The 116,249-nt window shown below is 43.7% G+C and overlaps 3 protein-coding genes across 13 annotated transcripts; 1 reads left to right on the plus strand and 2 right to left on the minus strand.

The window, feature by feature from the left end:
• The first annotated feature begins 24,166 nt into the window (after nt 1-24,166).
• LOC115175910 (collagen alpha-2(XI) chain) lies at nt 24,167-68,930 on the plus strand. 6 transcript variants are annotated; one of them, XM_029735545.1, is made up of 65 exons: nt 24,167-24,678; nt 35,653-35,814; nt 36,760-36,970; nt 37,591-37,753; nt 38,444-38,566; nt 43,374-44,573; nt 46,413-46,532; nt 48,015-48,218; nt 49,173-49,226; nt 49,460-49,501; nt 49,603-49,665; nt 50,004-50,078; nt 50,342-50,428; nt 50,654-50,710; nt 50,898-50,951; nt 51,192-51,245; nt 51,532-51,585; nt 51,890-51,943; nt 52,237-52,290; nt 52,540-52,584; nt 52,771-52,824; nt 54,039-54,083; nt 54,233-54,286; nt 54,507-54,551; nt 54,841-54,894; nt 55,158-55,202; nt 55,364-55,417; nt 55,519-55,563; nt 56,186-56,239; nt 56,467-56,574; nt 56,798-56,851; nt 56,967-57,020; nt 57,184-57,228; nt 57,451-57,504; nt 57,677-57,721; nt 57,835-57,888; nt 57,995-58,048; nt 58,226-58,279; nt 58,411-58,608; nt 58,738-58,791; nt 58,912-59,019; nt 59,138-59,245; nt 59,530-59,583; nt 59,744-59,797; nt 59,921-60,028; nt 60,140-60,193; nt 60,332-60,385; nt 60,623-60,676; nt 60,785-60,838; nt 60,960-61,067; nt 61,171-61,224; nt 61,452-61,505; nt 62,039-62,092; nt 62,273-62,326; nt 62,569-62,676; nt 62,910-62,963; nt 63,124-63,285; nt 63,477-63,530; nt 63,796-63,831; nt 63,951-64,004; nt 64,263-64,548; nt 65,765-65,877; nt 65,987-66,055; nt 66,333-66,569; nt 67,020-68,930. In XM_029735545.1, exons 1-65 carry the CDS (start codon nt 24,561-24,563, stop codon nt 67,164-67,166), a joined length of 6,510 nt encoding a protein of 2,169 aa, XP_029591405.1. In that variant the 5' UTR covers nt 24,167-24,560; the 3' UTR covers nt 67,167-68,930. The 6 variants fall into 6 exon arrangements, with proteins under 6 accessions (XP_029591405.1, XP_029591406.1, XP_029591408.1 ...); XM_029735546.1 differs by lacking the exon at nt 46,413-46,532; XM_029735548.1 differs by lacking the exon at nt 43,374-44,573.
• Nucleotides 68,931-70,266: 1,336 nt separating this feature from the next.
• hsd17b8 (hydroxysteroid (17-beta) dehydrogenase 8) lies at nt 70,267-74,709 on the minus strand. 2 transcript variants are annotated; one of them, XM_029735552.1, is made up of 9 exons: nt 74,605-74,709; nt 73,699-73,901; nt 73,298-73,414; nt 73,003-73,098; nt 72,809-72,894; nt 71,468-71,552; nt 71,331-71,373; nt 70,594-70,668; nt 70,267-70,482 (listed from the first exon to the last, which is right to left on the minus strand). In XM_029735552.1, exons 1-9 carry the CDS (start codon nt 74,648-74,650, stop codon nt 70,463-70,465), a joined length of 771 nt encoding a protein of 256 aa, XP_029591412.1. In that variant the 5' UTR covers nt 74,651-74,709; the 3' UTR covers nt 70,267-70,462. The 2 variants fall into 2 exon arrangements, with proteins under 2 accessions (XP_029591412.1, XP_029591411.1); XM_029735551.1 differs by having other exon boundaries at nt 70,270-70,482; nt 73,699-73,952; nt 74,605-74,702.
• Nucleotides 74,710-76,964: 2,255 nt separating this feature from the next.
• On the minus strand, nt 76,965-89,742 carry LOC115175913 (bromodomain-containing protein 2). 5 transcript variants are annotated; one of them, XM_029735555.1, is made up of 12 exons: nt 87,435-89,742; nt 83,587-83,893; nt 83,163-83,300; nt 82,706-82,853; nt 82,173-82,363; nt 81,408-81,887; nt 81,150-81,278; nt 80,803-81,018; nt 80,153-80,427; nt 79,676-80,001; nt 79,321-79,446; nt 76,965-79,044 (listed from the first exon to the last, which is right to left on the minus strand). In XM_029735555.1, exons 1-12 carry the CDS (start codon nt 87,464-87,466, stop codon nt 78,926-78,928), a joined length of 2,487 nt encoding a protein of 828 aa, XP_029591415.1. In that variant the 5' UTR covers nt 87,467-89,742; the 3' UTR covers nt 76,965-78,925. The 5 variants fall into 5 exon arrangements, with proteins under 5 accessions (XP_029591415.1, XP_029591418.1, XP_029591413.1 ...); XM_029735558.1 differs by having other exon boundaries at nt 76,965-79,047; nt 89,221-89,741; XM_029735553.1 differs by having other exon boundaries at nt 76,965-79,047; nt 87,435-89,741.
• Nucleotides 89,743-116,249: the final 26,507 nt, after the last annotated feature.

Consider the following 116,249-nt stretch of genomic DNA (forward strand, 5'->3'; position numbering starts at 1 on the left):
CCTACGTCCGCCCATTCATTCAACTATATGGTGTCCTTTCTACCCCGGCCTGGAACCAACTGCCCAGCCGCGGAGTGTCTGTCTGCTCGTCGCTGTTTGGCTATGACCGCTTCTCTGTACAGGTTTATTTTTTGTTCTCTCCACCCGCCCCTGTCTCCTCCCTCAATTTTCACTCATTGGTTTACATTTCTTCTCGGTCAACAATTGTTTGCCTTTCCCCTCAAAATTACAAAACACTTCTAGAACGATATGCACAATTCATTTATTTGGGCCCATTAACAATACATTTCGAGTCGGTGAAATCCCGAACATAAATCACAGGCAGCCTAAATAGCAGACTATACAATATAATTGAAAACAAGTCCTCGGACTATACAACTTTCTATAACACATTTTCAGTAATGGTCCCCATTTATTGAGGCTACAGTCCCTCAGATTTATCTACCGTGTTACAATTGAATTCCCCATTATTTTTGAAATAGTTTCAAACATGTTGTTCAAAGTCACGTTTTGCAGGTTTGGTCAGCGTAATGTAGCCTAATGGCAAATGGTGGTATGCTAGTCTAAACGTCTTAGTCAATAACTGTCACGCAGCAGCTATGACTGAAATTGAAATGGCTTTTTGCTATGTACTCGCGTTATTTCGCCACCATACCGAGTCAAACGTTACGTTACACACGCAATACAAATTTCAACTTTACTGTGATTCGGTGGAATTTGACTGAAGTGGAGCCTGTCCTCATTTAGTAGTAGGTCTACTCAGGAAGCTGCGTCTGTTGTTCCAATTGTGTCCGGCAGAGGGAGCACGTACAATAAATAACCTCTGACAGAGACATGATGAGCTTGATGTCAAGCAGTGGTTCAATTGTATTCTAGGCCTATGTGTGGACCCCCATGTACAATTGAAGTCAGAAGTTTACATACACTTAGGTTGGAGTCATTAAAACTCGTTTTTCAACCACTCCACAAATTTCTTGTTTACAAACTATAGTTTTGGCAAGTCAGTTAGGACATCTACTTTGTGCATGACAAGTAATTTTTCTAACAATTGTTTACAGACAGATTATTTCACTTATAATTCACTGTATCACAATTCCAGTGGGTCAGAAGTTTACATACACTAAGTTGACTGTGCCTTTAAACAGCTTGGACAATTCCAGAAAAAGATGTCATGGCTTTAGAAGCTTCTGATAGGCTAATTGACATAATTTAAGTCAATTGGAGGTGTACATGTGGATGTATTTCAAGGCCTACCTTCAAACTCAGTGCCTCTTTGGGAAAATCTAAAGAAATCAGCCAAGACCTCAGAAAAGAAATTGTAGACCTCCACAAGTCTGGTTCATCCTTGGGAGTAATTTCCAAACGCCTGAAGGTACCACGTTCATCTGTACAAACAATAGTACGCAAGTATAAACACCATGGGACCACACAGCCATCATACCACTCAGGAAGGAGACGCGTTCTGTCTCCTGGAGTTGAACGTACTTTGGTGCAAAAGGTCCAAATCAATCCCAGAACAACAGCAAATGACCTTGTGAATATGCTGGAGGAAACAGGTACAAAGTATCTATATCCACAGTGAAACGAGTCCTATATCGACATAACCTGGAAGGCCGCTCAGCAAGGAGGGAGCCACCGCTCCAAAACCACCATAAAAATTCCCGACTACGGTTTGCAACTGCACATGGGGACAAAGATCGTACTTTCTAGAAAAATGTCCTCTGGTCTGATGAAACAAAAATAGAACTGTTTGGCCGTAATGACCATCATTATGTTTGGAGGAAAAGGGGGAGGCTTGCAAGCCGAAGAACACCATCCCAACCGTGAAGCACGGGGATGGCAGCATCATGTTGTGGGGGTGCTTTGCTGCAGGAGGGACTGGTGCACTTCACAAAATATATGGCATCATGAGCTGGGAAAATTCTGTGGATATATTGAAGCGACATCTCAAGACATCAGTCAGGAAGTTAAAGCTTGGTCGCAAATGGGTCTTCCAAATGGACAATGACCCCAAGCATACCTCCAAAGTTGTGGCAAAATGGCTTAAAGACAACAAAGTCAAGGTATTGAAGTGGCCATCACAAAGCCCTGACCTCAATCCTATAGAAAATTTGTGGGCAGAACTGAAAAAGTGTGTGTGAGCAAAGAGACCTACAAACCTGACTCAGTTACATCAGCTACACGAAACATTTGACCCAAGTTAAACCATTTAAAGGCAATGCTACCAAATACTAATTGAGTGTATGTAAACTTCTGACCCACTGGGAATGTGACGAAAGAAATAAAAGCTGAAATAAATCATTCTCTTTACTATTATTCTGACATTTCACATTCTTAAAATAAGGTGGTGATCCTAACTGACCTAAGACGGAATTTTTACAAGGATTAAATGTCAGGAACTGTGAAAAACTGAGTTTAAATGTATTTGGCTAAGGTGTATGTAAACTTCCGACTTCAACTGTATCTTTGAGTCATATTTAGTAACATTTTGAATGCATCGGCTGAAATTCTTGAATTAAGGGAATATATACAACGCTGTTAAGGCCAGTGAATCATTCTTCAGAATCTGCAGTGGCTGGTTTTTCACACTCCCTTGCTCTCAGCTGCACACACTGTGGAGGCCTCTCTTGCAAATGGCTTCTTCACCTCTCGCGGGTTATTTTTAACCCTTTTCCTTTCCAACTCCCAGTCCCTCCCCAATCCTGTTCCTCTCCTCCCTCCCCTCTCCCTCTTCTCCTCCTTGTCCATTTCCCTATGTGTTAAGGGTGGCATAATGGGGCCTTCATGGAGGGACGGAATTCCACATTCTTTTTAAACTCTCATACCTCAAATGTTTGATTACTCTAAATTAATATTATTGCTGAGTTTTGAGAACCAAGCAATTTGTTTGAAGTCATATGCCAGCATTTTGGTGGGCAATGTGTGGTTAAGGAACTCCCACACCTAGCTGCATGCAGTCATAACTTTATTGAACCTGTGAACTGATCACTTAGACTCAGCAAATATTCACATATGGAAAGGCTTGACGTTTCTGTACTGTTTGAATGCTTTAATCACAGTGCAATTTAAGAAACACTATACTCACATTTAAGATATTGAAGCATGTATTTGCATGTTATACACACTATCACTGAAGAACTTGGTTCGAAGGTTATGCTCTAATATCTATTTTAATCAGCGTGGCTGTGTCTCTTAAATCTCATTTCTTTCTGTTATCCCCCCGTGTTCCTTTCTGTCGAAATCATCTGATTTAGGACACTGGCTACGTTCCTCTCTCAGTATTAATCCTGCCTTCATTCTATTCCATTATCGCTCACAAAGCCTACATTTTTTTTCTTCTTTCGGTCCCATCCTGTTTCTTTCTATGACTATAAGGTCAAAAGTGAAAGATGCAGGTAGACTTGAGGAAGGTACAGTGCCTTCAGAAAGTATTCATACCCCTTGACCTATTCCACATTTTGTTGTCACAGTCTGAAAATGGATTAAAAACAAAAAATGTCACCCATCAGCACACAATACCGAATACTGACAAAGTAAAAACAGGTTTTTAAACATTTAAGCAAATGTAGAAAGAAATATCTAATCTACATAAGTATTCACACCCCTGAGTCAATACATGTTAGAATTACCTTTGGGAGCATTTACAGCTTTGAGTCTTTCTGGGTAAGTCTCTAAGAGCTTTGCACACCTGGATTGTACAAGCTCTGTCAAATTGGTTGTTGATCATTGCTAGACAGCCATTTTCAAGTCTCGCCATATATTTTCAAGTCGATTTAAGTCAAAACTGTAACTAGCCACTCAGTGACATTCAATGTTGTCAATGTTGGTAAGCAACTACACTGCAGATTTGGCCTTGTTTTAAGTTATTGTCCTGCTGAAAAGTGAACTAGTCTCTCAGTGTCTGTTGGAAAGCAGACAACCAGGTTTTGCTATAGGATTTTGCCTGTGCTTATAGCTAGCTGTATTCCGTTATTTTTATCCCAAAAAATTCCCTTGTCCTTGCCGATGCCAAGCATACCTATAACATGATGCAGCTACCACCATTGTCATGATCACTATCTTCGAACTACCTGTCATAGATCAGCCAAGGCGCAGCGTGCCGGTATTTCCACATACTTTATTAGTGAAAACAATACAGAACGGAAACGTGACGTTCTGGGGCTGCTCAAAGGCAGCTACACAAAAACAAGATCCCACAACTCAAGAAGGGAAAAAGGGCTGCCTAAGTATGGTTCCCAATCAGAGACAACGATGGACAGCTGCCTCTGATTGGAAACCACACTCAGCCAAAACAAAGAAATAGAAAAACTAGATTGCCCACCCCACATCACACCCTGACCTAACCAAACTAGAGGAAAATAAACGTCTCTAAGGTCAGGGCGTGACAGTACCCCCCCACCCCCAAAGGTGCGGACTCCCGGCCGCAAACCTGAACCTATAGGGGAGGGTCCGGGTGGGCATCTATTCTTGGCGGCGGCTCTGGTTCGGGCGTAGCCCCCACTCCACCCGCTGATCCCCCCGCTTCTCTGTCGCTGGAGGAACCAGACTGCGGATCACCGCCGGAGGCTCTGAACTGCCGACCGCCGCTGAAGACTCTGGACTGCAGGCCGCCGCTGAAGACTCTGGACTGCAGGCCGCCGCTGAAGACTCTGGACTGCAGGCCGCCGCTGGAGACTCTGGACTGCAGGCCGCCGCTGGAGACTCTGGACTGCAGACCTTTGCTGGAGGCTCCGGACTGCAGACCTTCGCTGGAGGCTTCGAACTGGGGAACGTCGCTGGAGGCTCCGGACCGGGGGACTTCACTGTAGGCTCCGTGCCATGGATCATCACTACAGGTTCCGCACCATGGATCATCACTGGAGGCTTCTTGCCATGGATCATCACTGGAGGCTCCGGGCCATGGATCATCACTGGAGGCTTTGTGCCATGGATTATCACTGGAGGCTCCGGGCCATGGATCATCACTGGAGGCTTTGTGCCATGGATTATCACTGGAGGCTCCGGGCCATTGATTATCACTGGAGGCTTTGTGCCATGGATCATCCCTACAGGCTCTGGGTCATGGATCATCACTGGAGGCTTCTTGCCATGGATCATCACTACAGGCTCTGGGCCATGGATCATCACTGGAGGCTTCGTGCTATGGATTATCACTGGAGGCTCCGGACCATGGATTATCACTGGAGGCTTCATGCCATGGATCATCACTACAGGCTCCGGGCCATGGATCATCACTGGAGGCTTCGTGCCATGGATCATCACTGGAGGCTTCAGACCATAGATCATCACTGGACGCTTTTTTCGTGGAGCTGGAACAGGTCTCACCAGACTGGGGAGACGCACTGGAGACCGGGTGCGCAGAGCTGGCACAGGGTATACTGGGCCGTGGAGGCGCACTGGAGGTCTGGAGCTTAGGGCTGGCACAACCCGTCCTGGCTGGATGTTTACTTTAGCCCGGCAAGGGCGGAGCACTGGCACTGGACAAACTGGGCTGTGCAGGCGCACTGGCGACACAGTGCGCAGAACTGGCGCAGGATATACTGGGCCGTGGAGGCGCACTGGAGGCCTGGAGCGTATGGCTGGCACAACCCATCTTTGCTGGATGCTCAACCCAGCTCGAAAAACTGCAGGGCGCGATTACAGATCGCACCGGCCTGTGAGTGCACACTGGCGACACAGTGCGCATCACCGCATAACCCGGTGCTTGCCTCGTCACTCGCTCCCCACAGTAAGCACGGGAAGTTGGCTCAGATCTCCACCCTGACTCTGCCAAACTCCCTGTGTGCCCCCCCCCCCCGCCATAAAAAAAAACAATTCTGGGGCTGCCTCTCATGCTTCCGTCGATGTTGGTTCTCCCCGGTCCAGCTCGTCTTCCCAGTAAGCGCACGCTGCTTGGCTTTCTTGTGGTGGGATCTTCTGTCACGTTCACTGTCCTCAAACTCCCTGTCATAAATAAGCCAAGGCGCAGCGTGTCGGTAATTCCACATACTTTATTAGTGAAACCAAAAACTATACAGAAAGGAAACGGAAACGTGACGTTCTGGGGCTGCTCAAAGGCAGCTACACAAAAACAAGATCCCACAACTCAAGGAGGGAAAAAGGGCTGCCTAAGTATGGTTCCCAATCAGAGACGACGATGGACAGCTGCCTCTGATTGGAAACCACACTCAGCCAAAACTAAGAAATAGAAAAACTAGATTGCCCACCCCACATCACACCCTGACCTAACCAAACTAGAGGAAAATAAATGTCTCTAAGTTCAGGGTGTGACAACCATGCTTTAAAATATGAAGATTGGTACTCAGTGATGTGTTGTTGGATTTGCCCCAAACATAACGCTTTACATTACATTTACATTTACATTTAAGTCATTTAGCAGACGCTCTTATCCAGAGCGACTTACAAATTGGTGCATTCACCTTATGATATCCAGTGGAACAACCACTTTACAATAGTGCATCTAAATCTCTTAAGGGGGGGGGTTAGAAGGATTACTTTATGCTATCCTAGGTATTCCTTGAAGAGGTGGGGTTTCAGGTGTCTCCAGAAGGTGGTGATTGACTCCGCTGTCCTGGCGTCGTGAGGGAGCTTGTTCCACCATTGGGGTGCCAGAGCAGCGAACAGTTTTGACTGGGCTGAGCGGGAACTGTGCTTCCTCAGAGGTAGGGAGGCGAGCAGGCCAGAGGTGGATGAATGCAGTGCCCTTGTTTGGGTGTAGGGCCTGATCAGAGCCTGAAGGTACGGAGGTGCCGTTCCCCTCACAGCTCCGTAGGCAAGCACCATGGTCTTGTAGCGGATGCGAGCTTCAACTGGAAGCCAGTGGAGAGAGCGGAGGAGCGGGGTGACGTGAGAGAACTTGGGAAGGTTGAACAGCAGACGGGCTGCGGCGTTCTGGATCAGTTGTAGGGGTTTAATGGCACAGGCAGGGAGCCCAGCCAACAGCGAGTTGCAGTAATCCAGACGGGAGATGACAAGTGCCTGGATTAGGACCTGCGCCGCTTCCTGTGTGAGTCAGGGTCGTACTCTGCGAATGTTGTAGAGCATGAACCTACAGGATCGGGTCACCGCCTTGATGTTAGTGGAGAACGACAGGGTGTTGTCTAGGGTCACGCCAAGGTTCTTAGCACTCTGGGAGGAGGACACAGTGGAGTTGTCAACCGTGATGGCGAGATCATGGAATGGGCAGTCCTTCCCCGGGAGGAAGAGCAGCTCCGTCTTGCTGAGGTTCAGCTTGATGTGGTGATCCGTCATCCACACTGATATGTCTGCCAGACATGCAGAGATGCGATTCGCCACCTAGTTATCAGAAGGGGGAAAGGAGAAGATTAATTGTGTGTCGTCTGCATAGCAATGATAGGAGAGGCCATGTGAGGATATGACAGAGCCAAGTGACTTGGTGTATAGCGAGAATAGGAGAGGGCCTAGAACAGAGCCCTGGGGGACACCAGTGGTGAGAGCGCGTGGTGCGGAGACAGATTCTCGCCACGCCACCTGGTAGGAGCGACCTGTCAGGTAGGACGCAATCCAAGCGTGGGCCGTGCCGGAGATGACCAACTCGGAGAGGGTAGAGAGGAGGATCTGATGGTTCACAGTATCAAAGGCAGCAGATAGGTCTAGAAGGATGAGAGCAGAGGAGAGAGAGTTAGCTTTAGCAGTGCGGAGAGCCTCCGTGACACAGAGAAGAGCAGTCTCAGTTGAATGACCAGTCTTGAAACCTGACTGATTTGGATCAAGAAGGTCATTCTGAGAGAGATAGCAGGAGAGCTGGCCAAGGACGGCACGTTCAAGAGTTTTGGAGAGAAAAGAAAGAAGGGATACTGGTCTGTAGTTGTTGACATCGGAGGGATCGAGTGTAGGTTTTTTCAGAAGGGGTGCAACTCTCGCTCTCTTGAAGACGGAAGGGACGTAGCCAGCGGTCAAGGATGAGTTGATGAGCGAGGTGAGGTAAGGGAGAAGGTCTCCGGAAATGGTCTGGAGAAGAGAGGAGGGGATAGGGTCAAGTGGGCAGGTTGTTGGGCGGCCGGCCGTCACAAGACGCGAGATTTCATCTGGAGAGAGAGGGGAGAAAGAGGTCAAAGCACAGGGTAGGGCAGTGTGAGCAGGACCAGCAGTGTCGTTTGACTTAGCAAACGAGGATCGGATGTCGTCGACCTTCTTTTCAAAATGGTTGACGAAGTCATCCGCAGAGAGGGAGGAGGGGGGGGGGGGATTCAGGAGGGAGGAGAGGGTGGCAAAGAGCTTCCTAGGGTTAGAGGCAGATGCTTGGAATTTAGAGTGGTAGAAAGTGGCTTTAGCAGCAGAGACAGAAGAGGAAAATGTAGAGAGGAGGGAGTGAAAGGATGCCAGGTCCGCAGGGAGGCAGGTTTTCCTCCATTTCCGCTCGGCTGCCCGGAGCCCTGTTCTGTGAGCTCGCAATGAGTTGTCGAGCCACGGAGCAGGAGGGGAGGACCGAGCCGGCCTGGAGGATAGGGGACATAGAGAGTCAAAGGATGCAGAAAGGGAGGAGAGGAGGGTTGAGGAGGCAGAATCAGGAGATAGGTTGGAGAAGGTTTGAGCAGAGGGAAGAGATGATAGGATGGAAGAGGAGAGAGTAGCGGGAGAGAGAGAGCAAAGGTTGGGACGGCGCAATACCATCCGAGTAGGGGCAGAGTGAGAAGTGTTGGATGAGAGCGAGAGGGAAAAGGATACAAGGTAGTGGTCGGAGACTTGGAGGGGAGTTGCAATGAGATTAGTGGAAGAACAGCATCTAGTAAAGATGAGGTCAAGCGTATTGCCTGCCTTGTGAGTAGGGGGGAAGGTGAGAGGGTGAGGTCAAAAGAGGAGAGGAGTGGAAAGAAGGAGGCAGAGAGGAATGAGTCAAAGGTAGACGTGGGGAGGTTAAAGTCACCCAGAACTGTGAGAGGTGAGCCATCCTCAAGAAAGGAACTTATCAAGGCGTCAAGCTCATTGATGAACTCTCCAAGGGAACCTGGAGGGCGATAAATGATAAGGATGTTAAGCTTGAAAGGGCTGGTAACTGTGACAGCATGGAATTCAAAGGAGGCGATAGACAGATGGGTCAGGGGAGAAAGAGAGAATGTCCACTTGGGAGAGATGAGGATCCCAGTGCCACCACCCCGCTGACCAGAAGCTCTCGGGGTGTGCGAGAACACGTGGGCAGACGAGGAGAGAGCAGTAGGAGTGGCAGTGTTATCTGTGGTAATCCATGTTTCCGTCAGCGCCAAGAAGTCGAGGGACTGGAGGGTAGCATAGGCTGAGATGAACTCTGCCTTGTTGGCCGCAGACCGGCAGTTCCAGAGGCTGCCGGAGACCTGGAACTCCACGTGGGTCGTGCGCGCTGGGACCACCAGGTTAGAGTGGCAGCGGCCACGCGGTGTGAAGCGTTTGTATGGCCTGTGCAGAGGGGAGAAAACAGGGATAGACAGACACATAGTTGACAGGCTACAGAAGAGGCTACGCTAATGCAAAGGAGATTGGAATGACAAGTGGACTACACGTCTCGAACGTTCAGAAAGTTAGCTTACGTTGCAAAAATCTTTTTGACTAAAATGATTAAAATGATACAGTACTGCTGGCTGGTGAAGTAGGCTAGCTAGCAGTGGCTGCGTTGTTGACTTTGTTTGAAAGTGTAGCTGGCTAGGTAACCTAGATAGTTTCAGTGCTACATCTTATCATGATACAAAGGCAGCTATGTAGCTAGCTAACATAACACTAATCAAGACGTTCCTTTGTAATGTATTTAGTTTCTACAATGCTGCTCGTCGGTAATAGTTGGCTAGGTTTGGAAATGGCGTCGCGGGGGACGAAAATAGCTGGCTAGCTAACCTCGATAATTACTCTAAACTACACAATTATCAAACTATGACAAACTATGACAAAGACAACTTATTGACTAAAATGACAAAAATGATACAGTACTGCTGGCTGGTAAAGTAGGCTAGCTAGCAGTGGCCGCGTTGTTGACTTTGTTTGAAAGTGTAGCTGGCCAGGTAACCTCGATAGCTTCAGTGCTACACCTTACAAGGCAACTATGTAGCTAGCTAACACTAGCTAACCTGGCTAGCTAACCTCGATAATTACTCTAAACTACACAATTATCTTAGATACAAAGACAGCAAAGACAACTATGTAGCTAGCTAACACCACACTAATCAAATCGTTCCGTTGTAATGTATTAGTTTCTACAGTGCTAGTCGGTAGAAGTTGGCTAGCTCGCTAGCAGTTGTTGACTAAGTAGGAGAACGGTGGCGCGGCGGACGAAGATAGCTGGCTAGCTAACCTCGATAATTACTCTAAACTACACAATTATCTTTGATACAAAGACAGCTAAGTAGCTAGCTAAAAAATTGCTCAGATCAAACAAATCAAACCGTTGTAATGTAATGAGATGTAATATTACCTGCGGAGCGGAGTGCAGCACGACTACTCGCTCCAAACCCGGAAGCAGGACAAAAAGTTAATTTCTTTGGCACATTTTTTGTGCCTTGTTGCAAACAGGATGCATGTTTTGTAATATTTTTATTCTGTACTGGCTTCCTTCTTTTCATGCTGTGTCATGTATACTCCCTGTACGGCCTCTAGGTCATCAGGCTGCTGATTATCCCGCACAGCTGTCACCATCGTCTTGCGCACCGTTGCCTCATGACACTCACCTGGACTCCATCACCTTCCTGATTCCCTCCCCTATATCTGTCACTCCCCTTGGTTCTTTCCTCAGGTGTTATTGACTCTGTTTTCATGTCAGTGCGTTGTTTGTGGCTCGTGTTCATTGTTTCTTTTACATAATTAAACACTCACTCCCTGAACTTGCTTCCCGACTCTCAGCGCACTTGTTACATGCTGTCGTTTAGGTTAGTATTGCAGAGTAACTAAAATGTTGTTGATCCATCCTTTTATAATATTACAACCATTAAACTCAGTAACTGTTTTAAAATCACTATTGGCCTCATGGTGAAATCCGTAAGCAGTTTCCTTCCTCTTCGGCAACTGAGTTAGGAAGGACGCCTGTATCTTTGTAGTGACTGGGTGTATTGAGCCATCCAAAGCGTAATTAATAACTTCACCATGCTCAAAGGGATATTCAGTGTCTGCTTTTGTTAATTTTTACACATCTACCAATTGGTGCCCTTCTTTGAGAGGCACTGAAAACCTCCCTGGTCTTTGTGTTGGAATATGTGCTTGAAATTCAGATAATTGTATGTGTGGGGGTACAAAGATGGGGTCGCTTTTCTAATCATGTCAACCACTATTATTGAACATGGAATGAGTCCATGCAACTTATTATAATTTTTGTTAAACATGATTTTACCTCTAAACTTATTTAGGCTTGCCATAACAAAGGGGTTGCATACTAATTGACTCAAGACATTTCAGCGTTGGATTTTAAAATGAATTTAAAAAAATTCTACCAAATATATTCCACTTTGACATTATTGAGTATTGTCTGCAGATCAGTGGCACAAAATCTTAATTTAATCAATTAATAAATTCAGGCTGTAACACAACAAAATGTGAAAAAAAGTAAGGGCATGTGAAGGCAGTGTGGGCCAAGTTTACTCAGATGTACATTTAGTGGACATCGAGGGCCTCTAAGAATAGCTTAAAGAGGGCAATAATGAGAATGGAACACAGCCCATAGGGTATAATTCTAGATCTGAGAGAATACCGTTCTGCTCCAAAAAGAAAAGTACACACATCACAAAGCCAGCAGTGTTTAGAGGCCCAATGTGATGAAGTTGCATAAATGAGCAGAATGTGAAACCAGAAAACAACAGAGACCCGCATATATTCTGTCCCATTATGCAAAATAACAATGAGATTCTAGTGTAGACTAAAATGTAGATAAAACAATTTACGGGAAAAAAATACATTGTTTTGGCATGTATGCCAATCATTCACTGCAAAGAAAACGAGAGTATTAGTAGTGGGGTCCTTGCCAGGAGTGAACGTGAGAAGGGTGAAATGGATAAAGGAAGGGAAGAGTACAGACAGGAAGGAAGAAAGGGAGGGATTATTATTCTGTATCATCATAGTTATTTATTCTTCTAACTTGCTCTCAGTGTGTTAGCATAGGCCGGATGTGACCAATCAAAAATCAGAGATCAAGCAAGGAACCGCTTTGATGACTTTCCAACGGCAGACATTTCTGACCTCAAACATTCCTTTAATTTTGGGATTGTTTTTATTGTGCTCTCTGCCATGATTAACAATTTATTTATTATTTAACTAGGCAAGTCAGTTAAGAACAAATTCTTATTTACAATGACGGCCTACTGGGGAATAGTGGGTTAACTGCCTTGTTTGGGCAGAACAACAGATTTTTTTACCTTGTCAGCTCGGGGATTCGATCCAGCAACCTTTCGGTTATTGGCACAACGCTCTAACCACTAGGCTATCTACCACCCCAAACTATACACAATCTCTATTTCTTGTTATTGTAGGTTTCCCCACTGTGGATCACTGAGGAGATATTTTATAGGCCAATCATTTGCCTGCGATTTGGTAACTCTGATGAATAAGTGCTCATAAGATACGTATAGTGTACATACTATTAGTAAATGTGTGATTATGAATGTCTATATATTTTTTTTAAACTCTTTCTAGGTTGTAAGATTGGATCACTGTGTACAGGACTGCAGATAGCTTTACTTTGATGCAAACTGCAACCAGGAGTCAGGACTTGTCAGGACCAGACGGTCAGCAGCTGGATTAGCTCCAAAGGTAGGATGGGTTTTGTTAGTTATCCAATCATAAGGAGCTGATGTTCGCGCCCAGGTTGGGTCAGGGATGGGACCTAATCTGTTACTGTGGTGCCGTGACTAAAATCACATAGTCAGGCTCTGCCTGGTTGCTGAGGTTGAACATGTGCTTATCATTGGTGATTCTTTTGTTCGATACATTGATGAGGTGATCGTAGGAATCCAAACAAAGAACAGCAAGGAACCAAGCACTGAGCCCTGGAGGACTCCAATCGTCAAAATGCATTGATTGTGAGGAAAAATTGCTGCCCTTGGCCACCTATTAGGAGGTAGATAAGACCCGGTCCAAAAACAACCCATAACCTCTAGGCACTTCATGTAGATAGAAATAATTGTATAGGTAAGCTATGAGAAATATGGTAGTTGCTCCACCTTGCCCTCTCAATATTGCTTACACCTGAACAATTCTAACCAAGGACTGGGGTTTGTTTCTAGAGCATGATCACTGGGCCCGTCTCTGCTGCTTCTTATTATAATTAATTCATTAATTATATCATCAGATGATGGTTTAATTTGTCCAATTTTGCCAAAGGCTTTGCAAGATCAAAACTGAAAGGGGAGGTGGAATCTCATGTAGATTGGAATGGAGTGTTGAAACCAATGGACTTTGGCTGCTTGTGATGCTGAGTACATTTGCTTTTTTCTGTGGGAATTGCACCCGGTCTACTCATGAAAACATGTTTATTTTGTCTGGGTTTTATTTACTATTTCAGCCGTTGCTCACAGTGGCTTATTTGTCATTGTTTTGCCAATGTTTAGAATCCTGGTTTGCCTGTATAGCCTCAAATCATGTGTGAAGGGAAAATTGAAGACTATTTCACATTTGTGCCGCTTTTTCCCAACCCCCTCCTGCAGTTTGGGAAACTATGAAGCGGTAGACTTTTGGTACAATGGCCCTTAAAGTTCATTTACCAGGTTGTTTAATATGTGGCATATTGTGCCTACAGTATATGTTGTTTGCCTGAATAATCATTATTAGCACTTCCACTGTACAGCTGGTCTTGGATACGGCTGTGTGGGATGAAGCCTCCACACTTTTCGTCTCTCTCCTCCTTCTCCTCTACGCTCACCCTCCTCCGAAGCTCTGCTGTACCTCTGGGCCCGTCTATGCTGCGTCCTGTCTCACAAAAGGCCCTTCTGTTTCCCCTGCATTTCCCCTGCCACCCCACCCCCTCCCTGAACACCCCAGTGGTACATTCCCTCTCCTTCCCCTGTTGCATTCCATATTGACCAATCCCATTGTGGAGTACCTCATTCACCTCAGTGGGAACAGAACCATAGAGGTCCACTGTTGAGCGTAGTGGACATTTAGAGTGTCTCAGGTAGACTGAACACAGGCCTAGTACCTGTTCCTGTAAACTGTGGCCCTCAGTTGTTTCCTTGATTATTGTCCCGACATACTCGCATCAAATCAAAATGTATTCGTCACGTGCTTTGTTAACAACAGGTGTGGACTAACAGGGAAACGCTTACTTACGGGTCCTTCCCAACAATGCAGAGAGAAAGAACATGGAGAAATAATAGAAAAGTAAAACACGTAATGAAAGTAATAATAGATACACAATGAGCAAGATAACTTGGCTATAGACAAGGTGTACCAGTACCGAGTCGATATGCAGGGGTACAAGGTATTTGAGGTAGAGATGTACTAGGCAATGGATAGATAATAAACAGTAACAGCAGCGTATGTGATGAGTCAAAAACGTTAGTGCAAAAAAGGGTAAATGCAGATAGTCCGGGTAGCTATTTGGTTACTGGAGTTAGGGCCTAATTCTGAGTCATTTATGTTCATGCCTGGGTGTAGCGTTTCATAGCTATGTTGTTACGTTGCTTTTGTCATTTGTGTTATCATTGGGGTAGACTTACATTTTGTAGCACAGGAGACTCTTTTATGTTTACGACTTTAATTGAGCATTTTAGAATGAAATGACGCCGTACTGAAAAAACAATCCTGTCGTGGGGGTTTCCATTGTGAAGGTTGACAGATGAGATGCAACAAGTGTGTGAGGTATGGAAGCTATGCCATTTGTTGCTGGTTGTGAGGGTATGAAACAGCAGCCAGGCCGGAACTTCAGCTGGCCTCTGTGGATAGAGGGGAAGTCATGGGGGTTATTTTGACTTTAGCATGACACTGTGCTCCACCTGCCCCCGCTGACCATGAGAATGTGGAGCAGGGGTCACCGACAGAGTTCCTTCAGGGACAAATTAATTACTCAATATCTGCGTTATTATTTGTATATTGTATGACAATAGATACGTTTTATTTGGCCGTTGTTCACATTAGATAAATGGCTGAGCACATTCACACTTATGCTATGACTAAAACAAACAATTACTAGCTGCTTATGTAGCTAGCTTACCAGCCAAGTAGAGCCCTAATGAAATCAGTTGCCTAAATAATGTGACAGGTTGACCTTAATTAGTGAGGGAAGAGCCCTTTTCAAGCTTTGATAAATCATATGTACCATCACATGACAAAGAGGCAACCTGCACTTCTATAGCGAGACAAACAACTTGGATATATAGCTTTAGTACTGGTTGGTTGCAGTCTTGTGATGGAAACTTCCAAAGGAAAAGACAAATCTGGTAATTCATTTAATAAACAAAGTTATGCAACACCCAATGCCCCTGTGTGAAAAAGTAATTGCCCCCTTACACTCAATAGATGGTTGTGCCACTTTTACAGTAGCTGCAACGACAACCAAACATTTGCTGAAGTTGTTGATCAGTCTTTCACGTCGATGTGGAGGAATTTAGGCCCACTCTTCCATGCAGAACTGCTTTAACTCAGCGACATTTGTGGGTTTCAAGCACACATTATAGTGTGCGCCTGATCACAACTCTCCGCTCTCCTGCACCTGACTTCTTACCAGTAGCGCACAACCTGACAGTCTGGCGAAAACCAAACACTGCGTTCCATGTCTTTACCAAACACTGCATTCCATGTCTTTACCAAACACTGCATTCCATGTCTTTACCAAACACTGCATTCCATGTCTTTACCAAACACTGCATTCCGAGTCTTTACCAAACACTGCATTCCATGTCTTTACCAAACACTGCATTCCATGTCTTTACCAAACACTGCATTCCGAGTCTTTACCAAACACTGCATTCCATGTCTTTACCAAACACTGCATTCCATGTCTTTACCAAACACTGCATTCCATGTCTTTACCAAACACTGCATTCCATGTCTTTACCAAACACTGCATTCCATGTCTTTACCAAACACTGCATTCCGAGTCTTTACCAAACACTGCATTCCATGTCTTTACCAAACACTGCATTCCATGTCTTTACCAAACACTGCATTCCATGTCTTTACCAAACACTGCATTCCATGTCTTTACCAAACACTGCATTCCGAGTCTTTACCAAACACTGCATTCCGAGTCTTTCTGAAACAGTGTCACTGCTGCGACAAAATACAATTTAGACTTTTTTGATTATGACAATTTAGACTTCTTTTTCACTTTTACCAATCACTGTTGCTAATATAAGGATATTATGGACTTGGTCATGTGCTCATCTGAGTGTATGTCTATTGTATGTCTACTTTGCTCTCAGAAGGTCAGCTCAGCGGGACTGGAAATATTGGCTGAACGCCCAGACTCTGTGGTTGCCAGGTGTTCTCCTCCTCTGCTGCCCGTTTCTGGGAGCAAACGCTTTGCTGAGAAAGGATGCACTTGGCTATCTTTGTGTAACCCGTAGTGATAGTATACATTTGCTGAGGGGGAAATACCTCGTCAGAGCTTCTGACTAACCTACACAGGAAGTGCTGTTTGTCTGTAATCTCTCCGCTGGCGTGAATAAACATAAATTAATTTAAGCTTGCCTTTTGGGTCCTTAGTGGTCATTTCCACGACAAAGCTCTAATCCTTTCTGTAACTAATGACAGACAGCAACAAGACACAATTCCATTTGTTTCTAATGATGGCTGCTGTAATGTCTGTTGATCAATGATCAGAAGTTTAACACTTCACTGTCTGTCTCCGCCTTGTGTGTTTTGTTGTTGTTTGGTTTTCGACTCCACCAGTCAAAGCCAGTTTTACCATCAGTTCTGAGTGGGTCATTCGGCATTCGCCGCCAGGCCCCTAAATTTGAAATTAAGTGCAAACTCCGCCCAACCAGGCGAACTAGGTGGCACCGGATTGCAAAACTCTTGCACCTATATTATCAAGAAATACAGCACGATAGACCAATCACGGTAAAGCCGTAATGGAGGAGGATGCTACCTAATTACCTCATTCTTCTGCATTTCGCGAGGGTGTGGTTTATGGTATATTTCATCTGGAACCTTTTACTGCTTGTGTTTCGGGTCTGGACAAAAAAAGTGAACTGTCCCTTTAACAGTGAGGTGACTGAAGGAATTCATTGTAATCATTATTCCAACATGAAACCATTTGTAGGTTTACTGATTCAGAAATATACTGTTTAGTCATGTTGTTTAGTCATTCTCTCTCTCACATACACTCACTCTCCACCTGTCTACCTCAATCCACCTCTTTCTCTCTCTCCTCTCTCCCCCAACTCTCTCTCTCTACCTCTCTCTATCAGCTTCCCCAAAGTTCCACCCTATTCCCTAGTCAGTAGGTCAGTTGAAGTGAACACCCCTGGTCGCCTGCCCCTCCCCGCCTCAATTTTTTTCTGGAATCTCCCTGTGTAAATACTGTTTGATCCCTCTCTCTCTCTCGCTTCGTCAATGGCCCTCATTCATTCCCCCTCTCCGTCTGCATGCCTCTGTACCCCCTTCCCTCCTTCACTATTCATTCCTATGATTTTTCTTGCCTGTACCTTTCCATGGCTTTCCCTCCTCCTCCCAGCTCCCTCACTCACTTACCCCTCCCTCCCCCCCTTTAATTTGCCTCATATCGCTCACCTCCATCTTTTGGCTCTCTATACATTTAGATGGATGCTGATGTGGGTCTTCTACTAAAGCAATATACACATTTTAAAAAAATAGGAGTTTTGTTGATGCGAAACCCATTGAAGGTGTTATAAACACATATAATCCAGTATATTGGTAGGCTCCATATCATAATGAGTTCATGTAGTTGGCCCAATTTGCCACTCTCCCCATGTTACATCAATGGCTCTGTGAGCATTACTAATGGCCAAATTATCTTTAATAGTGATTGTGCTAAATGATCCGAATCAGTGTTTAACTTGCTAAATTTATCACTGTGGATTGGGGAACATGCTGCTCCTACACACACACACCCAGAAATGTTAAGGCCTGGAGTATTTGAACATACATATAACAATTTATAAAGACATGCCTATAGAGGCAATCACACTCAGTAAAAACAATTGATGTTTTATTGTCACAGATACCATACGTAGACATCATACACAGACATCATACACAGACATCATACACAGACATCATACACAGACACCATACACAGACACCATACACAGACACCATACACAGACATCATACACAGACACCAATCACAGACATCATACACAGACATCATACACAGACACCATACACAGACACCATAAACAGACACCATACACAGATATCATACACAGACACCATACACAGATATCATACACAGACACCATACACAGATATCATACACAGACACCATACACAGATATCATACACAGACACCATACACAGACACCATACACAGATATCATACACAGACATCATACACAGGGTGGCATACAAACTTCAGACTCACCCCACACATAAACACACCCACCTATGCATACCCTCTCTCTGTGTAGGCCTCTCTCTCTACCCATCTCGCTCTCTTTTTCTCTTTTTCTCTTTTTCTCTCTCTCTCTCTCTCTCTCTCTCTCTCTCTCTCACTCCTCTTGCTCTCTTTCTTCCATCTCTCTCTCTCTCTATCCCCCTCTCTCTTCCCCTCTTGCTCTCTTTTTTCTCTCTCTCTCTCTCTCTCTCTCTCCCTCTTGCTCTCTTTTTTTTCTCTCTCTCTCTCTACCTGTCTTGCTCTCTTATTCTCTCTCTCTCTCTACCTGTCTTGCTCTCTTATTCTCTCTCTCTCTCTCTACCTGTCTTGCTCTCTCTCTCTCTCTCTCTGTCTCTGTCTCTCTCTCTCTACCTGTCTTGCTCTCTCTCTCCTTCTCTCCATCTCTCCTTCTCTCCTTCTCTGAATGCCTATTTCTAGGCATGTGGTTAGTTGGATGTGTTCACGGTCATCAGTGACCCATTCTATCATTCAATTCCTTTTTCTTTACCTGCATCGCCTCTATCAGTGTGCCCAGGCCATGCATGTGTCAAACACACACACATACACTCCATGCTAACGTCCTATATTCACACCCCCCCCCCCCCCGATCTATTTCTGTGTCATGTGGCGAGTAGGGTGTGTGTGCTCGGTTTGCAGCCCTGCCCAGTAAAATACAGACTTTTCAAGGAAGTCAGCAATAGAATATGGTCGCTTTATTGTAATTACAAGGTTCCCGTTTTGGAAATAGCCAGGCTACCCACAAGCACTTGCTGTGTCTGTCTCTACGGCACCCGTTGCTTTTCTTTTGCACCCCCCTCAACTCCCCTGGCCAGCTCTCGTTTGGTTTATTATTATTTGGCACACAAACTCAGAAGCCTATTGGTAGATAAAGCACAGCCTTTGACATCATCATAGTCAATTAAATGTAATTAGTTTTCATTAGCTGAGTGTTAAATCTGGCACGTGGTACGCCAACCCTGGCCACGATGAACCACAGAGCCTTGCGGTCTTTGTCCTAACCCTAAAATTACTGCAGACAAATTAGTAGGCTTTATTAATTTAAAGAGGCTGACATTCAAGGTAAATTCAGTAATTGGTGGTTCAGACTGAACCCTTAAACCTGCTGCCCAGATTGTCTAGGAAGAGCATCTGCTTGTTTTATCAGCAGATTTTACACTGTAATAACGTTTTTACAGTCAAATCTCATGGTAAAATGTCTTCTTCACATTGTGCCAAAAACTTATTCTGGGTGTGTGAAGTCAGTCATTTCGCCCATTTTGGTACATCCATAAGCTGTGGTACATTCATAGAGGGATATTCACCCGATTGTGCTTATGACTACTGTTGCTATGGGTGTGTGAATGCCCAGTGTATTCTCTCCAATGTTAGGCAACTTCTTTTTGTTGTTCGTAATTAAGATATTCTAAGATATTCTTGCTTAGCTGATGACCACACAACACATAATTCCCCCATCACACTTTCATCCAATTCTCAATCTTATCTGTCCTTTTCTGCCCACCCCTCTCCTTTCCCTGCCGCTGTGTATTTGGGAACCACAGGTTCAACAAAAGCTGTGATTTATAGCAATTTTAAAGGCCCAATGCAGCCATTTTTGTATCAATATCAAATAATTTCTGGGTAACAATTAAGTACCTTACTGTAATAGATTTCCATTCAAATGGGCAAAAATAGCTTTTTAGCAACAAAGAAAATTCTCAAGCAAGAACTTTGCTAGGATTTTTCTGGGAGTAGTCTGAGTGGGCAGGGGAAAACGGAAAACTAGCTGTTATTGGCAGAGAAGTTTGGAACTCTCTTTGTTATTGGTCTAGTAACCAATTTAATGCATGGTGATGTCACCATGGAAAGCCGAAACTCCCGCCCATGCAAACCCGCTGATTAGAAGGCCTTGTGTACATTGTATTTTCAACAATCCGGAAATAACACTGATCAAATTATTTCACACTTTTACAGTCTTAGTTTCATCAGTGATTGTGCAATGTGGTATAAAACACAGGAAAATCTGAATTTTGGGCCTTTAATATGGAAACAACCTAAGGCTACAGTGCACCAGCAGAGCATGGCACAAACACATACCAAGGCTCTCTCTAGGGTGTCTCTTTTTACAGCCTGCGGCACCCACACTCCAACTTTAGGGGGCAAAAACACTTGGACCACAGAGCGTCTAATGTGCTCTACAGTCCAAAATATAACCATAAAATTGTCACAGAGAGATTTTTGATTGTGTTTACCCCATTGCATGAGGAATTGTGTTCTGTTCAGTTGTCCAAGAACAGAGATGCTCGAGGCTTTTTTTCAATCCACATATGAGTTCTGGTTGTCCCTTTTTTTTAGGTTTTCCAATAGTAGTCTTGCTGGTAGCTATGAATATTGTCTGAGCGCTGTTGCCATATAATCCCTGATGCATAATTGGTGGATGCAATAGTTGATGGTTGGTGACTCTTGAGCAGTGTATTAACATTGGCTGATTAATTATTCTTTTCATTGTATTTTTTTTTATACTTATCCCTATAGTTTCTTATAAAGGGGAGCATGATTTTCATAAGAGGCCTTTCATGCAAAAGCCTGGACAGTGCCAGTGTGCGGAACCCTAAAAAAGGACCTTAGTCCTTTCTACTTCTAAATGATCCCTTACTTAGTCCTCGGAATTGCAGACAAGCATCCAGTCGAGACACGAGTGATTGGGACTGAGAGGTGGGATGGTCAAAATACCACAAAATAGAAACTTTTTTGCCTTCAGAGACTCAAAGTAAAAAAATAGGGGAGAAATGAGAGGGAGGGAGTGAGAAAGAGGCAAAGAACATCAAAGGATGATTATATTTCATTATTGCCTTCTGGCTCTTCATTCAAAGAAATGTACTAAACACAGGTTTTGCAGTACAGCAATTTACAAAGCATAGAGCCAGACCGTTACATCTGTTCTTATGATAACTTTGAAATAGAGAATAATATGGACATTTAAGTTTACGGTAGACAGGGAGAAGTATTAGCAGCCCTTTGAAACAACCTCGTATGAAAGGTTTACCCTCATTCAAAGAAAACTATTAGAGGCCAGATGCAATTAACTCAACATCTTATGAAAGAGATGTATTATAACAGTATATTTGATTGGCTTTTTCTTCAGTGTTGGGCTGTAGACTTCGCCAGTTTTGATAAACTACGTTTGTTAAAGACATGCAGATGTGACACCTTTGGGTGGAAAAAGAATACCTCTTCAGCAATACTGTTTTTCTTGTTGTCAGATTGAAATCAAATGTAAAACATCTCAATACACTTAACTGTAAAAATTACAATTAAAAAAACTATATAAGAAACGAGAAATATACATTACTACAAAATAAAGTATACAAAACTAGAAATAATACACCTCGATCTAGGACCTCAGTCTGTGAATAACTGTCTTCGGGTCACAGGGGAGGTGATTGAGGCAGCCAGTGATCTCTAACTCTGCTACGCAATATATATACAAAAGTATGTGGACACCCCCTGCAACACTCACTACCGAGTTCCTGAGTATGCCTGTAGTTCCAAACTGCCTCTGGAAGCAAAGTCAGCACAATAACTGTTCGTCGGGAGCTTCATGAAATGGGTTTCCGTGGCCAAGCAGTAGCACACAAGCCTAAGATCACCATGCGCAAATGCTAAGCGTCGGCTGGAGTGGTGTTAAGCTCGCCGCCATTGGACTCTGAAGCAGTGGAAACATGTTCTCTAGAGTGATGAATCACGCTTCACCATCTGGCAGTCTGATGGACGAATCTGGGTTCAGCGGATGCCAGGAGAACGCTACCTGCCCCAATGCATAGTTCCAACTGTAAAGTTTGGTGGAGGAGGAATAATGGTCTGGGGCTATTTTTTATTGTTCGGGCTAGTCCCCTTAGTTCCAGTGAAGGGAAATCTTGACGCTACAGCATACAATAACATTGTAGACGATTCTGTGCTTAAAACTTTCTGACAACTGTTTGGGGAAGGCCCTTTCCTGTTTCAGCATGACAATACCCATGTGCACAAAGTAAGGTCCATACAGAAATTGTTTGTCGAGATCGGTGTGGAAGAACTTGACTGGCCTGCACAGAGCCCTGACCTCAACCCCATCGAACACATTTGGAATGAATTGGGACGCCGACTGCGAGCCAGACCTAATTGCCCAACATCAGTGCCCGACCTCACTAATGCTCTTGTGGCTGAATGGAAGCAAGTCCCCACAGCAATGTTCCAACAACTAGTGGAAAGCCTTCCCAGAAGAGCGGAGGCTGTTATAGCAGCAAAGGTGGGACCAACTCCATATTAATGCCCATGATTTTGGAATGAGATGTTCGACGAGCAGGTGTCCACATACTTTTGGGCATGTGGTCTATATCATCAGATCTAGGCAAAGCAGATTTCCAGCTGAAACCATTTGTAATGGACTAAAAATGGAATACTTGACCATTTCCATCAATGACTAGCACAAAATACTTCCCATTGTAGCCGTCAATCCATTTGACGATCAACTCTGAAAGCGACTATGGATATTGATAGAAAATGTTGTTGTTGGCAGCCCTATATTCTGATTGTCTTCGGTGCCCACTGCCCTGCCTAAGAAAAATATGGGAACACTAACATCAGTGGCAATCAGAAAATGACATTAAAAGGTATATAATAATAATATTGGTTAAACTTTACTTAAAGCATCCAGCTAGCTTTATAACTTGTTATAATCATGTAGAAGCATTTATAATGTCTTATAGCAAGGCTTTTAATGTTTTACGTATTTCTATGCATATAATTTTCAACTTTTTCAAACTTCTGTTGTTTAGTCCGGATCATTATGAGATTATTATAAGACATTATAAAGGTGTCATACATGCATCATGAAATTATACCTGTAGGCTTCAAGTGGTCAATTCAGCGGCTGGCTTGATATTCAATGTGTTTTTAATAAAAAGTAACTGACCCCAACTCTAAACCCAAACCCTGTTATATCTAGCCTACTCTTGTAAACCCCCAGTGTCATAAAACAGCTGTGGGAATGAAAATGGACAAATTCAAGTTATGATCATGAGAAATGTGCCTGCTCTGCAATAAACGTTCTCACTGTCGCACCTGGTTAGCCGCTGACGCCACGTTGGACTGACCAATCAGACTTTACAGGAGCACGGGAAGCTCGAAGGCATCTTAATATGGGCGTGAATTAGATTCGTGTTCGAGTTCTGACAGCGAAATGATTGGCTGCGGCAATTCCTATACAGTTTTTGTGGACCCATCCGGCCTACATTGTCCGGCTGTCTTAACGGGATATACCGGGACTGAAAAAAATCTGTTTGACAGACAGACAGACAGACAGACAGACAGACGCTCGTAATTTAAAAAATCTAGCATATGTCTAGAGAGCGCAACACAGTGCCAAGGATACTAAAACAAGGATGAAAAGTAGGAAATAGAACGTGCGGCAGCAATTAGGCCCTAATAAGAAGGCACAGGTTTACGTTCAGGATTATGCGTGCATCCCTTGTGCAATAATATTACTCCACATGCAATATAAACTTTCCATTTATCACATGCTCTATTCCTCTAGCCATCTCTCATTTTTTCTCATTTGCACACGTAACTCTACGTGTGCCGCGCGCGCAATTACGCACAATCTCTCCCTCCCTCCTTCCCCACTGCCACTCAGTCATTCTCTCTCTCCGCACACACACACACGCTCCCTCACTTTTCGTGGGAGAAAGTAGGAAGGGGGAGAGAGAAAGAGAAAGGAGAGAGAGTGATTTCAGGTCTCTGCTCTCTCCACTGTGGGTACTCATATCCACTCCGCTGACCCAATGGAGCTTTAGCACTAGGGATATAAAATCAATATTTATTGCCCGTACCCCTTTTACTATTTAAAATTTGTACATAGCATAGGTAGATATAGGTCACTTATTAAAGAAGCGTTAAAGAGAGGTTAAATACGTCTCCAGAGGCGAACCTTTTTCTTTTTTTGTTTTGCCTCACAGAAGGTCCAGTCGAAACTCTCTTCGACTGACTTTCTGTGAGAGAGGATATCTAATTTGAACATATCCTACCTTATAGTCCAGCGTCAAACAACTAAATAACTATGGATATTCGAGATTGCCCCTTTCGGAAGAAGCGGAGACCATGGCGCTTGGACTTTTCCTCGTTTGCCTTGGTAACCCTGGTGCTCGCGCTGTGCCAACTACCCGTGGCTCGGGCAGGTAAGATGGCTTTTATTTTTGAGCGTTCCAGTGAGACTTTGTAGCTAAATATTTGTCTGAAATGCCATGCATATTGTACCACATCTCAGAATTGTCAATCACTGACTGCCTGTACCGTGCTATTTGCTTTCTAAAAGTGATGCTATTTGGCATGATTTCCAACGATTGTAGCCTAGGATTACAGGTGACCTGTGGTAGTTTAGCCTACTGCTAGCCTACATTACCCCCAAACAGTACATTCTGAACAGGGTTTATAACTCATTTAATGTTCTTCTCAAACAATATTTTGAGGCTTTCTTCTTTGTCTTCTTCCTCAAGAGGCGGCGGTGAAACGCGCTGCGCTGACAGGTGTCAGTCTGTGCACTATTGCAGTTAGTTCAACCGCTCAGCCATTTCGGATATTTAGACGCTTTTTTGTAGTTGTTGTGAATGTAATGTTTTATTCTAGATTTGACAATAGCTTTAAACGGAAAAGGTTTTTAAGGGAGAATATAAGTTAGGTTTTTGAAAGTTTTTGACAACCTCGTGCGCCATTGCGCATGGATGAGCTTTTCATTCCAGACGGGGCCATAGGATAGGACGGTGCGTTCAGCAGCCGACATTATACTGAGATAGGCTACTTTGGAGTTCACGTCTGATTTATCGTTCTCTTCACTCCTGGATGTAGGTATGTGCGTATGTGGATATACAGTGGCAACGTCAAAGTAATGACGGTGGACGTTATATGGTGACTTGATTAGATATTTATCAGTTCACCCCGGCCCTCCCCATCACCATCGCCTCTCATCACCCTATTGTTGTGTGAGGATGGTTTTGCATTGTAATGGTTGTGTGTATGTACTGTGACAATGGAAGGCTTTTTTTGTATTCCATCCTGTCTTAAGGCCTGTTTGTAACCCAGCCCATCACTTACGCTGTTTAACATTGATCACCTCTATTGTTTTTTTTTTCGGTTTCTAAAAATAGTCACCATTGTTTTTATTAAGTTACTGTATCATGATTGAATCATATTATTGATTTATATGATCCTTTTGAACAATAAGCAGCTTAAAGCGAACAACAGTTTATGCTTAACAATACCCTAATTGACAATGGCCGATCAATACTTTTAATTAGGTCTACTAATAATTAGGCTTTTATAGTCAGTTATCGTTATGATTATAATACTTTTAATTATACATGGATAACTATTTATTTTACGATTCAACAGCGTCAATGTTTTTCGAAGAATTTGGTGTCAAAGAATGTCTTCAAGGCAGTACGGTAATTCCGTGATTGACCACTACATTATAACATGCGCATTTGGATCTTTCCGTCATGTTTAACACAGAGGTACCATTCATTCCCACAATTCTACTAGTGATGCTCTTAGTCAAATGTTACTTCTGTAGAATTGAACTTTTATCAATTATTTATTCATTCAGTTGGACATAGGTAACTAATAACAATCTTGGACAATTTGAATAGGTCTACAACTGAACCATTAAAGGTGACACCTTATTATGCTAATATGTTAGCCACTCGTATAATTGTATTATAGCATAACAATAATATCCTACAGTTTTATATAGCAATTGCATATTGAGCTTTATCCCAAATGTACGAGGCCCACGTAAGAAGAGCACTGCTTGTGGTGCCTGCATGGGAAACCTCTTGCAAGATATTGGCAATGTAATAGATTAATATAGCCAACATTTTCAAAATACATAGCTGTTCTCTTCAGGTGCGACATTGGATGAATGCGACTTTATTCCTCAGTTTTGGTTAATGACGCCCTAGGCGTTTTAAGTGGGAATAGATGTGTACGGATGGGGGTTTCTCACATAATGTGTGAGCTCTTCTGTTTTCCTTGGCTCGACTTCCAATTTCAGATTGCCGAGCCGATTGCATTTTCCCGTCGTCCGACTGCTGTGTGTATTTTGGAGGAGGAAGTCTGAACATTTTTGCTTTTTATGAATAGGTTATTATACGGGAGTGTGCGCTTCTGCGAGAACGAGTCGGAGAGAGAGCGGTACGGAGAGTGAAAGCGTATGTGTCTCCGAGTGTATGTTCGCTTTGTACAGTTGTGTTTTTTTTATGCGTCTGTGAACCCTTCGGGTGATGAAGTGCCCCTTTCAAATGAATGTGCACCTCTGTGTCTCTGACACCTTGGACTGTTTTTCTCACGTTATGAACTATATAGAGGGAGTGTGCTTTCAAAAATGCATAAGATAATTTACAAGTTCAGAAGTGCTTTCTCTATATTATAATTACTCAACGAACAGAATATTCGATGGATTCGTATAATCTTCTTTCCATAGTTAGGCACACTTGTGCGGAAGTGTCCTTGCGCACGTTTGTAAGACAAGGCAGCATCTAAACATTCATTCAAACTCCTGCTACTACCCATGCTACTGCGTGATAGCGTCTTGGTTTATGATGTTCACAAATGGCATGTGGATATAGGCTAAACACTAAACAGGTCCCCACCCAGGCAATGAAAGCCCAAATTAGAGATGGTCTGTGCTGTGGCTCCCTCAGAAGGTCTGCCCCTACTGTTTATTCTCATCTCTCTGGGGTAAAAAGTGCGCATATATAGCATGACAGACACAGAGGGTACAAGGAATGAAAGCAGGGTTTTGTAAATGAACAAAATATGTGGGCAATATTTTCTTAACATGGATGTTCCTTAACCTAATTTCAAAGCAATCATTCTCAAAGAACGGTCTGTCTCACTTATTCTAACCAAAACACCTTCCCTCACTTACACCCTCTTTCCCCTGCGCTCTCTCACTCGTTCTCCCCCTAGCAGTCACAGAGGTAGTGAATAGAGCCACTGTGTGGCCGACGTGTAGGGCCCTGGCTATTTGTCCTCAGCCTATGCCACAGGCATGCTTGTGGGTGTACGTACGTCTGGGTATTTATCTATGTGTACTCTGCAACTGGATGCCTGTCTCCTTTATTGTCCTTTGCCTTGTCTTTTTTCCCCATGTGGGACATATTATTCACATATTTCTTGTTTTCTTGCTCTCTCTCTCATTCTCTCTCTCTCATTCTCTCTCTCTCATTCTCTCTCTCTCTCTCTCTTCCCCTCTCCATCTTTCTCTCCTTGCCTTGGCATGCTTGTTGCTTTTGTCCAGTTGTTGTCTCTGAAGTTGAGCAGTACCATAGCCGCTCCAGCTGCCTCCAACAGTTAGCAGCGGTGGTGGAGATCTCATCAGACCACCACACTACCTATGGCCTTCCCTGTGGCTTAGTTGGTAGAGCATGGTGTTTGCAACGCCAGGGTTGTGGGTTCGATTCCCACGGGGGGCCAGTACAACAACAAAAAAATGCATGAAATGAAATGTATGCATTCACTACTGTAAGTCGCTCCGGATAAGAGCGTCTGCTAAATGACTAAAATGTAAATGTCAAATGTTCAGTCACAAGGGCCAAGTGTTAGTGTACCATGAGAGGTGTCCGTCTCCTCCGATCACTTATCATGGGAGTTGATGAGTGGTTCAGGGTTGGTCAAGAGCCCACAAAGAAAAACCAAAGGGGCATCAAAGCATTCACGGTGTGTCATGAACCCACACCCCCCAGTTGCCCACTTCGCACACCCAGACCCAGACCTAGACTTAGGGCTTGGTCCAGACTGCGGCCATCCTGTAGATGTTAAACGTGCACGACCGAAGGCCCTAACTGTGTATCAACCATGTAAAGCTGTAAATCCGAAATATTCCAGTTCCTGTCGCCGCCCACCATAAATGTCATAGTCACATTTCAGACTAACCGCAGTAGCCCGTCAGACTAGACCCCATCAGACTAGACCCCGTCAGACTAGACCCCATCAGACTAGACCCCATGAGACTAGACCCCATCAGACTAGCGGCATTTTCAGCGCTCTGCTTTTGAGGAGATGATTTGGGTTTTGCGAGAGAGATAGTTAGACATCTTTCCTTCAAGGGTTTTCTGAAAATTGACTTGGCAAAGTGTGCCAAAGCGTAATCATACACTGTCAGTCTAGACCGATTGTTCCTGGTAGACTAATCACTGTCATTTTCCTGGTTGTAGGAAGTGTGTTGGAGTGTCCGGGAACTCAGATGGGTACTTTTGCATGTAGATTTGTATCAATTATTTCAGACTGGCAATATTTTATATACGTTTGAAAGCATCAGCTGTCCATTTGTGGACATGCATGAGATGTAAGAATAGAAATGACAGATAATGCATTCTGCTATTGTACAGTCTAATCCGGAACTGAAGTTAGAATTTATGGACCTAGTCATCTAGAATTCTCTTGCTATTTTAGTGTCGTTTTTGATCACGATAAGTGTTTTAGAGACCTATGATTTGCACAATGTATGGTTGCTTTTGTGGACAATTCACGGGAATCCAGACAGTTTCTGTGTTTAAATGGCTGCTTGTACGGTCTATACCACCCCTGACCCCCTTCATATAACATAGAGGGCCATTTAGAGATGAAAAGTCATAGCCTGCCATCGTCTCCCACCTCACATGATGTTCGAATTCGAGACAATGTTCACCGATAAAGATTTCAAAATGTTAGGTGATTTTCAGAAGGGAATTTCCCAATTCGGATGGGCGGTTTCCAAGGGTCTCCATAAACGATGATGATACCTTATTGTTCTGTAATCTGCATAGTTCCACAGCACTATTTAACAAGGCTGACTTTATCACCATTCCTAGTCTCAGTGGCAAATGGGGTTTAAGCTCTGAGGTATACTTTGCTAAAGTCTGGTTTGATTTCACTGTTTTATTTTGAAAAAATCAAGAGAGTCGCACACTCTGTGTATAAACTCTCAGTCATTTATTGGGTAAAACACTGTTTACCAGTCAGACTCATGGTTATGGCAGCTATGTAACATTACAAAGTGACAACAGTTTATGTTGTATATCTATATAAGGCATTGAATTTGGACTTACATGTAAAGCAAAGTTGTGGAGCCCCTGGTTAGGATGTGGGACAAGTTAAGCCATGTGTTTAACATGGAAAGGCACTAACTTCTTGCTTGTGTTTCTGTTGGATACTAGGCCTAACTGCCAAGAAGACATGTGCAGTATCTTAGCCTTCCAACTTTGCTTCAGTTCTTTATTTGGCAGTGGCTGTCTGGGCTTGTATGTTTTAGTAGGCCACCAAGGCCTATCATATTGTGGTCCGCGTATCCTCCCTTAGGGCTAATCCTATCCTAGGCCCAACTGAGTCACTGGCTGAACTGGACCACATTCGTCACGGTCCACGTTGGCACTCTGCGGTAGAACTGCCGATCGGGGATAGGCCTACTTTTTGTAGCATAGGGCAATGGTTAAGGTTTAAATCTTCCTAGCCTGGTTAAACCAGACAGAACGCTACGCTCGAAGTAAAACATTAGTGAACGTGCCACTCAGTCTGTTTTAACCAGGCTATAGCTAATCCACCTCCTCACTAGCTTTATATTAAACAGAATGAGCTATGATTCACCACTGTCCACCATGCTGTCCTGCTTGTCTTATCCCACCATTCACCCAGAGTTGCTTGAGGGTACGATCCCTTACGTAGAAGAATCAGGGCTTTCCTATTATGTTTTATAGCATTGACTTGTGATCTTCTTCATAGCACCTATTGTGATCTTCTACTCTACTGAATGTCAGACAAAATAAAGTGCAACCCTTACTAGGTTAGTTCTAAGCTGTAGTCAGGGGGGCTACAGTAGATTGTCTGATAATGTGATCTCCTGTCTAGTAATGTCTCTGTCGAATGAAACATGTTTGGCGATATCCATGACCATATTAGGACCAGACATGGAGGTGTGTTAGCTAGGCTGTTTGAAACGTTGATCATACCCAACACTGTATGTACATGACCGACGACAAGTTAGTTTCTTTAATTGTATGATATGGCAAAGTTTCAGCAGTGGTTTTGTGGAATGGTTTGATGGTTAGAAGTCGTTAGAAGTTTCTCAACTTGAGGTTGAGTTTGTCAATCTTCAATAGTCTCTTACACTTTAACCCCAGGCAACTCTTCCAAACATTTTACCTCACTTTGAAATCTCTACTGCAGTGACAAGTTGTGCGTTCTTTCATATTAAATCGTAATTGTATATAAATATATGTATAGCATATGTCGCAATAGCTCCTTTTTATAGTGCGGGTGGTTATAATGGATTTTCTGTCTGTGTACATGGATGATTATAAATACATTATAACTATAGAGAATGATACAAATTATAGGCATAACCTCCAGTCTGAGCTGAACACACACGCCTAACTGGTGTGGTTGGCTGGAGAGAACGATAGAGTGAGAGTTCAAAGAGAGGAAATCGAGGACAAACTTGGATTTGGTCTGGGTCCTTTCTCGAAGGCAAGAATCATCTTCCATGTCCTCTATGTTTTAACTCTTTTCGCTTCCTATTTTTGTCTCCTCATTCCGTCCTGTCTGCAACTCTTTTCTGTTGTCTCTCTCTTTGTTTTTCTCACTGTCTCTCTCTCTAACAATGTCCGTTTGGTGTGGCAGTAAAGGTCAGAGGTCAAGGCGTCAGGCTGCGGGTCTGTCTGGTATTTGGCGCCGTACGAGGAGGCCCCAGAAGAAAGAGCGAAAGGAGCGGGGGTGGAGGCGGGAAACAAGAGGTTACCCACGGGGTGAGGTGAAGAACGCTCCTCAGTCATGGTTCTCACCCTCCTTGTTTAACTTTGGACAGTGTTACAAAAGTCTAGAGGGTCATCTGGAGTGTGACTGGTCTGGTCTGCAGTGTTTTCAAAGGGCTAACAGGAGTCCTTATTCTACCTGACAGACAATCACGTCTGCTCTACACAGTACTTTTCTATCTGAGCGTTCTTGTCACGTTTCACCCTCCTTTCTGACAGCTGTCAGGAGAGTTCTGTGTCTGACCTAGCCCCATCTAGTGGTCAATTAAGTTAATTACATTAATAAAGCAGCCATCCCCTCCTGTTTCAAATCAATCAAATCATATTTATTTACCTGCACTTCATTACGTTGCACTACATTTTCCAATTGTCTTACATTTAGAATAGTTTTGATTGGGCTTAGTGCTATATGTGAATAATTTTTCTTCATAATTAGACCTGCATATAAAAGACACCATGAACAATTTCTAACATCCTGGTTTATAATGGATGGAGCATATGTACATGTATGTAGGCTATTTCCATGCAAGAAAATGGATAGGCTAGTTCAATGACTGTGTGATTGGGTAATGTGATTCCATAATCACTGTAGCTCACTATCCGGTGTATGTGACAATAACACGTCGCTTTTTGTTTTACTATGTTGCTGTGAATAAAGCAATGCGAAGGACAATAGAATGATTCTCATTTACAGTACAGGGTGTTAACTCCCTTGACACACCCGGTACTCCTCTTTAATGACGCGGTGTACAGGGTGGTCTCTACTCTGTGACCATACGTGGTTAAAGGGGAGGGCGATTGAAGAAAGAAAGCAGGCAAAGAGAAAGCGGGGGCCTGCCTGCGTTCTTGCCTTGTCTAACCTCTTCTGGCTCGATATTTTCCGCTCCTTGTCCCGCGTTTATGTTTTTTGGGTGGGGGGGTTGTGTATTTCTGACGTTATATTTTGGTTCGTTCTCCTCTCCCAAGGCCTACTGACAGGAAGGGCCCATCGGGCAGAGCAGCGGTGAGCGGGCGGAGACAGAGGTGCTCACTGTGCGCGTGTTCCTGCGATGGAGTCTGACACAGGCCGTGCTGTCCGCGGTTTCTCTCCTCCCCCTCTCTCGTCCCTCTCTCACTGTCGCTCTCATCCGCTCTCTCCTTCTCTCTCTCCCTTTTTCTACCCCCTTCTCTCTCGTTCTCTCCCTCTCTCCCCCCCGACTCGTTCTCCCAGTTCCTGTTTTGGAGAGTTAATGGGGCATTGCAATATCACTCTCCCACTCTCTGTCTGTAGAGAATTCCCCCTCTGCTACACCGTTGATCCCTCCTCTTCTCTCTCTCTCTCTCATTTAGTATGCTGCTAATAGACTGTGGTCCCGATTCTCTGAGTCAATATTAACGCACCATTTGAGAGTTCACCATAAATATTGTCATCTGAGGCCTTCAAACATGTTGCTAGCAGGGTGTCACCTAAACACAATTAGCCTGAATTGGAGCATTGTGATGAAAATGATATAATATCATATGGTCCAGTTCATTGGTATTGAGACTCCAATGCAGAGTACAGGCTGGCTTATGGGGGCATTTTTCAATGATCAAAAGATACATTCCTATTCCAGGCTAGGATTGCTTTTCTCTTTCATTTCAAAGTGCTATTTATTAAAGTGGCTGGAAACGGCTATAGTAAATGTGGCTTACTGTTTTTTGAATGTAATGGCAACATTAAAGGTCTGTGGTAATTCAGTCTTTCCAAAACTTCCTGCCTGTAAAATGCTTGACTGGCTTCATAAGGATATTAGGACTAGTGTCACTGCAGGGTGCGCTATAAATGAAACTTTGCCGCCCACTAACAGTATAGAAAAATGTACCGAGCATTTTACCTAGCGTCTCGAACACAGACAGGGCAGCCAAGACCAACTCTGACTGCAATAATACAACCTTGAGAAAAGTCCCTCCACTGAAACATAGTGAAGAAAGATGGGAGTACCTAACTTGTTTAGACTGTACACACTGCTCTCCTGTTGGAGTGTCTAGGAACTTAGTCACATTCCTGAACCAACCAAGGGCCCCATTCCGGCTAAATTGGTAACTGGGTGGAGTCAAAACGATTACTCCTGCTAGGTAATAGAGCGTGTTTGAAGTAATAAGTGCTTTGTTGAGTACATGAATTCAAGCATGCCTTCTTGCATTGCAAGAATTACCTCAGAAACTCTGCTTCCTGGTTTGATTGAATAAGGCTGTAGCATTCCACATCTTATCCAACCAAGTCTTACTTGGGCAGAATAGACAGGTTCAATGTGGCACATTGAGTGAGGGCCAGTTTCCCAGATTAAGCCTAGTCTTAGCTAAAGAGCACACTAAATGGAGAATATCTATTGAAAGTGCTTTTTAGTCCAGATGTAGGCTTAATGTAGACCTGGGAACCTGGCCCTGAGGAGTCAGCCCATTGGTTTAGGCCTGGGAAACTGGCCCTGAGGAATCAGCCCATAGGCCTGGGAACCTGGCCCTGAGGAGTCAGCCTGTTGGTTTAGGCCTGGGAAACTGGCCCTGAGGTGTCAGCCTGTTGGTTTAAGCCTGGGAAACTGGCCCTGAGGAGTCAGCCCATTGGTTTAGGCCTGGGAAACTGGCCCTGAGGAGTCAGCCTGTTGGTTTAAGCCTGGGAAACTGGCCCTGAGGAGTCAGCCTGTTGGTTTAGGCCTGGGAAACTGGCCCTGAGGAGTCAGCCCATTGGTTTAGGCCTGGGAAACTGGCCCTGAGGAGTCAGCCCGTTGGTTTAGGCCTGGGAAACTGGCCCTGAGGAGTCAGCCTGTTGGTTTAGGCCTGGGAAACTGGCCCTGAGGAGTCAGCCTGTTGGTTTAGGCCTGGGAAACTGGCCCTGAGGAGTCAGCCTGTTGGTTTAGGCCTGGGAAACTGGCCCTGAGGAGTCAGCCTGTTGGTTTAGGCCTGGGAACCTGGCCCTGAGGAGTCAGCCTGTTGGTTTAGGCCTGGGAAACTGGCCCTGAGGAGTCAGCCTGTTGGTTTAGGCCTGGGAAACTGGCCCTGAGGAGTCAGCCTGTTGGTTTAGGCCTGGGAACCTGGCCCTGAGGAGTCAGCCTGTTGGTTTAGGCCTGGGAAACTGGCCCTGAGGAGTCAGCCCATTGGTTTAGGCCTGGGAAACTGGCCCTGAGGAGTCAGCCTGTTGGTTTAGGCCTGGGAAACTGGCCCTGAGGAGTCAGCCCATTGGTTTAGGCCTGGGAAACTGGCCCTGAGGAGTCAGCCCATTGGTTTAGGCCTGGGAAACTGGCCCTGAGGAGTCAGCCTGTTGGTTTAGGCCTGGGAAACTGGCCCTGAGGAGTCAGCCCATTGGTTTAGGCCTGGGAAACTGGCCCTGAGGAGTCAGCCTGTTGGTTTAGGCCTGGGAAACTGGCCCTGAGGTGTCAGGCTGTTGGTTTAGGCCTGGGAAACTGGCCCTGAGGAGTCAGCCTGTTGGTTTAGGCCTGGGAAACTGGCCCTGAGGTGTCAGGCTGTTGGTTTAGGCCTGGGAAACTGGCCCTGAGGAGTCAGCCTGTTGGTTTAGGCCTGGGAAACTGGCCCTGAGGAGTCAGCCTGTTGGTTTAGGCCTGGGAAACTGGCCCTGAGGTGTCAGGCTGTTGGTTTAGGCCTGGGAAACTGGCCCTGAGGAGTCAGCCTGTTGGTTTAGGCCTGGGAAACTGGCCCTGAGGTGTCAGGCTGTTGGTTTAGGCCTGGGAAACTGGCCCTGAGGAGTCAGCCTGTTGGTTTAGGCCTGGGAAACTGGCCCTGAGGAGTCAGCCTGTTGGTTTAGGCCTGGGAAACTGGCCCTGAGGAGTCAGCCCATTGGTTTAGCCAAGCAAAGTATGGGTGACAGACAGTCATACCTGGTATGGAGGCAGGATGTGAGATTGGCGGTGATGTCTGCGGTTGGTTTATTCTGTTTGCACAGACTTCCATGACTCAGCACTATCACATTTATGGCACTTGTTATATTTGCTTGACAGACACTGGTTGAATAGAGGAGCCTGTTCCTCAGGTTAGATAGATGGTGGATAAAACTTGGGGACCTTCTATTGCCGTAAAAGCTTTTTGCATGTATTATTCTTACAGAAATAATTATGTCTATGATCCTTTGACCTCTGGATGAGTGTAGGTGTAGGATATAGCCCTAATATTGAATCTACAAATCTAACTGGAATGGTTGTTGTCTGTGGTGGTGGGTCTCAGACCACGACCTATAAAGAAACATATATATATATGTAAGGCGATTCTAGTCAATTGGCTTCAATGTCAAAGCTATATCATGATAGAGTCCATTCATGAAGATGTAACAAAGCATCACGACCATAACTCCATGCAGTTTTGTTTATTAACCCTCTCTCTCTCTCCGTCTCTCCTCAGATCCAGTGGATGTGTTGCGGATGCTGCAGCTGCCCTCTCTCCCCGAAGGGGTGCGGAAGGTTCCAGGCTTCTGCACCTCCCGCCGTGCCGGCACCGCTGACCACGCCTACCGCATCACCAAGAAGGCCCAGATCTCTGCCCCCACCAATCAGCTCTTCTCAGGTACAGTACCTCTATATCCATGTCTAACTAGGGTCCTGTTCATTAGGCACCAAACGGAAGAAAACGGATTCAAACAGGAAGGGACTACATGGACTTTCCTAATAAGAAACGTTCATTTTTGTTTTCCGTTGCAAAGCGCTTTAAAATGTCTTCCGTTGGGTGCCCTAATGAACACAACCCAGGCCTCAACTGGATTGAAGCTACAACATACCTCATCTCTCAGGTTGACTTGGAAAGATGTGGTCGACATTACCTGTAAATGGGATGGATTGCTGAAATAATGGAAACAGACTGGGGCATACAAGTTATGCCACGTGCATTCTGTGAATTTATTTTTGTAATGTGTCATGATTGCTATTTTTGTCTCTTTTGGTGGTTCTTATCATTGTTGTTCGGTTTTAGGGTTTATTTTCTTCCTACAATTACCATAAGGAGGGTTGTTGGGCCATAACTTTGCAGCTTTAGTACTAGATTGCTTTTGCGTTAGGCATATAATTATTTAGTGCACGAGCATGTGAAATGTAAATGCCTTTGGAAGAGCCTAAACAAATGAAGGGCCAACTAACTATCGTCTGAGACCCTGAAGCGCGCTAGGATTGTAAGTAGCACTTATGTGGTTGAAAGATATCCTGAAAAGTCAGAAGCTCGTTTTCTTGGTCTGGGTTTTAGATTTTTCTACACCCACCTCTTATGTCTGTTCACACTTCAATCCTTCAAACCCTCACCTTTAAGATCCAATAAAATGTGCAGCTGTCTACACTTAGACACCCCTAACTCTAATTTGTCATTAGTCGTCTACCCCGCTCCTGTGTCTAATATCCTTCTTCCCTCACTGCCTCCCTCTCTCCCCTCTTCCTTCTTCCACCAATGCCTCCCTCTCTCCCCTCTTCCTTCTTTCCTCTGTGCCTCTTTCTCCTCTTTTCCTCCCTTCATCCCCCCCTTCAGGTCGTTTCCCGGAGAACTTCTCCATCATGGCCCTGGTCAAGGCCCATGCGGGCCTCCAGGCCTTCCTGTTGTCCATCTACAGTGAGCAGGGTGTCCAGCAGCTGGGTGTGGAGCTGGGACGCTCCCCCGTCTTCCTGTACGAGGACCAGACCGGCAAGCCCGCCCCCGAGGACTACCCCCTCTTCAGTGGCGTCAACCTGGCCGACGGCAAGTCAGTAACAACGCGGCTCTGTGTGTGTGTGTGTGTGTGTGTGTGTGTGTGCCTGTGTCAGTATTTGCATGTGTACTGGGTTTGTTTGATGGACTACGGTTTTCAGTGTTTGCATGCATGGTTGTTTTTGTTTTATGCAACTGCATTACATCATATGAATATCTTCTTGATTAGTCAGATTTTGCAGGGTTGTTGTGAGATTTGACACATTTTGCCTCAGTGTCCCAGAACAGTGGTTTTCAAACCTCTCCTAAAGGACCCCCAGACGTTTCACAATTTTGTTGTAGCCCTGAACTAAGTCACTGATTCAACTTATCAAGGGCTTGATAATTAGTTGACAAGTTGAATCTGGTGTGCTAGCTCTGGAATAGTTCAAATACATGGAACGGCTGGGGGTCCAATACGTTTTTCACACACACACACACACACACACACACACACACACACACACACACACACACACACACACACACACACACACACACACACACACACACACACACACACACACACACACACACACACATACAACTTACACGGTATACATTGGGGTTTCCTTTATTTAAGCAACCCCCTCCAGCACATTACACAGTTGTGCTTTACCTCCTCCCTGCCTGTAGGTGGCACCGCATCGCTATCTCCGTGTCGAAGAAGAACGTCACCCTGCTCCTGGACTGTAAGAAGCGCATGACCAGGGCCCTGCCTCGCAGCAACAGCCCCGTGGTGGATACCAAGGGCATCACCGTGTTCGGAGCACGCCTACTGGACGATGAGGTCTTCCAGGTCAGAGGTCACACAGTTAGTTACTAGTACCATAGAGATATACAAGACACTAGTACCATAGAGATATACATGACACTAGTACCATAGATATATACATGACACTAGTACCATAGAGATATACATGACACTAGTACCATAGAGATATACATGACACTAGTACCGTAGAGATATACATGACACTAGTACCATAGAGATATACATGACACTAGTACCATAGAGATATACATGACACTAGTACCATAGAGATATACGACACTAGTACCATAGAGATATACATGACACTAGAACCATAGAGATATACATGACACTAGTACCATAGATATATACCTGTCCCAATATTATTAGACTGCTATCTTCTCTCGTCTCCTCTCCTTCCTGAACATTGATAGGTAGAAAGGAATGTGGAGGCTCCTGGGACACGGTTACCATTACTGTCTGTTGTAGTGGTAGCACTTTCATTAAGATCTGCTTCAGTAAATAGGCTACCATGTTATGTTATTACCAAGCTCAACCACTCAATAATGTTCTTCATTAACCTTCATGTTGTTCTTCTTCTTGTTTGTCCAGCAAAAACCTGATCAACCCTTCTCCCTTCATAGGCAGCGGATCTGCTTTCAGCTCAGGAACTGATTCAAATGATATTGCTTCTCATTTCAACGAGGCTTTCTGTTGGTCTTCTATTTCCCACAGGGCGATATCCAACAGCTGCTGATTGCATCCAACCCTCAGGCTGCTTATGACTTCTGTGAACACTACAGCCCCGACTGTGACTCCCCCCTACCCAAGACCCAGTCCCAGGACCCCAACACATACGTGAGTAACACAGCAAAACACCACGTACACTGAACAGTAACCTGGAAGTGAATTAGGATTCCCCAATGCACCACCACGAGTCACAACAGTTTTCTACAGTACGTTTACCACTTAGTATCAATGGAGCTCACGTCACTAGAGTCTCCCTATGCAGTCCAGCTACTTCAAACATCACGACCACAGCATGAAGCAACTCAGGACCACACAACCCAGTGCAACACAACACAGGATAGCATAGTGCAGTACAATACTGCTATCCTAAGCCCCAATATACACTGATATGAAGGGATGTCCACACAAAACCCTCTGCTCACTAAAGGCAGTGAGGCCTCATCATCCCCAGCCATCTACAGCTCCAGGAATCAAAGTGCTGCTCTGTCCTCTCGCATTATGAGTTTGTATCTATCCACTTTCCTCCTCACCTATGTGTGTTCTGAGGGAATTCAATTAAAGCAGAGCACTTTCTTTACCACCACAAACAATACAAAATAAAAACAAGGCCGTAGTACTTCAGTAATACAAGCAAACTGATGAGAAACTGATCAGAAGTCAATTCATGCCATTTGTTTCCTCTTGGGGAAAAGTGTCGTTTTTAATTTGTTTGGGTTTGTTGAAATCCTGATGCAAGACTTATTTCAATATAGACACACAAGCATTGAATCGCAGTTGATTTGAACTCAACTTGAATAAAAGGCTGTTTTAGAACAAAATGGAAGACAGAAAGGTCGGGGAAAGAGGATGATACAAGTAGCCTGCTTCTCTACATTTCATTTCATGACTATAGGGAGAAGTATCGCGTTGGATGCACCGATCACAGAAAACACGTATTAGCAATGCTGCTGTTGAATGAATATAAATCGGTGTGGTTTTATTCATTGCGTTTGTTTTCTCATTCATTAAGATCCTCCGTGTGTCTCCGTTACTAGCTCTCCAGACATTAATCAACACATGGAGTCCTAATGAATCCAAAAACATTGCTTTTCTTTTCCAATGCACTCATCCCCACCACATTTCCCCCTTCATTTCTCCTTTCCTGCCTTCCTGTCCACCCCTCTACTTTTCTCTGCCTTTGAAACTCACTCTTCGCCCCTCCTGTCCTTCATTCCACTGCCTCCATTCCTCTGCCTGTACGACCCTCTTACCCATACCCCCATCTCTCTCAGTACTTTGATGAGGAGTAAGATGACCATCAGTACCTCTATTATTATTATTGGGAAACAACAGCCCCCCCCCCCCCGACCAAGGGGCCCTACTGAACAGGAGGGAGAGAGGAGGGAGAAAGAGAGACACAGAGAAAGAGGTGTGAAGGCAAATAGGGTTAGGCTCAGTACATGAAAAAAGAATGACATCATTTTTTTCTTACTGTAAGACATCCCTTTTGTAAGTTAAATTTGTATGTTACATTTATTTCAATATCATATTAAATAAGTTTAGGTCACCATGCCTCTCTCACTGTCACTCTGTTTCTCCATACTCTCCTCTGTTATACTACCCTTCTCATGGTGTCATTCACATGACCACTCATCCTCTGACATCACCCCTTTACACCTCACCTATCACATTGTATTAACATTGTGTTATTAATGTTGTATTAATGTCATTTACATGTTGTCATTGTCGTATATATTAGTATGTGTAGGTATGTTTACAATGTGGGGGCACTGGGGGACCAGGTACAGCACACACACCTCTCTCCCTTATTCTCTGTCCCACTGCCCCTCTCTCCCTTATTCTCTGTCCACACTGCCCCTTTCTCCCTTATTCTCTGGCCACACTGCCCCTCTCTCCCTTATTCTCTGGCCACACTGCCCCTTTCTCCCTTATTCTCTGTCCCACTGCCCCTTTCTCCCTTATTCTCTGGCCATACTGCCCCTCTCTCCCTTATTCTCTGGCCATACTGCCCCTCTCTCCCTTATTCTCTGGCCACACTGCCCCTCTCTCCCTTATTCTCTGTCCCACTGCCCCTCTCTCCCTTATTTTCTGGCCATACTGCCCCTCTCTCCCTTATTCTCTGGCCACACTGCCCCTCTCTCCCTTATTCTTTGTCCCACTGCCCCTCTCTCCCTTATTTTCTGGCCACACTGCCCCTCTCTCCCTTATTCTCTGTCCCACTGCCCCTTTCTCCCTTATTCTCTGGCCATACTGCCCCTCTCTCCCTTATTTTCTGGCCACACCGCCCCTCTCTCCCTTATTCTCTGGCCACACTGCCCCTCTCTCCCTTATTCTCTGTCCCACTGCCCCTTTCTCCCTTATTTTCTGGCCACACCGTCCCTCTCTCCCTTATTTTCTGGCCACACTGCCCCTCTCTCCCTTATTCTCTGTCCCACTGCCCCTTTCTCCCTTATTTTCTGGCCACACTGCCTCTCTCTCCCTTATACTCTGGCCACAGTGCCCCTCTCTCCCTTATTCTCTGGCCACACTGCCCCTCTCTCCCTTATTCTCTGGCCATACTGCCCCTCTCTCCCTTATTCTCTGGCCACACTGCCCCTCTCTCCCTTATTCTCTGGCCACACTGCCGCTCTCTCCCTTATTCTCTGTCCATACTGCCCCTCTCTCCCTTATTCTCTGGCCACACTGCCCCTCTCTCCCTTATTCTCTGTCCTTACTGCCCCTCTCTCCCTTATTCTCTGGCCACACTGCCCCTTTCTCCCTTATTCTCTGTCCATACTGCACCTCTCTCCCTTATTCTCTGGCCATACTGCCCCTCTCTCCCTTATTCTCTGTCCATACTGCCCCTCTCTCCCTTATTCTCTGGCCACACTGCCCCTCTCTCCCTTATTCTCTGGCCACACTGCCCCTCTCTCCCTTATTCTCTGTCCCACTGCCCCTTTCTCCCTTATTCTCTGGCCATACTGCCCCTCTCTCCCTTATTTTCTGGCCACACTGCCCCTCTCTCCCTTATTCTCTGTCCCACTGCCCCTTTCTCCCTTATTTTCTGGCCACACTGCCTCTCTCTCCCTTATACTCTGGCCACAGTGCCCCTCTCTCCCTTATTCTCTGGCCACACTGCCCCTCTCTCCCTTATTCTCTGGCCATACTGCCCCTCTCTCCCTTATTCTCTGGCCACACTGCCCCTCTCTCCCTTATTCTCTGGCCACACTGCCGCTCTCTCCCTTATTCTCTGTCCATACTGCCCCTCTCTCCCTTATTCTCTGGCCACACTGCCCCTCTCTCCCTTATTCTCTGTCCTTACTGCCCCTCTCTCCCTTATTCTCTGGCCACACTGCCCCTTTCTCCCTTATTCTCTGTCCATACTGCACCTCTCTCCCTTATTCTCTGGCCATACTGCCCCTCTCTCCCTTATTCTCTGTCCATACTGCCCCTCTCTCCCTTATTCTCTGTCCACACTGGGCCGGACCAACTGTCAAGAGAAGGAAGGAAAATGAATGAATACAAAACAATGGACTTTATATATTTTGCTATCATTTTTTGCAATTGCTCATATGATTATTACCCTCAACTTGGAAATAACAACCTAATGCAGTACATGTTTTGTATGAAAGTAAGCATTGAAGAGAGACTCATACGTCATATCACTGGGTCTGAGTCTCAGTTATGACAAAACAATGGAGCATTTGTATAAAATGACTCGCTGAGGATGCTGAAGGACTCTTCAACTCAGACAGCAGTGGGTGAGAAAGGGCTGTCACGTATCAGATGTGTCTGTATTAACATCATTTGCATGTCTGATTCATTATGGGATTAACCACTGCATTTCTGCTTTTCATATGTATAAATGTTACTGCATGCTTCCACATATTTGACTATGTAACCTGTCTTTTGGTCAATATAAGGTATCAATGTGTCTGTCCCCCTGTACATCCATGGTTCTGCATTTCCTCTGGATCTGGCATTAATATGCCCCTGTCTGCCCATTTGTCTGTCAATCTCTCTGTGCCTCAGTTTAACTGTCTGTCTAAATACCTGTGTTTTTCAATGTCCCTTTTCTGTTGCCTATATCTCATTATGTGTAATATACATGTTTCCCACAGCATGTCCAATGAGCTATTCTCTACATATATGCACACACACTGTACATATTTTTGTATTTGCCTGAATTTGAATATATCTGTTCCCATCTGTGTATTTTCTTCACTAGTTGAAATATCAGATCACGGCCCAGTAAAACAAACTTTTGTTCGCCTGACACCCAATGCTGCTGCTTCTCTGTGGCTATAAGCTCACAGCTCTCTCGCAGTTGGACGGCTCAGTGCATCAGAGGCTACAGCTTTACCTGACCGTTACATCCCCAGTGCCTCCGCAAGCCACAGGCTCCATTTGTCATTAGCCCAGAGATGCTGCTTTTTTAATATGGAGAATGGCATTACTGGAGAGATCAGCATCCATTGCACTGTAGGAGCTGAGTATTACACATTGTATTACATTGACTTCCAAAATATAATTCTACACTGACCCCTGTTGTAATTTAAGTCTTGTCATTGGCACATAGCACCATTCCTACCTTGCTCCGATTAGTCAAGGTTTCAATTGGCTTTAAAATGCTCAGTTCCCATCTTTCCTGTGCTACATTGAAACAGCTTTTCTTTATAGGAACTGTAAAGCACCTTTGCCCACTTTCTGCTGTATCCAGTAATGCCAGAACAGTCTCAGTAAATCACCCAAGCCTAAGCCATCTTTAAATCACTGTCTCAAAACATCCACCTTTGTCTTTCTCTCCATCTATCCATCCTTTGTGCTTTCATCCCTTCCCACCCCCAATGTATCTCTCTACCTCTCCTCTCTCTCAACACCCACCCACCCTCACAAACTACAACACAACACAACCAACACGCATGCACAACGGAAGGGTGCCAATGGCAATGCTGACAAACGCAAACCTGTGGTAGTTAAGGCAGACAAACCTATAGTCGTTAAGGCGGACAAACCTATAGTCGTTAAGGCGGACAAACCTATAGTCGTTAAGGCAGACAAACCTATCGTCGTTAAGGCGGCCAAACCTATCGTCGTTAAGGCAGAAAAACCTGTAGTCGTTAAGGCAGAAAAACCTGTAGTCGTTAAGGCAGAAAAACCTGTAGTTGTTAAGGCGGACAAACCTGTAGTCGTTAAGGTTCCCAAACCTGTAGTAGTTAAGTCGGCAAAACCTGCCTCATCCAAACCTGCGAAAGCAGAGCATGCCAAGCTTGAGGCCACAGCCAAACCAGCTAAAGCCGTACCTGCTGCCACCAAGCTCACCAAAGCCAAGCTTTACCCGGCCAAACCAGCCAAAGCCAAACCTACTGCAATTGAAGTCCTCCTGAACAAGATCAAACCCACTACAGTCACACCAGTGGCCAAGCCCACACCTGCTGCGAAAAAGGGTGAAAAAAAAGTAAATGGCAAGCCTATAGTTGAGAAGAGAGTAAATGGTGAGGCCAAAATCAATGGCAATGCCAAACCTATAGTTGAGAAGAGAGTAAATAGTAATTCCAAGGTCAATGCCAAACCTGTAGTTGAGAAGAAAGTAAATGGTGAGGCCAAAGTTAATGGCAATGGTAAAACCGCTGAGGATAAGAAAGTGAGTGGTAATGGCAAAAGTGGCAGTGACAAAAAAGCTAATGGCAATACAGAAGCAGCAAAACCTGAAACCACTAAAGCCCAGCCAAAAAAAGAAGTCACTAAAGTTAAAGTAGAAAAAACTGTGGTAAGCAAAGTGAAACCAGGAAAAGCAGAAACCAAAGTAGTGGTAGCAAAAACCGAAGTCAAAGTTAAAGTAGTAAAAACCGAGGTCACAAAGGTTAAGGAAGCGAAAACCGAGATCACTAAAGTCAAACCAAGAGAGTCAGTTGTCATCAAAGTTCCTCCCTTCCTCAAACCTGCACCGAAGAAAGAGCTGCCAAGCCCAGAACCTGCTTCCCCTAAGCCAGAGAGAACCAAGGTGGTGCTTGATGTAAATAACGTCAAATCGATGACCCAAAAAATGCCTCCCTTCGGCAAGACTGCATACAGTGGCACCGTCATCCCTGTGCCGGAAAAACCAAAGAAGAAAACGGGCAACGGTTATCAACAGGTACAAACAAAGAGCCCATGGTGGCAGTCCAGAGCTGTATCTTCCAGCTATCCCTTCTGGGAACCAGGTCGTTCTCCATCCAGATTTTACTGCAAATGTCTGTTCAACAAGCAGGCTTGTAGTTCTGCTTTAAATGGATGATAGTTTTAGTGCCTCGTTTTAGGTGTAAGAGTTTATACTTTTTTAGGCACATTTTTCAAATGAATTTGGTCCGCGGAGAAGATTTTTATACAACGATACATACCTTCACTATGGGTATGTGACGTACATAGATTACAGTAATACTAAAAAGCTGTGAGCCTTATTTGCTTCATATTCATATCTATATAAGAAGTAACTGTTTTATACTTGTCTAAATGATACATATAATTTACAAATCTTGGATTTAACATCTATAAAGCTAAAACTGCACAGTTAAACGCTCTTGATGAATTTGCATTCATTGTGACTGCAATGCTTTTTTTCGACTGATCCACTAACAGCTATAGAATTGAGTGTAAAAACCTAGCTAGGTGGTGGACTACCTGGTCCTCAGAAAGGAAGTTGGCTCATACCAACCTGGACCCTCTCCTCCGTTTATATATCATATGATCAGTATGATGGTGAGAACCTATATGATATAGCGGTGTAACAGACTGTCATATTGAAGCATGGCTATCTGAACAGTCTCCTCTCCGTTTCCTTACAAACTCCCCTTCAAAGCTCCTGAAACTCAGAACCTGTTCTCAGCGTTCACACAAGGCCTGTTGTGTCTTTTTTATCATTCCGTTATAATGAGTGGTGCGCTAGTGAAGTGATTGACCTGTGTGCATGCGTTTCTTACACAGAAGAAGGAGACATAAAACATATGTACCCACACAATCTGTAGACAATACAATACAACTTTTCCCATTTCTCTCTCTTCTCCCAAACGTGGGTTCTCTCGAAGACGTGTCCCTGTCTTGATCATATTTGAATGAAATATGAATGAAGCAGTCTCACAGAAGCTAAGCACGCTAAAAATGCTTAGGTTTCAGTTCAACTCCACTCAGTGCACATCGTAAACCTCTGGCTCAATTACTATTAACATGCAAGTCGAATTGAGATGGGCGAGTATGTCAATGTAATGAAGCTCTAAGATGGTAAAGAAAAATGTATGTCAAAGCCATATGTATTACAGTTATCAGATAAGTGTGTACTGATTTGAAAAATGAGTAAGTATTTAGTTATTGTGAATATCTCTGCTCTGAGGTTATTTGGAACTCGTTGAACTTATTCTGTGAGGCTGCTTTTTGTGGTTGAAACTTTTTCCCGTGTCTCTGGTTAAAGTCTTTCCCATTTCATAGAGGAGACCAAACAAAATATGCATCCACTATTAATAACAGTGATAATCCATCTCACCAGGATTGGTCAAGTTGAGGCCTTCTCCAACCTTCTGACATCAGCAGAAGAGCAGACTTGACCTAATGAACCTATCGTGGCTTTGGGGCTCTTTTTTTTTTTTACAGATGTTTTTCAGGAATTCAATAAATACATTTTAGCATGGACAGTTCCTAAATCTTGCGGATGGCAACATTTCTAATCATCAAGATTTTTTGAACTGCTAAAATGTATTTCTAGCTCAAAGTGACATTTCTAAACTTTGAAAACATGTTTTGCCTGAGAACTCTTTGGCAAAACGATTTGATGTTTGCCCTTTTTACCTGACAAACATCCCCTGTAATGTGTCTCATCCTTTTCTTTAAACACATCAGTCATAATACTGACCATCTTAAAACTAACCACCCTTTCTCATTCAAACCCGCCTACCTCTACCCTGGTCCCCCCCCCCCCTCACCTCTTCTTGACCTGACCAATCAGGATGTAGAAACTGCAAATTCTGAGGCTGGCCACACCCCTACAGAGACGGATTATTATTACGAGGAGGCGGTCCTACAGCCAGAGAGTGAGGTGATTGGACAAGAAGGGACCACTGCCCAGGTAAACCGCACATAGCAAAACAGTGGGAGAAGACGCCATCGATATCACACTAGTTCAAAAGACTCCCCAGCTAAAGTCATTACAACATGAATTATTAGATACTATTATATACTTCCTAGTAGTCTCTATGTGGAGGTGAGCCCAGCCATCCTGTAGTACAACAAAGTAGTCATAACAGGTTGTCACGCAACATAACACTCCTACCCATTTTGTTGCCACCAGAGCCATGAGACATGCCACACTTTTTCAAAGAGGAATGCGCCACATTCATTTTGGCCTATCAAACATTTTCATGTGGCTCTCATTTTCCCTAAACCCAAGATCCTATTTTTGTTCTCATATCAAGATTCTATTTGATAACACATTTAGTCTTGAAATAAGAACAACAATCTTGAGAAAATGGGAGTCGCATAAGAATGTTTGATATACACAGCGAAGGAATGGATATCATGCACTCTTGTTTGACAGCGTATGGAGCTGCGTTTTGTTGAGAGAATTATAGTGGCTATCCTCAGCCCTATCAGCCGGAATGTGACTCTTTCCTCACAGTTCTGTTGTATGTGTTCTCTTTATTTTATATGAATAGTTTTTTAAATTATTATCTTCAAAGAAGAAATGGTAAATCATTGGGGGAAAAAAATCTGAGATTTGTTTTCTATTGAGAAATAAATCGGTTCCTTTATTTCAATAGCCAGCATTCTATTCAGTCATTTGTATCTATATAATCAATGTTGAACCTGTTACATAATGTTTTACATAACCAGCGGTGGTAAGTTGAATAGAGAAAAGTAACATAGTAATAGCTTTGCATAATAGCAGCTGCTTTTGTTTTCACAAAGTGGGGGGGGGGCTTCACCTCATTCTTGTGTGTGTGTGTCAGTGAGTCTTGTACACTAAAATATTATACTGTATGACATATTAGTGTATTGCTAGCCCACAGTTATTCTACTTCCTTTTCAGTTAACTCAATCATTAGACACAAACACACAAGCTGGTGATAAACCCTAGAAGCTTTGGTGGAAACATGCCATTATTATAAGTTTAAGAATCAACACAAATATGCCTACATTTGTAAGAGATGATGACTTCAAAGACCAGAAGGCCCTTCATGAAAATGGTGGAGATATTAATGGAGCATGAATGAGCCTTAAGCTTCCCATGCTTTGGTGAGGAAATTACCGGAAGAACTGGATGTTCCTTTGATGTCCACCAGGTGTCACTATGCTCTATGTCCCTCTGTCAGTGTCTGTGTTTTGTAAAAGGTAAGACTTACCACACTCTCTGCCGTCTCCTTTTCTCCCGGTATCTCTCTGCTTCTTCATCTATCATTTACTGTCACTTGACATTTCGTCAATGTCTTGGATTTCTTTTCTATGATCTTTTTCTTCTTCCTGTCTTCCTCTCCCTTCTCTCTTTCTCTATCTCTCTCTTTGCTCTTTTTCTCTCTGTTGGCACCTCCATTCCGTCATCGCTCTGCCCCAGGTGGAGGAGACGTTGGTGGCAGAGGAGGTAGATTTGGCCAAGGCAGGTGGTGAGGCTGAGGCCTTTACTGAGGAGTATGTGACTGGAGACCTGGGCATGAAGGAATACGACTATTCCTACAAGGACTACAACGAGCCTCTGCCCGAGGGAGAGACTGACGGCTACATGGGCCCCGCCCTGTCCGCTGTGACAGACGAGGGAGGCGTAAGTCACTGCGCTTCCACCAAATCTTTCTTTCAATCCTAGCAGGAGCTGAAATAGGATTTGTGTATACTGGGTGTATACTGTAGTTAGTGTGCATACACAAAGAGGTACTAAAGGCGCAGCAAATGATCTGGCTCGGATCTCATTTGTTTTTAATGCCTGTCTATGTGTATGTCTCCATTTGGACTTGCTATTAAGCTAGAGGTTATAGGTCGCCCCGAGGGAAGGATGCCCTGAAGACTTTTTAGTGAGGAGAGTTGATAAAAGTTGGCGCCCAATGAGGGTCTGGACTTATTTACATTATTTGTTTAGACACTGTGGTCTCTTTAGAGTACTCTTAAGATTACAGTACTTTGGACATAAAACAGGTGAACTTTATTGCTTCTACAACCTTGTAAATAGCAATATTTCTGGCGACCATTTTATGATTCAAACCCACTCTGTTCATTTGCCTTTGGGTAGTAAAGACCACAGTATATACAGTATTCTGTCTGTACTGAATGTATCTCTCATTAATACTATGTTATGTATGTGGTATTATCAACCCAACACACATCCTTTGCAGGTATGTTTTCTGTAACTTGATTATGATCCATTGATTTGTCCAGTTTGATAAGGAGCTACAAAATGTCCTATGAAGCGATGCCATTGAGAAATGGTTAACCTCTAAAATAGTTCCCTTGCTTTTACAAACAAACGCTACAACACCTCATTTCTCCAAGGCCGCGCCATAGAACAATTTTGAGCTACCTTTTGGGTGACGTGTGAATCAACTGTTATTCATGTATTTGCTTTTATGACTATTTCCTACCTCTATGATCATTTCTACCTCACTCTGTTGGCTGCACGCCATGTCGACAGGTTTGACCAAAGCTCTTGGTTGAGTGCGTGTCGGGTCTGTAAGCATATGCATTGACTGTGCTGTATTGTGGGTTACATGTGTGTTTTCCTCAGGCCTCAGTGAGTGCCGTAAAAGGAGAGAAGGGAGAGCCTGCTGTCCTTGAGCCTGTGAGTTGCCATTTATGTTGCCGTTTAGTTGTTATAGCTACTCCTGTGACCTCCTCATCTACAGGGGGCACCACGACATTCAGTAGTCAACATACGTTTCACAAGAAACAGTTTAGCTGTCCCGAACACCGAGTTACCACCAGACCAGAGGATTCCCCGGAAATAAGTAGCAACGTCTGATGCTGAAATACTACCACTATCTCTCAGTCCCCCATGTTTTACATTCTTCACAGGGTATGTTGATTGAGGGACCTCCAGGACCAGAGGGACCAGCAGTAAGTGCATTTCATCCACCTCTTTCTACTGAAATGTGTCTCATAGAATAGAATACCTTTTTTTACTGTACTTATCCCAAACTTTTCTTCTTCTCCCTTAGGGTCTCCCCGGACCTAATGGCCCATCTGGCCCTCCTGGCTCTGTTGGTGATCCTGGCGAGAGGGTGGGTCTTTTTTTATTTTATTTAACCTTTATTTAACTCGGCAAGTCAGTTATTTTACAATGACGGCCTACACCGGCCAAACCCGGACGACGCTGGGCCAATTGTGCGCCTCCCTATGGGACTCCCAAACACGGTATTCTATTGTGATACAGCCTGGATTCGAACCCTGAGATGCAGTGCCTTAGACCGCTGCTCCACTCGGGAGTCCTACTTTACCTACTATCTACTGTATATCTGTGTTTCTGATCAAGTTAAACTTTATGTGTTGTTTGTCTAAGGTTGATGTGGTTGTCTTGTTGTGGTGGCTGACTGTGCTGTGCTGGTATCTCCTCCTGTAGGGAATCCCTGGAAAGGCTGGTATCCCTGGTGCCGATGGCATCCCTGGCCCCCCCGGAACGTCTGTCATGCTGCCCGTGAGTGAACGACTGATGCCCGTCTGGCAGTCATCTCTACGGCCCTCTTACGTTCTCTATACTTTCGTTTTTTCACCCTGTTACATTCGTTCTTTCCCCTTTCGTTTCCATACCTTTTCTCTCTCTCTGTTTTCTTTGAACAGTCTTAATCTTTACCTTGTTCTTCATCAGTTTGTTTGATTCTCCAATTCAGACTCCAGTACTGAGCCATGGGTTGACAAAATGCCATAATTGGGAATAATTGTATTTTTTTCTCTCTGTAGTTCCGTTTTGGAAGCAGTGGAGGAGACAAGGGTCCCATGGTCTCAGCACAGGAAGCCCAGGCTCAGGCCATTCTGTCTCAGGCCAGGGTGAGGGATGAGAGTTCAACACTGTCCGTCACACTGGTTTATCACACAGCTTTAGCACGCACTACAAAAACATCCAAATGATTTAACGGACACAACATAAGACAACATGCAGGTTGAATGCAATCTCTTTCGGTCAGTGTTCTTAAGCAGTTCTCATGTGTTCAAAATGGTCTGAGTAATGGCTAAGTGCTGACGCGGCCTCTTGTTGTTTCTCCGTTCTCTTAGCTGGCTCTGAAGGGACCACCTGGACCAATGGGCTACACTGGACGCACAGGACCTCTGGTGTGTACCGTCACTTTTCCTCTGTCACATTTCCTCCATTCACAGTCTGACGATGTATCGTAAGAATATTGACCGTGTGTAGATGGTCCTCAGATCATCACGGGGATAAAGTAAACAGAGTGACTGGGCTATTTGATTGACGTCTGTGTGTTCCTCCGCAATAGTGATTGTTTCTGTTCTATCTCAGGGTACCCCTGGAAGTTCTGGTCTGAAGGGTGAGAGTGGGGATCCTGGACCTCAGGTAAAGAGATATTCATCCCAGAACCACGTCTGTGGACCTTTTTTCTCCCTATATCTGACTCAGACCACAGATTGGCTTTTTCAGGTTCCTTTACACCACTGTAGTGCTGGGCAGTTGCAAAGAGACGGTTGTTTTCCCTCAACTGTAATGTAGTAGTAGAGACTGTTTCTCTTTATGTGTTTATTATGGATACTCAATTCAGACAGGCATTCATCACGGACATCTATTTTTTTTCTTCAGGGCCCCAGAGGACCACAGGGTTTGAGCGGACCTCTCGGCAAATCAGGAAGAAGAGTAAGTGAGAGCAATCTGGTCTCCATTACCGTATTTATGAATCCGCCAAAAATGGCACGCTATTCCCTATAGGCCCTGGTCAAAAGTAGTGCACTACATAGGGAATAAGGTGCCATTTCGGACGCGCTCTGCCCACGTTCCAGTGTTGATACTAGCATGCTAGTTGTATGCATGCCCAATTCATTGCTTCACACTAAATGGTATACAGTACAGCCATGCAGATTAGAATAAACGTGAATGCTGTGACAACAGATGTGATTGTGTGGTTTCCTCTATCTCCCCTCAGGGTCGTGCTGGAGCTGATGGCGCCAGAGGCATGCCAGGAGAGGGCGGACCTAAGGTAACCTCTCAGCTGCTTGTTTTGTAGTAAACATCATCTGTTCTTCCCGATTCTGTTCTATGACCTCACATGGTTCTCTGAAACGGTCTGTATGGCCAAGACTTTGCATGCGTGTCACTTTTGAACCGTTGCTCAGGTCACGTGAATCATTTTCCATTCTCAGTGTGGATTTCATTTGGTGCTCTGACTTCCTGCTGCATCTTGAACATGTCGCGGTATTGTGTTGTCGCTCGATTAATCCAACAACTGCACACATTCTTTTCCTTTTCTCCACCCCCTGACTCGACGTGTCTGCCTCTCGCAGGGTGACCGTGGTTTCGACGGCCTGCCTGGATTGCCCGGAGACAAAGGACACAGGGTGAGTTCAAGGTCGAAGGTCAACCCAGCACACCACCGTAGACACATAGTAGAGGCCTCGTCAAAGAGAGTTTGAGTATCATATTAAATGAAATCATGTTACAGCAAGGGACTGGGAAAACCAAGCCACTACATCTGGAACTATTGTGACTGAACATGACTCGTGATTATTACCCAGGAAGGAAGACTCTGTCCTATCGACGAAAACAGAGTGAAAACAGAGTGGAATCGAAGTGTGGTAAAGCATGCTGTCGTTTTAATTGTTCTTCCTCCCTCTCTATTCCACCATTTTAGGGTGATACTGGTGGATTGGGACCCCTAGGAGGTCCCGGAGAGGACGGAGAGAGGGTAAGTAGTTTGGCGAAACATCAGACATTGACCTATCAGTCCCATGTCTCCATAGACATCTATACAACTATGAGTCTATCAGGCAGAACTACAGTAGAGTGGTCACTAAACCTAGAACTACACACACTGCATTTACATTTCTCACCGTGGTCTTTTAACGTGACCCCATTGATCTCTCAAACTCCCTCCTCCTTTCTCACATCCTGTCTCTATCATTCACCTTTGTCTGTCTGTGTGTGTTGTTTCCAGGGAGACGATGGAGACATCGGACCCAGAGGACTTCCAGGTGAACCCGTGAGTGTATTTCTGACGCTACTGTTGACATCGGTTCCTCCTCACTACCATCGCCGTTCACATTTTTGGGATAATAGTGTGTGTATTATGTTGTTTACAGTGACTACCTGTTTTAGCTTTGTTGTTATTGACCAGATCCTGGCTTTTTCTCTCTGTGTTCGTTTGTTGTCTCGCTCTTGTTTTTAGGGACCTCGTGGTTTGCTCGGGCCTAAAGGTCCAAACGGAATCCCCGGCCCTCCTGTAAGTACACACATTGATGCAGCACACTGGAATGTCAGTTTTACTCAAATATACTTGGCTGTGAAGGTACATTGCAAAAAGTGAAATATAAGCAAGCCTAAATATCTTAAATTGAGGGATAATTAACTTAAAATGTGTTTTTTCCATTGTTTTTTTGTACCAAGCTAAATTATCTAACGTCATAGGCAGATCATTTCACTTATTTTAACCTAAAAAGGCCTAATGCAAGTAATTTATCTTATTTCAAGATATTTTACCTTAATCGTCATATTAGGATAAAATATCTTGGGAAAATATATTGAAATAAGTTAAATGACTTAAGCCTTTTTTAGGTTGCAATATGCAAAATGATCTCCAATGACGGTTCACCCTAAAACAATACCATGACCAAGCAAACACTGCACTGGGATAGTTTCACTACATCCCAGAATGACAACTTTACCCTCATACTACCCCTGAAAGTACTAAGCACCCCTAAAGTAGGCAAGTATATGAGCAGGATCCACAGTGGAACAGTGTCAGCAGTCCACATCACCATCATGCCACCACCTAAACAGACCCCACAGTACAGGATCCACAGTGGAACAGTGTCAGCAGTCCACATCACCATCATGCCACCACCTAAACAGGCCCCACAGTACAGGATCCACAGTGGAACAGTGTCAGCAGTCCACATCACCATCATGACACCACCTAAACAGGCCCCACAGTACAGGATCCACAGTGGAACAGTGTCAGCAGTCCACATCACCATCATGACACCACCTAAACAGGCCCCACAGTACAGGATCCACAGTGGAACAGTGTCAGCAGTCCACATCACCATCATGCCACCACCTAAACAGGCCCCACAGTACAGGATCCACAGTGGAACAGTGTCAGCAGTCCACATCACCATCATGACACCACCTAAACAGGTCCCACAGTACAGGATCCACAGTGGAACAGTGTCAGCAGTCCACATCACCATCATGACACCACCTAAACAGGCCCCACAGTACAGGATCCACAGTGGAACAGTGTCAGCAGTCCACATCACCATCATGCCACCACCTAAACAGGCCCCACAGTACAAGATCGTGTTCTTATCACTAGTACATCTATAGTCATTTTGTAGCAGGCCACTTAAGGTCATGTGTGTTGTTTACCCTCCATATAGCTTTGATAACTAGCAGTCTTTTCTATTTTATGTTATTCTCTTTTTCCTGTTTCAGGGTGTGCGTGGAAACGACGGTCCCCACGGTCCTAAAGGAAACCTGGTCAGTGGCGGTGAATGTTTTTCTGTCCTTTTTATCCCCTGTGGAGTTGAACATATTGATGTATTCCCATTGAGAGCAAACCATTCTTAAAGTCTCCAACCATCTCTTCTCCCTTCCTCCTCTTCTCGCTTCTCTTTTTTCTCTCTCAGGGTCCCCAAGGAGAGCCAGGGCCCCCAGGGCAGCAGGGTACCTCAGGAACACAGGTGAGAGACGTCACAGAGCAGGAGACACATTATTGAGGACAGATTTGAGCCAATTTAAACACTTGCAAATGACTGGATATCATATTATAATTTCTCCTCCTTACAATGTGGGATGATCCAATGAAAATAAGCTATCTCTAATAACACAACTGTAATCTGTGGTATTGCCCCAAGCGATGTATCTCTGACCAGATCTGACCGTATGACATGTTTGTTTCAGGGGATGCCAGGGCCACAGGGAGCCCACGGCCCCCCAGGAGATAAGGTAAGAGAACAAAGTGATCCATGAGTGTTGTGTGTGTAATTACTATGTTATGAACCTTCATAAAGATATTCACTGTCACGACAGGCTCCAGTAAAGTCTCCATAACTTGTCGCAACTAGTGAAGCGTCATATTCAGAATATTCAGCCAGGAATGATTGACAAGGAGGCAAAGTATTGTGTACTTTGTAACTTAGGTCCTAGTGTATTTAGCCTGAGTGATAACATTTTTACCAGTATTGCCATCAGTAGTCCAGTAAGCTCATGACTTTCTTCTCATCTCCTCTCCCAGGGCCCCACAGGAAAACCTGGTCTGCCAGGAATGCCCGGAGCCGACGGCCCCCCTGTAAGTCACATATTCACTGACCTATATTGGACTTATCTTTATTGTATGTTACATTAGAACAATGAGAACATTACTGGTAATCTGCAGAGGTTTTTTAACATGAGATGACCTTAATGCATTGCGCAGAATTCCACTGGTCAAAAAGGTTAAGTACTTTATTGCATTTTCATGGAACAAAGTGGTAAGAACAAGTAATCAGCACATCTTAAATTGAAGTTGCCCTCATGCCTCTCTTGACCTCTGATACTCTCTTCGCCCCACAGGGTCACCCAGGAAAGGAGGGACCTGTCGGCACCAAAGGAAACCAGGTGAGATCCTCTAATTGTCTGTCTCCTGCACAGTATTCATGGAATATAGTCGAACTCCGCGCCAAAATCCCCACCAAGATGGCTGCCTATATGTTGTGTCTTATACGCTGTGTCTTGTGTGAGGTAGTGCATCATTAGCCTTCTCTCCTATCTTCATACAGGGTCCCAACGGTCCTCAGGGAACTATTGGTTATCCTGGCCCTCGTGGCATTAAGGTGAGATGATTTTTTTGGGCTAAAGTCGTCATTAATTGTTGCTAATCTGTGATGATAATGCCTGATTAATGACTGACCTCCTAATCGTGTTGTAATTGCAGGGAACTCAAGGTATCCGTGGACTGAAGGGTCACAAAGGAGAGAAGGTAGGTGACCTCATCCAGTGTATCAGGGATTGACGAATAGTATATGTGACAATAAAACATCTTATCTTTTAGATAAAAAAAAAGAAGTAGCTTCACTTTGAGAACTGATTCTGGCATCTTATAAGTGATGTACAACACTGGTCCTGTGTCATGATGACAGCAATGCCGTGGGCTAACACCTCTTAAACATTTACGTTAGTGTTTGGGTTAGTTTGATGGACATACGTTTAGAAGTGTTGTAAAGTTATGCCTCTCAGCCCACTAACATGTATTTTGTGAATGACACAGCAATTGTTATCCAGTTTCAGAGATCAGCCACTGGTATCTGTACTTTTAGGTTAGGATCACTAGAGGGCGCACTGTGAAACACTTTCAGACATGAAAGCCAAACAGGTGTCAAGTTCATTGTCTCTCTCTGACCTAAATGTGAGAAGATGTACATACTGCTTTTTACACTTTAAATATTATTCCACAAACATTTTCATAATTCTTTATGTTATAAGAGTTCTTAGGAAGACTTTATTTGGATTTGTGCATTTTAGGGATAACATCCCAAACACTTGATTGACCATACGTATAAGGCCTTTAGCTTTCAATATTAACCACAATTGCCTTTTTTTAGGGAGAAGATGGCTTCCCAGGAATTAAAGGAGACTTTGGTGTCAAGGGGGAGAGAGTAAGATTCATTTTGTTTCTTAAATAATTCTATTCAAGTGTTATGTATTGTTTTCCAATATCATGTTACATTTAATAACAAGTTATTTGCCTTGTTTCTTGCCTTGTTATTTGCATACAATTTATTTTATATTTAAGGTTTATGTATTGATTTACATTTGATTTAATGTATGGTTATGTGGTTTATGTATCAGTGTTGATTGTTTCCATGTGTGTTCCTGCTGACAGGGAGAGGGTGGAGTACCCGGCCCCAGAGGAGAGGACGGTTCTGAGGGGCCAAAGGGTCGTGTTGGGCCCCCTGGCGAGCTCGGGCCCATTGGTCTGGTTGGAGAGAAGGTGAGAGTAGGGTTTTTATTCTGTATATCAGAAGTTTGTTTATCTTGATTGAAATAACACTATATTTGAAAGTATCTCATAACACACCTACCTGGTTGGCTAGGGGTACACACTCATAACCGTTTGACCACCTTTTACATGATGGTGGTTCTGTCTATGTTGTTGGTTTTGGTCATTTTGATAGGTTTGTCATAGGGTCATTCATGGCAGTATCTGATTGCAGGGTAAACTTGGTGTTCCTGGACTTCCTGGCTATCCTGGAAGACTTGGACCTAAGGTAACAACAACCCCCATTTCCTTCGAATTGTTTGCAGGTAACAATTGAAATGTTATCTAATTAAAGGGACCGACAATACGGATGCTAGATTAACAAATGCTTGATGTGTTTTCAGGGCTCCCTCGGTTTCCCAGGATTCCCAGGAACCAACGGCGAGAAGGGAACAAGGGTAAGGTTGCTAAGGACGGGAATTAAAACTCAAATGAAAACTCACATTGTCGCAGTATGTACTATGAGTGATGTAACCCATGTATAAAGTCAACAGCACTGAAGTTGATTCTGATGGCTGATGTTGCCTGTGCGTCTGTCTGACTGAGTCTGTGTTTCTTCAGGGTCTGATTGGAAAGTCTGGACCTAGAGGACAAAGAGGACCAACGGTACGGTTCAACTCCACTAAATTCCACTTATTTATATTACTGTTGATTGTCAAAGTCTCTCTTTATAGTTTATGCACCACTGTTTAAACCAGGGCTCATATTGTATTGGGAACAAACAACAGTATGGTTAGTTTACTGAGATGAACCAACTTGAAGTGGATCAGAAACACTCAACCAAATGCCCATACCATTCCTAATCGATTCTCCATATCTCTCCAACAGGGCCCCAGAGGTCAGAGAGGGCCAAGAGGGTCTACTGGGAAACCAGGAGCCAAGGTAAGACAATGTCTAGAATCTCAACAATACATTTATGGAGGTTAATGCTCAACAGCACTGTCAGTTCACCTACTGGCCACCACAGGGAAGACACGTCATAATAAAGCTGGAATATTGGTTAGCTGCATGTGATGGTGATAATTCTAGGCTTCTATTTCTTTCTTTTTACTAGGGTACATCAGGAAGTGACGGCCCATCTGGTCCACCAGGAGAGAGGGTAGGTTGTTTGAGTTATCATTTATTTGTTTACTATATACACTTTGTCGTGCCACTATAACATACATGTTGTTGAGAGACTTATACCTGTCCTTCTCCTATTGTATCTTTCAGGGACTGCCTGGACCTCAAGGAGCAAACGGTTTCCCGGGGCCAAAGGGACCTCCCGTAAGGCTACAATATGTACTATATATAGCAATCATTTAAGAATGATTAGTGTAGTTTGAAACTGTAAGTGCCTTCTTTCCCTCAACTCTTTCTGTTTCCTACCCAGGGACCACCAGGAAAGGATGGACTGCCTGGACACCCTGGACAGAGAGGAGAAGTTGTAAGTCTGTTTTCTTGTCCGGAACATGCAGCCATGTGGCGTACAAGCTATCAGAAATAAATTAATCTTACAAACAGTGCCATGTCTTCCTTTGGCTCAATTCTTTTATTTTTTTAAAAGAAGGGGTTACACAAGGCTCTATTCAAGGCCCAATTCATTTCATTTTCTATTCCACAGGGATTCCAAGGAAAGACTGGGCCACCCGGGCCTCCAGGTGTTGTTGGACCTCAGGCAAGATTAATGCAACTTTCTTTTATTTACATTGTCCAGTGTCCAATCCATTTTGTATGGATCATATCCACCATTCACTTTCCATCTTCATTACTCATTTCCCTCCTCTTCCTCCTCTTTCATTGTCCCAGGGTCCCTCAGGAGAGACTGGCCCCCTGGGCGAGCGCGGTCACCCCGGGCCTCCAGGACCACCAGGCGAGCAGGGACTCTCCGGACCATCTGGCAAGGAGGGAACGAAGGGAGATCCTGGTCCCCCAGGCGGCCCCGGGAAAGACGGCCCCTCAGGACTGAGAGGCTTCCCCGGAGAGAGAGGAATGCCTGGCACCCCGGTGAGCATGCTGACCAACACTCTGTCTGCATCTAAAATGGCACACTATTCTCTATATCACAGGGTGAGATGTCATACTGAATATAGATTGCACATGCAGTGTTTTAACTTGTTCCTGTCTGGTCTTTAGGGAGGTGGCGGACTGAAAGGAAGTGAAGGCCCAGCAGGACCTCCCGGAACAGCTGTGAGTCTGACAATAATTATATCTGAAATGAATCATTGTGAAAAAATCATGTGATGTACAGTATTTGTTGACGTCCACGTCACCTTGGCTGTAATCATGTCTGTAACCATACCTGTGCAGGGATCCCCAGGTGAGAGAGGACAGGCAGGCAGCGGAGGTCCCATCGGACCCCCAGGAAGACCCGGCCCCCAGGGGCCTCCAGGACCATCAGGAGAGAAGGGAGTGCCTGTGAGTACTTTTACAAAACATATCCAATATACAGAGCTGCCATTTCAGATTGAGTCATTGTTCTTCTCTATTCTCTACGTCTCATACATGTTCTCTCTCCCACCCCGTTCCCTCTCAGGGTGAGAAAGGTCCAATCGGCCCAGCTGGGCGTGACGGTGTCCAGGGCCCAGTGGGTCTGCCAGGTGCAGCCGGTTCCATCGGAGTTCCAGGAGAGGACGGGGACAAGGCCAGTAACAACCATCATCTGTCTCTATCACATATCCAAACTACTGTATTACCACTTGAAACTAATTTCAAACCACTTGAAACTATATCAAAATGCTCATTTCAAACCACTTGAAACTTTATCAAAATGCTCATTTCAAACCACTTGAAACTATATCAAAATGCTCATTTCAAACCACTTGAAACTATATCAAAATGCTCATTTCAAACCACTTGAAACTATATCAAAATGCTCATTTCAAACCTCTGGTAACAAAAGCCTTGGTGGTGAATTTTGTACTACAGGGTGAGGTTGGAGAGCACGGCCAGAAGGGAGCGAAGGGCGGCAAAGGAGAGCATGTGAGTGACATTACCGCCATTATTTTGCTGTCCATGTCAAATCCACAGATCACGTTATGTTCCTTACATCTGTTGTCTGAACAATATACTATAAATAGGATTTTTCTCTGCTAAAGTACAGTGATACATTTGCCTACAATGAAACATTGTGTGTCGACAGGGTCCTCCCGGTCCACCAGGGCCAATGGGTCCACTCGGTCAACCTGGCGCTGCTGTAAGTAGAAACACTTAACTCCATCTACGTATAGTGTATTTTCAATATTGCATCAGACACATAGGAATTCATAGCATGGTGCCCCTCAGAAGTGTCCCCTTCACTAATGTCTCTATTGTTCAGGGAGCTGATGGAGAACTAGGAGCCAGAGGTCAGCAGGGGCCATTTGGAACCAAGGGAGATGAAGGATCAAGAGGATTCCCAGGGGCCCCAGGTCCTATTGGACTGCAGGTATGATGACTGATTTCTGTTATGACTATACGATGTTAGCCTCAGTACAATAAACGCGTGATTGTGACGCAATAGGTCAATGGCATCTCTAACTGTGAATGTATCTTGTAGGGATTGCCAGGCCCATCAGGAGAGAAGGGAGAGACTGGAGATGTCGGACCAATGGTGAGAGTCGACGACAAATTAGAGCAACCCAACAGATGATTGGATCTCATGAAGCCAATCATAATAGTTCAGGAAAGAGGTATTGTTCGCATGAAACACACTAGGATATTGCTAACCTCATCCTATCTGTCTCTTTAGGGTCCTCCTGGCCCCCCAGGACCCCGTGGCCCTGCTGGTCCCAGCGGTGCGGACGTGAGTACTAATCTTCTCTCAAAACGTTCCAGAAGTCTTTCCTCACTATAGAATAATCATATCAAATTATTTCATTGTAATGGAGTTTTTATGCTACTGGTGATATTATAAAGTCATCCCACATAAATACCTACTGTAGTTTTCCTGTTGATTTGAAGTCATATATGTTATTATGGGTATGACTCTTGTTGTTTTTATTTTGTTGATGCTTTGATGTGTATTTGTTTGTTTATTCAGGGTCCTCAAGGTCCTCCTGGTGGTCTGGGTAACCCTGGAAACCTGGGAGATAAGGTATACATAACTTCACAATAATTGGATTTCCATGTTCTGTTGTAATAGTTATGATATGTGTTTGTGTGTACGTGTTTGTTCTGAGAACTGAACACATTGTGTTGACAGGGAGAGCCTGGTGAAGCTGGACCACCTGGAATCGGAGGAGAGCCAGGAAAGAAGGTGAGAGATTGATCCTTACTCTGTCTCTTATGGACCTCATGGTATTGTCCCATACACACATATTTGTTTCTATACATAGATGTTTTGTACTGTGAGTGACAGTGTTGTTGTCCAATGGCAGGGCCCACGTGGAGAGCACGGTGACAAGGGAGAGGCGGGACAACCTGGTGCTTCTGGCCCTGCTGGTGGAAGAGGAGGCCCTGGAGACGACGGACCTAAAGGAAACCCTGTATGTTAAACACTTCACTCTAGAGGAAAACACTGTCACAAAAATCACACTTGGACTGTAATGTTTTTAAGTCAAACTTTATGCCATTGTGTCTCTCTCCTAGGGCCCTGTTGGTTTCCCTGGCGACCCCGGTCCCCCTGGTGAACTCGGTCCCAGAGTGAGTATCTAAACACTCTTCACACACGTTTCATTAGATCTGTTTTGTTGTGGTTAAACAGATATTCCAATTCAGGTGTTCATACCATTTCAGACCTAGTGCAAGATGTCTCTCTGCTGGTGTATCAGTGAATCTTTTTCCATTATTAAAACCCCCAAAAAGTATCTACTTTTGACACCATCTTAGCAATTACCATAATTGATAATAACTCTGTTTCTCTTCTTTAGGGTCAAGATGGAGCAAAGGGAGAGAGAGGAGAGGACGGCGAACAAGGACAAGCTGTAAGTTGCCTAGTACCCTAACTTACTATAGGTACTACATGGGATCTTCAGGACTGTCCTTGTAGCCTTCATTAAGCACTTTGAATTGGATATTATTAGGTCATATATTGTCCATTGACCATCGCCCCAATTCAAAATGGCTCCCGGCAAGAGTAGTGTTTGTAATGTGAAGCACATCCTTAAGATGTATCCAAAAACATTTTGAATTAAGCAATGTAATGGGGTCAAAAGACTAAGGGGTCACTGTGGACATTGGTATGCAAGTCCCAGCCCTAAACCATCTCAATTAAAGCCCTAGAAAATGGTATTTTCCATGTTGAAGCACCCGTTGAAACATAAAATGGCACTGCAAGATTAAAGTTATATGTCCTTCCTAGCAGATCGCCCTTCAGGCCTGTCTAGAATGTAGATTATTATGGAACTCTAAAACAACAGCTACCGGTATGTTTATTTTGATTCAGTTCTATATAGTTATTATTGACCCATCATAGGCCACTGAGGTGTTGTAATGGTGATCGTGCTCTCTACTGTAGGGATCTCCAGGACCCACTGGTGAGAATGGACCTCCTGGTGGACCTGGAAAGAGGGTAAGATCGTTCAGCTCAACAGGCCAAACCACAACTTTCATCCACAGACATATCTGTTTGTTTTCAATGTATTCTGTTTGATAGGTGCATATATCTACTCAATGAAGACTACTAGGTGGCCGATAAGCGGTCGTGAAAGCATCATAACGTTTAGAATATTACACATCGCTTACTTCCTAGGGTCTTGCTGGAACGAGAGGACCAGAGGGACGACAAGGAGAGAAGGGAACTAAGGTAAGAGTTCAAAGGTCATCGTTCAATGTATTGGCACTGGCAGTTTAGCCTGTGGATCGTTCATCGATCTAGTGATGGTTTGCAAGCCATGCCAGACAGACCTGACACCAAATGTATATATCTCTGTCAATTGTTTTTCAAATATATGCATTTGCTCAACTCGCAACACACGTTGGGGATTTGGAATATTGAAGTTTATCAATGTCTGATTTTTTTTTCTCCTTTCTCTTTTTTCCCCCCAGGGAGACCCAGGTGCTAACGGACCTCCAGGAAAGACAGGCCCCGTCGGACCTCAGGGTCAACCAGGGAAACCAGGAACGGAGGGTCTGAGAGGACTCCCTGGATCAGTGGTGAGCGAGATGATCCCACGCTTCCATGGACAGACTGGGCTGTTCAGTCTGTGGTTCAGTCTACTGTTCTAGTCTGTCTGTCTGTACAGGTGTCAATCTGTCTTACCCTCTGCTCTGTAGGGTCTATTTTCATCTGTTCACTACTACTAGCTATGAGATTAACAACGGTGTAGCTGAGCTGTTTGGTGCATTAGGCTGAGTGTCACTAACATCCTTCTGATGATCTCTTCCAGGGCGAACAAGGTTCTCCAGGCCTTGCCGGCCAGAAGGGACCTCCCGGACCACTGGTGAGATAAGACACTGATGTGTACATGAATAGATCTATAATAGATTGTATCTTCCACAGTGTTGATCTATAGGCATACAGTGCTATATTGATGCTTCAAGTAAAAATACCGCTTCCTTAATCTGTATAGCTACAGTACCATCTTACTCTCTCTCTTCAAGGGACCACCAGGCTTGCCAGGACTGCGCGGCGAGGGCGGTGACAAGGGAGAGAAGGGCCACTCAGGTCTGATCGGTCTGATTGGGCCCCCCGGAGAGCAGGGAGAGAAGGGAGACAGGGGACTGCCAGGGCCACAGGGGACAAACGGGTACAAGGGAGAGACTGTGAGTGAAACCTGTCTCTCCTTAGCGGACATTATAGAGCTTTGAAAGATACCGTATATTTCCTCTGAGCACACGCACGCTCGAAATAATATGTTGTTGTGTCTGTATGACACGTCCCTACTGAACATGTATTCTGTCGCCCTTCGACAAACAGTTGAGTTCAGTGCTGATGCATTTCCTGTGTGTTTCAGGGTGTCTCTGGAGGCACTGGGCCTATCGGTCCTGGTGGGCCTGCTGGCATGCCTGTGAGTAACCACTTCTACATCACCTCTCCTGGTTCTTTTATCAGTATATCACGTAACATCCTCTATCTGCATTGTGTATATTCTCAAAACAGAAACCTGTAACATAGAAAGATTGAAGTATGAATGCATCCATGCCTTTTGTGTCTTGCATAATTCTGTCGCTCTCTAATCATTTAAAATGTCCTCTTTTCTATGGCGGTATAACAGTGGTAATAGTTAGCGTCTATTGAATGATAATCCTGACCTCCCTGCGCCTCTTTCCCAGGGTCCCCAAGGTGTCAAGGGAGCTAAGGGAGCTACAGTGAGTAGAACGTCCTCTTCCACACTCTCTAGTGTAATATCTGCTTCCATATTATAGTCACTGTTGAGTCCCATGTTCACTGTATTGTTCAATCTCTATTTCCTGTCTGTGTGTTCCAGGGAGGATCTGGTCCCAAGGGAGAGAAGGGTGTCTCAGGACCCCCCGGGCCTCCAGTGAGTCCCCATCCTTTGCATAATCAGTTTACCCCATGAAACGAATTAAATACTCATATTTTACCGCCATTTTTCAGTTTAGTCCTGTTTAGATCTATGTTTGGTTGCTTCCATCATTCTAGAGCATAGCATATATATCTGTGTACATCTACAGTTTTCAGCTCAAACATAAATAAGTTCAATTAAACCTGAATCTATGAATCTCATGAATGATTATCAACCAGTAATAATCTTTCTCTGTGACCCGCCTCCAATCAGGGTCCTCCAGGAGACGTCATCCAGCCGCTGCCCATCCAAATCTCCAAGAAGTCCAAGCGCTCCATCGATGCAAGCCGGATGCTGTCCGAGACAGACGCAGAAGCGGTCGCAGCTGACGCCACCGGCACAGAGTTCCTGACAGGCAGTGAGGGCATGGAGGAGATCTTCGGCTCACTGAACTCGCTGCGACAGGAGATTGAGACCATGCGCTTCCCTCTGGGCACCAAGGACAGCCCTGCACGCACCTGCCAGGACCTGAAACTCGGCCAGCCAGAGCTCAAAGACGGTACGAGGCTTTCAGGCGTAAAACAATTCTGTTTTAAGACATGAGGTCACTTTTAACCAATGTCTAAGTCAGTTTTTTGTTGTTTTGGCTCTGTACTCCAGCATGTTGGATTTGAAATGATACAATGACTGTCAGCTTTAATTTGAGGGTATTTTCATCCATGTCAGGTGACCCGTTTAGAAATTACAGCACTTTTTGTATGTAGTCCCCCCTCATTTAATACACAAGTGAATTTGTCCCAATACTTTTGCTCCCCTAAAATTGGGAGCAAAAGTATTGGGACAAATTCACTTGTGTATTAAATAAGTCAAACATGTTGTATTTGGTTCCTGATTTACTATTTAGTAAATGTAGTATTTGTTCCAAACTTGTTGGATGCATTTGCTGATTGTTTTGGTTGTTTCTAAGATTATGTTGTGCCCAATAGAAATGAATGGTAAATAATGGATTGTGTCATTTTGGAGTCACTTTTATTGTAAATAAGAATATAATATGTTTCTAAACAGTTCTACATTAATGTAGGTACTACCATGATTACAGATAGACCTGAATGAATCGTGAATAATGATGAGTGAGAAAGTTACAGATGCACAAATATCATATCCCCAAAAAAATGCGAACCTCCCCTGTTATTGGAATGGTGAGAGGTTAGCATGTCTTGGGGATATGATATTTGTGCATCTGTTATTTTCTCACTCATCATTATTCACAATTCATTCAAGTCTATCTGTAATCATGGTATCATCCACATGAATGTAGAAGTGTTAAAAACATTATATTCTTATTTAAAATAAAATTGACTCCAAAATGACACACAATACATTATTTACCATTAATTTCTATTGGGCACAAAATAATCTGAAACACAACCAAAACAAACAGCAAATACATCCAACAAGTTTGTAAGTCACAAGCATGATGTAGTCATTGTGTGCTAGGAATATGGGACCAAATGCTAAACTTTTGACTACTTTAATACACATATAACAATGTTTCATAGTTAGTCATTGTGTAATTTCGCATCCAAAATATCTTTAGCTTAAACAGACGGATTTTGATGGGGATTTGTGTTTTATGCTAATTATTTGGTTAATACACCATTAATACAAAGAACGATAAATGCCGACTTCACATTGTCATTTTAGTCACATTAAGTCATTTGAATTTGAGTTCCTTGGTACTTAGTCGTGCCTCATCTCTCTGCTCCCCCCTGTAGGAGAGTACTGGATCGACCCGAACCAGGGTTGCTCTCGCGACTCTCTCAAGGTGTTCTGTAACTTCACCGCCGGTGGGGAGACCTGCCTGTACCCCAGCAAGAGCGTGGACACGGTGAGAAGAGAGGCTGGGCTTGTCAGTCAATAATGCACACACACAAACTCTACCCTGAAGTAGCTGTATGTTTAAACATACATGTTAATTCTCTCTACTTCTCTCTTAGGTAAAGCTCAGCTCTTGGACCACGGAGAAACCAGGCTCCTGGTACAGTGAGTTTGCAACTGGCAGCAAGGTTAGTTTGGGTTTATTGCACCACCGTGGAGAATCCCAGAGGGACATTCATTATAGTCCATAAGTGTGCTATGTTTGACCTGGATATCAACGAATGGGTAAAGATGAAGGTCGATCAGGGAAATCAAAGCATTATCATAACACTCTGTCACTAAGCAACATGTTTATTTAATGTCAGATTTGAGATATCACACTCTGCATTCATGCTTATTATAGAGTTCACATCTATTAGCTTCATCTGAGTTTTTATTTCATGGGGCATCCTCTCTCCCCCCCAGCTCTCGTACGTGGACTCTAATGGCGAGCCGATCGGCGTGGTCCAGTTGGGCTTCCTGCGGCTGCTGAGTGTCCAGGCCCGCCAAAACCTCACCTACCACTGCCATCGCTCCGTGGCCTGGGCCGACCGCACGGCCAATAACGGCCACAAGAGGGCGCTACACTTCCAAGGCGCCAACGATGAGGACCTTAGCTACGAGACCAGCCCATACATCAAGGCCCTGGTCGACGGCTGTTCTGTGAGTCTCATTTAATTGGTTTATTTAAACAGTGTGGTCAAATTCAGTAACAATTGCCAGTGTTTTCCAGGGAGTCATGATAACCAAAGGTAATCTCTAGCTTACTCACCTCTGTGTGCGGACATTCAAGTTATGGATGCGTATCTCAAAAAGAAAACTAAGAAACCTGAGATTTTATAGGGTGTCCGGGGGTACATCCCCCCATTAGCTTTTTAAAAAGGAAAATGGATCAGAATTCCCTGAATGTTGCTCTATTTTTTATCTGATGTAGGCTAATTGAATAATTTCCCTCTCAGCAGTCAATAAGAACACATGCCCATACAAAAAGTATTACTACGGAACTGTATTTTTCCATTACACACAATCATAGTATAATAATGAATCCTAGGCAGATACCCTTGCTGCACGTGTAGTGATCTCACCTGTCTCTCTGTTTCTGTCTGTCTGCAGTATCGTAAGGGCTTCGACAGGACAGTGGTGGAGGTGAACACACCCCAGGTTGAGCAGCTTCCTCTGCGGGACCTCAAGATCACAGACTTTGGGGAGAGCAACCAGAAATTTGGCTTTGAAGTGGGACCTGTCTGTTTCCTGGGCTAAAACACCGTGCAGAGAAATGAGAAACACCTACACATATAAAATATACACTTACACTGATGAACACACATACACTTAACACAAACATACCAATATACAGTGCATGTCCAGTAATTTGTAAATGTATTTCATGATATCAAGCTCATTCCTGACACACACACACACACACACACACACACACACACACACACACACACACACACACACACACACACACACACACACACACACACACACACACACACACACACACACACACACACACACACACACACACACACACACACACACACACACACAGTTGTGAAACAGACATGCACTCACTCAAGTACATGCCCAGGGGAAAACATCTCCCAAATAGAAATGGACGACAAGAGAAAAGTAGAACACAAACATTCTCACGAAGAGGAGACCAAAGATCGATTGCGAGAACGAGAGATAGAGTTCTGACCGTTAGCAGAATAAAACCGTGTTCTTATCCAACGAACAGCTGGCCCAAAGTGCCTTCTCCTCCTTCCGTACACGCCAGAGCCCACCGTCGCGGACCCCCCTCTCACTCCTCTCTTCTTCTCGCTGTCTCTCTTTCCAGTTGTCTCACCCACTCTACCTCTCTGCATTGCCTTCCCCACACACTTGTACATCTACTGCATCTAAGCCCCGCCCCATCCTACGCTTCACTTCCTGCCTCACCACATTAAGGGGAAACCAATGAATGAATAGGAGTTCCACGAAGAGCATGGAGGACCGGAAAACAGCCGAGCCTGTAGCCAACCAGGCACGACGAAACAGAGACGTCCATGTTGTCTAGCTAAGTTCATTTTCTATTCATCTCCACAGTGAAATTCTGTACCAAACAACTATATCAGCCTACAGGTTATCCTAAAGTTGGTCAAATATAGAGGCGGGTGAATAGAAACTTTACGGTGCTTTGTGGAGATGGAGTGGAAGTAAAGCTGTGAGATCTCTAGTTTTATCGCGGCTTTAACCTAAGATGTGACTATGAACATCTCTTTGCTCAGTACTGTAATAATAAAGTCCTAACAGCAATGTACTGTCTCTGAACTGTATGGCTGTTTATTACTGGGCCAATAATGTTGCATGCAATGGGACGGAAAGGTGTCTTTGCCTTCTCCAAGGACCAATGAATCAAAAGCCATTAACCTTGTAAATTGTACTGAACTTGATGTATGGTACATGTATTATTAATCATTGTTACAGCTGTCATACACAGGCCAGAACTGTAGTTCCTAGACAAGCGAATAGGCCAGAATGCCATCAAACCAGTCCAGTATTTACAGGTGTGATGCCTGGGATTTGATTCTTGTTTTATGTAGAACATAGGGCTACATTCCAGGATCTGTGACATTCCGTCTCTTTTCAAGCAGGGAAGGTATCAGGGTTAAATATGTGTATGAGCTTAATAGGTGACGGCCAAAGGTTCTCTCTTACAACAGTGAATAAATGCATGCTTTCAAAAACTGTGGCAAGGTGCTAATTATACCAAAGCGTTAATATATTCAGCGTGAATAATTCAAGTTTGTCTCCATCACAGCCACATGATGCTGTCACCAGTTCTCCTTACTGGAAATGTGCATTAGAATCCATTTGTACAGACATAGTGAAATTCTATTGTATTTATTGAAATCAAACAAGGTGCTTCAAACAACGACAAGCCAAATATGCCAGTCGAATGTGGTATTTCATTTTGTATTTATTTCCTGTAGTTCTCACTTGACGGTTAAAACAATTAAATACATATTAAACAAACACTAACCCGAGTTATCTGTGCACAATCCCCTTGGTCTATGCATGTCAACAGTTCTGGTGAAAAAGAAAACATTTCATTTGTGGCCATATCTCATTGTAACCCTTTAGTATTCATCAACTGTACTGTGCTGTTACCATTAAATGGGGACTCTCCAATGCTGTCACATTTCATTGTGGTTTGCCAATGCTGAGCTGCGCTGTGCTGCAGGAGTAGGGCGTGGACGACAAACAGACACCGGGATTCTACGGTTGTGAGAACACAGTGGGCAGGGGACAGCTAGCGGGAGTGAGGGAAAATTCTAGGAAACACCTGGGGAAGAATTACTACGATTTTGTTTATAAGTAAGTCATGTGGCTATGGGGTTGAATATCATTATGGGTATTTTGGTTTGTTTTTCTTTTGATATTGCAGAGAAGGGGGGGATTGACCTAAACTAAACCAGAGGTGAAAAAATGATTACCTTGTGATTCTCGAGCGAAAATCGCATCTATTGGTTAGTTTTATTGTTAAAGACAAAATGTTTCAACAAAATATGGTGCTGAAAAGAGAAAAAGTATTATTTTATGTAAGTATTTTTTTTTTTTAAATGTTTGTTTCTGTAATATATAATCTTTTTAAAAAGAGCTGCTCGACTCCCTTGTTATTTTTTCTTAGTCCCTCTCCTGTTTCATTCTCTCACCTGGCTGGTGCTGCATGTTGCCCGGGGCTACACAATAGCTAGTATTTTTTCAATTTGATTCCTCTCGTCTTGCTGCATACAGCGGCTCAGACAGCTGAATACAACCACATCATTCACAAATCTCCAGTTAACTTTTACCACCTGTGTGTTAACACAGAATCAGTCACATCTCAACCTTATTTCCACTATTTATCACCTCAAAACCCCAATATATCACTTCTAGTGTTTTCACTCCAGTTTGATTCTGATCTATGGCTGCCTCCCTCTCCCTCCACAGTCCACTGCTCTCTTTCATTTGTGTTAAATTTTTTTGACAAGTTTTCTGTTGGTTTTTGTTTTGCTTTAGTTTCACTCTCTTGGTTTGTTCTTGGCTTGTTGTTTTCTGTTCGAAGTCTCCAATTAAACCACATGCCAACGCATTTTCTCTGTGTGCATACTGTATTAGAGTACCTTTGCATGTGTGAAACCAGCCATTTCTGTTCATAAACATCTAAATCCAACCCTGTTAGTAATGACTAGTAGAAGTTTCACTAGTTAAATGATAGTAACTGTACATAAATGTAGAGAGTTTAGAGGTGGAACTTGGTTACATTGGGAAACCACTAAACACTGACCCGCTCTCTGTATTGTGAACTCTCCACAACACGAGATCTCAAAAGTTACAAACATCGGTTTTCATTTATTGCATATTTACCTTGTACATATTGACTAGATTTACAAAATAAAATGTATCCCCAATCAGTTGTATTATTACAAGTGAAGGCAAAATGTGAATGTTGAATCAATATTCAATTCCTGGACCTAGATGGGAACTTGCCTCATTGGTCTTAATGAGGATGATGGAAAGTTGTCTCAGCCAATGAAAAGGCCTCCTGGAGGTGAGTAAGAAATGCTTTTTGTCAACAGGACAGCAGTAAAAAAGGCATTTCCTGTTAATTAAACATTACTCAATAATTTGAATGTATTTCAGGTGGGTCCATTACCTGTTACTTCAATACTGGTTCCGGTGATGTAGCGAGAGTCATCAGAAGCCAGAAAGGCACATACATCAGCTACCTCTATACAGAGACAGAGAGAGACAGAGAGAGAGAGAGAGAGAGACAGAGAGAGAGAGAGAGAGAGAGAGAGAGACAGAGAGAGACAGAGAGAGAGAGACAGGAGAGAGACAGAGAGAGAGAGAGAGACAGACAGAGAGAGAGAGAGAGACAGACAGAGAGAGAGAGAGACAGACAGAGAGAGAGAGAGACAGACAGAGAGAGAGACAGACAGAGAGAGAGAGACAGACAGAGAGAGAGAGACAGAGAGAGAGAGACAGACAGACAGAGAGAGAGAGACAGACAGACAGACAGAGAGAGAGAGACAGACAGACAGACAGACAGAGAGAGACAGACAGACAGACAGACAGACAGACAGACAGACAGACAGACAGACAGACAGACAGACAGACAGACAGACAGACAGACAGACAGACAGACAGACAGACAGAGAGAGAGAGAGAGCGAGAGAGCGAGAGAGACCGAGAGAGCGAGAGAGACAGAGAGAGCGAGAGAGACAGAGAGAGCGAGAGAGCGAGAGAGAGCGAGAGAGAGCGAGAGAGACAGAGAGAGACAGAGAGAGACAGAGGTTAAGTCTTATAACTTGGTTATAAAGGGAACAGAGTTATGCATTTGTGATGTGCTCTACTGCACAGAGGTGTACAGCATGTATACAGTATTCTTACCTGAAGGCTCTCCCATCCTCCCCAGTGGCACCATGGACGTAAGCTGCACACACAGCAAGTTAAAAACACACTTTTATACAAAAACAACATTGAGGTGGTGACTTTCTATCTAATATAAAAAGAGAACTCAGTCGTACCTGACTGATTACTTTCTCTGGTACTTTATCAGTCATGGGTGTGGTTATAAACCCTGGAAGCACACAGTTACACCGGATCCCATATCTAGAGAAAGAGAGCAGTTGTACGTTAGGTTCTAGGTTCTAGGTAATATTCATACTTCACACCACACCTGGGCCCTGTTTCCCAAACGCATCTTAAGGCTAATAAGTTCATTAGAACCTTCATAGGAGCATCGTTAAAACTCCGAGCCGTTTCCCAAAACCAGCGTTACTGAAGTTGCACTTGACAACACTCTTTATTTAGTGGTCTGACTGCCTCAGACCCCTCGTAGAACAGCAAAATGGTCGTTTAATGCTTTTTTCTGCTCCCTTCGGAGTCACTTGTAAACACAGATCTCCGCTAAACATAGAATCAAGCTGTTTATCTGTCGCTCTGTCACCGCCAAATACCAATGTCTTTGCAATTGGTACAAACAAGTGAAAGAAAAATATGCTTCAAATGAAAACCGAGCTGATTTCATAACAACATACAGTAGGATTAAAGGCTATATGGGCCTATATATTTCAGTCAATTGAGTTCTATTTTGCCACTGGCGCAGCGTTCTAAGGCACTGCATCTCAGTGCAAGAGGCGACACTACAGTCCCAGGTTCGAATCCAGGCGGCATCACATCCGGCGTTGATTGGAGTCCCATAGGGCGGCACACAATTGGCCCAGCGTCGTCCGGGTTTGGCCGGGGTAGGCCATCATTGTAAATAAGAATTTGTTCTTAACCGACTTGCCTAGATAAATAAAGGTTATATGATGATGTATTACAACATGATGTGTCAAATCTGTGATTAAGTTATTACAGGGTACGCATTACAATAAACCTCAATATTTGCAGCCAAGTGATAATATATCTCTAGGAGCTGATCCATCGTCAGTATTGTGGACTAATTCTAATGTTAAGGTAAGATTTGAATGGAGAGAGCTGATCCGAGAGATCCTATCAGACGGACACAGGCTCCAACGACGCACTTAGAGAATGTTTTCTCTGCCTGGTGTTTTGGGAAACGCATGTTACATCTTTCGCCGTAGGAACAATGGATTGTTAAAAACACTTGTAAGCTTAAATTCCATTGCTATCAGGAAGCCGGCCCTCCTCACTAAATAATATTTATAGCCTATTAATCTTCTCTCTACTGGTGAATGGGTCAAATTTGGGGTCGTGTTCAGTAGACACAGCACCAAAGAAAACAGCCCAAAAAGGGTCGGTACCATCTCAACTTGTACAATATTAAAATGCTTATTTTTGTTTCTGTTGCAAAACATTTTGCTACGGTTTGCCCTAATGAACATAACCCAGGTGTGCCTCACCTGCTCAGCTCCTTGGCTGCAGTTCTGGTAAGGCCCTCCACACCTGCTTTGGAAGCAGAGTAGTTTGCCTGTCCAATATTGCCCACCTGGTAACAGCCAGAAACACAAAGAGAAGGTTAAAGAATGGCAGGAATGAATGTAAGTCTGTTGAAAGATAATGCATGGAGTGCCAATAGCTAAGATGTCGGACTCGCCTTGCCCACAATGCTGCCCACGGTAATAATGGAGCCTTTAGGAGCTCCACAGGCAACCAGAGCCTTGCCAACAGCCTGAGTCAGGAGGAATGTACCCTGATAGAGAGAGGGGAAAAAGAGGGGTTTGTGGGATACGAGGGTAGGAAGCACTATTTATTGTAACAACATTTTCACTTTGATTTCGGTGTATCAACGTAAAAGAGTCGCTGAGCCTAAAGAGAGAGAAACCCTTGCTGCTTTTCTTCCACTAATATAAATATATTGTGGTCGGGACAATAAGAACAAAGGGTAATACCTTTAGGTTGACTTGGATAACCTTGTCAAAGTCCTCATCCTCCATTTTCAGGAGGAACTCATCCCGAGTGATCCCTGCAGCATTCACACATACTGAGGGAGGCTGGAAGTACCGACACTGCAGGAGGGGATCACAGCACCTTGTTTATGAGTTTATCACGTACGGCTTCCAGTGACTCCCTCACACAAAATGTCTCTTCAGATTCAGGCAATTTCTAACTTCTCGATTTTGTTGCTAAAGTACTGAGTGGAGTGCTTTAGGTCAAGGTCCAAAAACGTTACATGATTGACTCATTTTCCTAGTAGGAGACGCCAGCATGTGGTTTAGGATAATAACTAAATGACACTAGACACAAACACACTGAATGAGTGAGTGTGTGTGTCTGCACATAAATCAATCACCTGTATGCTTGTGAGTAGCTTCTCTACACTCTCCCTTGATGAAACATCCACAGCAGACGCCATGTGGTCCTGCCCTGTGTGGTCATGGTTCAGGCTGCCCAGGGTCTGATTGGCTGACTCCTCGCTGATGTCAGCGACCACCACCGTGGCACCCTCAGAGGCAAATCGCTGGCATACGGCTCGACCAATCCCACTACCCCCTCCTGGAGACAATGGGTAGTGCAGAAATGTAGGAGGCAATCGGCTGCAGCTCACTGCAGGTAAAGAGAGGGCTCTATACCACTAACTTGGATGTTTTGTACATAAGGGCTATAATAAAGGACTGATAGAATGAATGGCGACCAACTATCAGTCCTTTAATTCATCTGAGTGAAGAGTCTTGTAAGGCAACATTACTGTTGCCTTCACCTTTGACCCAATGAGAGTGACACAGCTGTCTCATCAGGAAAAGGTGAAGACAAACACATTTTTGTCCAATAAAAATGGCCTAAGCTACTCTTAAGAAAATGTATGTGTATGTTAAATTGAATTAATTGGGATATTGTCATTAAGGTTTCATTAACAAACTGATTTGGATGGCTGTTGCTGTTGAGATAGCACAGGTCAGATTATTATTGTCATTTTTAAAGCAAATATGCTCAAAAATGTCTGAAGATGATATACTGTAACAGTTATGTAGCTTAGTCGAAACAATGTTAATGTTACAAAGGCTGTTAGTGAAATAAAATGATTGAAGTCCAACAACTAGCCCAAGGGTCAGCTACAACAACACAATCTATTGCGCCTAGCTAAGCACACATATCTGCCCCACTAATTTCCTACAGAGAACTGCAGATATATTTACCTACCTTACATATGTATTAAGTTGCATATAAAGGCCGACGAAGCGTGAAAGAAGACACTAACCCGTGACAACTGTCAACCTTGATATGAGCCGTGTGGTGGCCGCCATGATGGTTGTCGTTGAAGAGCGAGTCGTTCTCTCTTGATCCAGGAGATGGTGCCACAGGACAGGTTTTGTTTGAGCTCAAATCTGGAACTAGCCGGTTTGTAGTCCTAAAAAAATGAACGAGTTTCCTCTTGTTCGTTCTAACCTAACATGGGTTCGTTGATCCATTCCTAAGGGGGAAATGAGTGTTGAATGAAGGAGGTTCGTTAGGAGTAACACAGGCTGAGGATATTTTCTACGTTTTGTTCTATGAGATAATATCAGTCAGTGTTAACATGACCTTTTATGTGCTTGTTTTGATTGTATTGACGCTTCAAAAACACACAGAAGAAGAAAAAATATATCACAGCACGAATTATATATGATCTCCTAAACCCATGTTTACCACAGACCGTATTCGGCATTTAACCCCATTCATTTCACCATAGGCTTTGGCCAACGAGCCATGGCAGAGTAAGTGCCTACAAAACGACAGCATTAATATTGCTCTGTATATTTTAATTGCAGCAGGTAATACAGAAATAATCATATTTTGACCTAATATGGAAAGCTATAGGCACAAACATTCAGACAAAGCAATTGCACTTCAATAGGCCTATACAGTATCAGTGTTTCTCAACCTCGGGCTCCTGATCCACTGGGACACTGCAGATGGTCCAGGAATATACTTTTTGGATTTTTAAAGGGTCTAAGCGATGCAAAACCATAAACACCTATTGTTATTGTCTGAATCCTTCTTATTTATTTTTTCTTGACATGATTAAATAACTCAAGCATAGATTGGTAACTTGTTTTCTAATTTGGCACATAGAAAGTAAAGGTCATGAGTAAATTGGTCAAAAAGAATGGCACCGATTGGCCTATAGGGAGCGCTGTTATAAGCGGTCTCACTTAAACCCTCATATTTGTAGCCCCATTTGACCTAGCGACTTAAAAATGTATATGTAGGTGTATTTCTTTAAGCTGAACAAATTTGCCCCAAGGACCCATAAGGTCTGTCAGGATAGATTTCCCTCCATCTTGGACATTTTGGAAAACCTTTCAAAATGTATTCTCAGGAACCATAAGTCCAAATAACACCATGTGTTTAACATGATAAAATAATATTTTGCTGAGGTTGTGTTATTTGTCCTGTCTTTTAGATGGGTGAATCATGGTAAAGGAGTTGGAGGATTGGTTAGAAAGAATTTAACATAAAACGCTCTGTCATGCCCAGCTACACGCTCTGTCATGCCTAAGTATGCATGACAGAGTTTTGCTGAGGTTGAGGTGTTGTTTGCTCTGTCTTTTAGATGGATACATTATGGTACAGAAGTTGGATTGTGACTACAGTGAGGACCTCTCGGTGTGCACTGTTCAACCTTGGCAAATACACTATATATTCAAAATATGTGGACACCCCTTCAAATTATTGGATTCGGCTGCTGACAGGTGTATAAAATCGAGCACACAGCAATGCAATCTCCATAGACAAACATTGGCAGTAGAATGGGCCTTACTGGAGAGCTCAGTGACTTTCAACATGGCATCGTCATAGGATGCCACCTTTCCAACAAGACAGTTAGTCAAATTTCTGCCCTGCTAGAGCTTCCTCAATCAGCTATAAGTCCTGTTATTGTGAAGTGGAAATGTCTAGGGGCAACAACGGCTCAGCCACAAAGTGGTAAGCAACACAAGCTCACAGAACAGGACCGCCGAGTGCTGAATCGCGTAGCGAGTAAAAAATGTCTGTCCTCGGTTGCAACACTCACTACCAAGTTCCAAACTGCCTCTGGAGCAATGACAGCACAATAACTGTTCGTCGGGAGCTTCATCAAACGGGTTTCCATCGCCAAGCAGCTGCAGCAGTGGAAGCTGGTGGGAGGAGCTCTTCCATTCATTTCATGCCAGCCATTACAATGAGCCCATCCTCCTGTAGCTCCTCCCACCAGCCTCCACTGCAGCACACAAGCCTAAGACCACCATGCGCAATGCCAGGCGTCAGCCGGAGTGGTGGAAAGCCTTGCCAGAAGAGTGGAGGCTGTTATAGCCGCAGGGGGGACAACTCCATATTAATGCCCATGTTTTTGGAATGAGATGGTCGAGGAGCAGGTGTCCACATACTTTTGATCATATAGTGTATGGGTGTCTGTTGCTCTCTGACAGATAGAATAGGCCGGCACACATGTTCTTCACTGACTGCTGATCAGTGATCCATGTCCTCATGGTAAGAAGTTCAACTGTTGAAAACAATTGTCACTAATAAGTGAAAGCTTCTCATCCCTGTATCGAATCATTCCATGGCCCCATTTTCTTGATCAAAACAGACACAAAGTCAGTGTTAAAGAGCTCTCTCTCTTTATTTGTAGAGGTGGACAGTTCAAAGTATTTTTTCTTAGAAAAGAAACAGAACACAAGAAACAACCACTCAATTTTAGGGGGGGGGGAGAACACGACTAAGAGAACGAAAGCAAAACAAGAACCTCAGTGGTAGAAACATGCTCCACACTTTTTAAAAGGTCTTTAAGTCTTGCCTTTTTTCCGTAGAGCTGTACACATTTTTGCTTGAGTAGTTTTTGTCATTATTACCAATATAACTTTCTCCATTGCCTTCAAGTAAATGCAATAAGGATTCCATACAAATCCCTGGGAAATAAATAACTGATCACACACGTACAAAATCTAAATTCTCAAACGATTATATAAAAAAAGCTTGATTCTTAACTAAAATCACAAAATCTGTTTAGTACCTCCGAATCTCACGAAGCACATATACCGCTTCTGTTAAACGCACTATGAGCAAGGAAATGGTCACTACAATCTTCTTCCCAAACCAGATTTGGCTAAATTGAATAAAACATTCAGCTGCCAAAAAGTTAAAAGGCCAAGTAGTTAAAATAAAAAGTGTGGTTGGTTCTGTGCCGTAAAGCACTGGTATGGCAACGGTATGAGAATCACATCTGGTCTACAAGGATGTCAGCACCCCACTGAACCTTACTAAGACAAAATCTATAAAAAAAAACATTTTTTTCCCCCCAGACAAAGTGAAATGAAAAGGTGAAGTCTCATAATCTAGTCATTGTGCACTACCCATGCAAGTTAAAATGTCTTGCAAGAGAGATGTGACCATATCAGTAGTCTGTAGACTTCACTAGACAAATCCTAGACGTATCCAATTGACGGAACAAAAACAAGGGAAGAATCTGTTTGCGTGTGGGTAAATGGTGAGTGGAGACATGTCCTCACAATTTATTTGCAGGTTGGTCACAAGAAGATAGAAACACGTCATTTACAGAGTGAAAAATAAAACAGGAAAAGGTTAGTTTGCTTAAACCAAAACGTCTTATTAAATGTGTACCGCGGACACCCCTCAAGCAGAAGTACATGCGTATGTTGAGGTCTTGATGCTCTTCAGTTTCTTCATGTATGCAGTTGATACTGAGCCAAGGTGCTTTACAATGCACAATGATTTAAACAACCTGCATCAACAAGATGAACTAAGCAGGACTGTGTTCACTGTGCGAGGCCGTGCTCCACACATTCACTCCCTCTCTCTCACACACACACAATTTGCCCTCTATACAGAAAGACTAAAGCCAGCCTGTCCACACCTTTACTTTCTCCCCACATTTGAGGATTCCTTAAAATTCTTCTTTATAAAAGAAAAATAGATATTTATATATTTGTACACAGTATATACAAAGTGTGGCGAGAAAGACATAGTACAAGATGATCCCAGAGTTCTGGACCCATCCACCCTTCTCGCTTTCTAGAGCCTGTAGAGATCCTGCCGTCTTTCTAGAGCCTGTAGAGATCCTGCCGTCTTTCTAGAGCCTGTAGAGATCCTGCCGTCTTTCTAGAGCCTGTAGAGATCCTGCCGTCTTTCTAGAGCCTGTAGAGATCCTGCCGTCTTTCTAGAGCCTGTAGAGATCCTGCCGTCTTTCTAGAGCCTGTAGAGATCCTGCCGTCTTTCTAGAGCCTGTAGAGATCCTGCCGTCTTTCTAGAGCCTGTAGAGATCCTGCCGTCTTTCTAGAGCCTGTAGAGATCCTGCTGTGAGCTCTTTTTCCAATGAGACGATGCATCATCTCTCTGTCAACCCTCTAGGTTTCTAAAGCAATGAAACTCAATATTTCTCCATCCACTATTTCTGTTGGGTTTGGCTTCTCTGAACACAGGGAAAGCTTTCTCTTAATTCCAGGTCAGTTCTGACTATAGTCTGATCCGCCTGCGGCTCTGTTAGCAGTTCTGCACCGTCCTATCCGGGGTTCGCGGGCTCCAGGCCCGCCCCTCCGGAGCTTTCAGTCTGAGTCACTGGTGTCAGAGGAGGACGATGAGGAAGAGGAAGAAGAGTCGGAGCTGGAGCTGCTGGCACTGAGGCGAGACGCCACGGCATGGGGCTCCACAGCACTGGGTTTCTCTGCTGAGCGATACACACAAGATAAAACACTTGTAATATAATGTTAATACACACAACCCACACATTATCCAAAGACCTGAGCTGATCTCGTTCAGAACTTTTTCATGACATGCTATGTAGGTCGACAAGGCCATATGTCAGTGAAAATGTATTGAGCCAGTAATATTTAAATACATTTTGGCTTGTAGTTTCACATCTCTATGCATGCTCTGAAATGAGTTGTCATGTCTGCCGTGTCTACTCTGTGGGCAGTGATCCAGATTTATTCTGACTCACCTTTGGTTTTCTGAGGCTTCTTGCCAGAGTTGAGCTGCCCGCTGACATCCAGCAACCTCTGCTCCAATTCCAACTGCTTCTCCAGAGCCAGCTCCTCCCGGGACTTCCCTGCTCCACCTTTCTTCCCTAGGAACAGAGAGGAGACCAGGAGGTTAGATGATGCAATGTCTGCATTCACCAACCGATCCAAATAAACCGGAGACTAAGTCACTATAATGCTACCCAGTGAAATCTTGGGAACAGGGGAAATCTTTATGACAGAAAAACCCTATGGTTGCACCCATCCAGGGACACATAACAGGGACCAGAGAAGATTTGAAAACAGATCTGGCGCTACATAGGAAAGCTCTCTCACCATAGGGTTTGCGAGGCTTCTTGCGGAGGCAGGTCATAACGTAGCGTTCCAGCTCGCGCAGCGTGGACGGCTTGAGAGTCTCAAAGTCTATCTCGATCTCCTCTGGGTCGGTGTCGCGCAGCGAAGGCTCGCGCGCCTGGATGATATGAACCACGCGGCCCAGCTTCTCCCCGGGCAGCTTGTTGATGTCCAGGCTGAGCTGGCGCTTCTCGTCGTAGCTCATGGGCGACACCTCGTCCTCCTCCTCCGAGTCGTAGTGGGGGAGCATGGCTGCGGCGCTCATCTGGTGCATGCTGAGCATCACCGCCTGCGACTTCTTGGAGGACCTGAGGGTGAGAGTGTGATTTAATGATTCGATCCTGAAGGTGCACATTTTGTTTTTGTCAGGAATACTTTCGGGGAATTTTTATAGCAAGGAGACAATAAATCATATCGTGACAGAGAGATGTTGAAACGCTGCTAGCAGAGAGCACTCACTTGCTCTTGTTGCTCTTCTTGCCAGTGCCCCTCTTGCCCTGTGTGGAGCCCCCTTTGCTGCTCTTGGTCTTAGGTGTCTTCGGCGTCTTCGACGTCTTGGTGACCTTGGGCGTTTTTGGCGGCCGGATGGGTATATCCTCTTCGACTGGCACCCGGCTTCCCCGATGCTTCTCGGGCTTCTTCTTCTTCTTCTTGTCCTTCTTCTCTTTCTTCCTCTTAGGCTTGACGATGGGGCCCTGGGAGAGTGCGGCCAGTTGCTCATGAACTGCTTTCAGCTGATGGGACCGTGAAGAGGACATGGTCAGTGACTGTTGTGGCAACCACTTCCAGCTCAGGTATACAGAAATACTTTTGCAAAAAAAATATATATATATGCACACATTGTATATAAAAAAAAAAAAAAATCCTACACTTGCCTTTTCCTAATAGCACTGACTTTGCTGATAGCTACTTTATTGAAGAGAAATGTACTCACTATGACTGAGATATGGTTGTCTCACATCTATCTTAAGATGAATACGCTAACTGTAGGTCGCTCTGGATAAGAGCGTCCGCTAAATGACTAAAATGCAACGTATTGTAGTGAGGATGCATTGTGAATGTTGATGTGTGTCTGGTGTTGCGGTGGACGCAAGGCCGGGTCAGTCTACCTGTGTACACACCTGTTCCTGCAGCTCGGCCAGGCGGTGTGCTCGCTCCTCCTCGCTGTCCGAGCTGGGGCTGCTGTCGCTGTCACTCTCGCTGCTGGGGTCGCTCTCAGACGAGGACGAGGAGGAAGATGAAGAAGATGAGGAGCGTCCACCCATGGAAGCGGGAGGGGCCGCAGGCTCGTCGGGCATCTTGGCAAAGCAGAACTCAAAGACGTCCTGGAGAGAGGGAGGACTATATCAGACCAGCGCACTCATGTCCATTCAGCTCTATGAAACTACTGTTCAAGGGCATAAAAACCCAGCCAGGAAAAGACATATCTCCATGCGTAGAATGTGTTGACCCGTACCTGTAGTTTGCGTGCCATGGTTACCACGTCATGGTCTGGAGGGTTGTACTTATAGCAGTTAGAATACATTATCCTGACGTCACCGGCAAACTGCTGGGCATCCCGGTACTCTCGACTGTCCATTTTCCTCTGCAGAGGGAGAGTGGAGGAAGTTAACGTCACATAATTACTGACAGTCTACCTTTATGGTGCTTGATGAAGCTGTGATCTACAGCCCTACCTAGGATTACAAAACGGGCTGTGTGGTAGGGCATGTACCTTTATGGTGCTGAGGTCCATGGGCTGCTTGATGATGTCGTGGTAGTCGTGTAGGCCCAGCATGGAGGCGTCCACTGGTTTGTAGAAGGGCCAGGCGTACGCTGCGTGTTTCTTGGACAGCAGCTCTTTGAGAATCCCGTTGCAGTACCGGAGCTGCTGGCCCAGTTTGCCGCGTCGCACCGGCTGAATCTGCACCCAGTCCGGCAGGTCTTTCTTCGGGGGCTTGATAGGGCGGCCGCTGACTCCCCGCCTCCCTGCAGCTGCTTTGGCGCCCGCCATGCCTCTGCCGCGGCCCATACCAATACCCATCCCAATGCCGAGGCCCAGGCCCTGGCCTACCCCCAGCGAGGTGAGTGTCAACGGGGAGTCGGGTCCGCCGACCATGCCCATGCCAATCCCGCCAACGCCCATGGTGATGGGCATGGCCATGGTCATGGTGGTGGGGGTGGTGGTGTCTGCTTTCCGCTTCACTCCCTTTTTCTGTTGGAGACAGAGACACAGGGGCTCTTGTCATTGACCGAACAGCCTGCCATTTCAGATAATGGGCCAAGAAACTAAATTGTAAACGACAATGTCAGATGATGTCACCAACTGCTGCCCTAACATTGTTGCAAACACTTTGATCAGTATGTACTTTCATTTACAGTAGCACTATCAGCTGCAAGGCCATAAGGTAAAGTTGTACAACATTAGTGTAGTTTAGGGGTAAGTGAACACTGCACAGACAGTAGTTGATAGTATTTGTGTATCGACTGCTGCCCTTACCTTGGCTGTGGGCTGTGTGGGGGGTAAGCCTAGCATAGCAGGAGTACTGTGGAGGGTGGGAGGTAAGCTCTTGGCCTGGAGCGTCTGTGGGGGGGTGGAGAGCAGCGACTCCGGGGTGTCCGGCGTGGGGGGAGAGTACGCGGACTGGGACACTGCCGGGACCTGGTGAGCAGTGGTCACTCCTCCTGGTACTGAGGCAAATGGAGGAAAAAGTATTACGCGTGGGAGATTATACATATTCATGTGGTCCTGTGTGGCTCAGTTGGTAGAGCATGGCATTTGCAACGCCAAGGGTTGTGGGTTCGATTCCCACTGCTGCCCACCCATAAGGAATATATATGCATCACTAAGTCACTTTGGATAAAAGGGTCTGCTAAATGGCATATATATATATATATTCACATCTTCTGAGTCAATATCAAAAGAGAACGCATTTCTCCCAAAATAATCCTACAAAAAGTATCCCCCCTCAAAAAAAATATCACACTCAAAAACATGAATTAACCGTACACAAACAGAATCACACAGCTCACCTGCGGCTCTGCGTCCTTTGCCTGGCTTGCCCGGTTTGCCCCGTGGGGGAGGAGGGGGCAGTTCTATCTCCTCCTGGGGCATCTGGGCAACCTTCTGAAGGAAAGCCTTCTCCAGGGACTGGGCCATCAGAACAATATCATCTGTTGGCTGGGAGGCAGTCACCACGGAAAAGCTTTACTCGGCTGGAGAATACATGTAACTTCTCCAAATAAGATCAGCCTCATTTCTATCAGATAGGGTTGCATCTTCAGACAGTTTAGAAGATTGTGTTTATTAGTGACATATCTCTGACAGCTTCCAGGGCTGTAAAATATAAATGGATAATAAGACAGTGAGCTTTGGAACTCAAATGGAGTTTCGACTCCCTCTAGTGTCCAGCCAGTAACCTCAGTTGGTCAAAGCCTTATTTCTGACTGAAAATGTAGTGGTTACAGCATGTCTCTCACACACACACACCTTGTTGTAGATGTAGCAGTTGGTGAACATGGTGTTGAAGTCCTGCATGCACTCGCTGGCGCTGCGGTAGTAGTTGTTCTCCAGGCGCCTCTTGATGGTCCCCATGTCCATGGGCTGTTTGATAATCTTGTGATAGTCCTGAGGCAGAGAGGAGCAGGTTGACTTAATGCTGTCTACTAATAACAAGTACACTGAGCTCTAAAGACCGATTCAGTACTGTATTGTCTGCAAGCTTGAAAAAAAAAAAAAGCTTTTATAAAACTTCCCAATCTAAAAGAAGAATATTCTACAGTTAGTTCTGAAAACAGACATCCTAATATGCAAACAAGATAACACTATTTGAATATCTATAAATAGCCACTGTTGTCTGTCTTCTTTTACAATGTGACTGGGCTCTCTGGTAGTGGTTTGCAGGGACACTCACAGGCAGGCTGAGTTTGGAGGCGTCCACAGGCTCATGGAAGGGCCATGCGAAGTGGTGCCTCCACAGGGACTTCATCATGGCTCTCTGGAGGAACTGCAGCTGGTTGGTGGCGCGGCCCTGCCGGTTCATGTCGTGCACTAGGGGCCGTGGTGACCCAGAGGGGGGAGCTTGCCCGTGGGGGAGCAACGGCGGGCCCTCGAATCCCTCAAACAGCAGTGACGGTTTCCGGATGCGCTTGCCGGGGCCCGGAGGGCCCTGCTCCATCGCCATGACGCCCTGCAGGCCTACGTCGACCCCGCCCAGGGAGCTGTTGACGGACAGGGAGGAGGGAATAAGCATAGAGCAGTGGGGCATAGAGAAGAATGGGGAGGCGGAGAAAGGAGAGGGTATAGGATATGTGACACAGCAGTCTTCATAGAGCTAGCCTTCTAATTAGCTAGCCCTCTCTAAATGTCTTAAAATGAGGACAGGTTAACAAAAGTGAGTCATGCACCCTCACCATTATTCGGTTTCAATTGAGCTTTGCGTTACGAGTCACAACTGCCTCATCAGCATTGTCAGAAACTAGAGGATTAGCCTCAATACCCGTACCGTCACAGGCTGTAGAAAATGTGATCTATACACCAAGCTGACACTGGAATCTGGGTGTGGTTTCAGGAGTTCTTGGACAGCTGGCCTCAGGCAGGCATTTGTGAGGTTCACTTTATGAGTTGCCAAAAAGCTTATGCAATAAACCAAGACAAGGAACCCAATGACTGATGAATCATTTGTGCTGGCTGTGGTTTAGTGCCCCTGGCTGATAATATCTGTGGGCTGAAGTGATCTCAACGGAAACACAGATCTGTTAAAACTGCGATAAGAGCCTGGCTGGACATGCACAGCAACAGTGATACACATACCGAACATAAACATACAAGCAGCTTGTTAATGGAAACGGTGGACTCAAATTAATGCATTGACCATTGAGTATCGGTGATATGATCCCATAGTCCTGCCATTATACACCCAGAGGCTTTGAGGGGAGCAATGCTATAGAAAAAAGGGAAAGACATTTGCATGCGTTTAACTGCCCATTGCTCCATGGCAACGAAGCTAACAAGTCTGTTCCATTGGATGGTAGGCTGGCATATCCATGGTAACTAGGCACTACCCCCCCACCAACACCTACAATAGAGGCAAAGTAGAAGTCCAAGTCTGCAGTCAATTGTGGTGTGTGCATTGAGCATTGTGATTGAAATACAATATGCATGTGTTGAAAGAAATCTTAAATTGAGGGGCTCAAGAGTGCAGTGGTCGTCAATCAGCTCATAAGTGACCTTAACCCTGTTGAAGTGCCCTGAGGAGAATGATTTACATACACCATATCTCTGAATGAAGGGCAAAGTTTATATACACTAGTAAAACAGCGCCAAAATGTTTTGATTTTGTATTCCATGCCTTGTGAGCATTAACTGTGTGTACATAGTTGACCAACTATTTAAAAGTGCAGTTTGTTGGCAATTAGAAGCCACTTATGGACAAATACTCTTTGGTGCTTTCTTCATAATGTTACCAATAATGAACAACTTCCTCTATACGGACAAGCTAAGAAAAATGGAAAGGTACAGTGTCGCAACTGGGCACCATGTCTTCTTGTGCTTACACCAGATGATAGGGAACAGGGTCTTCGTAGGACAGAAAAGCAGGGGTTCAATATTTCGTGCCAATCCCCAATACTCAAATAAGACTAACCAACCAATTTTGGTTTGTTTGGCTTATCCAATTCTCTAAATGGATGCCTAGTCACTTTACCCTGCCTTCATATACATCGCTACCTCAAGTACCTCTGCACATTGATCTAGTACTGATACTCCCTGTATATAGCGACCTTCTTGTGTAGTTTATAATACCTTATTTAGGTCCGCAAGTAAGGCGTACAGCAGTAGCATTCAGCGCATGTGATAAAATTGTTTTATGCTCAAGTGAATATCAAAAGAGCAAACCATTCCATACTGTAGGCTGTCTGTGTCCCTTCAGGACTAGATCAGTTGGGCTGCATCTTCCTCATAGGTGAACACTGGAGACTATTTGAGCAGAATTTAATATTCACCTGTGCTTACCTCAACAGGAACCCAAACAAATGAGTAACACTACTGCTGCACAGTGCCCATTACTTAACCAATGTGGAAGTCTCTGCAAGTCATGCTGTCGTGATTGTTCCGTTACCAATTCTAAAAAATTAAGACTTTAAGAGTTTCTTGATGACAGGTAAACTTGGTGTAGCCTATACTGACCAAGAACACAATCTAAGTCAGAGATAACACCTCCCTTATATACAGTTTAATATAAGCTGTTATTCAATGATACAAGTTGGAAAACACATTTGACATTTGATGTACTTTATTATCAAAGTTTTAAAAAATTATAATAAAAACTCAAAACACTTACGTCACTGACAGGTGTCGGCAACAGAAAACGTATCAAGTTATAATTGTACATGTGCAACACTACCTTTAAAAAAATAAATGTGGGGAAAGGGAAGATCACCATTGAGAACGTTGCACTGGACTAGTTCACCATTATGTGAGCAGTAATATATCACTGTCAGATTACAAACGATGTCCAGTACTGTAGTAACATGTTTGTCAACATATAACTCACATATTTGAATGGTGACAAAACGTACAACAAATATATTTAAATTGCAGATTTGGTGAGTGGAAAGGTAAGTGGACTGTGAGGCCGTTGCAAGCAACTGATGGGTAACTATTTCCGTCCAATTAGACACGTGACTTGCACACGCTGTTAAAAATACCATTGCATGGGCCTGGCATTAGGCCGAAATTATAGAATGACTAAATAATCAGCACTATCCGTAACCGAAAAGCAGCCATGAAATGTAACGTTTACTAAACATTTCACATGTCCACAAAACAAATTGGACTAGCCGGTTAGCTAGTTAACTAGCTATAATTCCCCATCCAAATACAAGAGAGCGAGTCTCTCCAAATAGCTCCAACAGGTAAGGTTAGCTAGCTACCTAACGAGCTTACATTGTCTAACCAGCTTAACTAGTTAAATAAAGGTTAAATAAAAAAATAAAGTCTACCAAGCCACCACAATCACTAGGTAACGTTAGATCTACTCAACACATCGATGATTCAGTAGCTAGCTAACGTTAGCCCGTACTGTTTTATGTGATTAGCAAAACGTCGGCTTTTACTCGACGAGATGGCTAGTAACGTAGCTAAGGAAAACATTCACGATTCTGCTACAGTAAATCCATGCGAATTTGTCAACTTGAGCTAGCGGAAACTAGCTACTTGTTCGGTAGCTACCAAGCAGACTTCTTCGCAAGTAATGGCCGTCTGCCGTACCTGTAGCTGGCTAACTGACACAGCAAGCTTATCCCCATGGTAGCTAGCTAGCGAGGTACCTAAAGCAGACTCCCTGGCAAGCAATAGCCGTCTGCAACTAGCGTAGCTAGGCAAGCTTATCCCCATAGTCGCCAGCAATAATATACAGTCACAACGTGAAACTAGTTCACTTCTTACTGGGCTAGGCAAAACTACAGCAAGGACTAGCAAGCCGAGACGCTGGGAAGATGGCGTCGGTGCAGTAAAATGTAAACGACAGTCGTCCCAATTAAGTCTTATTTTGCAGGTTGACGAAGAGTGGTCATATCCTGACAAATGTCCAATATATTATTTTTCATTGCAAAAAAATATATAAACGCTCTACGCCGGCTGAACAGTCTTGGGATGTACAGGTCGGTAATCAGAAAACATCGGTTTATGAGTTAATACTATTTTTAATGCAACAATATCCTGTCAGATCGCAAACTTAAAGTCAATTGTTCCGATCGGTACCTGTCATGGGGCGGGTTTATGGCCGTCTCCATCAGGATGGATCCGGATTCTGTTTAAATACCAATATTCAAGTTCCTGCTTCGCCCGTCCTTTCCTCCAGCCCTCACAACACTATATTGACCACTGCTTCAGCGAAATGGCAACTCACGTCTACGCCCGATACTTTATAGACCAACCATTCATCCTATTGGATACGGTAACTTAAGACTACGCCCCGTATTTTCTATTCGCTGTTGAATACGTCCGCCAGAGTTAGCACAGCCCCCCAAACAACTTTGTTTTTCTATTATGCTTTTCATCCAACCTATTCGCATATTGTTATTGTCAATCAAACAAAATTCGCGTTATTACTGACTAAACCTCCCATCACTCAAAAAGTATATATTTTTTTTACTGGTTGTTCTACGTAGCTACTCTTTTACGAAATGCGACATCCCAAAACATGCCCTTTCACTCATCAAATTACATTACGTCAACGTGGGCAAAGCAACGATAATGATTGGTCGCTGAATCTCTAGCGCGAACTTCCAGAGTAAACAGAAAGCAAGCCATTGGTTAGCGAGTTCGGTCACGCGTATCTATCAGATGCCAAACGTAGGCCGAGCGCTCAACGACACATGTATTTCTCTCCGAGTAGCCGCATTTAAGTCTTGGAGCGCCATCTTGAAGTGCAAAAGAGTGCACACGAGCTTTAGTCTGCATACAAATTATTAGCCTATGAGATGGTGTCACAAAATGTACAAGCAATACCACTCCCTGCATTGAAACAAAAAGGTGATTAATAACGCCTAGTTTCAAACTACTCGTATACCAAGTAAGATCCACGTGCTGTCTGACCTAGCTACATTTAACCAAGATGACTTAATTTACAGACAACTGAAAAAGGCCATCATTATCCTAGGCCTAATATTTCAGAACTTAACCAATACATACCATACTATTAGTGGCTCAACATGATGGATAAAATACCATAACTCGCACTGAAGCTGGGGTTTTAAATGGCTTACGGAGGATAAGGCAAACTTCCACCCTAAGCCAAAGTGGCAAAGGAAATTGCCCTCCATTGAATGACACAGCATTTCTCTCAACTCTTGCTGAAATGGTTATCAAAGTAGATAAGAATTTCGGATAACAATCACTTTTATAAGAGTTACTATGAGGCACTTCAAGCACAAAGGTTGCATCGGTTTTAAGAATTTTAGAGCCATGTTGCTCTACTTCAATAACACCCATGTAGGCCGCATCCACGATTTGAACACTTCAACTAAATCGTAATTTATAAGCCTCACAATCTTCCAACATGATCTTCCCAGAGAAAACCCAAATTAGCTAGCTAGTTATCTACATCCAGACAAACTAAAATCCCCAAACAGTTCCTATCATATACCGACAAGATACTCATTCTACCAAGTCCACGTGTAACAAACTACAATGAATCAGCAAAATGCCAACCTTCGACAACAAAATAAAATAAACTCGTAAAAGTAGTTAAGAGCTGTACAAAATGGTTCCCTAATGCTAATACCCATCCCCCACACCAAGGTTACACGTTCACTCCAATGTCACTGAACTAAATTCTCCCGATTTTCAATATATACGGACAAAAATAATACATTTAAAAGCTTCTAAATACAATGAACCTTCAATTAAACCATGAATTAATGTTCTTAATCTTGAGTAAATATGAAGGAAAAAAACATTTTGCAAATTGATTCCCAGGGTTACATAAAAAATTAACTACTAAAAAATCTCGCTTTGTAAATCCATTACGCAGAGCAAAACTTTCCTTCAAAATTCTCCTTGTCCTCCACCACGATCGTTTTTTTTTTCAACACATTTTCCTCCAACATGTCCGACTTCTTCCTCATTCAATGAAGTGGGGGGAAGGGAAGTCATGTGATAAATAAGCTAATGGCGCACTGTTTGCCAAAAGTTGGAGGCTACACACTGCTCCAGGAAAAAAGATATTAATGTATCCGGAAATTGTCATCTTGCCGTAACAAATGATATAATTTGTCCATATGTTGCTGTATTAAAGTTAATTAGACCGTATTGTCCATAACTTTGCGAAATCCAGAACAAAGAGCATACTTTCGGGTATCACAGCTTTGCACCAATTGGACAAACCCAAACCACGTGGTGCGGCTTGGATCCACAGAAATATTGACTGAAATGTTTCCTTGACACTACTGCAGTAATCCATGCAAGCAAACAATATCAATTTCCAGTCTCAACACGACCCTTATATGTGTTAGAACCGCAGATATTCTCTTGACAAAGTTCATATTTCGGTTGCAAGCATTGTGGCTTCCACTGCGACAGCAAACTGCGCATGCGTTAGATATGGGTGAGCCTATTTGGGATATTGTCTCTATACAGAGTAGACTCTATTCTAAATTCATTTTCCCATTTGGAGAAGGCAGGAGGTACCATCCTTAGGAGCTGGGGATGGTATCTGATCCGAGATCTGTGTTCACTCAGGCAACTTCTACCTTGAGCTGTTAGTGAATAAAGATTATTATCAGAAGATGAGTATTTGTGATGTATTTAAAATGTCAAATAAAATGTTTCAAAGAAAGAAGATTCAAGTAACTGTAGGCTAAACGTTATATGATTGTGGGAAAATGATTGTGATTGTGGGTAGTTGTTTAAGACACAAGTGCAATGACCATATATGCAGAATTTATTTAGTCTCCAAACTACAAAGAAATATAACGTTACATTGTTATCTTGCCACAACCTCAAATGTCTATAGCATGACAGGTCAGTAGGGCTATGAACCACAAACTGAGATATCTAGGGGATTTTCTGACCAATTTGAGTTGGCCATTGTGGTGTGATCTAATCAGGCTTCCAACAGAGAACAGAGTGTCCTTTGTGCTTTCTCAGGACTTGACAAATAGGCCTTGCTGCTGAAGTTGCATGATCACACCCCACCCTCAGTTCACAGAGCTCACTCAGAGGAAGACGTCTCTGAGTCACCAAAGCATTCGGCGCATGAGCCGTGTCACATGATGATTTGGCCAGCAGAGAAGTGGTTGCTAGGGAAGCTCTCTCCACCGCGACGAGTCATTTCTTTCACTGGCGAGCCATCCTTGGCAACAGCCCCACTTGACAACTGACGACGCAAGCAGAGTAGTGTGGAAATACAAGGGAGGGTATATGAGCTGAACAAATAGTTATGTTGTATTTAGCTTTTTAGGGGTTTTAAACAATAGCTTTTTAGTAAGCAATCATAAAATCACACTTCAAACAATCAAATTGCAGCCATATAACTTGATACCTATAGCACATTCTGATTACCGGTATTAAAGATGCATAAAAAAAACATTCATACAGATCATAAGGATAATAACTTGAATACTTTTCAAATTACTTGAATATGGGAAAGGTGTAACAATTTCTATTTGCAGCAGTAAGTATCTGAATTGCATTAGAAAGGTATTGGAAAGTTCAGGAAAACATCAGGGAAGCTCATCAGGCAAATCACCCCTAAGTGAGATTTGATTGGGGGGAACAGCAACCACAGGGCAAGACATCTTGAGTACTACATTTTTTTTTACTTTGAACAGTAAATTGAGACCACATCTGACTTCAAATCAAACACCAGGGGCCCTCAGTTTGGTTCACTCTATGTGATGTTGTTTTGACAACCCTGTATTTAAAACAGGGCTCTGTCCTAATGCCAGCAAAAATAGTGTATCTCTCAAATTGAAAAGCCTAGAGTGCATTTTTAGGGACAATTTCCCAGACACAGATTAAACCTACTCCTAGAATGCATGCCCAATGAAGAATCTCTATTGAAAGTGCTTTTAAGTACAGGAATGTACTTAAGGTCCATGAAACCAGCCATGTGTCTGAACCATGGGCTCAAACTCTAATTCTAATTTAGAACTCATTGATACTTAAATTATATAGTGCGATAAAGTGTATGTAGTGCCGCACGGTTTGTACAAATGTGTCCAGGCCTCTAAAACAGCTGTGTAATTATGCATTCATACTCTAGAAAGGAAGGCAGCATCCAAGAACGATGATTAGCATCTGAATAGAAGTGGACACTTCCCTTAGAAGGTTACTCCAAGGTGTAGAACACTCCGATTTTGGAGTGTTCAAGGAACAGACACAGTTCTCTAAAGCTTTTTCAAAGAGTAACTATTTTACAATGTAAGGAGCTACGTCTTGTTCAACTAGTAATTTAACTACATTTTGCAGTAGCTTGGTGGTAGTTGAACAAAAAGCTAATCTTGGGAGTCTTTTCAGTAGTTAATTACTTTTTCTAACTACTGGAACAACACACTACTTTTTTGCAAAAAAAAAAAGGAAATGTGGATGGAGTAGATAAGAATTTCCTTTCTTTTTCAGCATCAGACCTGCCTAGTTCTCACTTGAAACATCGTTTTTGTGTTAAATAGGCTAAATTACACATTCTGTTAACATTGACGCCAGAGTGATCTGTTCTTGCAATTTGTAGTCTATGAAAATTCAGATTTAGATATGATAATTTATCACAAAGTAGTTTGGATGTAGTAAACTACTTTTTCAAAGTTAAGTCAACAATATCTTTCTTAAGGGTAGCTTTAGTGTAGCTTAACTTTCTCCAGTGTGAAGTCATTGGTAGCTTGGTAAACTATATTTTCAGAGCAGCTTCCCCAACCCTGCTATTTTATTGGGTCTAAATAGCTCAGTTGGAAGAGAATGTTACTGAAGCTCTAAAGGACCCTGGATACACCTGCAGCCACATATAAGAGCTTCATTAGTTATCACCAAATTGAATGAGATTAAGATGAATTTGTCCTGTGTGGCTCAGTTGGTAGAGCGTTGCACTTGCTACACCAGGGTTGTGGGTTTGATTCCCATGGGGGAGCAGTAAGAAAATGTATGTACTCACTACCCTAAATATCTCTGAATAATAGCATCTGTTAAATATGTAAAATATCTACTCCCAAAGAGAACCATCTGTTTTGCAGCATACTGCATGTCTCAGACACACAGGTAAACAAAACAAATGTAAGATACAAGGTAATGTAGAAAAGCACCAATATTTTATTTTACTGGTTTCACGTGTACATCTTATTTTCGAGTGTAGCTTAAGTTTTCATTCAGGGATAGTTCAAGTTTGTTCAGATCACTTGTGTGTTTGAATCAGTGAGGTCTGGTCAATGACTGATTTCTTGGGAGGGGCTCGACTGATGGTTCTCAGGGTTGTTCTCATTCTTTTATCCCCCAATCTGCAAGCTGAAGGCAGAAAGATAGTGCTTCAGCCTGATGGCCTACAAACAGGCCGGGAGTTGTGAATGGATGGTATGCCATCCCATTGTGTCATCTTCCCTGTTTTTCCGCTCCATAGAATGAAATGAAAACAACAAGGGAGCAGCCTAGAAATGCACTGGTAAACAACTCTTCACAATTCTCATATCATTTAATCATTGGGATTAAAGCTTTTCTACAGGAATAGTAGAGGGGTGTTTTCATCGTGGATGTGCAAAATGAGTCAAAGTAAGTCTGAAGACTTTTCAAATGTTTAAAAAAAAATATATATATATATATATCAAACTGCTGTGTTTATATACTTTCACAAAAGATAAGTAAGCTTTGTCCTGTTTTGTTGACTGTTGTGAATCAACCGAAAATCCGGTTCCACTCTGAGGTACAACTTCAGATAGTGTTGATTCTGAACATCTTTCTTTGTTGATTTGACCAGTACTTGCCAGACAGAGCAACCTGGACTCAGAGCTAGACGTAACATAGTACATGTAAATCCGGGACAGTGTAAAATGTTACATTTCGTATTGGTGTGTATTAATTTTTGGATGTTCGTCATCCATTCGTAACGTTAGCTAGGCGACTAACGTTAGCTAGGCTACAGGTTATGGTTAAGATTAAGGTTCAGACAAGGGTTAGCTAACATGCTAAACAGTTACAAAGTAGCAAGTAGTTGCAAAATTGCTAATTAGTTAAAATGGTAAAGTTGTCCGTGATGAGATTCAAACACCCAACCTTTGGGCTGTTAGATGTTCGCCTTATGTGACCGACAGCCTTGAGTCGGTCTAATGTAGCAAAATATGAAATTGTGTTTTTTACATTGGATAAAAGCAGAGACAGAGCTACAAAATGGTATATCATACACTACATTTTAGGAAAAATGGGAAATTAATTCTGCTTTGAAAGTTGATAAACTTGTAACCCCACTTTTGAGAAAATGGCCCTTGAATGTTTTGGTACACCTACTGGAAAGCTCTTCTTTGTCTACACCCATTCAGCATGGTTCACACCCTTTTAAACCAGCCCCACACATCTCTTTAAGGATTCACATGTGAGGTCATGTGCTAAACAGTGAGTAGTGTAGTAAAGATTAAGACTAAAAGTGGTAAAAGTAGTAGCCTACAATAAGGAAAAATTCCAGGTAAACAGAAAGTGTCCAGATAAAAATATTTAATAAATATTAGATGACGCTTACCCAGACACACTTGTCTAAATTGATGGGTCTTTCTCAGAAGGTGTAAACGGAACAGCGAAATGGTTACTTGCATAGTAGCAATATCAAAAATAGATAGAGTGTCAATATAAAGAAAAAATAAGTGTCACTGCCAGTTGAAAAATAACAAAATAATATACAGTATGTACAAGAACAATAATGATATCAGTGATATTGGTGATAGATGAGGTAGTTATATGCATACAATCAGGGGTAAAGTGGCTGAGCAGCAGGATAAAAAAATAAATAGTAGCAGTAACATATGACATCTGTGTTAAGAGAGAGTTATGTGAATAGAGGCACTGCATATAGTGCTGATGACTGGGAACTGGCCCCCAGTGATGAACTGTTCCGTCTGAACCACGGATGAACAAGGGAATCTATATTCGGAGAGCCTGTTTCAGTCCTGCCCTTGACCTTGGCGCAGGGCATGTGATCTCCATAGCCTCTTCGTTGCAAAACGCCCTGATCTCCAGAGCATTGAAGCTGTAAAACAGGAAATAAAAAAAATTGAGAAGACATTATAACCTTGCATAACATAAATTCACCTCCCAACTTTAGATAAGAAGAATAACCTCACACAATGCAATGAAAATTATATTCAACTGAAGTGCTGGTACTGCTTGATCTGTGGCAGCGGCCTGAAGTACAGAGTCAGGTGTTGTTGCCAGCCATAGCTTTCCACCAGCACTGTACCATCCTCCAAATCAAATCACATTTTATTGGTCACATACACGTGTTTAGCAGATGTTATTGCAGGTGTAGCGAAATGCTTGTGTTTCTAGCTCTGACAGTGCAGTAATATCTAACAATTTCACAACATATATCCAATACACACAAATCTAAATGACACAAAAAAAATTCTGGGCTAATAATGTATGAAATAATACATAAAGAAACAAAATACTGCAAAGTTTCCTAAGAGCTAGAAGCACGGCAGCCCTGTCTGTCGGCGCCATTTTCAATAGGCTGACAGTCCAACCAGCTGTGGGATGTTGACCCCTGTCACAGTGCTGTCCTTCACAACACCAGCAATCTCAGACAGTGTTCACTCTGGTCTTTCTGAAACGCTGCTTGATGAGGCTGAAGCACCAGTCGGGTGCAAACTTGATGGGGCAAACAACAAAAGAACATTAAGATAAATTAAAATGAATTGTCTCACCCCTGTCAGTCTGTCTTTACACAGCTCAGTGAGATATATATATATATATATATATATATATATATATATATATATATATATACACACATACATACATACATACATACATACATACATACATACATACATACATACATACATACATACATACATACATACATACATACACACACACAGTTGGGTAGGTTACTTTCTAAATGTAATCCCTTACAGTTACAAGTTACCTGTCCAAAATTGTAATCAGTAACGTAACTTTTGGATTACCCAAACTCAGTAACGTAATCTGATTACATTCAGTTACTTTTAGATTACTTTCCCCTTAAGAGGCATTAGAAGAAGACAAAAATGTATGTTACCATTTGAAAGACATCTATTGCAGGATAAATCAATGTTAAAGTTTACATAGCTGGCCATATATGAATGTTCAATTTTATTTTATGGGTTGATTATGCAGACTTCTTCTAACCCATCGCTTTCTACTACATATAATAATATGACTAAATTATATCTTTACATTAAAAACCAAAGTCTATCAGAATTCCAGTCATTCCAATAAATGTTATACCCCTTGATCTTCAAGAATAGGACTTGGAAAAATGGCACTATAGATTATCCAAATTGTTTTACCTGAGCATGACCCCAAAACGAAGTACTTATTAGACAGCCCTACTCTGTTGTTTATGATTTTGTTGTCATGGAGGACTGATTGGGCTCATTGATTCGAGTTGAAAAATAAATGCTGCCCTCATGGAATGGCATGCTTTGCCAAGAGTGTGCAAAGCTTTCATCAAGGCAATGGGTGGCTACTTTGAAGAATCTAAAATATATTTGAATTTGTTTCACAATAATTTGGTTACTACATGATTCCTTAAGTGTTATTTCATAGTTTTGATGTCTTCACTATTATTCTACAATGTAGAAAATAGTGAAAATAAAGAAAAACCCTTGAATGAGTAGGTGTGTCCAAACTTTTGACTGGTACTGTATATATAATTTATAAATCCCAAAATAGATGTAGCAACTACAGATTGCCCCTTTACGTCTATCAAAAGTGTGCAAGTTTGAGCATGTGTCCATTAGGCCTATGGATTTATTTCATCAGCATGAATTAGATTGAGCAATAAAAGCAGCACTTTTATTCCACAGGCTTGGATCCGCACTTTGCAGCTGTTGCTAGAGCGCATTTTTCGCTGGCTGTCCACTGGTTGCAAAAACAATGATTGATAGGCAGCTTAAACTTCTTGAATTCAACCATAATTGGGTTCAAATACACATTTAGATTTGTGAACTGCCATCCACAACAACCACATTCCGTAAGGCGCAAATAGCTAAATGACAGAGCAGCAATGTGATTCACATCAATGCGCTAAAGTTATGTAGATATAACTATAATAATAAGTGATAGCTGTATCGCCGTAGACTACACCACTACTGTCATCCTTACCTCCAAGCGTTTATTGGAGTTGGATAATCTTTGGATGCCGACAGCAGTCGTACAAGTGGAAGACATAGCTTGGACTGTACCTTACAAAAGCCTATTCCTGCTCTTTTCCCGCGATCCATTAAACACTTTGGTGTGTCATCATAGCGGTTTCTGACTTGTGGTCAGACTCACTCAGGTGGAACAAATGTGAATTTGCGCCTTTTTCAATGCTGATTTGAATGTCATTGAGAAAACAGAAGTGTCAAAGATTTTTTTCGCAAACATCCTTTCTGAATTCAAAAGTAATCCTCGAAGTAATCATCTAGTTTTTAAAAAATATCGGTAATCTGATAACAATATTTTTTCTGGTAATGTAACGGATTACAGTTATCGTTTTTTGTAATCCCTTACATTTAATCCATTACTCTCCAACCATGTACATATGTATGTATGTATATATATATAAAAAATGTGTGTATATCTATGTCCTTAATCAGTATTAATAAGGAGGAAATGTTGCTTACTTGTTGAGCAAAATCAAAGCTGTAATGCACCCTGATGTCTTTGCTTGCTGATTCAGTAGGGCCCCCCAGAGACAACTGCAGGTCTTGACAGGTGGTCTTGCAGTCAGCGACCATCTCCTGGTAGACAGAACGCTCACTCTGAACAAGCAGGAGATGCTGCCCTTGCTTCTTCAGCTTGGCTTACGTAACAGCTTCTGGCAGATCAGATCTGAAGACCTGATAGTTGGTTCTCTGGCACTGTCAGCACAGGTCTGTCCTGTGCTTAGTGTTTGAGAAGTGGGGCAGCAATTTTCTCCACAGATTCCTGAAGGAAGACAGTCCGACTACTCTAGAAAATACACAAATAATGTGAGATCAATAAAGGTAGGGCCAATCATGTTGGAGGTAAATTCAATAATCAAAACGTGTTGTTTATGCTTTACATACCAAATGTTGTCATCGATTCCTTGTAGAGATGCCACACTGCTGCTTTTGTCACGAGATGGCAGCAGCTTTCCACCAAAGTGTTTGTGTCCTGGGTGGCGTCCTGGTAATGCTATTGCATTATCCTCTGCGTAGTTGTTGATGAAGTTCACAACTCCTCATGTTTCAGGTGTAACCTGGGCTTGCTTGGACCAGCTCTCTTTTTGATGGGAGGTATTAAACCATTCTCCTTGTATGACTCGTGGAGGAGAGTCAGGCGTGTTCTACTGATGCTGAAAACCAAATTCCAGACACAAATATTTTTGCATTATTATACAATAGATAGCCGTAATCCCTATCAGACACCTGGCTAACTTGATGGGTCATGTAATCATCTGGTGAAGTGGAGCCTTTTTTTAGACATGTAGCTAACTAGCTAAACAATGAACCATAATCCCAATCCATAGAGTACTAGCAATACAAACCGATTTTCATAGCTAGCTAAAGTTAACCAAATAGGGTCAATGTTAGCTAGCTAACATCAGGCTGTAACTAGCAATGCAAATGGCTTTCTGAGATAATATTACTACACAGATCGTACACGTAATGTTAGCTAGCGAGCCAGCCACCTAACGTCAGCTAGCTAGCTAGCTAACAGTAAGTATAATATCTGAAACTGTAGCTAGAATCTCACCCATATACATGGATGAACGCTTCACAGCAGACTGCAACCCCTTTCATTAAATAAGACGTCCTGTGACGTTTCCATTTTGTTTTTACAGCTTGCTTGGCCCGTTGTGTCAAGTCACTCTGGTTCACACTGACCGTGTGCAATGCTATAAGAAGCACCAGATCTTTCTCCCTCTCTGTCACAGATGCCATGGTTGCCCTTAGTTTGAAGATGTAATCTAGGGACAGGTGTTTAATACAACAGCCTTCTGTGTTCTCTTTGACTCCCTCTGCATTTGCAATCAAATGCCAGAATTGTTTTAATCTTCTTATCATACTCTGCTTCTACAAGACATTCCACTGATTTCAAAACTCAGTCAACTTCTTCCGTGACAACAACACTGTTGATCGCCGTTTCTTCCCCCTCACTGTCATCAGAAGACTCTACAATGTCTTATTCAATGAAAATGTTACATAAATCAGGGATTTCCTCATCGTCTGATTCATTTTCAGAGTCAGAGAGAGTCAGCATGGTACGATCATGCTTCTGAAAGTAGTCCATCACAATTTTTTCCCAATGACCTTTGTCGATAGTGCCTGATAAATTCAGGGCAGCAATGTTACTGAGAGCAGTAGCAACACATTTGCAGTTCTCCATTGCTAACGTTATATCTTTTGGGAAAAAAAACTGCAGTAGAAAGGATTATCTACACATAACGAGCAGCTCATTTTATAGACAGAAGATGCTACATGTCAGACCAATCCAAAACTCATCTCTCGGCATATCCAGCCCATTCATTATCTCAGCCAATCATGGCTAGTGGGAAGGTTCCTTGCTTTTTCTGTGGCTAAACCATCTAGGCTCATAATTTAACAACTTTATTCATATTTACAGATGGCATACACGTTTGTTATTAAGGAAAATGAATGTTCAAATGTTCTAGAAGGCATTTCTGGCAAAAATCAAATTTTGATAAAAAAAATTAAATAAACATTCAAATGCCTCTCATGCGAAGTCATGACTTGTGACATGCGCCTAGTTTCGCTTTTGCCTTAACGTTGTCTTATGTAACCATACCAAACGTAACATATCTTACTAATTGAAGTATCTCGATATTACGTTGACTATGTTACGTCTAGTTTATGAGACCAGGCTGGACAGTAATGTATGCATGTGGATCAGTCAAAACATAGAGAAGAGATGTCCCAAATGGACACAGCTTCAAGTAGGCCTGTTATAAGCCCCATGCTAGTGCAGCACAAATAATGTACTCCAGTATTACTATTGACCCTGCAAATATCACTAACTAGCTATGGTAATACCAGAGATGAAAGAGGAAGCAAGACATTTCACTGGCTAATTTCTTCTGGTTCATATACATTCAATGAGGCAGACCAGATCCAGCTGCTTCCGCATTGGTGCCTATGAGAATGCCACCCCTTAACCTCTATGGGCTAGCCACCTACTCAACAGTCAGTGTAATCCCGTGGCGCGATATTCAAATACCTTAGAAATGCTATTACTTCAATTTCTCAAACATATGACTATTTTACACCATTTTAAAGACAAGACTCTCGTTAATCTAACTACACTGTCCGATTTCAAAAAGGCTTTACAACGAAAGCAAAACATTAGATTATGTCAGCAGAGTACCCAGCCAGAAATAATCAGACACCCATTTTTCAAGCTAGCATATAATGTCACATAAACCCAAACCACAGCTAAATGCAGCACTAACCTTTGATGATCTTCATCAGATGACAATCCTAGGACATTATGTTATACAATACATGCATGTTTTGTTCAATCAAGTTCATATTTATATCAAAAACCAGCTTTTTACATTAGCATGTGACTAGCATGTGACTAGCATTCCCACCGAACACTTCCGGTGAATTTACTAAATTACTCATGATAAACGTTCCCAAAAAACATAACAATTATTTTAAGAATTATAGATACAGAACTCCTTTATGCACTCGCTATGTCCAATTTTAAAATAGCTTTTCGGTGAAAGCACATTTTGCAATATTCTGAGTAGATAGCCCAGCCATCACGGCTAGCTAATTTGACACCCACCAAGTGTGGTACACACCAAACTCCGATTTACTATTAGAAAAGTTTGATTACCTTTGCTGTCTTCGTCAGAATGCACTCCCAGGACTTCTACTTCAATAACAAATGTTGGTTTGGTTCAAAATAATCCATAGTTATATCCAAATAGCGGCGTTTTGTTCGTGCGTTCAAGACACTATCCGATGGGTAAAGAAGGGTGACGCACCCAACGTGTTTCGTGACAAAAAATGTCAAAATATTCCATTACCGTACTTCGTAGCATGTCAACCGCTGTTTAAAATCAATTTTTATGCTATTTTTCTCGTAAAAAAGCGATAATATTCCGACCGGGAGTCGTTGTTTCGTTCAAAGAGAGAGAAAGTAAACATGGTGTCGGCTCGGGTACGCGCCTCCAGTCTCATTGTTCTCAGATCAACCACTTACAAAATGTGCTAATGTTTTTCAGCCATGGCCTGCAAAGCCACCATTCAGCTTTCTGGCGCCTTCTGAGAGCCTATGGGAGCGTTAGAAAATGTCACGTCATGCCAGAGATCCCCTGTTTTGGTTAGAGATGATCAAGAAGGCCATGAAATGGTCAGAGAGAGTGCTTCCTGTTTGGAATCTTCTCAGGTTTTGGCCTGCCAAATGAGTTCTGTTATACTCACAGACACCATTCAAACAGTTTTAGAAACTTTAGGGTGTTTTCTATCCAAATCAAATCAAATCTATCCAAATTATATGCATATTCTAGTTACTGGGCAGGAGTAGTAACCAGATTAAATCGGGTATGTTTTTTATCCGGCCGTGCAAATACTGCCCCCTAGCCCCAACAGGTCAAACTCATCCCACGGAGGACAGTGTCTGCGGGTTTTCGCTCCTCCCTTGTACTTGATTGATGAATTAAGGTCACTAATTAGTAAAGAACTCCCCTCACCTGGTTGTCTAGGTCTTAATTACAAGAAAAAACAAAAACACGCATTCACTTAGCCCCCCATGGAATGAGTTTGACACCCATGCCTTAAGCAAACCGGAACTGTGATAATTTTAAAAAATGGTAAACGGCCTGAGTAAGACATCTTCATTTATCCACCATCTTTGGTATGACTTCTACTAGATGAATGATATACACAATGGTGTATATACCATGTTACCTTTGGTACCCTGCCCTGCAGTCACCCTTTTTTCAATGCTTTCGTTTTAAATGAACGGATCAATTACAAGTCACTGTGTACTTTCTGCAAGGCCATCTTGAGCCAATTACAATGACGTGTTCCATTAACACAATGCTACAGTGCCATCTAGTGGTCAAAAAGATACAGGTCCACTGGGCACAGACATCAGTTCGATGTCTAGTTTTGATTTACATTTGGTTGAGTTGTCAACTAAGGTGAATTCCACGTGAAATAAAAAAAACACATTTCACAATGGCATTGGATTTAGATTAAAGGTTGGGTGAAAAAAAGACCAAATCGAATCAAATCAAATGTATTTATATAGCCCTTCTTACATCGGCTGATATCTCAAAGTGCTGTACAGAAACCCAGCCTAAAACCCCAAACAGCAAGCAATGCAGGTGTAGAAGCACGGTGGCTAGGAAAAACTCCCTAGAAAGGCTAAAACCTAGGAAGAAACCTAGAGAGAAACCAGGCTATGAGGGGTGGCCAGTCCTCTTCTGGCTGTGCCGGGTGGAGATTATAACAGCACATGGCCTAGATGTTCAAATGTTCATAAATGACCAGCATGGTCAAATAATAATAATCATAGTAGTTGTCGAGGGTGCAACAAGTCAGCAACACAAGAGTACGTGTCAGTTGGCTTTTTCATAGCCGATCTTTGAGAGTATCTCTACCGCTCCTGCTGTTTCTAGAGAGTTGAAAACAGCAGGTCTGGGACAGGTAGCACATCCGGTGAACCAGTCAGGGTTCCAGCAGGTCTGGGACAGGTAGCATGTCCAGTGAACAGGTCAGGGTTCCATAGCCGCAGACAGAACAGTTGGAACTGGAGCAGCAGCACGGCCAGGTGAACTGGGGACAGCAAGGAGTCATCAAACCAGGTAGGCCTGAGGCATGGTCCTAGGGCTCAGGTCCTCCGAGAGAGAGAAAGAAAGAAAGAGAGAAAGAGAAAATTAGAGAGAGCATATTTAAATTCACACAGGACACCGGAAAAGACAAGAGAAATACTCCAGATGTGACAGACTGACCCTAGCCCCCCGACACATAAACTACTGCAGCATAAATACTGGAGGCTGAGACAGGAGGGGTCAGGAGACACTGTGGCCCCATCCGATGAAACCCCCGGACAGGGCCAAACAGGTAGGATATAACCCCACCCACTTTGCCAAAGCACAGCCCCCACACCACTGGAGGGATATCTCCAACCACCAACTTACCATCCCGAGACAAGGCCGAGTATAGCCCACAAAGATCTCTGCCACGGCACAACCCAAGGGGGGGCGCCAACCCAGACAGGAAGACCACGTCAATGACTCAACCCATGTCAGTGACTCTCTGCCTCTACCCCTATTACAGTGACGCACCCCTCCCAGGGACGGCATGGAAGAACACCAGTAAGCCAGTGACTCAGCCCCTGTAATAGGGGTAGAGGCAGAGAATCCCAGTGGAGAGAGAGGAAACCGGCCAGGCAGAGACAGCAAGGGCGGTTCGTTGCTCCAGCCTTTCCGTTCACCTTCACACCCCTGGGCCAGACTACACTTAATCATAGGACCTACTGAAGAGATATGTCTTCAGTAAAGACTTAAAGGTTGAGACTGAGTCTGCGTCTCTCACATGGATAGGCAGACTATTCCATAAAAATGGAGCTCTATAGGAGAAAGCCCTGCCTCCAGCTGTTTGCTTAGAAATTCTAGGAACAATTAGGAGGCCCGCGTCTTTTGACCGTAGCATACGTGTAGGTATGTACGGCAGGACCAAATCGGAAAGATAGGTAGGAGCAAGCCCATGTAATGCTTTGTAGGTAAGAAATGCTCTTATGGGGATGACTTTTTGCAAATCCAATTAGTTTCCTTCGTTGATTCAACGTCATCACACAGATTTTTGGGGTTGAAATGAGGTGGAAACAACGTTGATTCAACCAGTTTTGCCCAGTGGGGTGGGTGGGCAAAGAATCAATAGCCTACTACGGATTATACTACAGAAAAGTATTATGATCATCTAAGTCCGATGCTATGGAGGCATGTTATTTTTCACTGTCTTTTTACTGTTGTTTTTATTTCTTTACTTATCTATATTTCACTTAATACCTATTTTTTACTTAACAATTGCACTGTTGTGCCTCCCGGGGGGCGCAGTGGTCTAAGGCACTGCATCGCAGTGCTAGCTGTGCCACCAGAGACTCTGGGTTCGAGCCCAGGCTCTGTCGCAGCCGGCTGCGACCGGGAGGCCCATGGGGAGGCGCACAATTGTCCGGGTTAGGGAGGGTTTGGCCGGCAGGGATATTGCGCACCAGCGACTCCTGTGGCGGGCCGGGCGCAGTGCACGCTGACCAGGTCGGTGGGTGTACGGTGTTTCCTCCGACACATTGGTGCGGCTGGCTTCCAGGTTGGATGCACGTGTTAAGAAGAAGAAGCGGGTTGGATTGGATTGTGTTTCGGAGGACGCATGGCTCTCGACCTTTGCCTCTCCTGAGTCTGTACGGGAGTTGCAGCAACGAGACAGTAGACACTACCAATTGGGGGGTGAAAATAAAAAATTGCACTGTTGGTTAGGACCTGTAAGTATTTGGTGCATGTGACAAATAAACTTTGATTTGATATAGGGTAATGGGAAACAAGCCCCCCCTTTGAACAATTGCCAGTGGTGTAAAATACTTTCAGGTACTACTTAAGTCGTTTTTTTGGTACCTGTACTTTATTATTTTTGAAAACTTTTACTTCACTACATTCCTAAATAAAATCATGTACTTTTTACACCATACATTTTCCCTGACCCAAAAGTACGCATTACATTTTGAATGCTTAGCAGGACAGGAAAATGGTCCAATTTATGTATCAAGAGAACATCCCTGGTCATCTACTGCCTCTGATCTGGAGGACTCACTAAACACAAATGTTTTGTTTGTAAATTATGTCTGAGTGTTGGAGTGTGCCCCTTGCTATCCGTATATTTAAAAAACAAGAAAATGGTGCCGTCTGGTTTGCTTAATATAAGGAATTATACTATATATAATTTATAATTTTATAATTTATAATTTATACTTTTACTTTTAAGACTTAAAACCTTTGATCAATTACATTACTTTTGATACATAAGTATATTTAAAACCAAATACGTTTAGACTTTTACTCAAGTAGTATTTTACTGGGTGACTTTCACTTTTACTTGAGTCATTTTCTGTTAACATATCTTTACTTTGCTCATGTATGACAATTGGGTACTTTTTCCACCACTGCCAATTACTGACACAAGAAAGCAAAGTTTGGTAAAAAATGAGGTATGTGGATTATGATCATGCTTAGGCAAATATACTATGAAGGGAAATAAGTGTCTACAGTTTACACTTTTAAAGTAATTTAATTAAATGTTGTTTTTTCCCCTCAGGGTAATTGCCACCCACCCCTGATGTGTTATCACCATGCTTTCAACAATCTAAAAGCACAACCAAGTTCAAATGGGAATACAATGACAACTTAATGTGTTATTACTGTGCTTCATCTAATAGCACAACCAAATTAACTGGGGCCTCATTTATCAATCATGCTTAGGCACAAACCTGTGCTAAACCATGCCTGGGTTCATTTCCTGGCAAAGTGTGAGATTTACCAATGGCTGTGTTTGAGAGCATCAAAGCGACTGCAGGCGACTGCCGACTGATTGATCTACAAATCACCTTGCATTCTAAATAACTACTCGTTATTATTTGTAGATCAGTCAGTCACAATTTACCCATGATACATCACGGTTTTGATGCTTTCGACCACGGTATGAACGTTTGCTTGAGAGTGTGTGTACATTTGCGCACAGCCATGACCACACAGTGCCAAGCGGTGGAATAAGGGAACTGTTTGTCCCGCGTAGAATGGGGAAAATATACACTGAGTATACAAAACATTAACAACACCTGCTCTTTCCATGACAGACTGACCAGGTGAATCCAGGTGAAAGCTATGATCCCTTGTTAAATCCACTTTAATCGGTGTAGATGAAGGGCAGGAGACAGGTTCAAGAAGGATTTTTAAGCCTTGCGACATGGATTGTGTATGTGTGCCATTCAGAGGGTGAATGGGCAAGACAAAATATTGAAGTGCCTTTGAACGTGGCATGGTAGTAGGTGCCAGGCGTACCGGTTTGTGTCAAGAACTGCAACGCTGCTGTGTTTTTCACGCTCAATTGTTTCCCGTGTATATCAAGAATGTGGGAAGCATTGGAGTCAACATGGGCCAGCATCCCTGTGGAACTCTTTTAATATATTGTACAGTCCCTGACACATTGAGGCTGTTCTAAGGGCAAAAGGGGGGAGTGCAACTCAATATTAGGAAGGTGTTCCTAATGTATCCTCAGTGTATGTTGAAATTGTGAATTCGTGCAACGTATCTTGCTTGACATGCTATATAATTTGACCACATCAGTGCGTTTGTTACGATAATAGTCCATATAAAGTACAATCATTTGGTGTGTGAAAGCGAAAACATTGTTGGAATACTATAAAAGACTGAGATATTGGGAAATCAAATGTGAGATCTTGCCCTGTTTGGAGATTTGCCAAGCGCTGCATTTTGTAGAGAGTGCGTTTTTAGAGACAGGTAGGACTTTTTTTATACAGAAAGTACAGATTGGCTCATCAGATATAATTTCCCAAAATCAATCTTATAGGATTTTTGTGAAAATGTAAGACTTGCTTTAAAAAGGCAAACACATGCCATTCCGGTGCACATCCAAGTGCTATCCACCCTCGGGTTTTAGGCAAAGGGCACTTTTCAGTGTGAGCTTGCGGTTCGGCATCTCACAAGCCTCCATAAGCCAATGTTTTGGATGCAATCATCAGCAAAACAGTAACACACAATTTCCCTACATCATTGCACAACAGGTGGAAGTCAAGAGAGGTTTCTTTGCCATGATGCCATCAATAGGTTCCCAAATACAAACGGAGCAGTAGACCGCACCTACACCGCCATACAAATCACCATCCCAAAACGATTTCAACTATGTGAAACACAAAAGGCTTCCACTCTTCATGTGAAGGTGATAGGTTATGTAATGCGCAAAAGAGGCTGCTGAACGTGGTGGCAAGATGACCAGGTGGAACGCACGACTTGTTCATTCTGCAGAACTGAAATGTTGGCCTATACACATAGCCGGGGGAAGATGCAACGCTTTATAATTGTCACGTCTGCTCCCGCTCTTCCCTTCCTCTGGCGCTTGAGGTCGCCAGATTACCCTGCATCACACGCTCCTGCCATCTATCATGCACACCTGCCTTCCCTCGTCACTTGCATCAGCATTATTGGACTCACCTGGACTCACTTATCTCCTGTTTATTTCCTCCCCTACAATTGTTCCCTAGCTCTGTTCCCTGCTGCTTCATTGATTGTTTTTTGTCTTTGTATTTGTTTCTGACGCTGTTCCTGTCTCATCTATGTCAATTGTTTATTAAATGTTTACTCCCCATACCTGCTTCGTCCATCCAGCGTCATTCCGCGTGACAATAATAGGTCCCCAAGAACACAGTGGCCTCCACCATTCTTAAATGGAAGAAGTTTGGAACCACCAAGACTCTTCCTAGAGCTGGCTGCCCTGCCAAACTGAGCAATCGGGAAAGAAGGGCCTTGGTCAGGGATGTGACCAAGAACCCGATGGTCACTCTGACAGCGCTCCGAAGTTCCTCTGTGGAGATGAGAGAACCTTTTGAGAAGGACAACCATCTCTGCAGCACTCCACCAATCAGGCCTTTATGGTAGAGTGGGAGACTAGTCAGGATCAAGGGAAAGATTAAACAGAGCAAAGTACAGAGAGATCCTTGATGAAAACCTGCTCCAGAGTGCTCAGGACCTCAGACTGGGGTGAAGGTTCACCTTCCAACAGGACAACGACCCTAAGTACACAGCCAAGACAACGCAGGAGTGGCTTCGGGACAAGTCTCAATGTCCTTGAGTGGCCTAGTCAGAGCCTGGACTTGAACCCGATCGAACATCTCTGGCGAGACCTGAAAATCGCTGTGCAGTGATGCTACCCATCCAACCTGGCAGAGCTTGAGAGGATCTGCAGAGAAGAATGGGAGAAACTCCCCAAATACAGGTGTGCCAAGCTTGTAGTGTCATACCCAAGAAGGCTCGAGGCTGTAAATCGCTGCCAAAGGTGCTTCAACAAAGTACTGAGTAAAGGGTAAATGGAAATGTGATATTTCCATTTTTGTTTTAAATACATTTGCAAACATTTCTAAAAATCAGTTTTTGCTTTGTCATCATGGGGTATGGTGTGTAGATTGATTGGGGGGGAAAACGAATTAATCCATTTCAGAATACGGCTGTAACGTAACAAAATGTGTAAAAAGTCAAGGGGTCTGAATACTTTCCGAATGCACTGTACTTAGCATGTTAGCTAACCCTTCCCCTAACTCTAACCTTAACCCTTTTAGCTAAACCTTCCCCTAACCTTAAACCCTTTAAACCTAACTCCTAAACTTAATCTAACTCCTAAACTTAACCTATAACTTTATTATCCCCTAGCCTAGGTAACGTTAGCGAGCTAGCCACCCGTTAGCGAGCTAGCCACCTAGCTAGAATTCATAACATGTCATACAGTTCGCAAATTCGTAACATATTGTACATGTTGCAAATTCGTAACATATTGTACATGTTGCAAATTCATAACATATTGCACATTTTTCAAATTCGTAAAATATAATATAATAGGAATTGTAATTTGTAAATGATCATATGAAGTGGGGGATGGACATCCAGTAATACATACCATACGAAACCTAACATATCGTACTAAATGGAGTGTCTTGGATTTACGTACAGAATAAAATGAAATGCTCTGAGACCACGTTGCCCTAGCCTGTTACCACCAGGCCAACAACCAGGTGTGTGTGACGCTGTACAACCAGGTGAGACTTGTTTGATCTATCTAATGGTTACAGTGAAGTCGTAAAGTCATCATCATTGACTCTCCTCCTCTTGTCCAGTCAGGCCCAGATCTTTGAGTCTTTCAACATGACGACTCTGTGGAAGCTGCCGTGTATCTTCATCTGTGAGAACAACAAGTTGGGCATGGGGATGTCTGTGGAGGTCCTCCACTACCACTGGCTACTTCAACAGAGGAGACTATATGCCTGGCCTCAAGGTAGGACTCACAGTCAGTGTGTACAGTATCTCTGCTGTATTGACCTTCCTGCCTCTGGGTGTAGGTGGACGGCATGGACATTCTGTGCGTGAGGGAGGCCATCAAGTTTACTGCAAGACCACTGCAGAGCCGGTAAGGTGAGCTATGATTGGTTGTAGAGCTGCAGAAGTGGAGTTTTGATTGGTGCAGAGATGAGAACGTTATAACTGGATTTAGAGCTTGGAGAGTGTTAAGAATCACTTTGTCTCAGACAATCTAATCTCAGAGCGATGATCAGCTTCTAGTGTCACTCCACTGTCTCTTCCCTGACAGAGTGATGATCAGCTTCTAGTGTCAGTGTCTCTTCCCTGACAGAGGGAGGATATGTGACCAGTATAGATAGAGACACTCTGTGGAAGAGCCTTCTACTGTCATGGAGCTGGAGACCTACTGTTACTATTGACACAGCTTGAGCAACCCCAGGGTTAGGTAGTTGTGTGAAGTACTTAAGTAAAAATACTTTAAAGTATCGTATTTTGGGGTATCTGTACAACTTTTACTTTTACTTCACTACATTCCTGAAGAAAATAATATACTTTTTACTCCATGCATTTTCCCTGACACCCAAAAGTACTCATTACATTTTGAATGCTTAGCAGGATAGGAAAATGGTCAAATTCATGCACTTATCAAGAGAATCCCTAGTCCACCCTCCTGTCTCTGAATTGGCAGACTCACTAAACACACATGCTTCGTTTGTAAATGATGTCTGAGTGTTGGAGTGTGACCCCTGGCTTTTTGTAAATAACAAAAAAATACAAGAGGGGGTCCCGAGTGGCGCAGCGGTCTAATGCACTGCAGCGCAGTGCTAGAGGCGTCACTACAAACCCTGGTTCGTTCCCGGGATGTATCACAACTGGACGTGATCGGGAGTCCCATAGGGCGATGCACAATTGGCCCAGCGTTGTCCGGGTTAGGGGAGGGTTTGGCCGGAGGGGTTTTACTTGGCTCATCGCGCTCTAGCGACTCCTTGTGGCAGGCCGGGCGCCTGCAGGCTGACCTTGGTCGTCAGGTGAACAGTGTTTCCTCCAACACATTGGTGCGGCTGGCTTCCGGGTTAAGCAGGCGGGTGTTAAGAAGCCTGGTTTGGCGGGTCATGTTTCAGAGGATGAATGACTCGACCTTCACCTCCAGAGAATGGTGCCGTCTGGTTTGCTTAATATAAGGAATTTGAAATTATTTATGCTTTTACTTTTGATACTTAAGTATATTTTAAACCAAATACTTTTATTCAAGTAGTATTTTACTGGGTGACTGTCACTTTGACTTGAGTCATTTTCTATTAAGGTATCTTTACTTTTATTCAAATATGACAACTGGGTACTTTTTCTACCACTGGGGTTAGGTGAGATGTGATCTTTGACCCCTGGCCATGTAACTGTCACCTGACCACCGGTCTCTCTCTGCCCCCTCGCTCCTCCCCACATCTCCTCTCCTCGTTCTCTCTCCTCCCTTACTCTGTTCTGTTTTAGTCTTACCCAACTCCTTGTGATGCCACTCTCCCTCACTCCCTATGTTAGCCTGCATAGACCCCCCTCAGTGTAGGGCAGTGTTTGTTTGGGATGCATCCCAATCTCTCATCGGCCAAGGGCTGGAGCAGAACCCTGCTAAACAGGTCAAACCCCTCTTCCTATGTGAGATGTTGCTCTCTAGAACCTAAAAGGGTTCTTTGGCTGTCCCCATAGGATAACCCTTTGAAGAACCCTATTTGGTTCTAGGTAGAACCCTTTACACAGAGGGTTCTACATGGAACCCAAAAGAGTTATAGCTGGATCCAAAAAGGGTTCTCCTTTGCAGACAGTGTAGCGTACCCCTGAGGAGATCCAGGAAGTGCACAGTAAGAGTGACCCCATCACTATGCTGAAGGAATGCGCGCTGTCCAACATGGCTTCTGTGGAGGAGATCAAGATACACACACCTTCACCGAAACATGCACGCACACACACACAGTACTGGTCCAAGTACTCTAATTCATAAAAATAAATACCGTAATTTCCGGACTATAAGCGGCAACTTTTTTCCCACGCTTTGACCCTTGCGGCTTAAACAATATATGGATTTTCCCCACTTTTCTTCCAAAAAAACACATTCTGTGACGTGCTCAGTTTTTGGGCGGCATGAAGCTTTCAGTAGACCAATGAAATTGCCGAACGGGTTAAGGTCAAACAACTTTTTTGTTTACTGTTTAGATTAAATCGAGCGCTCTCAAACTTCCCATTATTCTGATTATGGTAGTCATTTTGTCACCCTGATTCCTGGGGGCACAACAAAGTATTTGCAGCCTCTCGACATCAGTGTAAATCGTGCATTTAAGGTGGCGCTCCGTGTTCAGCAGGAGGCTTGGATGACAAGTGTGGAGAAATCCTTCACTAAAACGGGCCGCATGCGAAGAGAAACTTATGGTCAAGTCTGCCAGTGGGTCCTGACAGCGTGGAGCATTGTCAAAAAATCCACTATCATCAACGGGTTTGGAAAGGCTGGACTGCTGCGTGTTGAAGAGGGCTCAGCGGGGGATTTGCCTCCAGGATGAAAGTGACGAGAGCGACAATGAAAACGATCCAATATCGGATGAAGCAATTCTGAGGCTATTCAACTCCGACACCGAAGGAGATGGTTTCAGTGCACAGGAGGAGGAAGATGGTGACCAATGACTTTCTTGGTAGGCTACTGTTTACTGCTAATTTTACATTTTTTGTTACAAGCCGTGTTTCGTTAAAGCCTATTTATTTTTGTTACAAGCCGTGTTTCGTTAAAGCCTGTGTAAAGTTAATTTGTTTCAATGTACCGGTAGGCACCTGCTGCTTATAGACATGTGCGGCTTATTTATGTTCAAAATAATAGATTTTTTTAAATTCAGTGGGTGCGGTTTATATTCAGGTGCGCTTAATAGTCTGGAAATTACGGTACATGTTATTCCTTCCATCCATCCTTCCTCCCTCCCATTAGGAGATACAGTAGATGCTGAGATCAGGAAGGTGATCGAGGATGCAGCCCAGTTTGCGATCTCTGACCCTGAGCCAACATTGGACAAGCTCTGCAACCACATCTTCACCAACAAACCTGCGAACGGAGGTCCGCAGGTCCAACCTCTGGGTCAAACTAAAGTCTGTCGGGTAGACTAGAGACACACACACACACACACACCTAGACCAAACAACAGTCCATCAGTTACACATCAGCTCTAAGATACCAACCCCTGGGTGAAAGTCTACTGCTCTCCTCCAATCTGTAGCAGCATTCCAAACCAGTTCTTCACCTCTGACCCTGTGATGTCACTGGTATTTATTCACAATATGTACTGTATAGTGTATAATATGTCATTGTATAATTATGTCAGATTTGGTATGCATTCTCCTGATACTGAGGGATCTGTCTTAGAATGGCATTGGGCAGGTTTTTGTTCCAGCCCAGCACTAACAGATCTGATTCAACATATCAACCTCTCATCAAGTCTTTGATAAGCTGTAGCAGGTGTGTTAGTGCTGATATGTAACTTACAAAGCTTGCACACCCTATAGCTCTCCAGGACCAGGGTTGGCCACCCCTGGCTTGGGGAGTGTGGGGGGGGGGTCTGAGTTAAACGTCTCTGTTATTAAGGTTTATGACTGCATTTATTACGTACCTCAAACCCAGATGCTATTGTTGCACTTTGACTAGATAAAGTTGAGACACCAGACTGCAAGTCATAACGTCATCATAGGAAAAGGGAACAGCAGCGGTCTATTTATCTCAACTCCTGCTCTCTTCCTCTCCTTCTTTCTCTGACTCCCTCCCTCCCTCTCTCAGTGAGGAGAGGATATGGATCCAAGCACTATGGAACTGAAGCGTCTGTGTGATCTGAAAGACTGATATTGTTGTAATACAGTTTGACGTGATTTGACTGGAGCAATAAAATTGGCTGAGACTTTGGATGTTAAGTGACTTTGGGTGTCTTGAAAAGCACTTAAAATAAAATGTGTTAACACACACAGTCAAATTTTTGTTTAGTTGTGTTAGACTGTAATGTTCAACTTTGTATGGTCATTCAATAAACGTTACTAATGGTGACTAATTTACTATTTGTATGCGGTCTGAAATTACACCATATTCCTCTTACCACCTGTGGCTTCCGGTAAGTTCCCCACAGGCTACAAAGCCCTTGACATTTCCATACGTTTTAAGTGTAGCCACATAACAATTTCAAACAGTAAAATGTGTTTCCTATGACATCATATTTTCTATGATTGTTTCAGAATTAGTGTCACAAAAAAGTAGCTGAATGTTGCCAATGTGGTTGTATGCCTACATCCAATTTTATCCACTAGATGTCAGCAAAGGCCATCTATTTGTGCCTCATAACTCTTGGAAGTTGTTTGGGTTTTTAATTTATTTTTTATTTAACTACGCAAGCCAGTTAAGAACAAATTCTTATTTAGAATGACGGCCTACCAAAAGGCCTCTTGCGGGACGGGGGCTTGGATTAAAAATAACAAATAAATAAAATGTAAATATAGGACAAAACACACATCACGACAAGAGAAACACAACACTACATAAAGAGAGACCTAAGACAACAACATAGCAAGGCAGCAACACATGACAACACAGCATAGTAACAACACAACATGGTAGCAGCACAAAACACGGTACAAACATTATTGAGCACAGACAACAGCACAAAGGGCAAGAAGGTAGAGACAACAATACATCATGCAAAGCAGCCACAACTGTCAGTAAGAGTGTCCATGATTGAGTGAAGAGCTTGAGATAAAACTGTCCAGTTTGAGTGTTTGTTGCAGCTTGTTCCAGTCGCTAGCTGCAGCGAACTGAAAAGAGGAGCAACCCAGGGATGTGTGTGCTTTGAGGACCTTTAACAGAATGTGACTGGCAGAATGGGTGCTGTATGTGGAGGATGAAATATCTCAGGAGGGAGTGAGGCCTAAGAGGGTTTTATAAATAAGCATCAACCAGTGGGTCTTGCGACGGGTATACAGAGATGACCAGTTTACAGAGGAGTATAGAGTGCAGTGATGTGTCCTATAAGGAGCATTGGTGGCAAATCTGATGGCCGAATGGTAAAGAACATCTAGCCGCTCGAGAGCACCTTTACTTGCCGATCTATAAATTGTCTCCGTAATCTAGCATGGGTAGGATGGTCACCTGAATCAGGGTTAGTGTGGCAGCTGGGGTGAAATAGGAGCGATTACGATTATGATTGGGCTGCTATTACATAATCAGTTACTATGGGAGAAAGGAAGGATCAGGTTCTGATGAGCCAGGAAGTAAGGAAACCGTCAACTAAGAAATCTTCTGAAGCAGAACAATTCTTGCATGTAGCAGACATCATCTTTTATGAGCCAAAACAGCAATTGACTATCCCTTAAGAAAGTCTTAAATTTTGTTATTGTGCCAGTTCCCTCCCCTTCTTGTCCACATTAGTGACCTGATTCCAGATCGAGAGTTTCAATTCATTGAAATCACGTGGTGGGGGCAGTGTGCTGAGATACCTCTGTGGGGCGCAACTCCCTAACTACTGTAATCCTTAATTCAACACACTCATAGGGACTTTCCAGCAGACCAGATTCACATTTCTTTTTTGTAAGGAGACAGGAAACTGCATGTCATCTTGTAAGATGATGAACCAATAAGGGCCAATAAACATGTGCTGTCCTCAGGGAAATCTAGGGGGTTCACAACAACACATCGGGAGTTTACCTGACCCCCCCCCCCCCCCCCCCAAGCATGTAATGCTAAGTTCTGTCCTCTCAGGAGGTGGAAAAGGCTGCTATCAAATCCCCAATCATGCATGATACCACTGTGTCTTAGTCAGAAATCAGGACAATCAAAATACTGTAGCTGGATACCGCTGGGTCCACTATATCATATGATATCGTGGTGATATAATAAGTTGGAAACCATTTTCAGTTCTCTTGGTTACTGAAATGGATTTGGCGAATGCGGCTGCTGCATGTACAACAAATTCAGTAATGGTCCAGTCTAGACAATCTAGTTTAGGGGCAGCTTTAACACAGGGCGACCGTAAGAGTCATTCCTACATGACCTCTGGCCAGACGGGAAGAGATCATCTTCCCAGTTTGGTTTGGTGTGTGCCTCAACCTCTGTGTCCACAAACTGGTTTCTCTAGTTTCACCTTACAGTTCACCTCTGCTGTTTGTTTACCACCATCAGAACGTTTGATATTATCTTCTGTGTCAGGTCGCAATTGTGACTCACCATCGACATGGGTTTACCACAGGTTACGCTTTCTGACGATGAGGCTATGTTGTGCTTCGTTTGTTAAGACTATTATCAAATATCTACACCAGAGCGAGTCCGTGTAATGTAATCTAACGCAGCCTATTGTTTATTACAACCAGGTAAGGTGTCCTTGTTGAACAGCGATATGGTGTATCAAAGCCTCAATAGCAGTCACAAGACCCAGGGCTTGGTTTGGCTTGGCTTGGTGAAGTGCACTAAAGTGAAAGTGAAAGCAAAGGCTGAAGGAGCTTCCCAACATGGTGTGGTTGCAAGCCAACTGATTCGGCATGGAGTGGTTACACAACCGCCACAGCACCCATGTCAGATACAGATGACGTTTTTGTCAGCCATTTTGTGATGCCAGAAGGTCTTGTGATGAGATGGCCGCTTGTGCTCTCCCTCCCTCCCTCCTTGTTGGTATCCGTAGGCAGTGGGTAGGTGAATTGTTGTCGATAAGTCACCAACCTAAAGGGAGAGGAGAGGATAGTATATATGTCTAACCGGCAATGCAAACTTCTACTAGTGAGAAAATACTTGAGTTGCCGAATGTTGACACTTTACAGTTAACTCGTGAATGTGCTGTGCTGAAACCGCAGCAGCCCAAAAAATAAACAAACTCAGGCACTTCTTCTCAATACTTTGATTGATTAAGTTGATGGTATGGATGACTTGATGATGAATGTCTGCCTGCACCAGTGCTGCAGATGCACAAAAAGTAAAGGTGAGCAGAGACTCTCAACAAGACACTGACCAAGTCAATACTTCAAAACACCTGCAAGACACAAGCACGGTGTTTTCCAGATCAGTGTTAAGGATTCTTAAAAGGAAATGCTCAATATTGGCATGAGACTCGACTGCCGCCATTTCACGGTGATGTGTACTAGTCGCAGATCTGGTCACAAAATGGTTGCCAGTATCGCCTAAGGTCTATAAGTTATTACCCTCCGGTAGGGGGAAGTGGAGTGCTGACATTGTTGTGGCTTTTGGTGCAGACAGGCAAGCTGCCAAAAACATTGGCAAAGAGCAAGGGGATGGGCCTTCAGGGACTTTCCAAGACGTTGTGCCCTGTGTGGTCAAAGCCTCAATAGCAGTCACAAGACCCAGGGCTTGGCTTGGTTTTGCTTGGTGAGGTGTACTAAAGTGAAAGTGAAAGCAAAGGCAGAATGGACTTTCCAACATGGTGTGATAAATGGTTAATATTTACACTAGAGGAGTCGGACTGTGGGTGCTGTGTTGAAGCCACCATTCCTCCATCCTGGCACTTCCCCACCATTGTAAAACATATTTTGGAAGCTATAGAAAAATGCATTTATTAATGTCTACATTCGTTTTTGCCACATTTATTGTATTACAGACACTTTAATGCATACTTGTAAATTATATTATGTGAGCTAAACAGAAAAAAAAAATATATGCAAATGTTTTCTTTAAAGTATATATATTTTTATTACTAATGTTACTGTTCCCACTACAATAGAACATACTTAAATACATATAATTTTGTCCTTGAAACATTGAATTGAAATAC

Source organism: Salmo trutta, chromosome 36 (genome assembly GCF_901001165.1).
Source record: "Salmo trutta chromosome 36, fSalTru1.1, whole genome shotgun sequence".
NCBI lineage: Eukaryota > Metazoa > Chordata > Actinopteri > Salmoniformes > Salmonidae > Salmo > Salmo trutta.

What these genes read in the sequence shown, in the direction of transcription:
- LOC115175910 (XM_029735545.1), top strand. Translation starts at nt 24,561, where the DNA reads ATGGATATTCGAGATTGCCCCTTTCGGAAGAAGCGGAGACCATGGCGC. An exon ending in TGGACGATGAGGTCTTCCAG is followed by an intron (nt 37,754 to 38,443) that starts GTCAGAGGTCAC and finishes TATTTCCCACAG; the next exon opens with GGCGATATCCAACAGCTGCT. An exon ending in AAGAAGGGACCACTGCCCAG is followed by an intron (nt 46,533 to 48,014) that starts GTAAACCGCACA and finishes GCTCTGCCCCAG; the next exon opens with GTGGAGGAGACGTTGGTGGC.
- hsd17b8 (XM_029735551.1), bottom strand. Translation starts at nt 74,650, where the DNA reads ATGGCGGCCACCACACGGCTCATATCAAGGTTGACAGTTGTCACGG. An exon ending in CAGAGAAAGTAATCAGTCAG is followed by an intron (nt 71,374 to 71,467) that starts GTACGACTGAGT and finishes CTGTGTGTGCAG; the next exon opens with CTTACGTCCATGGTGCCACT. An exon ending in AACCAGTATTGAAGTAACAG is followed by an intron (nt 70,483 to 70,593) that starts GTAATGGACCCA and finishes ACTCACCTCCAG; the next exon opens with GAGGCCTTTTCATTGGCTGA.
- LOC115175913 (XM_029735553.1), bottom strand. Translation starts at nt 87,466, where the DNA reads ATGGAGACGGCCATAAACCCGCCCCATGACAG. An exon ending in CCACACAGCCCACAGCCAAG is followed by an intron (nt 81,888 to 82,172) that starts GTAAGGGCAGCA and finishes TGTCTCCAACAG; the next exon opens with AAAAAGGGAGTGAAGCGGAA. An exon ending in GAAGCCTCAGAAAACCAAAG is followed by an intron (nt 79,048 to 79,320) that starts GTGAGTCAGAAT and finishes TGTATCGCTCAG; the next exon opens with CAGAGAAACCCAGTGCTGTG.